Source organism: Heptranchias perlo, chromosome 30 (assembly GCF_035084215.1).
Source record: "Heptranchias perlo isolate sHepPer1 chromosome 30, sHepPer1.hap1, whole genome shotgun sequence".
Lineage (NCBI taxonomy): Eukaryota > Metazoa > Chordata > Chondrichthyes > Hexanchiformes > Hexanchidae > Heptranchias > Heptranchias perlo.
This window is the reverse complement of record NC_090354.1, coordinates 33,644,437-33,787,686: the sequence shown is the minus strand read 5'-3', so window position 1 is coordinate 33,787,686 and position 143,250 is coordinate 33,644,437. Positions and strand designations below refer to the sequence as shown.

The 143,250-nt window shown below is 50.5% G+C and overlaps 1 protein-coding gene across 2 annotated transcripts; it reads left to right on the top strand.

Moving 5' to 3' along the window:
- Window positions 1–54,141: 54,141 nt before the first annotated feature.
- Window positions 54,142–142,334, top strand: cdc27 (cell division cycle 27). Of its 2 annotated transcripts, XM_067969145.1 has the most exons (19): window positions 54,142–54,293; window positions 74,998–75,073; window positions 77,944–78,091; window positions 79,682–79,807; window positions 82,642–82,739; window positions 82,835–82,989; window positions 87,510–87,727; window positions 91,045–91,159; window positions 91,372–91,487; window positions 92,241–92,349; window positions 101,261–101,468; window positions 104,736–104,908; window positions 112,707–112,859; window positions 121,540–121,748; window positions 127,724–127,841; window positions 130,251–130,379; window positions 130,463–130,537; window positions 133,664–133,844; window positions 140,492–142,334. In XM_067969145.1, exons 1-19 carry the CDS (start codon window positions 54,267–54,269, stop codon window positions 140,581–140,583), a joined length of 2,526 nt encoding a protein of 841 aa, XP_067825246.1. In that variant the 5' UTR covers window positions 54,142–54,266; the 3' UTR covers window positions 140,584–142,334. The 2 variants fall into 2 exon arrangements, with proteins under 2 accessions (XP_067825246.1, XP_067825247.1); XM_067969146.1 differs by lacking the exon at window positions 74,998–75,073.
- The last annotated feature ends 916 nt before the right edge of the window (window positions 142,335–143,250 follow it).

The window sequence follows — 143,250 nt, the reverse complement described above, 5'->3', positions numbered from 1 at the left end:
GTGTGAGTGCATGCGGTCAGTGTCCGTGTGGTGTGAGTGCGTGCGGTCAGTGTCCGCGCGGTGTGAGTACGTGCGGTCAGTGTCCGTGTGGTGTGAGTGCGTGCGGTCAGCGTCCTTGCGGTGTGAGTGCGTGCGGTCGGTTTCCGGGCGGTGTGAGTGCGTGCGGTCAGTGTCCGTGCGGTGTGAGTGCGTGCGGTCAGTGTCCGCGCGGTGTGAGTGCGTGCGGTCAGTGTCCGCGCAGTGTGAGTGCGTGCGGTCAGTGTCCGCGCAGTGTGAGTGCGTGCGGTCAGTGTCCGCGCAGTGTGAGTGCGTGCGGTCAGTGTCCGTGCAGTGTGAGGCGTGCGGTCGGTGTCCGTGCAGTGTGAGTGCGTGCGGTCAGCGTCCGTGCGGTGTGAGTGCCTGCGGTCAGTGTCCGTGTGGTGTGAGTGCGTGCGGTCAGTGTCCGTGCAGAGCGAGTGCGTGCGGTCAGTGTCCGTGTGGTGTGAGTGCGTGCGGTCAGCGTCCGTGCAGTGAGAGTGCGTGCGGTCAGTGTCCGTGTGGTGTGAGTGCGTGCGGTCAGTGTCCGTGTGGTGTGAGTGCGTGCGGTCAGTGTCCGTGTGGTGTGAGTGCGTGCGGTCAGTGTCCGTGTGGTGTGAGTGCGTGCGGTCAGTGTCCGCGCGGTGTGAGTACGTGCGGTCAGTGTCCGTGTGGTGTGAGTGCGTGCGGTCAGCGTCCTTGCGGTGTGAGTGCGTGCGGTCGGTGTCCGTGCGGTGTAAGTGCGTGCGGTCAGTGTCCGTGCGGTGTGAGTGCGTGCGGTCAGTGTCCGCGCGGTGTGAGTGCGTGCGGTCAGTGTCCGCGCGGTGTGAGTGCGTGCGGTCCGTGTCCGTGCGGTGTGAGTGCGTGCGGTCAGTGTCCGTGCGGTGTGAGTGCGTGCGGTCAGTGTCCGTGCGGTGTGAGTGCGTGCGGTCAGTGTCTGTGTGGTGTGAGTGCGTGCGGTCAGTGTCAGTGTGGTGTGAGTGCGTGCGGTCGGTGTCCGTGTGGTGTGAGTGCGTGCGGTCGGTGTCCGTGTGGTGTGAGTGCGTGCGGTCAGTGTCCGTGCAGTGTGAGTGCGTGCGGTCGGTGTCCGTGCAGTGTGAGTGCGTGCGGTCAGTGTCCGTGAGGTGTGAGTGCATGCGGTCAGTGTCCGTGTGGTGTGAGTGCGTGCGGTCAGTGTCCGTGCAGTTTGAGTGCGTGCGGTCGGTGTCCGTGTGGTGTGAGTGCGTGCGGTCAGTGTCCGTGTGGTGTGAGTGCGTGCGGTCGGTGTCCGTGTGGTGTGAGTGCGTGCGGTCAGCGTCCGTGCGGTGTGAGTGCGTGCGGTCAGTGTCCGTGTGGTGTGAGTGCGTGCGGTCAGTGTCCGTGTGGTGTGAGTGCGTGCGGTCGGTGTCCGTGTGGTGTGAGTGCGTGCGGTCAGTGTCCGTGTGGCGCGAGTGCGTGCGGTCAGTGTTCGTGCGGTGGGAGTGCGTGCGGTCAGTGTCCGTGCGGTGCGAGTGCGTGCGGTCATGTCCGCGCAGTGTGAGTGCGTGCGGTCAGTGTCCGTGCGGTGTGAGTGCGTGCGGTCAGTGTCCGTGCAGTGTGAGTGCGTGCGGTCGGTGTCCGCGCAGTGTGAGTGCGTGCGGTCAGCGTCCGTGTGGTGTGAGTGCGTGCGGTCAGTGTCCGTGTGGTGTGAGTGCGTGCGGTCGGTGTCCGTGCGGTGTGAGTGCGTGCAGTCAGTGTCCGTGTGGTGTGAGTGCGTGCGGTCGGTGTCCGTGCGGTGTGAGTGCGTGCGGTCAGTGTCCGTGTGGTGTGAGTGCGTGCGGTCGGTGTCCGTGCGGTGTGAGTGCGTGCGGTCAGTGTCCGTGCAGTGTGAGTGCGTGCGGTCAGTGTCCGTGTGGTGTGAGTGCGTGCGTTCAGTGTCCGTGCAGTGTGAGTGCGTGCGGTCAGTGTCCGTGCAGTGTGAGTGCGTGCGGTCAGTGTCCGTGTGGTGTGAGTGCGTGCGTTCAGTGTCCGTGCGGTGTGAGTGCGTGCGGTCGGTGTCCGTGAGGTGTGAGTGCGTGCGGTCAGTGTCCGTGCAGTGTGAGTGCGTGCGGTCAGTGTCCGTGCGGTGTGAGTGCGTGCGGTCAGTGTCCGTGCGGTGTGAGTGCGTGCGGTCAGTGTCCGTGCAGAGCGAGTGCGTGCGGTCAGTGTCCGTGCAGTGTGAGTGCGTGCGGTCGGTGTCCGTGCGGTGTGAGTGCGTGCGGTCAGTGTCCGTGTGGTGTGAGTGCATGCGGTCAGTGTCCGTGTGGTGTGAGTGCGTGCGGTCAGTGTCCGCGCGGTGTGAGTACGTGCGGTCAGTGTCCGTGTGGTGTGAGTGCGTGCGGTCAGCGTCCTTGCGGTGTGAGTGCGTGCGGTCGGTTTCCGGGCGGTGTGAGTGCGTGCGGTCAGTGTCCGTGTGGTGTGAGTGCGTGCGGTCAGTGTCCGTGCGGTGTGAGTGCGTGCGGTCAGTGTCCGCGCAGTGTGAGTGCGTGCGGTCAGTGTCCGCGCAGTGTGAGTGCGTGCGGTCAGTGTCCGCGCAGTGTGAGTGCGTGCGGTCAGTGTCCGCGCAGTGTGAGTGCGTGCGGTCAGTGTCCGTGCAGTGTGAGGCGTGCGGTCGGTGTCCGTGCAGTGTGAGTGCGTGCGGTCAGCGTCCGTGCGGTGTGAGTGCCTGCGGTCAGTGTCCGTGTGGTGTGAGTGCGTGCGGTCAGTGTCCGTGCAGAGCGAGTGCGTGCGGTCAGTGTCCGTGTGGTGTGAGTGCGTGCGGTCAGCGTCCGTGCAGTGAGAGTGCGTGCGGTCAGTGTCCGTGTGGTGTGAGTGCGTGCGGTCAGTGTCCGTGTGGTGTGAGTGCGTGCGGTCAGTGTCCGTGTGGTGTGAGTGCGTGCGGTCAGTGTCCGTGTGGTGTGAGTGCGTGCGGTCAGTGTCCGCGCGGTGTGAGTACGTGCGGTCAGTGTCCGTGTGGTGTGAGTGCGTGCGGTCAGCGTCCTTGCGGTGTGAGTGCGTGCGGTCGGTGTCCGTGCGGTGTAAGTGCGTGCGGTCAGTGTCCGTGCGGTGTGAGTGCGTGCGGTCAGTGTCCGTGCGGTGTGAGTGCGTGCGGTCAGTGTCCGCGCGGTGTGAGTGCGTGCGGTCCGTGTCCGTGCGGTGTGAGTGCGTGCGGTCAGTGTCCGTGCGGTGTGAGTGCGTGCGGTCAGTGTCCGTGCGGTGTGAGTGCGTGCGGTCAGTGTCTGTGTGGTGTGAGTGCGTGCGGTCAGTGTCAGTGTGGTGTGAGTGCGTGCGGTCGGTGTCCGTGTGGTGTGAGTGCGTGCGGTCGGTGTCCGTGTGGTGTGAGTGCGTGCGGTCAGTGTCCGTGCAGTGTGAGTGCGTGCGGTCGGTGTCCGTGCAGTGTGAGTGCGTGCGGTCAGTGTCCGTGTGGTGTGAGTGCATGCGGTCAGTGTCCGTGTGGTGTGAGTGCGTGCGGTCAGTGTCCGTGCAGTTTGAGTGCGTGCGGTCGGTGTCCGTGTGGTGTGAGTGCGTGCGGTCAGTGTCCGTGTGGTGTGAGTGCGTGCGGTCGGTGTCCGTGTGGTGTGAGTGCGTGCGGTCAGCGTCCGTGCGGTGTGAGTGCGTGCGATTAGTGTCCGTGCAGTGTGAGTGCGTGCGGTCAGTGTCCGTGCGGTGTGAGTGCGTGCGGTCAGTGTCCGTGCAGTGTGAGTGCGTGCGGTCAGCGTCCGTGCAGTGTGAGTGCGTGCGATCAGTGTCCGTGCAGTGTGAGTGCGTGCGGTCAGTGTCCGTGCGGTGTGAGTGCGTGCGGTCAGTGTCCGCGCAGTGTGAGGCGTGCGGTCGGTGTCCGTGTGGTGTGAGTGCGTGCGGTCAGTGTCCGTGTGGTGTGAGTGCGTGCGGTCGGTGTCCGTGTGGTGTGAGTGCGTGCGGTCAGCGTCCGTGCGGTGTGAGTGCGTGCGATTAGTGTCCGTGCAGTGTGAGTGCGTGCGGTCAGTGTCCGTGCGGTGTGAGTGCGTGCGGTCAGTGTCCGTGCAGTGTGAGTGCGTGCGGTCAGCGTCCGTGCAGTGTGAGTGCGTGCGATCAGTGTCCGTGCAGTGTGAGTGCGTGCGGTCAGTGTCCGTGCGGTGTGAGTGCGTGCGGTCAGTGTCCGCGCAGTGTGAGGCGTGCGGTCGGTGTCCGTGCAATGTGAGTGCGTGCGGTCGGTGTCTGTGTGGTGTGAGTGCGTGCGGTCAGTGTCCGTGTGGTGTGAGTGCGTGCGGTCAGTGTCCGTGTGGTGTGAGTGCGTGCGGTCGGTGTCCGTGCGGTGTGAGTGCGTGCGGTCAGTGTCCGTGCGGTGTGAGTGCGTGCGGTCAGTGTCCGTGCATTGTGAGTGCGTGCGTTCAGTGTCCGTGCAGTGTGAGTGCGTGCGGTCAGTGTCCGTGTGGTGTGAGTGCGTGCGGTCAGTGTCCGTGTGGTGTGAGTGCGTGCGGTCAGCGTCCGTGCGGTGTGAGTGCGTGCGATCAGTGTCCGTGCAGTGTGAGTGCGTGCGGTCAGTGTCCGTGCGGTGTGAGTGCGTGCGGTCAGTGTCCGTGCGGTGTGAGTGCGTGCGGTCAGTGTCCGTGCGGTGTGAGTGCGTGCGGTCAGTGTCCGTGCAGTGTGAGTGCGTGCGGTCAGTGTCCGTGCGGTGTGAGTGCGTGCGGTCAGTGTCCGTGTGGTGTGAGTGCGTGCGGTCAGTGCGTGCGGTCGGTGTCCGTGTGGTTTGAGTGCGTGCGGTCAGTGTCCGTGTGGCGCGCGTGCGTGCGGTCAGTGTTCGTGCGGTGGGAGTGCGTGCGGTCAGTGTCCGTGCGGTCCGAGTGCGTGCGGTCAGTGTCCGCGCAGTGTGAGTGCGTGCGGTCAGTGTCCGTGCGGTGTGAGTGCGTGCGGTCAGTGTCCGTGCAGTGTGAGTGCGTGCGGTCAGTGTCCGTGCAGAGCGATTGCGTGCGGTCAGCGTCCGTGCAGTGTGAGTGCGTGCGGTCAGTGTCCGTGCGGTGTGAGTGCGTGCGGTCAGTGTCCGCGCAGTGTGAGGCGTGCGGTCGGTGTCCGTGCAGTGTGAGTGCGTGCGGTCGGTGTCCGCGCAGTGTGAGTGCGTGCGGTCAGTGTCCGTGCAGTGTGAGTGCGTGCGGTCGGTGTCCGCGCGGTGTGAGTGCGTGCGGTCAGTGTCCGTGCAGTGTGAGTGCGTGCGGTCGGTGTCCGCGCAGTGCGAGTGCGTGCGGTCAGTGTCCGTGCAGTGTGAGTGCGTGCGGTCGGTGTCCGTGCGGTGCGAGTGCGTGCGGTCCGTGTCCGTGCAGTGTGAGTGCGTGCGGTCAGTGTCCGTGCGGTGTGAGTGCGTGCGGTCGGTGTCCGTGCGGTGTGAGTGCGTGCTGTCGGTGTCCGTGCGGTGCGAGTGCGTGCTGTCGGTGTCCGTGCGGTGTGAGTGCGTGCGGTCAGTGTCCGTGTGGTGCGAGTGCGTGCGGTCAGTGTCCGCGCCGTGTGAGTGCGTGCGGTCAGTGTCCGTGCGGTGTGAGTGCGTGCGGTCAGTGTCCGTGCAGTGTGAGTGCGTGCGGTCAGTGTCCGTGCAGAGCGATTGCGTGCGGTCAGCGTTCGTGCAGTGTGAGTGCGTGCGGTCAGTGTCCGTGCAGTGAGAGTGCGTGCGGTCGGAGTCTGTGTGGTGTGAGTGCGTGCGGTCAGTGTCCGTGCAGAGCGAGTGCGTGCGGTCAGTGTCTGTGTGGCGTGAGTGCGTGCGGTCAGTGTCCGTGTGGTGTGAGTGCGTGCGGTCAGTGTCCGTGAGGTGTGAGTGCGTGCGGTCAGTGTCTGTGTGGTGTGAGTGCGTGCGGTCAGTGTCCGTGTGGTGTGAGTGCGTGCGGTCAGTGTCCGTGAGGTGTGAGTGCGTGCGGTCCCTGTCCGTGCTGTGTGAGTGCGTGCGGTCAGTGTCCGTGCAGTGTGAGTGCGTGCGGTCAGTGTCCGTGTGGTGTGAGTGCGTGCGGTCAGTGTCCGTGTGGTGTGAGTGCGTGCGGTCAGTGTCCGTGTGGTGTGAGTGCGTGCGGTCAGTGTCCGTGTGGTGTGAGTGCGTGCGGTCGGTGTCCGTGTGGTGTGAGTGCGTGCGGTCGGTGTCCGTGTGGTGTGAGTGCGTGCGGTCAGTGCGTGCGGTCGGTGTCCGTGTGGTGTGAGTGCGTGCGGTCAGTGTCCGTGTGGCGCGAGTGCGTGCGGTCAGTGTTCGTGCGGTGGGAGTGCGTGCGGTCAGTGTCCGTGCGGTGCGAGTGCGTGCGGTCAGTGTCCGCGCGGTGTGAGTGCGTGCGTTCAGTGTCCGTGCGGTGTGAGTGCGTGCGGTCAGTGTCCGTGCAGTGTGAGTGCGTGCGGTCAGTGTCCGTGCAGAGCGATTGCGTGCGGTCAGCGTCCGTGCAGTGTGAGTGCGTGCGGTCAGTGTCCGTGCAGAGCGATTGCGTGCGGTCAGCGTCCGTGCAGTGTGAGTGCGTGCGGTCAGTGTCCGTGCAGTGAGAGTGCGTGCGGTCGGTGTCCGTGCGGTGTGAGTGCGTGCGGTCAGTGTCTGTGTGGTGTGAGTGCGTGCGGTCAGTGTCCGTGTGGTGTGAGTGCGTGCGGTCAGTGTCCGTGAGGTGTGAGTGCGTGCGGTCAGTGTCCGTGAGGTGTGAGTGCGTGCGTTCAGTGTCCGTGCAGTGAGAGTGCGTGCGGTCGGTGTCCGTGTGGTGTGAGTGCGTGCGGTCAGTGTCTGTGTGGTGTGAGTGCGTGCGGTCAGTGTCCGTGTGGTGTGAGTGCGTGCGGTCAGTGTCCGTGCGGTGCGAGTGCGTGCGGTCAGTGTCCGTGCGGTGCGAGTGCGTGCGGTCAGTGTCCGCGCAGTGTGAGTGCGTGCGGTCAGTGTCCGTGCGGTGTGAGTGCGTGTGGTCAGTGTCCATGCGGTGTGAGTGCGTGCGGTCAGTGTCCGTGCGGTGCGAGTGCGTGCGGTCAGTGTCCGCGCAGTGTGAGTGCGTGCGGTCAGTGTCCGTGCGGTGTGAGTGCGTGCGGTCAGTGTCCGCGCAGTGTGAGTGTGTGCGGTCAGCATCCTTGCAGTGTGAGTGCGGGCGGTCAGTGTCCGTGCGGTGTGAGTGCGTGCGGTCCCTGTCCTTGCATTCTGAGTGCGTGCGGTCAGTGTCCGTGCAGTGTGAGTGCGTGCGGTCAGTGTCCGTGTGGTGTGAGTGCGTGCGGTCAGTGTCCGTGTGGTGTGAGTGTGTGCGGTCAGCGTCCGTGCGGTGTGAGTGCGTGCGGTCAGTGTCCGTGTGGTGTGAGTGCGTGCGGTCAGCGCCCGTGCAGTGTGAGTGCGTGCGGTCAGTGTCCGTGCAGTGTGAGTGCGTGCGGTCAGTGTCCGTGCGGTGTGAGTGCGTGCGGTCAGTGTCCGTGTGGTGTGAGTGCGTGCGGTCAGCGTCCGTGCGGTGTGAGTGCGTGCGGTCAGCGCCCGTGCAGTGTGAGTGCGTGCGGTCAGTGTCCGTGCAGTGTGAGTGCGTGCGGTCAGTGTCCGTGCGGTGTGAGTGCGTGCGGTCAGTGTCCGTGTGGTGTGAGTGCGTGCGGTCAGTGCGTGCGGTCAGCGTCCGTGCGGTGTGAGTGCGTGCGGTCAGTGTCCGTGTGGTGTGAGTGCGTGCGGTCAGCGCCCGTGCAGTGTGAGTGCGTGCGGTCAGTGTCCGTGCAGTGTGAGTGCGTGCGGTCAGTGTCCGTGCGGTGTGAGTGCGTGCGGTCAGTGTCCGTGTGGTGTGAGTGCGTGCGGTCAGCGTCCGTGCGGTGTGAGTGCGTGCGGTCAGCGCCCGTGCAGTGTGAGTGCGTGCGGTCAGTGTCCGTGCAGTGTGAGTGCGTGCGGTCAGTGTCCGTGCGGTGTGAGTGCGTGCGGTCAGTGTCCGTGTGGTGTGAGTGCGTGCGGTCAGTGCGTGCGGTCGGTGTCCGTGTGGTGTGAGTGCGTGCGGTCAGTGTCCGTGTGGCGCGAGTTCGTGCGGTCAGTGTTCGTGCGGTGGGAGTGCGTGCGGTCAGTGTCCGTGCGGTGCGAGTGCGTGCGGTCAGTGTCCGCGCAGTGTGAGTGCGTGCGGTCAGTGTCCGTGCGGTGTGAGTGCGTGCGGTCAGTGTCCGTGCAGTGTGAGTGCGTGCGGTCAGTGTCCGTGCAGAGCGATTGCATGCGGTCAGCGTCCGTGCAGTGTGAGTGCGTGCGGTCAGTGTCCGTGCGGTGTGAGTGCGTGCGGTCAGCGTCCTTGCAGTGTGAGTGCGGGCGGTCAGTGTCCGTGAGGTGTGAGTGCGTGCGGTCGGTGTCCGTGCAGTGTGAGTGCGTGCGGTCAGTGTCCGCGCAGTGTGAGTGCGTGCAGTCAGTGTCCGCGCAGTGTGAGTGCGTGCGGTCAGTGTCCGCGCAGTGTGAGTGCGTGCGGTCAGTGTCCGCGCAGTGTGAGTGCGTGCGGTCAGTGTCCGTGCAGTGTGAGGCGTGCGGTCGGTGTCCGTGCAGTGTGAGGCGTGCGGTCAGTGTCCGCGCAGTGTGAGTGCGTGCGGTCAGTGTCCGTGCAGTGTGAGGCGTGCGGTCGGTGTCCGTGCAGTGTGAGGCGTGCGGTCAGTGTCCGCGCAGTGTGAGTGCGTGCGGTCAGTGTCCGTGCGGTGCGAGTGCGTGCGGTCAGTGTCCGCGCGGTGTGAGTGCGTGCGGTCAGTGTCCGTGCGGTGTGAGTGCGTGTGGTCAGTGTCCGTGCAGTGTGAGTGCGTGCGGTCAGCGTCCTTGCAGTGTGAGTGCGGGCGGTCAGTGTCCGTGCGGTGTGAGTGCGTGCGGTCCCTGTCCGTGCAGTGTGAGTGCGTGCGGTCAGTGTCCGTGCAGTGTGAGTGCGTGCGGTCAGTGTCCGTGTGGTGTGAGTGCGTGCGGTCAGTGTCCGTGTGGTGTGAGTGCGTGCGGTCAGTGTCCGTGCGGTGCGAGTGCGTGCGGTCAGTGTCCATGCAGTGTGAGTGCGTGCGGTCAGTGTCCGTGCAGTGTGAGTGCGTGCGGTCGGTGTCCGTGCGGTGTGAGTGCGTGCGGTCCGTGTCGTGCAGTGTGAGTGCGTGCGGTCATTGTCCGTGCAGTGCGAGTGCGTGCGGTCGGTGTCCGTGCGGTGCGAGTGCGTGCGGTCCCTGTCCGTGCGGTGTGAGTGCGTGCGGTCAGTGTCCGTGTGGTGTGAGTGCGTGCGATCAGTGTCCGTGTGGTGTGAGTGCGTGCGGTCGGTGTCCGTGCAGTGCGAGTGCGTGCGGTCAGTGTCCGTGCAGTGTGAGTGCGTGCGGTCAGTGTCCGTGCAGTGTGAGTGCGTGCGGTCAGTGTCCGTGCAGTGTGAGTGCGTGCGGTCAGTGTCCGTGCGGTGTGAGTGCGTGCGGTCAGTGTCCGTGCGGTGTGAGTGCATGCGGTCAGTGTCCGTGCGGTGTGAGTGCGTGCGGTCAGTGTCCGTGTGGTGTGAGTGCGTGCGGTCAGTGCGTGCGGTCGGTGTCTGTGTGGTTTGAGTGCGTGCGGTCAGTGTCCGTGTGGCGCGCGTGCGTGCGGTCAGTATCCGCGCCGTGTGAGTGCGTGCGGTCAGTGTCCGTGCGGTGTGAGTGCGTGCGGTCAGTGTCCGTGCAGTGTGAGTGCGTGCGGTCAGTGTCCGTGCAGAGCGATTGCGTGCGGTCAGCGTCCGTGCAGTGTGAGTGCGTGCGGTCAGTGTCCGTGCGGTGTGAGTGCGTGCGGTCAGTGTCCGCGCAGTGTGAGGCGTGCGGTCGGTGTCCGCGCAGTGTGAGTGCGTGCGGTCGGTGTCCGCGCAGTGTGAGTGCGTGCGGTCAGTGTCCGTGCAGTGTGAGTGCGTGCGGTCGGTGTCCGCGCGGTGTGAGTGCGTGCGGTCAGTGTCCGTGCAGTGTGAGTGCGTGCGGTCGGTGTCCGCGCAGTGCGAGTGCGTGCGGTCAGTGTCCGTGCAGTGTGAGTGCGTGCGGTCGGTGTCCGTGCGGTGCGAGTGCGTGCGGTCCGTGTCCGTGCAGTGTGAGTGCGTGCGGTCCGTGTCCGTGCGGTGTGAGTGCGTGCGGTCGGTGTCCGTGCGGTGGGAGTGCGTGCTGTCGGTGTCCGTGCGGTGTGAGTGCGTGCGGTCAGTGTCCGTGCGGTGCGAGTGCGTGCTGTCCGTGTCCGTGCAGTGTGAGTGCGTGCGGTCAGTGTCCGTGCGGTGCGAGTGCGTGCGGTCAGTGTCCGTGTGGTGTGAGTGCGTGCGGTCAGTGTCCGTGCGGTGCGAGTGCGTGCTGTCGGTGTCCGTGCGGTGTGAGTGCGTGCGGTCAGTGTCCGTGCAGTGTGAGTGCGTGCGGTCAGTGTCCGTGCAGTGTGAGTGCGTGCGGTCAGTGTCCGTGCAGTGTGAGTGCGTGCGGTCCCTGTCCGTGCAGTGTGAGTGCGTGCGGTCAGTGTCCGTGCAGTGTGAGTGCGTGCGGTCAGTGTCCGTGTGGTGTGAGTGCGTGCGGTCAGTGTCCGTGCGGTGTGAGTGCGTGCGGTCAGTGTCCGTGCGGTGTGAGTGCGTGCGGTCAGTGTCCGTGCGGTGTGAGTGCGTGCGGTCAGTGTCCGTGCAGTGTGAGTGCGTGCGGTCAGTGTCCGTGCGGTGTGAGTGCGTGCGGTCAGTGTCCGTGCGGTGTGAGTGCGTGCGGTCAGTGTCCGTGCGGTGTGAGTGCGTGCGGTCGGTGTCCGTGTGGTGTGAGTGCGTGCGGTCAGTGCGTGCGGTCGGTGTCCGTGTGGTTTGAGTGCGTGCGGTCAGTGTCCGTGTGGCGCGCGTGCGTGCGGTCAATGTCCGCGCAGTGTGAGTGCGTGCGGTCAGTGTCCGTGCGGTGTGAGTGCGTGCGGTCAGTGTCCGTGCAGTGTGAGTGCGTGCGGTCAGTGTCCGTGCAGAGCGATTGCGTGCGGTCAGCGTCCGTGCAGTGTGAGTGCGTGCGGTCAGTGTCCGTGCGGTGTGAGTGCGTGCGGTCAGTGTCCGCGCAGTGTGAGGCGTGCGGTCGGTGTCCGTGCAGTGTGAGTGCGTGCGGTCGGTGTCCGCGCAGTGTGAGTGCGTGCGGTCAGTGTCCGTGCAGTGTGAGTGCGTGCGGTCGGTGTCCGCGCGGTGTGAGTGCGTGCGGTCAGTGTCCGTGCAGTGTGAGTGCGTGCGGTCGGTGTCCGCGCAGTGCGAGTGCGTGCGGTCAGTGTCCGTGCAGTGTGAGTGCGTGCGGTCGGTGTCCGTGCGGTGCGAGTGCGTGCTGTCGGTGTCCGTGCGGTGTGAGTGCGTGCGGTCGGTGTCCGTGCGGTGTGAGTGCGTGCGGTCAGTGCGTGCGGTCGGTGTCCGTGTGGTGTGAGTGCGTGCGGTCAGTGTCCGTGTGGCGCGAGTGCGTGCGGTCAGTGTTCGTGCGGTGGGAGTGCGTGCGGTCAGTGTCCGTGCGGTGCGAGTGCGTGCGGTCAGTGTCCGCGCAGTGTGAGTGCGTGCGGTCAGTGTCCGTGCGGTGTGAGTGCGTGCGGTCAGTGTCCGTGCAGTGTGAGTGCGTGCGGTCAGTGTCCGTGCAGAGCGATTGCGTGCGGTCAGCGTCCGTGCAGTGTGAGTGCGTGCGGTCAGTGTCCGTGCAGTGAGAGTGCGTGCGGTCGGTGTCCGTGCGGTGTGAGTGCGTGCGGTCAGTGTCCGTGAGGTGTGAGTGCGTGCGTTCAGTGTCCGTGCAGTGAGAGTGCGTGCGGTCGGTGTCCGTGTGGTGTGAGTGCGTGCGGTCAGTGTCTGTGTGGTGTGAGTGCGTGCGGTCAGTGTCCGTGTGGTGTGAGTGCGTGCGGTCAGTGTCCGTGCGGTGCGAGTGCGTGCGGTCAGTGTCCGTGCGGTGCGAGGCGTGCGGTCGGTGTCCGTGCAGTGTGAGGCGTGCGGTCAGTGTCCGCGCAGTGTGAGTGCGTGCGGTCAGTGTCCGTGCGGTGCGAGTGCGTGCGGTCAGTGTCCGCGCAGTGTGAGTGCGTGCGGTCAGTGTCCGTGCGGTGTGAGTGCGTGTGGTCAGTGTCCGTGCAGTGTGAGTGCGTGCGGTCAGCGTCCTTGCAGTGTGAGTGCGGGCGGTCAGTGTCCGTGCGGTGTGAGTGCGTGCGGTCCCTGTCCGTGCAGTGTGAGTGCGTGCGGTCAGTGTCCGTGCAGTGTGAGTGCGTGCGGTCAGTGTCCGTGTGGTGTGAGTGCGTGCGGTCAGTGTCCGTGTGGTGTGAGTGCGTGCGGTCAGTGTCCGTGTGGTGTGAGTGCGTGCGGTCCGTGTCCGTGCAGTGTGAGTGCGTGCGGTCAGTGTCCGTGCGGTGTGAGTGCGTGCGGTCGGTGTCCGTGCGGTGTGAGTGCGTGCTGTCGGTGTCCGTGCGGTGTGAGTGCGTGCGGTCAGTGTCCGTGCGGTGCGAGTGCGTGCTGTCGGTGTCCGTGCGGTGTGTGTGCGTGCGGTCAGTGTCCGTGTGGTGCGAGTGCGTGCGGTCCGTGTCCGTGCAGTGTGAGTGCGTGCGGTCAGTGTCCGTGCGGTGCGAGTGCGTGCGGTCAGTGTCCGTGTGGTGTGAGTGCGTGCGGTCAGTGTCCGTGCGGTGCGAGTGTGTGCTGTCGGTGTCCGTGCGGTGTGAGTGCGTGCGGTCAGTGTCCGTGCAGTGTGAGTGCGTGCGGTCAGTGTCCGTGCAGTGTGAGTGCGTGCGGTCAGTGTCCGTGCAGTGTGAGTGCGTGCGGTCCCTGTCCGTGCAGTGTGAGTGCGTGCGGTCAGTGTCCGTGCAGTGTGAGTGCGTGCGGTCAGTGTCCGTGTGGTGTGAGTGCGTGCGGTCAGTGTCCGTGTGGTGTGAGTGCGTGCGGTCAGTGTCCGTGTGGTGTGAGTGCGTGCGGTCAGTGTCCGTGTGGTGTGAGTGCGTGCGGTCGGTGTCCGTGTGGTGTGAGTGCGTGCGGTCAGTGTCCGTGTGGTGTGAGTGCGTGCGGTCAGTGCGTGCGGTCGGTGTCCGTGTGGTGTGAGTGCGTGCGGTCAGTGTTCGTGTGGCGCGAGTGCGTGCGGTCAGTGTTCGTGCGGTGGGAGTGCGTGCGGTCAGTGTCCGTGCGGTGCGAGTGCGTGCGGTCAGTGTCCGCGCAGTGTGAGTGCGTGCGGTCAGTGTCCGTGCGGTGTGAGTGCGTGCGGTCAGTGTCCGTGCAGTGTGAGTGCGTGCGGTCAGTGTCCGTGCAGAGCGATTGCGTGCGGTCAGCGTCCGTGCAGTGTGAGTGCGTGCGGTCAGTGTCCGTGCAGTGAGAGTGCGTGCGGTCGGTGTCCGTGCGGTGTGAGTGCGTGCGGTCAGTGTCCGTGAGGTGTGAGTGCGTGCGTTCAGTGTCCGTGCAGTGAGAGTGCGTGCGGTCGGTGTCCGTGTGGTGTGAGTGCGTGCGGTCAGTGTCCGTGTGGTGTGAGTGCGTGCGGTCAGTGTCCGTGTGGTGCGAGTGCGTGCGGTCAGTGTCCGTGCGGTGCGAGGCGTGCGGTCGGTGTCCGTAAAGTGTGAGGCGTGCGGTCAGTGTCCGTGCAGTGCGAGTGCGTGCGGTCAGTGTCCGTGCGGTGCGAGTGCGTGCGGTCAGTGTCCGCGCAGTGTGAGTGCGTGCGGTCAGTGTCCGTGCGGTGTGAGTGCGTGTGGTCAGTGTCCGTGCAGTGTGAGTGCGTGCGGTCAGCGTCCTTGCAGTGTGAGTGCGGGCGGTCAGTGTCCGTGCGGTGTGAGTGCGTGCGGTCCCTGTCCGTGCAGTGTGAGTGCGTGCGGTCAGTGTCCGTGCAGTGTGAGTGCGTGCGGTCAGTGTCCGTGCGGTGTGAGTGCGTGCGGTCAGTGTCCGTGTGGTGTGAGTGCGTGCGGTCAGTGTCCGTGTGGTGTGAGTGCGTGCGGTCGGTGTCCGTGCGGTGTGAGTGCGTGCGGTCCGTGTCCGTGCAGTGTGAGTGCGTGCGGTCATTGTCCGTGCAGTGCGAGTGCGTGCGGTCGGTGTCCGTGCGGTGCGAGTGCGTGCGGTCAGTGTCCGTGCAGTGCGAGTGCGTGCGGTCGGTGTCCGTGCAGTTTGAGTGCGTGCGGTCAGTGTCCGTGCAGTGTGAGTGCGTGCGGTCAGTGTCCGTGCGGTGCGAGTGCGTGCGGTCGGTGTCCGTGCGGTGCGAGTGCGTGCTGTCGGTGTCCGTGCGGTGTGAGTGCGTGCGGTCCCTGTCCGTGCGGTGTGAGTGCGTGCGGTCAGTGTCCGTGCAGTGTGAGTGCGTGCGGTCAGTGTCCGTGTGGTGTGAGTGCGTGCGGTCAGTGTCCGTGTGGTGTGAGTGCGTGCGGTCAGTGTCCGTGTGGTGTGAGTGCGTGCGGTCGGTGTCCGTGTGGTGTGAGTGCGTGCGGTCAGTGTCCGTGCAGTGCGAGTGCGTGCGGTCAGTGTCTGCGCAGTGTGAGTGCGTGCGGTCAGTGTCCGTGTGGTGTGAGTGCGTGCGGTCAGTGTCCGTGTGGTGTGAGTGCGTGCGGTCAGTGCGTGCGGTCGGTGTCCATGTGGTGTGAGTGCGTGCGGTCAGTGTCCGTGTGGCGCGAGTGCGTGCGGTCAGTGTTCGTGCGGTGGGAGTGCGTGCGGTCAGTGTCCGTGCGGTGCGAGTGCGTGCGGTCAGTGTCCGCGCAGTGTGAGTGCGTGCGGTCAGTGTCCGTGCGGTGTGAGTGCGTGCGGTCAGTGTCCGTGCAGTGGGAGTGCGTGCGGTCAGTGTCCGTGCGGTGCGAGTGCGTGCGGTCAGTGTCCGCGCGGTGTGAGTGCGTGCGGTCAGTGTCCGTGCAGTGTGAGTGCGTGCGGTCAGTGTCCGCGCAGTGTGAGTGCGTGCGGTCAGTGTCCGTGCGGTGTGAGTGCGTGCGGTCAGTGTCCGTGCGGTGTGAGTGCGTGCGGTCAGTGTCCGTGCAGTGTGAGTGCGTGCGGTCAGCGTCCGTGCAGTGTGAGTGCGTGCGGTCAGTGTCCGTGCAGTGAGAGTGCGTGCGGTCGGTGTCCGTGCGGTGTGAGTGCGTGCGGTCAGTGTCCGTGAGGTGTGAGTGCGTGCGGTCAGTGTCTGTGAGGTGTGAGTGCGTGCGGTCAGTGTCCATGCGGTGTGAGTGCGTGCGGTCAGTGTCCGTGCGGTGGGAGTGCGTGCGGTCAGTGTCCGCGCAGTGTGAGTGCGTGCGGTCAGTGTCCGTGCGGTGCGAGTGCGTGCGGTCAGTGTCCGCGCAGTGTGAGTGCGTGCGGTCAGTGTCCGTGCGGTGTGAGTGCGTGTGGTCAGTGTCCGCGCAGTGTGAGTGCGTGCGGTCAGCGTCCTTGCAGTGTGAGTGCGGGCGGTCAGTGTCCGTGAGGTGTGAGTGCGTGCGGTCAGTGTCCGTGAGGTGTGAGTGCGTGCGTTCAGTGTCCGTGCAGTGAGAGTGCGTGCGGTCGGTGTCCGTGTGGTGTGAGTGCGTGCGGTCAGTGTCTGTGTGGTGTGAGTGCGTGCGGTCAGTGTCCATGAGGTGTGAGTGCGTGCGGTCAGTGTCCGTGCGGTGGGAGTCCGTGCGGTCAGTGTCCGCGCAGTGTGAGTGCGTGCGGTCAGTGTCCGTGCGGTGCGAGTGCGTGCGGTCAGTGTCCGCGCAGTGTGAGTGCGTGCGGTCAGTGTCCGTGCGGTGTGAGTGCGTGTGGTCAGTGTCCGCGCAGTGTGAGTGCGTGCGGTCAGCGTCCTTGCAGTGTGAGTGCGGGCGGTCAGTGTCCGCGAGGTGTGAGTGCGTGCGGTCAGTGTCCGTGCAGTGTGAGTGCGTGCGGTCAGTGTCCGCGCAGTGTGAGTGCGTGCGGTCGGTGTCCGCGCAGTGTGAGTGCGTGCAGTCGGTGTCCGCGCAGTGTGAGTGCGTGCGGTCAGTGTCCGCGCAGTGTGAGTGCGTGCGGTCAGTGTCCGCGCAGTGTGAGTGCGTGCCGTCAGTGTCCGCGCAGTGTGAGTGCGTGCGGTCAGTGTCCGTGCAGTGTGAGGCGTGCGGTCGGTGTCCGTGCAGTGTGAGTGCGTGCGGTCAGTGTCCGTGCGGTGTGAGTGCCTGCGGTCAGTGTCCGTGTGGTGTGAGTACGTGCGGTCAGTGTCCGTGCAGAGCGAGTGCGTGCGGTCAGTGTCCGTGTGGTGTGAGTGCGTGCGGTCAGCGTCCGTGCAGTGAGAGTGCGTGCGGTCGGTGTCCGTGCGGTGTGAGTGTGTGCGGTCAGCGTCCGTGCAGTGTGAGTGCGTGCGGTCGGTGTCCGTGCGGTGTGAGTGCGTGCGGTCAGTGTCCGTGTGGTGTTTGTGCGTGCGGTCAGTGTCCGTGTGGTGTGAGTGCGTGCGGTCAGTGTCCACGCGGTGTGAGTACGTGCGGTCAGTGTCCGTGTGGTGTGAGTGCGTGCGGTCAGCGTCCTTGCGGTGTGAGTGCGTGCGGTCGGTGTCCGTGCGGTGTGAGTGCGTGCGGTCAGTGTCCGTGCGGTGTGAGTGCGTGCGGTCGGTGTCCGTGCGGTGCGAGTGCGTGCGGTCAATGTCCGAGCCGTTCGAGTCCATGAGTCCAGTGTCCATGCAGTCTGAGTCCATGAGTCCAGTGTCCATGTGGTCTGAGTGCGTGCGGTCAGTGTCCGTGTGGTGTGAGTGCGTGCGGTCAGTGTCCGTGTGGTGTGAGTGCGTGCGGTCAGTTTCCGCGCAGTGTGAGTGCGTGCGGTCAGTGTCCGTGTGGTGTGAGTGCGTGCGGTCAGTGTCCGTGCAGTGTGAGTGCGTGCGGTCAGTGTCCGTGCAGTGTGAGTGCGTGCGGTCGGTGTCCGTGCAGAGCGAGTGCGTGCGGTCGGTGTCCGTGTGGTGTGAGTGCGTGCGGTCAGTGTCCGTGTGGTGTGAGTGCGTGCGGTCAGTGTCCGTGTGGTGTGAGTGCGTGCGGTCAGTGTCCGTGCGGTGTGAGTGCGTGCGGTCAGTGTCCGTGCGGTGTGAGTGCGTGCGGTCAGTGTCCGTGCAGTGTGAGTGCGTGCGGTCAGTGTCCGTGCAGTGTGAGTGCGTGCGGTCGGTGTCCGTGCAGAGCGAGTGCGTGCGGTCGGTGTCCGTGTGGTGTGAGTGCGTGCGGTCAGTGTCCGTGCTGTGTGAGTGCGTGCGGTCAGTGTCCGTGCGGTGTGAGTGCGTGCGGTCAGTGTCCGTGTGGTGTGAGTGCGTGCGGTCAGTTTCCGTGCAGTGTGAGTGCGTGCGGTCAGTGTCCGTGTGGTGTGAGTGCGTGCGGTCGGTGTCCGTGTGGTGTGAGTGCGTGCGGTCAGTGTCCGTGTGGTGCGAGTGCGTGCGGTCAGTGTCCGAGCAGTGTGAGTGCGTGCGGTCAGTGTCCGCGCAGTGTGAGTGCGTGCGGTCAGTGTCCGTGTGGTGTGAGTGCGTGCGGTCAGTGTCCGTGTGGTGTGAGTGCGTGCGGTCAGTTTCCGTGTGGTGTGAGTGCGTGCGGTCAGTTTCCGTGCGGTGTGAGTGCGTGCGGTCAGTTTCCGTGCGGTGCGAGTGCGTGCGGTCAGTGTCCGTGCGGTGTGAGTGCTTGCGGTCAGTGTCCGTGCAGTGTGAGTGCGTGCGGTCAGTGTCCGCGCAGTGTGAGTGCGTGCGGTCAGTGTCCGTGGGGTGTGAGTGCGTGCGGTCAGTGTCCGTGTGGTGTGAGTGCGTGCGGTCAGTGTCCGTGCAGTGTGAGTGCGTGCGGTCAGTGTCCCTGCGGTGTGAGTGCGTGCGGTCAGTTTCCGTGCAGTGTGAGTGCGTGCGGTCAGTGTCCGTGCAGTGTGAGTGCGTGCGGTCAGTGTCCGTGCAGTGTGAGTGCGTGCGGTCGGTGTCCGTGCAGTGTGAGTGCGTGCGGTCGGTGTCCGTGTGGTGTGAGTGCGTGCGGTCAGTGTCCGTGTGGTGTGAGTGCGTGCGGTCAGTTTCCGCGCAGTGTGAGTGCGTGCGGTCAGTGTCCGTGTGGTGTGAGTGCCTGCGGTCGGTGTCCGTGTGGTGAGTGCGTGCGGTCAGCGTCCGCGCAGTGCGAGTGCGTGCGGTCAGCGTCCGTGCGGTCAATGTCCGAGCCGTTCGAGTCCATGAGTCCAGTGTCCATGCAGTCTGAGTCCATGAGTCCAGTGTCCATGTGGTCTGAGTCCGTGCGGTCCATGTCCGTGCGGTCAGTGTCCGTGTCCATGTGGTCCGAATCCGTGCGGTCAGTGTCTGTGCGGTCCGAGTCTGTGAGGTCAGTATCCGTGTGGTCCGAGTCCGTGCGGTCAATGTCCCTGTGGTCAGTGTCCCTGCGTGCCGATACCGTACAGGTTAGTGTCCGTGTCATCTGAATCCGTGCAGTCAGTATCCGGGCGGACAGAGTCCGTGCGGTCCGAGTCCCTGCGGTCTGTTTCCGTGCTGTCCGAGCTCTTGCGGTCCAAGTTCAGTGTTCGTGCGGTCAGTGTCCATGCGGTCAGTGTCCGTGTAATCCAAGCCTGTGCGGCCAGTGTCTGTGCGATCAGTATCCATGCGTTCTGAGCCCGTGCAGACCCAGTCCGAGCGGTCCGTGCCCATGCAGTCAGTGTCCGAGCGGTCCGAGTCCGTGAGGTCAGTGTCCATGTGGTCCGAGTCCGTGAGGTCTGAATCTGTATGGTCCCAGTCCACGTGGTCCATGCAGTCTGAGTCATAGAGTCATAGAGTCATAGAGTTATACAGCACGGATAGAGGCCCTTCGGCCCATCGTGTCCGCGCCGGCCATCAGCCCTGTCTTCTCTAATCCCATATTCCAGCATTTGGTCCGTAGCCTTGTATGCTATGGCATTTCAAGTGCTCATCCAAATGCTTCTTGAATGTTGTGAGGGTTCCTGCCTCCACAACCCTCTCAGGCAGTGAGTTCCAGACTCCAACCACCCTCTGGGTGAAAAAGTTCTTTCTCAAATCCCCTCTAAACCTCCCGCCTTTTACCTTGAATCTATGTCCCCTTGTTATAGAACCCTCAACGAAGGGAAAAAGCTCCTCAGTATCCATCCTATCTGTGCCCCTCATAATTTTGTACACCTCAATCATGTCTCCCCTCAGCCTCCTCTGCTCCAAGGAAAACAAACCCAATCTTCCCAGTCTCTCTTCATAGCTGAAGCACTCCAGCCCTGGTAACATCCTGGTGAATCTCCTCTGCACCCTCTCCAAAGCGATCACATCCTTCCTGTAGTGTGGCGACCAGAACTGCACACAGTACTCCAGCTGTGGCCTAACCAGTGTTTTATACAGCTCCATCATAACCTCCTTGCTCTTATATTCTATGCCTCAGCTAATAAAGGCAAGTATCCCATATGCCTTCTTTACCACCTTATCTACCTGTTCCGCCGCCTTCAGGGATCTGTGAACTTGCACACCAAGATCCCTCTGACCCTCTGTCTTGCCTAGGGTCCTCCCATTCATTGTGTATTCCCTTGCCTGAGGTCAATGTCCATCTGGTCCGTGTCCGTTCGGTCAGTGTCCATGCGGACTAAGTCTGTGCGGTTCGAGTCCCTGCGGTCAGTGCCCATGTGGTATGAGCTCTTGTAGTCCGACTCCGTGCGGTCAGTGACCGTGCGTTCCGTGTCCATGCAGTCAGTGTTTGTGTGGTCAGTGTCCGTGTGATCCACATCTGTGCGGTCAGTGTCCGTGAGCTCCGAATCCATGTGGTCCCAGTCCGTGCGGTTGTGTCCGTGTGGTCAGTGTCCAAGTGGTCTGAGTCCATCAGGTCAGTGTCCATGTGGTCTGAGTCCATGCAGTCCGAGTCGGGGCGATCAGAGTCCGTGCGGTCAGGATCCCTGCGGTCAGTGTCCCTGCATGCCGATTCCGTACAGTCAGTGTCCGTGTGATCCGACTCCACGTGGTCAGTGTCCGTGCAGTCCAAGTCAATATGGTCTGTGTCCGTGCGGTCACTGTCCGTGTGGTCTGAGTTATCCCAATCAGTGTCCGTGCGGTCTGAGTCTGTGCAGTCAGTGTCCGTGCCGTCCGTGTCCGTGCGGTCAGTGTCTGTGCGGTCAGTTTCCCTGTGGTCCAAGCCCATGTGGTCAGTTTCCGTGCAGCCAGTGTCCTTGCGGTCTGAGTCCTTCCGGTCAGTGTCCGTGCGGTCTGAGTCTGTGCAGTCAATGTCCGTGCGGTCAGTGTCTGTGCGGTCAGTGTCCGTGCGGTCTGAGTCTGTGCGGTCAGTATCCGTGCAGTCTGAGTCTGTACAGTCAGTGTCCATGTGGTCCGAATCTGTGTGGTCAGTGTCCGTGCAGTCAGTGTCCGTGTGGTCCGAATCTGTGTGGTCAGTGTCCGTGCAGTCAGTGTCCGTGTGGTCCGAATCTGTGTGGTCAGTGTCCGTGCAGTCAGTGTCCCTGTGGTCCGAATCTGTGTGGTCAGTGTCCGTGCAGTCAGTGTCCCTGTGGTCCGAATCTGTGTGGTCAGTGTCCGTGCAGTCAGTGTCCCTGTGGTCCGAATCTGTGTGGTCAGTGTCCGTGCAGTCAGTGTCCCTGTGGTCCGAATCTGTGTGGTCAGTGTCCGTGCAGTCAGTGTCCCTGTGGTCCGAATCTGTGTGGTCAGTGTCCGTGCAGTCAGTGTCCCTGTGGTCCAAGCCCATGCGGTCTGTGACCGACCGTGCGGTCAGTGTCCGTTTGGTCCGAGTCCGTGCAGTGAGTTTCCCTGCAGTCCGAGTCCATGTGGTCAGTGTCCATGTGTTCCGAGTCCTTGCGGTCAGTTTCCCTGTGGTCTGAGTCTGTTTGGTCCGAGTCCATGCGGTCCTGGCCCGTGCAGTCCATGTCTGTCCGGTCCATGTCCATTCCATCAGTCGCCATGCGGTCTGAGTCCGTGCTGTCAGTGTCCGAGCCGTCCGAGTCCATGAGGTTAGTGTCCAAGCGGTCAGAGTCCGTGCGGACAGTGTCCGTGCGGTCCGAGCTCTTGCGGTCCGAGTCCGTGCAGTCAGTGCCCAGGCAGACAGTGTCCATGTGGACTGAGTTCATGCGGTCCGAGTCCGTGTGATCGGAGTTCGTGCGGTCAGTGTCCTTGTGGTCCCAGTCCATGCGGTCCAATTCCATGTGATCAGAGTTCATGCGGTCAGTGTCCGTGCAGTCCGAGTCTCTGCAGTCCGAGTCCGTGCGGTCAGTGTCCGTGCGGTCAGTGTCCGTGTGGTCAGTGTCCGTGCGGTCAGTGTCCATGCAGTCCGAGTCTCTGCAGTCCGAGTCCGTGTGGTCAGTGTCCGTGCGGTCAGTGTCCGTGCAGTCCGAGTCTCTGCAGTCCGAGTCCGTGCGGTCAGTGTCCGTGCAGTCCGAGTCTCTGCAGTCCGAGTCCGTGCGGTCAGTGTCCGTGTGGTCAGTGTCCGTGCGGTCCGAGTCCGTGCGGTCAGTGTCCGTGTGGTCAGTGTCCGTGCGGTCCGAGTCCGTGCGGTCAGTGTCCCTGCAGTCCGAGTCCGTGCGGTCCGAGTCCGTGCGGTCTGAACCTCTGCAGTCAGTGTCCAAGCTGTCCAAGTCCGTGAGGTCAGTCTCCATGCGGTCCGAGTCCGTGCGGTCAGTGTCCGTGCAGTCAGTGTCCGTGAGGTCAGTCTCCATGCGGTCCGAGTCCGTGCGGTCAGTGTCCGTGCGGTCAGTGTCCCTGCAGTCCGAGTCCGTGCGGTCCGAGTCCGTGCGGTCTGAACCTCTGCAGTCAGTGTCCAAGCTGTCCAAGTCCGTGAGGTCAGTGTCCATGTGGTCAGTTTCCCTGCGTGCCAAATCCGTGCAGTCAGTGTCCGGGCAGACAGTGTCCTTGTGGTCCGAGTCTGTGCGGTCAGTGTCCGGGCAGTCAGTGTCCTTGAGGTCCGAGTCTGTGCGGTCAGTGTCCCTGGGGGATTATCTCTTCTTCAGCTTCTAGGAGCTTCTGCCCAAATAGTTTTGTAAATTATTTGATGAAATACTAGAGGTCAAGTTTCAGAAGTTTTACTGAGATAAAATTTCCTCAAGTACTTTTTTATTTAAAAAAAAGGAGGCTGTGTGAGTGAGGGAGCGAGAGGGACAGAGAGACAGACAGAGAGAGGGACAGACGGACTGGTAGAGTGAGACAGAGAGAGACAGACAGAGAGATAAACAGAGACAGACTGAGTGCAGTCCTGGGCTCCATGCTGTCGGAGGGATTTAGAGAGGATACAATGTTGATTCACTCGGACGCTTCCTGGTAGGAATAAATACATGGGGGCAGGGGGAGCAGGAGTGAATGTGGAGGGAAGGGGGAAGGGGGAGGGAGGGGGAGGGGAGGGAGGGGAGGGGAGGGAGTGGAGGGGTCAACTGAAGAGCACATTTTCCCCTCAACCCCCACCCCACATGTAGCTGTTCCTCCCCCCCGCAAAACCACCACCCCGCCCCACCCCACCCCACCCCACACCCCAACACACCTCACACCCCACCCCACCCCACCCCACCCCACACCCCACCCCACCCCACACCCCACCCCACCCCACCCCACCCCACACCCCACCCCACCCCACACCCCACCCCACCCCACCCCACACCCCACCCCACCCCCACCCCACCCCACCCCCACCCAACACCCCACCCCACCCCACCCCACCCCACACCCCAACACACAACACCCCACCCCACACCCCACCCCACCCCACACCCCACCCCACCCCACACCCCACCCCACCCCACACCCCACCCCACCCCCACCCCACACCCCACCCCACCCCACACCCCACCCCACCCCACCCCACCCCACACCCCACCCCACCCCACCCCACCCCACACCCCAACACACAACACCCCACACCCCACCCCACCCCACCCCACCCCACCCCACACCCCAACACACAACACCCCACCCCACCCACACCAGAGGCAGTGGATCCAGAGGTTGTGCAAAGGTGAAGAGAAGGGGTAGTGATGGAATTGAGGCTGTGATAGGAAGGGGAGAGGTGGACAGAAGATGAGGGAGGAGGCAATGCAGAGTGGGAAGAGGCGATGTGGAGTGAGGGAGGGGTGTGATGCGGGGGGTGAGAGGGGGCGATGCAGGGGGAGGGAGGGAGGGGGGGCGATGCGGAGTGAGGGAGGGGCGATGCGGGGGGAGGGAGGGAGGGGGGCGATGCGGAGTGAGGGAGGGGCGATGCGGGGGGAGGGAGGAGGCGATGCGGGGGGAGGGAGGGGGTGATGCGGGGGGTGAGAGGGGGCGATGCAGGGGGAGGGAGGGAGGGGGCGATGCGGGGGGAGGGAGGGAGGGGGCGATGCGGGGGGAGGGAGGGAGGGGGCGATGCGGGGGGAGGGAGGGAGGGGGCGATGCGGGGGGAGGGAGGGGGCGATGCGGGGGGAGGGAGGGAGGGGGCGATGCGGGGGGAGGGAGGGGGCGATGCGGGGGGAGGGAGGGAGGGGGCGATGCGGGGGGAGGGAGGGGGCGATGCGGGGGGGAGGGAGGGAGGGGGCGATGCGGGGGGAGGGAGGAGGGAGGGGGCGATGCGGGGGGAGGGAGGGAGGGGGCGATGCGGGGGGAGGGAGGGAGGGGGCGATGCGGGGGGAGGGAGGGAGGGGGCGATGCGGGGGGAGGGAGGGAGGGGCGATGCGGGGGGAGGGAGGGAGGGGGCGATGCGGGGGGAGGGAGGGAGGGGGCGATGCGGGGGGAGGGAGGGAGGGGCGATGCGGGGGGAGGGAGGGAGGGGGTGATACAGAGGGACGGGAAGCCACTCACTCCAGGCCTCATCTTCCCCACAATCTCCACCGTAAAATGAACCATCCGTGGCTCGTGCCCCCATCACCTCACCCCCAGGACACACACCAGTCCCACCTGAAAGGAAAGTGATAAGAGATGGTGAGAAGTGAACGAAGAGACAGGGGGTGAGAAACGGAAGAGAAAGAAAAAGAAACAGTGAAACAAAGACAACAGAGACGGGTGAAGCGGAGCCCATATTCCCGACTTGCCAAGTGTGACATCCACTTGTTTACATATAAGATGATCCATCTATCTATATTAAAATCTTACATCTGCGTACCTCCTGTCAATTTACTTCATTATAAATTCCAACGTCCATATTTATAATGGAAACTGCCTATGTAAACTGTCGCACTGTAATTACAGCCGCCCCAGAGGCACTGCAGCATGTAGTCCAGGCTGGCGCAGCAGTGCAGTGCTGAGTTGCATTGCTGAAGGTGCCTACAATCGGAGGTGATGTTAAACCTAAGTCCCGTGTGTCTGTTCAGGTGGGTGTACAAGATTCCCTGTCACAATTGGATGAAGAGCAGGGATTTCTCCTGGTGTCCTGGCCAGCATTTCTCCCCTGCTCTTCTTCAAAATAGTGGCCATAGGATCTTTTGCGTGAACCTGAGAGGGCAGACAAGGCCTCGGTTTAACGTCTCATCTAAAAGATGACACCTCCGACAGTGCAGCGCTCCCTCAGTACTACAGTCAGCCTAGGTTATGGGCTCAGGTCTCTGAAGTGGGACTCAGAGGTGAGAGTGCAACCACAGAGCCACATATAATCTCAGTTGTTCCTTTCGTAAATACAATAAAAGGTCACCTCTCAGTCGCCTCTCCACGTTTCTTCAGTCTTTCCTCTTAATTCAGGCTCTGACATTAAGGTGCCAGGTTTGATTGTCCCTGTTGTGTCTCAGTGAGCAAAGCCAGCAAAAAGGTGCTGGTTAAAGGAGGAATTCTGGCCAAGCACTGGGAGAACTCCCTGAACTTCAAACAGTACCAGCCTAGATTCTGGGCTCAAGGCCTGGACCCATGCCATTGTACCCCAGAGAGGGGAACCCCTATCTCACCTTCTCCAGCCCTACGATCTTGAGATCTCTGCGCTCCTCCAGTTCTGGCCTCTTGTCCATCGTTGAATTGCTTCACTCCACCATTGGTGGTCGTGCCTTCAGCTGCCTAGGCCCTAAGCTCTGGAATTCCCTCCCTAAATCTCTCCGCCTCTCTCCACATTTAAGACTCTCCTTAAAAGCTACCACTTTGACCAAACTTTTGGTCACCTGTCCCAATATCTCCTTATGTGGCTCAGTGTCAATTTTTGTCCGATTGCGCTCCTGTGAAGCTCCTTGGGACGTTTTACTATGTTAAAGGCGCTGTATAAATGCACGTTGTTGTTGTTGTTGAGGGGAAGTGTTACCCACTGAGCAAGCTGTCACTTGTACCCTTCAGGCTGTACGGGTCAGCATTCTGTTGCTTTGATTGAAATTACAAGGAAAAAGGCCGTTCGGCCCATCCAGTCCGTGTTGATGTTTATCCTGCGCATGAGCACTATCCTAATCCAATGGACCCACCCTGTTCCCAATCCCTTTATCCCTCTTTCCTACAACCCCCCATCTAAACTATTCTTAAATATTGACATGGTTTCTGCTTTAATCACTAACTCAGGTAGTGCATTTCACAGTATCACAGAGATGGGGCCTCAGCTTAATGTTTCATCCGAAAGACGGCACCTATGACATCACGGCGCTCCCTCAGTACTGACCCTCCGATAGTGCAGCGCTCCCTCAGTACTGACCCTCCGATAGTGCAGCGCTCCCTCAGTACTGACCCTCCGATAGTGCAGCGCTTCCTCAGTACTGACCCTCCGACAGTGCAGCGCTCCCTCATTACTGACCCTCCGACAATGCAGCGCTCTCAGTACTGACCCTCCGACAGTGCAGCGCTCCCTCAGTACTGACCCTCCGATAGTGCAGCGCTCCCTCAGTACTGACCCTCCGATAGTGCAGCGCTCCCTCAGTACTGACCCTCCGATAGTGCAGCGCTTCCTCAGTACTGACCCTCCGACAGTGCAGCGCTCCCTCATTACTGACCCTCCGACAATGCAGCGCTCTCAGTACTGACCCTCCGACAGTGCAGCGCTCCCTCAGTACTGACCCTCCGATAGTGCAGCGCTCCCTCAGTACTGACCCTCCGATAGTGCAGCACTCCCTCAGTACTGACCCTCCGATAGTGCAGCGCTCCCTCAGTACTGACCCTCCGACAGTGCAGCACTCCCTCAGTACTGACCCTCCGATAGTGCAGCGCTCCCTCAGTACTGACCCTCCGACAGTGCAGCGCTCCCTCAGTACTGACCCTCCGATAGTGCAGCGCTCTCTGTACTGACCCTCCGACAGTGCAGCGCTCTCTGTACTGACCCTCTGACAGTGCAGCGCTCCCTCAGTACTGCCCCCCGACGGTGCAGCGCTCCCTCAGTACTGACCCTCCGACAGTGCAGCACTCCCTCATTACTGACCCTCCGACAATGCAGCGCTCTCTATACTGACCCTCCGACAGTGCAGCACTCCCTCATTACTGACCCTCCGACAATGCAGCGCTCTCTGTACTGACCCTCTGACAGTGCAGCGCTCCCTCAGTACTGCCCCCCGACAGTGCAGCGCTCCATCAGTACTGCCTCTCCAACAGTGCAGCACTCCCTCAATACAGCACTGCTCCTCCATATCACCCAGCCTTCTCCCATACAAAGTATAATTATTTGTTATATTTTTTACACCAAAATGTTCCACCTCTCAATTCCTAACATTTAATTCCTTCTGCGGTTTTTTCCCTATTCGCCCATATTTTGCTGCGCCTTACAGCTTCCTTGGAATTCCTCACTATGTCTCCCAGATCAGTAAATTTGCTCCCCGCTCCCTCTAACCTTATATCCACACCATTGATGCACTGTGAACAGAAGTGGCCGCAGAACTGAACCCAGTGGGACCCCACTTCCTACCATTCTGAGAAACTGCTCTCAACTCCCTCTGAGATCGATATATAACTCAGGGCTGCGGGAGCGGGGATGGAATTTGAGACTCGGGCTGTTTTGATGAGTGGGAAGTGGGGGTGGGCAGTGGCTGCCTGCCCGCTGGCATGGAAGTCGGTGTGGGGAAGGGGGCTCCAGGAGGGAAGGGTGAGTCCAGAGCAGGAGATGCCACAAGGGCAGCACGCCTCCTTCTCCTGGCCCCACAAAGGAAAGTAAAAATCTGTTTGGGCCTCTTCCTCCTCCTGGCAGCTCCTGACTCTTCCATTCAAGAAATCCGCAGAGACTTTCCCGCTCAGGCCTGCGTTAGAATCGTCTGATGCCGCCATTGGACCACGATTTGCATATGTAAAGACCCTACCAGCTATGGGCAGGCGGCCTAGCTGCCCGTCGAGAGGCCTGAGTAAAACTTGTGGTCAGTGGGATCCCGTCAGCTTTCCAGGTAATTAACCCGGGGCATTTTCAATGTCCACCCGTCCAGTTTCTAGGGTTAAAAAACCCTGTTTCCTTCCTTCTAACTAGTTTTTCATCCCGTTTTCTACCCTCCTCCTAGTTCCATATCCTTTAATGATCTCCAATAGTCTCCAGTGTGGCACCTTGTCAAAGGCTTTCTGAAAGTCCATGTAAACCACATCCTCTACAGTTCCCCCATCCACTATATCTCATCCTCAAAGAACTCAATTGGGTTTGTCAAGCGTAATCTTCCTTTCTGAAATCCGTGTTGGCTGCTTCTAATTATTTCCTCTTCAATCTAGCTATTTAGTAACTTCATCTTCAATAAAGAATCCAACACTTTCCCCACCACAGTTGTTAAACTAACTGGCCTTTGATCTGTCTCCCTTTTTGAAGATGGGTATTATATTGACCCGTCTCCAGTTTACCAGCACACATCCACTCTCAATAAAACCCTGAAGTATAACTTCCAGGGCCTCCGCTATTTCTTATTGAGGAGGCTCTGTAAACATCCCCATCCTCAATAATGGCGGAGTCCAGCACGTGAGTGCAAAAGACAAGGTTGAAGCATTTGCAACCATCTTCAGCCAGAAGTGCTGAGTGGATGATCCATCTCGGCCTCCTCCCGATATCCCCACCATCACGGAAGTCAGTCTTCAGCCAATTCGATTCACTCCTAGTGATATCAAGAAACGGCTGAGTGCACTGGATACAGCAAAGGCGATGGGCCCCGACAACATCCCAGCTGTAGTGCTGAAGACTTGTGCTCCAGAACTAGCTGCGCCTCTGGCCAAACTGTTCCAGTACAGGTACAACACTGGCATCTACCCGACAATGTGGAAAATTGCCCAGGTATGTCCTGTCCACAAAAAGCAGGACAAATCCAATCCGGCCAATTACCGCCCCATCAGTCCACTCTCAATCATCAGCAAAGTGATGGAAGGTGTCGTCAACAGTGCTATCAAGCGGCACTTACTCACCAATAACTTGCTCACCGATGCTCAGTTTGGGTTCCGCCAGGACCACTCGGCTCCAGACCTCATTACAGCCTTGGTCCAAACATGGACAAAAGAGCTGAATTCCAGAGATGAGGTGAGAGTGACTGCCCTTGACATTAAAGCAGCATTTGACCGAGTGTGGCACCAAGGAGCCCTAGTAAAATTGAAGTCAATGGGAATCAGGGGGAAAACTCTCCAGTGGCTGGAGTCATACCGAGCACAAAAGAAGATGGTAGCGGTTGTTGGAGGCCAATCATCTCAGCCCCAGGGCATTGCTGCAGGAGTTCCTCAGGGCAGTGTCCTAGGCCCAACCATCTTCAGCTGCTTCATCAATGACCTTCTCTCCATCATAAGGTCAGAAATGGGGATGTTCGCTGATGATTGCACAGTGTTCAGTTCCATTCACAACCCCTCAAATAATGAAGCAGCCCGAGCCCGCATGCAGCAAGACCTGGACAACATCCAGGCTTGGGCTGATAAGTGGCAAGTAACATTCGCACCAGATAAGTGCCAGGCAATGACCATCTCCAACAAGAGAGAGTCTAACCACCTCCCCTTGACAGTCAACGGCATTACCATCGCCGAATCCCCCACCATCAACATCCTGGGGGTCACCATTGACCAGAAACTTAGCTGGACCAGCCATATAAATACTGTGGCTACGAGAGCAGGTCAGAGGCTGGGTATTCTGCGGTGAGTGACTCACCTCCTGACTCCCCAAAGCCTTTCCACCATCTACAAGGCACAAGTCAGGAGTGTGATGGAATACTCTCTACTTGCTTGGATGAATGCAGCTCCAACAACACTCAAGAAGCTCGACACCATCCAGGACAAAGCAGCCCACTTGATTGGCATCCCATCCACCACCCTAAACATTCACTCCCTTCACCACCAGCGCACCATGGCTGCAGTGTGTACCATCCACAGGATGCACTGCAGCAACTCGCCAAGGCTTCTTCGACAGCTCCTCCCAAACCCGCGACCTCTACCACCTAGAAGGACAAGAGCAGCAGGCACATGGGAACAACACCACCTCCACGTTCCCCTCCAAGTCACACACCATCCCGACTTGGAAATATATCGCCGTTCCTTCATCATTGCTGGGTCAAAATCCTGGAACTCCCTTCCTAACAGCACTGTGGGAGAACCTTCACCACACAGACTGCAGCAGTTGAAGAAGGCGGCTCACCACCACCTTCTCAAGGGCAATTAGGGATGGGCAATAAATGCCGGCCTTGCCAGCGACGCCCACATCCCATGAACGAATAAAAAAAAAATTTCCCTCAAGATCCTTGGATGTATCTCGTCAGGTCCCAGAACTTGGTCCTTGATGGGGAGTGCTACACTGTAGGAGGTGCCGTCTTTCAGATGAGACGTCAAATCTGCCCTCTTGGGACCTGGCTAATATTTATTCCTCAACTAACATCACTAAAATACAAGATTATCTCGTCAATTATCTCATTGCTTTTTGTGGGGCCTTGCTGTGCACAATTTGGCTACCACATTTCCTACATTACAAAATTCTTTATTGGCCGTGAAGTGCTTTGGGACACCCAAGGCACTGTATAAGTGCAAGCACATTCTTCCTTTGGCTTAACGAACTTCTCAAATACTTTCCTTTAATCGTTATATTATCTCTCAACTCGCTTTTAATGAATTCAGGATGTATCTCCTTCCAATATCCTTCACTTTGTAAAAACTGAAGTGAAGGACTAATTAAGTAACCCCACCAATTACCGCTTATCCTCTCCGCACTCACCATCCTCTCCGCACTCACAATCCTCTCCGCACTCACCATCCTCTCCGCACTCACCATCCTCTCCGCACTCACCATCCTCTCCGCACTCACCATCCTCTCCGCACTCACCATCCTCTCCGCACTCACCATCCTCTCCGCACTCACCATCCTCTCCGCACTCACCATCCTCTCCGCACTCACCATCCTCTCCGCGCTCACTAATCTCTCCGCACTCACCAACCTCTCCGCACTCACTATCCTCTCCGCACTCACTATCCTCTCCGCACTCACCATCCTCTCCGCACTCACTAACCTCTCCGCGCTCACTATCCTCTCCGCACTCACTATCCTCTCCGCACTCACTAACCTCTCCGCGCTCACTATCCTCTCCGCACTCACCATCCTCTCCACGCTCACTATCCTCTCTGCTCTCACCATCCTCTCCGCACTCACCAACCTCTCCGCACTCACCATCCTCTCCGCACTCACCATCCTCTCCGCACTCACTATCCTCTCCGGACTCACCATCCTCTCCGCGCTCACTAATCTCTCCGCACTCACCAACCTCTCCGCACTCACTATCCTCTCCGCACTCACTATCCTCTCCGCACTCACTATCCTCTCCGGACTCACTATCCTCTCCGCACTCACTATCCTCTCCGCACTCACTATCCTCTCCGCACTCACCATCCTCTCCGCACTCACCATCCTCTCCGCGCTCACGAACCTCTCCGCGCTCACCATCCTCTCCGCACTCACCATCCTCTCCGGACTCACTATCCTCTCCGCGCTCACCATCCTCTCCACGCTCACTAACCTCTCCGCGCTCACCATCCTCTCCGCGCTCACCTTCCTCTCCGCACTCACCATCCTCTCCGCGCTCACCATCCTCTCCGGACTCACCTTCCTCTCCGCACTCACCATCCTCTCCGCGCTCACCATCCTCTCCGCACTCACCATCCTCTCCGGACTCACTATCCTCTCCGCGCTCACCATCCTCTCCGCACTCACTAACCTCTCCGCGCTCACCATCCTCTCCACACTCACTAACCTCTCCGCGCTCACCATCCTCTCCGCGCTCACCAACCTCTCCGCGCTCACCATCCTCTCCGCACTCACCATCCTCTCCGCACTCACCAACCTCTCCGCGCTCACCATCCTCTCCGCACTCACTAACCTCTCCGCGCTCACCATCCTCTCCACGCTCACCAACCTCTCCGCGCTCACCAACCTCTCCGCGCTCACCATCCTCTCCGCGCTCACCATCCTCTCCGCGCTCACCAACCTCTCCGCGCTCACCATCCTCTCCGCACTCACCATCCTCTCCGCACTCACCATCCTCTCCGCACTCACCATCCTCTCCGCACTCACGAACCTCTCCGCACTCACTATCCTCTCCGGACTCACCATCCTCTCCGCACTCACCATCCTCTCCGCACTCACCATCCTCTCCGCACTCACCATCCTCTCCGCACTCACCAACCTCTCCGCACTCACTATCCTCTCCAGACTCACCATCCTCTCCACACTCACCAACCTCTCCGCGCTCACCATCCTCTCCGCGCTCACCAACCTCTCCGCGCTCACCAACCTCTCCGCACTCACCATCCTCTCCGCGCTCACCATCCTCTCCGCGCTCACCAACCTCTCCGCGCTCACTAACCTCTCCGCGCTCACCATCCTCTCCGCACTCACCATCCTCTCCGCACTCACTAACCTCTCCGCGCTCACCTTCCTCTCCGCACTCACCATCCTCTCCGCGCTCACCAACCTCTCCGGACTCACCATCCTCTCCGCACTCACTAACCTCTCCGCGCTCACCATCCTCTCCGCACTCACTAACCTCTCCGCGCTCACCAACCTCTCCGGACTCACCATCCTCTCCGCACTCACTAACCTCTCCGCGCTCACCATCCTCTCCGCACTCACCAACCTCTCCGGACTCACCATCCTCTCCGGACTCACCATCCTCTCCGCACTCACCAACCTCTCCGGACTCACCATCCTCTCCGGACTCACCATCCTCTCCGCACTCACTAACCTCTCCGCGCTCACCATCCTCTCCACACTCACTAACCTCTCCGCGCTCACCATCCTCTCCGCGCTCACCAACCTCTCCGGACTCACCATCCTCTCCGCGCTCACTAACCTCTCCGCGCTCACCATCCTCTCCGCACTCACTAACCTCTCCGCACTCACCATCCTCTCCGGACTCACCATCCTCTCCGGACTCACCATCCTCTCCGCACTCACCAACCTCTCCACACTCACCATCCTCTCCGCACTCACCAACCTCTCCGGACTCACCATCCTCTCCGCACTCACCAACCTCTCCGCACTCACCATCCTCTCCGCACTCACCAACCTCTCCGCACTCACTAACCTCTCCGGACTCACCATCCTCTCCGCACTCACTAACCTCTCCGCACTCACTAACCTCTCCGCGCTCACCATCCTCTCCGCGCTCACCATCCTCTCCGCGCTCACCATCCTCTCCACACTCACCATCCTCTCCACACTCACCATCCTCTCCACACTCACCATCCTCTCCGCACTCACTAACCTCTCCGCACTCACTAACCTCTCCGCGCTCACCATCCTCTCCGCGCTCACCATCCTCTCCACACTCAATAACCTCTCCGCACTCACTAACCTCTCCGCGCTCACCAACCTCTCCGGACTCACCATCCTCTCCGCACTCACTAACCTCTCCGGACTCACCATCCTCTCCGCGCTCACCATCCTCTCCGCACTCACTAACCTCTCCGCGCTCACCATCCTCTCCGCGCTCACCATCCTCTCCACACTCACTAACCTCTCCGCGCTCCCCAACCTCTCCGCACTCACTATCCTCTCCGCGCTCACCTTCCTCTCCACACTCACTAACCTCTCCGCACTCACCATCCTCTCCGCACTCACCAACCTCTCCGCACTCACCATCCTCTCCGCACTCACCATCCTCTCCGCACTCACTATCCTCTCCGCGCTCACCTTCCTCTCCGCACTCACCATCCTCTCCGCGCTCACCATCCTCTCCACACTCACTAACCTCTCCGCGCTCCCCAACCTCTCCGCACTCACTATCCTCTCCGCGCTCACCTTCCTCTCCACACTCACTAACCTCTCCGCACTCACCATCCTCTCCGCACTCACCAACCTCTCCGCACTCACCATCCTCTCCGCACTCACCATCCTCTCCGCACTCACTATCCTCTCCGCGCTCACCTTCCTCTCCGCACTCACCATCCTCTCCGCGCTCACCATCCTCTCCACACTCACTAACCTCTCCGCGCTCCCCAACCTCTCCGCACTCACTATCCTCTCCGCGCTCACCTTCCTCTCCACACTCACTAACCTCTCCGCACTCACCATCCTCTCCGCGCTCACCAACCTCTCCGGACTCACCATCCTCTCCGCACTCACCATCCTCTCCGCGCTCACCATCCTCTCCACACTCACTAACCTCTCCGCGCTCACCATCCTCTCCGCGCTCACCTTCCTCTCCGCGCTCACCATCCTCTCCACACTCACCATCCTCTCCGCACTCAACATCCTCTCCGCGCTCACCATCCTCTCCGCACTCACCATCCTCTCCGCGCTCACCTTCCTCTCCGCGCTCACCATCCTCTCCACACTCACTAACCTCTCCGCGCTCACCATCCTCTCCGCACTCACCATCCTCTCCGCGCTCACCAACCTCTCCGGACTCACTATCCTCTCCGCGCTCACCATCCTCTCCGCACTCACCATCCTCTCCGCGCTCACCAACCTCTCCGGACTCACTATCCTCTCCGCACTCACCATCCTCTCCGCACTCACCATCCTCTCCGCACTCACCATCCTCTCCGCGCTCACCATCCTCTCCACACTCACTAACCTCTCCGCGCTCACCATCCTCTCCGCACTCACCATCCTCTCCGCGCTCACCATCCTCTCCACACTCACTAACCTCTCCGCGCTCACCATCCTCTCCGCACTCACCATCCTCTCCGCGCTCACCAACCTCTCCGGACTCACTATCCTCTCCGCGCTCACCATCCTCTCCACACTCACTAACCTTTCCGCACTCACCAACCTCTCCGGACTCACTAACCTCTCCGCGCTCACCATCCTCTCCACACTCACTAACCTCTCCGCACTCACTATCCTCTCCGCACTCACCAACCTCTCCGGACTCACTAACCTCTCCGCGCTCACCATCCTCTCCACACTCACTAACCTCTCCGCACTCACCTTCCTCTCCGCACTCACTATCCTCTCCGCGCTCACCATCCTCTCCGCGCTCACCATCCTCTCCGCGCTCACCATCCTCTCCACACTCACCATCCTCTCCGCACTCACCATCCTCTCCGCACTCACTAACCTCTCCGCACTCACTAACCTCTCCGCGCTCACCATCCTCTCCGCGCTCACCATCCTCTCCACACTCACTAAACTCTCCGCACTCACTAACCTCTCCGCGCTCACCAACCTCTCCGGACTCACCATCCTCTCCGCACTCACTAACCTCTCCGGACTCACCATCCTCTCCGCGCTCACCATCCTCTCCGCACTCACTAACCTCTCCGCGCTCACCATCCTCTCCGCACTCACTAACCTCTCCGGACTCACCATCCTCTCCGCGCTCACCATCCTCTCCACACTCACTAACCTCTCCGCGCTCCCCAAACTCTCCGCACTCACTAACCTCTCCGCACTCACTAACCTCTCCGCGCTCACCATCCTCTCCGCGCTCACCATCCTCTCCACACTCACTAACCTCTCCGCACTCACTAACCTCTCCGCGCTCACCAACCTCTCCGGACTCACCATCCTCTCCGCACTCACTAACCTCTCCGGACTCACCATCCTCTCCGCGCTCACCATCCTCTCCGCACTCACTAACCTCTCCGCGCTCACCATCCTCTCCGCGCTCACCATCCTCTCCACACTCACTAACCTCTCCGCGCTCCCCAACCTCTCCGCACTCACTATCCTCTCCGCGCTCACCTTCCTCTCCACACTCACTAACCTCTCCGCACTCACCATCCTCTCCGCGCTCACCATCCTCTCCGCACTCACCATCCTCTCCGCACTCACCATCCTCTCCGCGCTCACCTTCCTCTCCGCACTCACCATCCTCTCCGCGCTCACCAACCTCTCCGGACTCACCATCCTCTCCGCGCTCACCAACCTCTCCGCGCTCACCATCCTCTCCGCGCTCACCATCCTCTCCGCGCTCACCATCCTCTCCGCACTCACCATCCTCTCCGCGCTCACCTACCTCTCCACACTCACTAACCTCTCCGCGCTCACCATCCTCTCCGCGCTCACCTTCCTCTCCGCGCTCACCTTCCTCTCCGCACTCACCATCCTCTCCGCGCTCACCAACCTCTCCGGACTCACTATCCTCTCCGCGCTCACCATCCTCTCCACACTCACTAACCTCTCCGCACTCACCAACCTCTCCGGACTCACTAACCTCTCCGCGCTCACCATCCTCTCCACACTCACTAACCTCTCCGCACTCACTATCCTCTCCGCACTCACCAACCTCTCCGGACTCACTAACCTCTCCGCGCTCACCATCCTCTCCACACTCACTAACCTCTCCGCACTCACCTTCCTCTCCGCACTCACTATCCTCTCCGCGCTCACCATCCTCTCCGCACTCACCTTCCTCTCCGCGCTCACCTTCCTCTCCACACTCACTAACCTCTCCGCGCTCACCATCCTCTCCGCGCTCACCATCCTCTCCGCGCTCACATTCCTCTCCGCACTCACCTTCCTCTCCGCGCTCACCATCCTCTCTGGACTCACTATCCTCTCCGCACTCACCAACCTCTCCGCGCTCACTATCCTCTCCGCGCTCACCATCCTCTCCGCGCTCACCATCCTCTCCGCGCTCACCATCCTCTCCGCGCTCACCATCCTCTCCGCACTCACCAACCTCTCCGCACTCACCATCCTCTCCGCACTCACCATCCTCTCCGCACTCACCAACCTCTCCGCACTCACCAACCTCTCCGCGCTCACTAACCTCTCCGCACTCACCAACCTCTCCGCACTCACCATCCTCTCCGCACTCACCAACCTCTCCGCGCTCACCAACCTCTCCGCGCTCACCATCCTCTCCGCACTCACCAACCTCTCCGCGCTCACTAAACTCTCCGCGCTCACCATCCTCTCCGCACTCACCAACCTCTCCGCGCTCACTAACCTCTCCGCACTCACCATCCTCTCCGCACTCACCAACCTCTCCGCACTCACTAACCTCTCCGCGCTCACCATCCTCTCCGCACTCACCATCCTCTCCGCGCTCACCATCCTCTCCGCGCTCACCATCCTCTCCGCACTCACTAACCTCTCCGGACTCACCATCCTCTCCGCGCTCACCTTCCTCTCCGCACTCACCATCCTCTCCGCGCTCACCAACCTCTCCGGACTCACCATCCTCTCCGCGCTCACCTTCCTCTCCGCACTCACCATCCTCTCCGCGCTCACCAACCTCTCCGCACTCACTATCCTCTCCGCGCTCACCATCCTCTCCACACTCACTAACCTCTCCGCGCTCACCAACCTCTCCGCGCTCACCATCCTCTCCGCACTCACCAACCTCTCCGCGCTCACTAACCTCTCCGCGCTCACCATCCTCTCCGCGCTCACCATCCTCTCCGCACTCACTATCCTCTCCGCGCTCACCATCCTCTCCACACTCACTAACCTCTCCGCGCTCACCATCCTCTCCGCGCTCACCATACTCTCCGCGCTCACCAACCTCTCCGGACTCACCATCCTCTCCGCACTCACTATCCTCTCCGCGCTCACCATCCTCTCCACACTCACTAACCTCTCCGCACTCACTATCCTCTCCGCGCTCACCTTCCTCTCCACACTCACTAACCTCTCCGCACTCACTATCCTCTCCGCGCTCACCATCCTCTCCACACTCACTAACCTCTCCGCACTCACCTTCCTCTCCGCGCTCACTATCCTCTCCGCACTCACCATCCTCTCCGCGCTCACCATCCTCTCCGCGCTCACCATCCTCTCCGGACTCACTAACCTCTCCGCGCTCACCATCCTCTCCGCGCTCACCATCCTCTCCGCACTCACTATCCTCTCCGCGCTCACCATCCTCTCCACACTCACTAACCTCTCCGCGCTCACCATCCTCTCCGCGCTCACCATCCTCTCCGCGCTCACCAACCTCTCCGGACTCACCATCCTCTCCGCACTCACTATCCTCTCCGCGCTCACCATCCTCTCCACACTCACTAACCTCTCCGCACTCACTATCCTCTCCGCGCTCACCTTCCTCTCCACACTCACTAACCTCTCCGCACTCACTATCCTCTCCGCGCTCACCATCCTCTCCACACTCACCATCCTCTCCGCGCTCACCATCCTCTCCGGACTCACCTTCCTCTCCGCACTCACCATCCTCTCCGCGCTCACCATCCTCTCCGGACTCACTATCCTCTCCGCGCTCACCATCCTCTCCGCACTCACTAACCTCTCCGCGCTCACCATCCTCTCCACACTCACTAACCTCTCCGCGCTCACCATCCTCTCCGCGCTCACCATCCTCTCCGGACTCACTATCCTCTCCGCGCTCACCATCCTCTCCGCACTCACTAACCTCTCCGCGCTCACCATCCTCTCCACACTCACTAACCTCTCCGCGCTCACCATCCTCTCCGCGCTCACCAACCTCTCCGCGCTCACCATCCTCTCCGCACTCACCATCCTCTCCGCACTCACCAACCTCTCCGCGCTCACCATCCTCTCCGCGCTCACCATCCTCTCCGCGCTCACCAACCTCTCCGCGCTCACCATCCTCTCCGCACTCACCATCCTCTCCGCACTCACCATCCTCTCCGCACTCACCATCCTCTCCGCACTCACCATCCTCTCCGCACTCACCAACCTCTCCGCACTCACTATCCTCTCCGGACTCACCATCCTCTCCGCACTCACCATCCTCTCCGCACTCACCATCCTCACCGCACTCACCATCCTCTCCGCACTCACCATCCTCTCCGCACTCACCATCCTCTCCGCACTCACTAACCTCTCCGCACTCACTATCCTCTCCGGACTCACCATCCTCTCCACACTCACCAACCTCTCCGCGCTCACCATCCTCTCCGCGCTCACCAACCTCTCCGCGCTCACCATCCTCTCCGCACTCACCATCCTCTCCGCACTCACCAACCTCTCCGCGCTCACCATCCTCTCCGCACTCACCATCCTCTCCGCACTCACCAACCTCTCCGCGCTCACCTTCCTCTCCGCACTCACCATCCTCTCCGCGCTCACCAACCTCTCCGGACTCACCATCCTCTCCGCACTCACTAACCTCTCCGCGCTCACCATCCTCTCCGCACTCACTAACCTCTCCGCGCTCACCAACCTCTCCGGACTCACCATCCTCTCCGCACTCACTAACCTCTCCCCGCTCACCATCCTCTCCGCACTCACCAACCTCTCCGGACTCACCATCCTCTCCGGACTCACCATCCTCTCCGCACTCACCAACCTCTCCGGACTCACCATCCTCTCCGGACTCACCATCCTCTCCGCACTCACTAACCTCTCCGCGCTCACCATCCTCTCCACACTCACCATCCTCTCCGCACTCACCAACCTCTCCGCGCTCACCTTCCTCTCCGCACTCACCATCCTCTCCGCGCTCACCAACCTCTCCGGACTCACCATCCTCTCCGCACTCACTAACCTCTCCGCGCTCACCATCCTCTCCGCACTCACTAACCTCTCCGCGCTCACCAACCTCTCCGGACTCACCAACCTCTCCGCACTCACCATCCTCTCCGCACTCACCAACCTCTCCGCGCTCACCAACCTCTCCGCACTCACCATCCTCTCCGCACTCACCAACCTCTCCGCGCTCACCATCCTCTCCGCACTCACCAACCTCTCCGCGCTCACTAAACTCTCCGCGCTCACCATCCTCTCCGCACTCACCAACCTCTCCGCGCTCACTAACCTCTCCGCACTCACCATCCTCTCCGCACTCACCAACCTCTCCGCACTCACTAACCTCTCCGCGCTCACCATCCTCTCCGCACTCACCATCCTCTCCGCGCTCACCATCCTCTCCGCGCTCACCATCCTCTCCGCACTCACTAACCTCTCCGGACTCACCATCCTCTCCGCGCTCACCTTCCTCTCCGCACTCACCATCCTCTCCGCGCTCACCAACCTCTCCGGACTCACCATCCTCTCCGCGCTCACCAACCTCTCCGCACTCACTATCCTCTCCGCGCTCACCATCCTCTCCACACTCACTAACCTCTCCGCGCTCACCAACCTCTCCGCGCTCACCATCCTCTCCGCACTCACCAACCTCTCCGCGCTCACTAACCTCTCCGCGCTCACCATCCTCTCCGCGCTCACCATCCTCTCCGCACTCACTATCCTCTCCGCGCTCACCATCCTCTCCACACTCACCAACCTCTCCGCGCTCACCATCCTCTCCGCGCTCACCATACTCTCCGCGCTCACCAACCTCTCCGGACTCACCATCCTCTCCGCACTCACTATCCTCTCCGCGCTCACCATCCTCTCCACACTCACTAACCTCTCCGCACTCACTATCCTCTCCGCGCTCACCTTCCTCTCCACACTCACTAACCTCTCCGCACTCACTATCCTCTCCGCGCTCACCATCCTCTCCACACTCACTAACCTCTCCGCACTCACCTTCCTCTCCGCGCTCACTATCCTCTCCGCACTCACCATCCTCTCCGCGCTCACCATCCTCTCCGCGCTCACCATCCTCTCCGGACTCACTAACCTCTCCGCGCTCACCATCCTCTCCGCGCTCACCATCCTCTCCGCACTCACTATCCTCTCCGCGCTCACCATCCTCTCCACACTCACTAACCTCTCCGCGCTCACCATCCTCTCCGCGCTCACCATCCTCTCCGCGCTCACCAACCTCTCCGGACTCACCATCCTCTCCGCACTCACTATCCTCTCCGCGCTCACCATCCTCTCCACACTCACTAACCTCTCCGCACTCACTATCCTCTCCGCGCTCACCTTCCTCTCCACACTCACTAACCTCTCCGCACTCACTATCCTCTCCGCGCTCACCATCCTCTCCACACTCACCATCCTCTCCGCGCTCACCATCCTCTCCGGACTCACCTTCCTCTCCGCACTCACCATCCTCTCCGCGCTCACCATCCTCTCCGGACTCACTATCCTCTCCGCGATCACCATCCTCTCCGCACTCACTAACCTCTCCGCGCTCACCATCCTCTCCACACTCACTAACCTCTCCGCGCTCACCATCCTCTCCGCGCTCACCATCCTCTCCGGACTCACTATCCTCTCCGCGCTCACCATCCTCTCCGCACTCACTAACCTCTCCGCGCTCACCATCCTCTCCACACTCACTAACCTCTCCGCGCTCACCATCCTCTCCGCGCTCACCAACCTCTCCGCGCTCACCATCCTCTCCGCACTCACCATCCTCTCCGCACTCACCAACCTCTCCGCGCTCACCAACCTCTCCGCGCTCACCATCCTCTCCGCGCTCACCATCCTCTCCGCGCTCACCAACCTCTCCGCGCTCACCATCCTCTCCGCACTCACCATCCTCTCCGCACTCACCATCCTCTCCGCACTCACCATCCTCTCCGCACTCACCATCCTCTCCGCACTCACCAACCTCTCCGCACTCACTATCCTCTCCGGACTCACCATCCTCTCCGCACTCACCATCCTCTCCGCACTCACCATCCTCACCGCACTCACCATCCTCTCCGCACTCACCATCCTCTCCGCACTCACCATCCTCTCCGCACTCACTAACCTCTCCGCACTCACTATCCTCTCCGGACTCACCATCCTCTCCGCACTCACCAACCTCTCCGCGCTCACCATCCTCTCCGCGCTCACCAACCTCTCCGCGCTCACCATCCTCTCCGCACTCACCATCCTCTCCGCACTCACCAACCTCTCCGCGCTCACCATCCTCTCCGCACTCACCATCCTCTCCGCACTCACCAACCTCTCCGCGCTCACCTTCCTCTCCGCACTCACCATCCTCTCCGCGCTCACCAACCTCTCCGGACTCACCATCCTCTCCGCACTCACTAACCTCTCCGCGCTCACCATCCTCTCCGCACTCACTAACCTCTCCGCGCTCACCAACCTCTCCGGACTCACCATCCTCTCCGCACTCACTAACCTCTCCCCGCTCACCATCCTCTCCGCACTCACCAACCTCTCCGGACTCACCATCCTCTCCGGACTCACCATCCTCTCCGCACTCACCAACCTCTCCGGACTCACCATCCTCTCCGGACTCACCATCCTCTCCGCACTCACTAACCTCTCCGCGCTCACCATCCTCTCCACACTCACTAACCTCTCCGCGCTCACCATCCTCTCCGCGCTCACCAACCTCTCCGGACTCACCATCCTCTCCGCACTCACTAACCTCTCCGCGCTCACCATCCTCTACGCACTCACTAACCTCTCCGCACTCACCATCCTCTCCGGACTCACCATCCTCTCCGGACTCACCATCCTCTCCGCACTCACCAACCTCTCCGCACTCACCATCCTCTCCGCACTCACCATCCTCTCCGCACTCACCAACCTCTCCGGACTCACCATCCTCTCCGCACTCACCAACCTCTCCGCACTCACCATCCTCTCCGCACTCACCAACCTCTCCGCACTCACTAACCTCTCCGGACTCACCATCCTCTCCGCACTCACTAACGTCTCCGCACTCACCAACCTCTCCGCGCTCACCATCCTCTCCGCGCTCACCATCCTCTCCACACTCACCATCCTCTCCGCACTCACTAACGTCTCCGCACTCACCAACCTCTCCGCGCTCACCATCCTCTCCGCACTCACCAACCTCTCCGCACTCACCATCCTCTCCGCACTCACCAACCTCTCCGCACTCACTAACCTCTCCGGACTCACCATCCTCTCCGCACTCACTAACGTCTCCGCACTCACCAACCTCTCCGCGCTCACCATCCTCTCCGCGCTCACCATCCTCTCCACACTCACCATCCTCTCCACACTCACTATCCTCTCCACACTCACCATCCTCTCCGCACTCACCATCCTCTCCGCACTCACTAACCTCTCCGCACTCACTAACCTCTCCGCGCTCACCATCCTCTCCGCGCTCACCATCCTCTCCACACTCACTAACCTCTCCGCACTCACTAACCTCTCCGCGCTCACCAACCTCTCCGGACTCACCATCCTCTCCGCACTCACTAACCTCTCCGGACTCACCATCCTCTCCGCGCTCATTATCCTCTCCGCACTCACTAACCTCTCCGCGCTCACCATCCTCTCCGCGCTCACCATCCTCTCCACACTCACTAACCTCTCCGCGCTCACCAACCTCTCCGCACTCACTAACCTCTCCGCACTCACCATCCTCTCCGCGCTCACCTTCCTCTCCGCACTCACCATCCTCTCCGCACTCACCATCCTCTCCGCACTCACCATCCTCTCCGCACTCACCAACCTCTCCGCACTCACCAACCTCTCCGCACTCACCATCCTCTCCGCGCTCACCTTCCTCTCCGCACTCACCATCCTCTCCGCGCTCACCAACCTCTCCGGACTCACCATCCTCTCCGCACTCACTATCCTCTCCGCGCTCACCATCCTCTCCACACTCACCAACCTCTCCGCGCTCACCAACCTCTCCGCGCTCACCAACCTCTCCGGACTCACCTTCCTCTCCGCACTCACCATCCTCTCCGCGCTCACCAACCTCTCCGCGCTCACCATCCTCTCCGCGCTCACCTTCCTCTCCGCACTCACCATCCTCTCCACACTCACTAACCTCTCCGCGCTCACCATCCTCTCCGCGCTCACCTTCCTCTCCGCACTCACCATCCTCTCCGCACTCACCAACCTCTCCGCGCTCACCAACCTCTCCGCACTCACCATCCTCTCCGCACTCACCAACCTCTCCGCGCTCACCATCCTCTCCGCACTCACCAACCTCTCCGCGCTCACTAAACTCTCCGCGCTCACCATCCTCTCCGCACTCACCAACCTCTCCGCGCTCACTAACCTCTCCGCACTCACCATCCTCTCCGCACTCACCAACCTCTCCGCACTCACTAACCTCTCCGCGCTCACCATCCTCTCCGCACTCACCATCCTCTCCGCGCTCACCATCCTCTCCGCGCTCACCATCCTCTCCGCACTCACTAACCTCTCCGGACTCACCATCCTCTCCGCGCTCACCTTCCTCTCCGCACTCACCATCCTCTCCGCGCTCACCAACCTCTCCGGACTCACCATCCTCTCCGCGCTCACCTTCCTCTCCGCACTCACCATCCTCTCCGCGCTCACCAACCTCTCCGCACTCACTATCCTCTCCGCGCTCACCATCCTCTCCACACTCACTAACCTCTCCGCGCTCACCAACCTCTCCGCGCTCACCATCCTCTCCGCACTCACCAACCTCTCCGCGCTCACTAACCTCTCCGCGCTCACCATCCTCTCCGCGCTCACCATCCTCTCCGCACTCACTATCCTCTCCGCGCTCACCATCCTCTCCACACTCACCAACCTCTCCGCGCTCACCATCCTCTCCGCGCTCACCATACTCTCCGCGCTCACCAACCTCTCCGGACTCACCATCCTCTCCGCACTCACTATCCTCTCCGCGCTCACCATCCTCTCCACACTCACCAACCTCTCCGCACTCACTATCCTCTCCGCGCTCACCTTCCTCTCCACACTCACTAACCTCTCCGCACTCACTATCCTCTCCGCGCTCACCATCCTCTCCACACTCACTAACCTCTCCGCACTCACCTTCCTCTCCGCGCTCACTATCCTCTCCGCACTCACCATCCTCTCCGCGCTCACCATCCTCTCCGCGCTCACCATCCTCTCCGGACTCACTAACCTCTCCGCGCTCACCATCCTCTCCGCGCTCACCATCCTCTCCGCACTCACTATCCTCTCCGCGCTCACCATCCTCTCCACACTCACTAACCTCTCCGCGCTCACCATCCTCTCCGCGCTCACCATCCTCTCCGCGCTCACCAACCTCTCCGGACTCACCATCCTCTCCGCACTCACTATCCTCTCCGCGCTCACCATCCTCTCCACACTCACTAACCTCTCCGCACTCACTATCCTCTCCGCGCTCACCTTCCTCTCCACACTCACTAACCTCTCCGCACTCACTATCCTCTCCGCGCTCACCATCCTCTCCACACTCACCATCCTCTCCGCGCTCACCATCCTCTCCGGACTCACCTTCCTCTCCGCACTCACCATCCTCTCCGCGCTCACCATCCTCTCCGGACTCACTATCCTCTCCGCGATCACCATCCTCTCCGCACTCACTAACCTCTCCGCGCTCACCATCCTCTCCACACTCACTAACCTCTCCGCGCTCACCATCCTCTCCGCGCTCACCATCCTCTCCGGACTCACTATCCTCTCCGCGCTCACCATCCTCTCCGCACTCACTAACCTCTCCGCGCTCACCATCCTCTCCACACTCACTAACCTCTCCGCGCTCACCATCCTCTCCGCGCTCACCAACCTCTCCGCGCTCACCATCCTCTCCGCACTCACCATCCTCTCCGCACTCACCAACCTCTCCGCGCTCACCAACCTCTCCGCGCTCACCAACCTCTCCGCGCTCACCATCCTCTCCGCGCTCACCATCCTCTCCGCGCTCACCAACCTCTCCGCGCTCACCATCCTCTCCGCACTCACCATCCTCTCCGCACTCACCATCCTCTCCGCACTCACCATCCTCTCCGCACTCACCATCCTCTCCGCACTCACTATCCTCTCCGGACTCACCATCCTCTCCGCACTCACCATCCTCTCCGCACTCACCATCCTCACCGCACTCACCATCCTCTCCGCACTCACCATCCTCTCCGCACTCACCATCCTCTCCGCACTCACTAACCTCTCCGCACTCACTATCCTCTCCGGACTCACCATCCTCTCCGCACTCACCAACCTCTCCGCGCTCACCATCCTCTCCGCGCTCACCAACCTCTCCGCGCTCACCATCCTCTCCGCACTCACCATCCTCTCCGCACTCACCAACCTCTCCGCGCTCACCATCCTCTCCGCACTCACCATCCTCTCCGCACTCACCAACCTCTCCGCGCTCACCTTCCTCTCCGCACTCACCATCCTCTCCGCGCTCACCAACCTCTCCGGACTCACCATCCTCTCCGCACTCACTAACCTCTCCGCGCTCACCATCCTCTCCGCACTCACTAACCTCTCCGCGCTCACCAACCTCTCCGGACTCACCATCCTCTCCGCACTCACTAACCTCTCCCCGCTCACCATCCTCTCCGCACTCACCAACCTCTCCGGACTCACCATCCTCTCCGGACTCACCATCCTCTCCGCACTCACCAACCTCTCCGGACTCACCATCCTCTCCGGACTCACCATCCTCTCCGCACTCACTAACCTCTCCGCGCTCACCATCCTCTCCACACTCACTAACCTCTCCGCGCTCACCATCCTCTCCGCGCTCACCAACCTCTCCGGACTCACCATCCTCTCCGCACTCACTAACCTCTCCGCGCTCACCATCCTCTACGCACTCACTAACCTCTCCGCACTCACCATCCTCTCCGGACTCACCATCCTCTCCGGACTCACCATCCTCTCCGCACTCACCAACCTCTCCGCACTCACCATCCTCTCCGCACTCACCAACCTCTCCGGACTCACCATCCTCTCCGCACTCACCAACCTCTCCGCACTCACCATCCTCTCCGCACTCACCAACCTCTCCGCACTCACTAACCTCTCCGGACTCACCATCCTCTCCGCACTCACTAACGTCTCCGCACTCACCAACCTCTCCGCGCTCACCATCCTCTCCGCGCTCACCATCCTCTCCACACTCACCATCCTCTCCGCACTCACTAACGTCTCCGCACTCACCAACCTCTCCGCGCTCACCATCCTCTCCGCACTCACCAACCTCTCCGCACTCACCATCCTCTCCGCACTCACCAACCTCTCCGCACTCACTAACCTCTCCGGACTCACCATCCTCTCCGCACTCACTAACGTCTCCGCACTCACCAACCTCTCCGCGCTCACCATCCTCTCCGCGCTCACCATCCTCTCCACACTCACCATCCTCTCCACACTCACTATCCTCTCCACACTCACCATCCTCTCCGCACTCACCATCCTCTCCGCACTCACTAACCTCTCCGCACTCACTAACCTCTCCGCGCTCACCATCCTCTCCGCGCTCACCATCCTCTCCACACTCACTAACCTCTCCGCACTCACTAACCTCTCCGCGCTCACCAACCTCTCCGGACTCACCATCCTCTCCGCACTCACTAACCTCTCCGGACTCACCATCCTCTCCGCGCTCATTATCCTCTCCGCACTCACTAACCTCTCCGCGCTCACCATCCTCTCCGCGCTCACCATCCTCTCCACACTCACTAACCTCTCCGCGCTCACCAACCTCTCCGCACTCACTAACCTCTCCGCACTCACCATCCTCTCCGCGCTCACCTTCCTCTCCGCACTCACCATCCTCTCCGCACTCACCATCCTCTCCGCACTCACCATCCTCTCCGCACTCACCAACCTCTCCGCACTCACCAACCTCTCCGCACTCACCATCCTCTCCGCGCTCACCTTCCTCTCCGCACTCACCATCCTCTCCGCGCTCACCAACCTCTCCGGACTCACCATCCTCTCCGCACTCACTATCCTCTCCGCGCTCACCATCCTCTCCACACTCACCAACCTCTCCGCGCTCACCAACCTCTCCGCGCTCACCAACCTCTCCGGACTCACCTTCCTCTCCGCACTCACCATCCTCTCCACACTCACTAACCTCTCCGCGCTCACCATCCTCTCCGCGCTCACCTTCCTCTCCGCACTCACCATCCTCTCCGCGCTCACCAACCTCTCCGGACTCACTATCCTCTCCGCGCTCACCATCCTCTCCACACTCACTAACCTCTCCGCGCTCACCATCCTCTCCACACTCACTAACCTCTCCGCACTCACTATCCTCTCCGCACTCACCAACCTCTCCGGACTCACTAACCTCTCCGCGCTCACCATCCTCTCCACACTCACTAACCTCTCCGCACTCACCTTCCTCTCCGCACTCACTATCCTCTCCGCGCTCACCATCCTCTCCGCACTCACCTTCCTCTCCGCGCTCACCTTCCTCTCCACACTCACTAACCTCTCCGCGCTCACCATCCTCTCCGCGCTCACCATCCTCTCCGCGCTCACATTCCTCTCCGCGCTCACTAACCTCTCCGCGCTCACTATCCTCTCCGCTCTCACCTTCCTCTCCGCGCTCACCATCCTCTCTGGACTCACTATCCTCTCCGCACTCACCAACCTCTCCGCGCTCACTATCCTCTCCGCGCTCACCATCCTCTCCGCGCTCACCATCCTCTCCGCACTCACCAACCTCTCCGCACTCACCAACCTCTCCGCACTCACCATCCTCTCCGCACTCACCATCCTCTCCGCACTCACCAACCTCTCCGCACTCACCATCCTCTCCGGACTCACCAACCTCTCCGCACTCACCAACCTCTCCGCACTCACCATCCTCTCCGCACTCACCAACCTCTCCGCACTCACCAACCTCTCCGGACTCACCATCCTCTCCGCACTCACCAACCTCTCCGCACTCACCAACCTCTCCGCACTCACCAACCTCTCCGCACTCACCATCCTCTCCGGACTCACCAACCTCTCCGCACTCACCAACCTCTCCGCACTCACCATCCTCTCCGCGCTCACCAACCTCTCCGCGCTCACCAACCTCTCCGCACTCACCAACCTCTCCGCACTCACCATCCTCTCCGCGCTCACCAACCTCTCCGCGCTCACCAACCTCTCCGCACTCACCATCCTCTCCGCACTCACCATCCTCTCCGCGCTCACCATCCTCTCCGCACTCACCAACCTCTCCGCGCTCACCAACCTCTCCGCGCTCACCATCCTCTCCGCACTCACCAACCTCTCCGCGCTCACGAACCTCTCCGCACTCACCATCCTCTCCGCACTCACCAACCTCTCCGCACTCACCAACCTCTCCGCGCTCACCATCCTCTCCGCGCTCACTATCCTCTCCGCACTCACCAACCTCTCCGCACTCACTATCCTCTCCGCGCTCACTATCCTCTCATCTTTGGGATCCTACCTCACAATTAACTCTTATATTAGAAATGAATATAAAGATGAAGTTACTATATTTGGAGAATAATCTACTGTTAATATTTTTTAAGATTTTCTCCTCAATCTCCCTCCTTGTTATGAGTAACCATCTCTTAACCTCATTCCTTACTTTCTCATATTCTCTCATTTTTATCATATCTAAAGAGTAAGCCCTCTTCTTCAATTTTAGTTTTTTCTAAATTCTTCATTTCTCATTCTGGAATTTAAAGTATTTTTTTAATACCATATATTTATTCTGCATCTTTGCAATCTTTTAAAAATATCACACTGTTGATCAGTCCTGTGCCAGTTTCTCTTTCCACTTCTCCTCAGCGAGCTCACTCCTCATCTTCCCAAAATTTGCCCTATTCCAATCTGGTGTCCTTGTTTTGATATTAACTTTCCCCTTTCTATTTGGACCTTAAACCTGATCATACTAATCCTGATGTGCTCACCCACATATAACTCAACCATTATCTGTTATTATCCATAACTAGATCGAGCAACATCTCTCCCCCTGTAAGTACGAACATACTGTTTGAGGAAGGGTTCCTGCACACATTTTAGGAATTCCATTCCCTTTCCGGCCATTTACTCCCTCCTGTCCTAATGAGTGGGTAATTAAAATCTCACACAATAATGTTGTTTTTCCCACTCATCTCCTTAATCTGTCTCAGATTTCCTGGTCCATTTTCCTTCCACAATCGGGGGGGGGGGGGGGGGGGGTCTGTAGTACAACTCCACGGATGGAACAATCCCATTATCTTTGATCTCTAACTGTATTTACTGTGTCTCAACCTCAGTCCTCTCTACAGCAGATATTCCCTCCTCCAGTATCCCCACTCCTCCTCCAATATCCCCCCTCCTCCTCCAGTATCCCCACTCCTCCTCCAATATCCCCCCTCCTCCTCCAATATCCCCCCTCCTCCTCCAATATCCCCACTCCTCCTCCAGTATCCCCACTCCTCCTCCAGTATCCCCACTCCTCCTCCAATATCCCCACTCCTCCTCCAGTATCCCCACTCCTCCTCCAATATCCCCCCTCCTCCTTCAATATCCCCCCTCCTCCTCCAATATCCCCACTCCTCCTTCAATATCCCCACTCCTCCTTCAATATCCCCCCTCCTCCTCCAGTGTCCCCACTCCTCCTCCAATATCCCCCCTCCTCCTTCAATATCCCCCCTCCTCCTCCAATATCCCCACTCCTCCTCCAGTATCCCCACTCCTCCTCCAATATCCCCCCTCCTCCTCCAATATCCCCCCTCCTCCTTCAATATCCCCCCTCCTCCTCCAATATCCCCCCTCCTCCTCCAATATCCCCACTCCTCCTTCAATATCCCCCCTCCTCCTCCAATATCCCCCCTCCTCCTCCAATATCCCCCCTCCTCCTTCAATATCCCCCCTCCTCCTCCAATATCCCCCCTCCTCCAATATCCCCCCTCCTCCTCCAATATCCCCCCTCCTCCTCCAATATCCCCCCTCCTCCAATATCCCCCTCCTCCCCCAATATCCCCACTCCTCCTTCAATATCCCCACTCCTCCTTCAATATCCCCCCTCCTCCTTCAATATCCCCCCTCCTCCTCCAATATCCCCCCTCCTCCTCCAATATCCCCCCTCCTCCAATATCCCCACTCCTCCTCCAATATCCCCCCTCCTCCTCCAATATCCCTCCTCCTCCTTCAATATCCCCCCTCCTCCTCCAATATCCCCCCTCCTCCTCCAATATCCCCCCTCCTCCTCCAATATCCCCACTCCTCCTCCAATATCCCCCCTCCTCCTTCAATATCCCCCCTCCTCCTCCAATATCCCCCCTCCTCCTCCAATATCCCCACTCCTCCTCCAATATCCCCCCTCCTCCTCCAATATCCCCCCTCCTCCTTCAATATCCCCCCTCCTCCTCCAATATCCCCACTCCTCCTCCAGTATCCCCACTCCTCCTCCAGTATCCCCACTCCTCCTTCAATATCCCCACTCCTCCTCCAATATCCCCCCTCCTCCTCCAATATCCCCCCTCCTCCAATATCCCCCCTCCTCCCCCAATATCCCCACTCCTCCTTCAATATCCCCACTCCTCCTTCAATATCCCCCCTCCTCCAATATCCCCACTCCTCCTCCAATATCCCCCCTCCTCCTCCTCCTCACCTATTCTGTCCCTCCTAAAATATTGTAACTCAATGTTCATTTCCCACTGCTACCCAGTTTTCACCAAGTTTGTGTTGGTGCTATTAAATCTATATCTTCCTGGGACATCAATGCTTATCATTCTGAGCTTGGCAACACTTGCACTTTTATTGTTTGTATTTTACACTGTTCCTTTTCCCTTGGTTTTGTTTCTCCAAGCTAACATCTCATTCCTTTATCTGAGTATTTTTCTGTTTATAACTGGTTCATTTAATTTTCATTCTCTTCTCCCATTATTCCTTCTGCATGCCAGAGTTTTTGTTAAATTCTGTTTTATTTGTACATTTACCTCATCTATTTCTACCTCTCTACTTGCTCTTTCTTGCTTTTGTCTTCCAAGCTCCCTTTCCTTCCCAGTTTAAATGACTCTTCACTTCCCTTTTATCTGCTTTGCCAGTTCATTCACTCCCTTCCTGTTCAGACGATGCCCATCCTTTTAGAATATCTCCCATTTTCCCCAGTACTGGCGTCATTGCCCCATAAACGGAAACTCTCTTCCTGATACCACCCTTTTAGCCACGTGTGGAGCTCCATAATCTTCCCATCCTTCCCTATTTCTAGCACTTGGCTGGGGCAATAATCCACAGATTACCATCCTTGAAGTCTCGCCAGCATCAGCCACGTCATGGGAACAAATAAAAACAATTATTACTGCATTCCTAATTGAATTGCTAATCTCCACCCCATGAGCCATCTTCTGTTTCTTGGTGCCACTGTAATCCATTTAATGGCCTTGCCTAGAGTTCTCATCCTCCCCACAAGAAGCCAGTGCCTCAAACTTGTTGGAGAGGGTCATTTGTTCTGGGCTTTCCTGGTCCAGCATGTCCCTCATTTCCCCTGAGCTGTGGACAGTCACCACTCCTTCCGCTATCACTGCCAGCTCCCTATCTCTCAATGGGGTGACTGCCCTCTGAAACTTCTACTCCAGAAATCTCGCTCGCTCCCTTCCTGATGTGTCAGATTATCTCCAAAATTGTCTCAAATTCTGAGATCTTGAGCTCAGTTGAAACACTTCATGCAGGTGTGTTTGTCCAAGTCACCTGCTACTCAAAACTCCCACATCCTGCAGGGACCACACATCACAGTCCCTTCTTGTGCAGCCGATCCTACTATAAATGGGAGTGATAGTTAACTTTATATCCTTATCTATTTATATTCCAATTAAACTACTCTGCTTTGAATCCCCACTCTAACCAAATCCCATCCCATCTCACTCCATGATGTGATCAGAGGTTCCCAAACTGGATGGGGTTATCGGGGAAACACAAAGACACATGGGTTTGGGCCCTCAAATCCCGAGATTACCAGTGCATAGTATCAAAGGATCATTGACTAGTGTGCTTTCACCATGATGGCACCCCCTATCTCCTGTGTGCTATATAACCGACCCCAGCGTGATGTTTGGTGTTCAATAAATGAATGAACGGAGCGTTTTTTGAAGTATGAAGTGAGGATGTTAATCCTGAGGAAGGTACAAGTGAAGCCGGCAAAAGAAAAATAGGAAATGGAAGCCTTCTGACATGATCATGGGATTCGCATTTACTGGTTCTTAGATGCAGTGTGTTGTTTCTCGGAAAGTGTGTGAGGGGGGGGGGGGGCAATGGGAAATGAATCTCCGCAGGGGGGGGGTCGCCGGAAATAAAGTTTCGGAACCACTGAGCTTCGGGCCAACTGCGGTTGGACATATTCCAGGGGGCTTCATCACATGACCTCCCGCCCAAACAGGTATTCTTCCCAACTCCAATATTCTTATCAATAACAAACTGAAGTGTTCAAAGAAAATGGAAAAAACACATAGTGTTGTTACTGCCCCTGTGGTTTGTCTCAATAACAACAACTTGCATTTATATAATCACCTTTAACAACAGTAAAAGACCAGGCTTGTATTCCCTTGAATACAGAAGATTAGGGGGTGATCTAATTGAGGTGTTTAAGATGATGAGAGGGTTTGATAGGATAGATAGAGAGAAACTATTTCCTCTGTTGGGGGAATCCAGAACAAGAGGGCACGACCTTAAAATTAGAGCCAGGCCGTTCAGGGGTGATGTCAGGAAGCACTTCTTCACACAAAGGGGAGTGGAAATCTGGAACTCTCTCCCCCAAAAAGCTGTTGAGGCTGGGGGTCAATTGAAAATTTCAAAACTGAGATTGATAGATTTTTGTTCGGTAAGGGTATTAAAGGAACCAAGGCAGGTAAATGGAGTTAAGGTACAGATCAGTCATGATCCAATTGAATGACAGAACAGACTTGAGGGGCTGAATGGCCTCCTCTTGCCCCTGCGTTCCTGGTAAAACATCTCCCGGGTTACTCGCAGCGATGTGTCGGGACATTGGGATTCCAGGGCAATCCTGAATGTTGGTGACCCGAACAGTGTCCCTAACCCTGACCCCATCTGTGCTAGGTTCCTGTAGGAAACTCCACCCTATGGCCAGAGGGGAAGTCCCCCTGTCCCCGAGGGACCCTTGTTTGGCCAATGCTTTCTGCAGCCTCATTCCTCTCGCTCTCTGCATTAGGGTTGCCAACTCTAGTTGGACATATTCCTGGAGGTTTTGTCACATGACCTCCCGTCTCCAGCACCACACCCACCCGGATAAACAGCCTTTGTTCCCCAATTCCAATATTTTTATAAATAATGAATGAAAGTGTGGGGTTCCCAACCTGCCCAGAATGACCGGGAGTTTCCCGGAATTGGGGGTTCCTATCTTGAGCGCTGCCTCCAGCAGCCCAGGAGATCAGCAATTTAAATTTCCCTCCGCTCTGCGCCCACATGAACAACAGACACACGTGTGAGGAGGGACTGTAATTGATTACTGACTATTGGCCTCGTGTCGGGAGACACAACCAGATTAAACTGCGTTAATTTCCCTGCTCAGAGCTGGCCCCCGCAGAGAGCGTGACTGGCCGGGGGAGTCAGGGATCGGGAGGGGGGAGCGGGATCGGGAGGGGAGTCGGGGATCCGGAGGGGAGTCGGGGATCAGGAAGGGGGGACTGGGATCGGGAGGGGAGTCGGGGATCCGGAGGGCGGGACTCGGGGATCCGGAGGGAGGGGCGACGGGGGTCGGAGGGGGGATGGGAATCGGAGGGGGGGGACGGGAATCGGAGGGGGGAACGTGGGATGGGAATCGGAAGGGGGTGACGGGGATCGGAGGGGGGACGGGGATCATAGGGGGGGGATCGGGAGGGGAGGATGGGATCGGGAGGGGGGACGGGGATCGGGAGGGGGGACGGATCGTGGGGGGGGGAACGGGGATCGGGGACGGATCGGGAGGGGGGACGGATCGTGGGGGGGAGGACGGGGATCGGGAGGGGGGACGGATCGTGGGGGGGAGGACGGGGATCAGGAGGGGGGACGGATCGTAGGGGGAGGACGGGGATCGGGAGGGGGATCGTGGGGGGGGGACGGGGATCGTGGGGGGGAGGACGGGGATCGTGGGGGGGGACGGGGATCGTGGGGGGGGGACGGGGATCGGGAGGGGGGACGGGGATCGGGAGGGGGGTTTGGGATCGTGGGGGGGGGACGGGGATCGTGCGGGGGACGGGGATCGGGAGGGGGAGATGGGGATCACAGGGGAGGGGGGGGGAGGACAGGGATCGGGAGAGGGGACGGGGATGGCTTTGAAATGGGAGGAGACTCGAGAGTTGGGGCGAGAGGGACTGGGGAACGGGGCTGACCATCAGACCTCCAGGAATATCTCCAACCAGAGTTGGCAACGGGACAAAAGAGTGAAAACAGGCAGAGCTCATCACCAGCCCGTGATGCTTCTCCAGGTTTGCTCACAGAGATGTCCAGGAGATTAATCTTTAATTCCTGGTAACTCCAGGACAGTCCCGGCCGGTTGGCGACCCTCCTCTGTATCTGCGGCTGGAGTAGGCCCCAGACCCCAGGCTGCGCCCCGAATCCGAACCTCTCCTGCGGCACAACCACCCGCCATTCACCCGAGGGCCGCTCGGGTATTTCCGGCGGCGCTCGGGTATTTCCGGCGGCGCTCGGGTATTTCCGGCCACTCTCGGGTATTTCCGGCGGCGCTCGGGTATTTCCGGCCACTCTCGGGTGCTGCCGGCCGTTAGGATCCGGTGGCTGTGACTGTTTAAATTTGAATCGGCTCTGGGCCTCGGGCTGTGTGTGATGAGAAGGCGCGCCGCTCGGCACAGGCTGACTGAGAGACGCTGAGACCATGACGGTGCTGCAGGAACCCGTTCAGGTAAAGTTCACCCAGCGTACTCGGGCCCGGCCAGGCTCCTACTCCCAGCCCTCGATAGAGGCCGGGCTCTATCCGGCTCCTCCCGCTGGGCTCGGACCCGTCACTCGGAGTGCGGTTTGTGCCGGGACCCGGCAGCAGCCTCCCACCAGCCGGCCGCAAACATCGCCCCAGCCCGAGGCTGGAGCCCCGCACTCCGGCCTCGTCATCGAGGCCTTAAGGACAGGAAGAGGGGAGGGGAGAGACGTGACCCTGTGTTGGGGGTGGGGGGAGAAGAGAGAGAAGTGACCCTGTGTTGGGGGGGGGGGGGGGGAGAAGAGAGAGAAGTGACCCTGTGTTGGGGGGGGGGGGGTGGGGGGAGAAGAGAGAGAAGTGACCCTGTGTTGGGGGGGTGGGGGGAGAAGAGAGAGAAGTGACCCTGTGTTGGGGGGGTGGGGGGAGAAGAGAGAGAAGTGACCCTGTGTTGGGGGGGGGGGGGGTGGGGGGAGAAGAGAGAGAAGTGACCCTGTGTTGGGGGGGGGGGGTGGGGGGAGAAGAGAGAGAAGTGACCCTGTGTTGGGGTGGGGGGAGAGAAGAGAGAGAAGTGACCCTGTGTTGGGGTGGGGGGAGAAGAGAGAGAAGTGACCCTGTGTTGGGTGGGGGGAGAAGAGAGAGAAGTGACCCTGTGTTGGGGGGGGGGGTGGGGGGAGAAGAGAGAGAAGTGACCCTGTGTTGGGGGGGGTGGGGGGAGAAGAGAGAGAAGTGACCCTGTGTTGGGTGGGGGGGAGAAGAGAGAGAAGTGACCCTGTGTTGGGTGGGGGGGGAGAAGAGAGAGAAGTGACCCTGTGTTGGGGGGGGGGGGAGAAGAGAGAGAAGTGACCCTGTGTTGGGTGGGGGGGAGAAGAGAGAGAAGTGACCCTGTGTTGGGTGGGGGGAGAAGAGAGAGAAGTGACCCTGTGTTGGGGGGGTGGGGGGAGAAGAGAGAGAAGTGACCCTGTGTTGGGGGGGGGTGGGGGGAGAAGAGAGAGAAGTGACCCTGTGTTGGGGGGGGGGGGTGGGGGGAGAAGAGAGAGAAGTGACCCTGTGTTGGGGGGGGGTGGGGGGAGAAGAGAGAGAAGTGACCCTGTGTTGGGTGGGGGGAGAAGAGAGAGAAGTGACCCTGTGTTGGGGGGGGGGTGGGGGGAGAAGAGAGAGAAGTGACCCTGTGTTGGGTGGGGGGAGAAGAGAGAGAAGTGACCCTGTGTTGGGTGGGGGGAGAAGAGAGAGAAGTGACCCTGTGTTGGGGGGGGTGGGGGGAGAAGAGAGAGAAGTGACCCTGTGTTGGGGGGGGGTGGGGGGAGAAGAGAGAGAAGTGACCCTGTGTTGGGGGGGGTGGGGGGAGAAGAGAGAGAAGTGACCCTGTGTTGGGGGGGGTGGGGGGAGAAGAGAGAGAAGTGACCCTGTGTTGGGGGGGGTGGGGGGAGAAGAGAGAGAAGTGACCTGGGGTTGGGGGGGGGGGTGGGGGGAGAAGAGAGAGAAGTGACCCTGTGTTGGGGGGGGGGGGGGGGAGAAGAGAGAGAAGTGACCCTGTGTTGGGGGGGGGGGTGGGTGGGGGGAGAAGAGAGAGAAGTGACCCTGTGTTGGGGGGGGGGGGAGAAGAGAGAGAAGTGACCCTGTGTTGGGTGGGGGGAGAAGAGAGAGAAGTGACCCTGTGTTGGGGGGGGGGGGTGGGGGGAGAAGAGAGAGAAGTGACCCTGTGTTGGGGGGGGGGGGGGGTGGGGGGAGAAGAGAGAGAAGTGACCCTGTGTTGGGGGGGGGTGGGGGGAGAAGAGAGAGAAGTGACCCTGTGTTGGGGTGGGGGGAGAAGAGAGAGAAGTGACCCTGTGTTGGGGGGGGGTGGGGGGAGAAGAGAGAGAAGTGACCCTGTGTTGGGGGGGGGTGGGGGGAGAAGAGAGAGAAGTGACCCTGTGTTGGGGGGGGGTGGGGGGAGAAGAGAGAGAAGTGACCTGGGGTTGGGGGGGGGGTGGGGGGAGAAGAGAGAGAAGTGACCCTGTGTTGGGTGGGGGGAGAAGAGAGAGAAGTGACCCTGTGTTGGGGGGGGGGGGTGGGGGGAGAAGAGAGAGAAGTGACCCGGGGTTGGGGGGTGGGGGGGGTGGGGGAGAAGAGAGAGAAGTGACCCTGTGTTGGGTGGGGGGAGAAGAGAGAGAAGTGACCCTGTGTTGGGGGGGGGGGGTGGGGGGAGAAGAGAGAGAAGTGACCCTGTGTTGGGGGGGGTGGGGGGAGAAGAGAGAGAAGTGACCCTGTGTTGGGGGGGGTGGGGGGAGAAGAGAGAGAAGTGACCTGGGGTTGGGGGGGGGTGGGGGGAGAAGAGAGAGAAGTGACCCTGTGTTGGGTGGGGGGAGAAGAGAGAGAAGTGACCCTGTGTTGGGGGGGGGGGGTGGGGGGAGAAGAGAGAGAAGTGACCCGGGGTTGGGGGGGGGGGTGGGGGAGAAGAGAGAGAAGTGACCCTGTGTTGGGTGGGGGGGAGAAGAGAGAGAAGTGACCCTGTGTTGGGGGGGGTGGGGGGAGAAGAGAGAGAAGTGACCTGGGGTTGGGGGGGGGGTGGGGGGAGAAGAGAGAGAAGTGACCCTGTGTTGGGTGGGGGGAGAAGAGAGAGAAGTGACCCTGTGTTGGGGGGGGGGGGTGGGGGGAGAAGAGAGAGAAGTGACCCGGGGTTGGGGGGGGGGGTGGGGGAGAAGAGAGAGAAGTGACCCTGTGTTGGGTGGGGGGAGAAGAGAGAGAAGTGACCCTGTGTTGTGGGGGGGGTGGGGGGAGAAGAGAGAGAAGTGACCCTGTGTTGGGGGGGGTGGGGGGAGAAGAGAGAGAAGTGACCCTGTGTTGGGGGGGGGGGGGGGGAGGAGAGAGAGAGAGAGAGAGAAGAGACCCTGTGTTTGGGGGGGGGGGGAGAGAGAAGAGACCCTGTGTGTGAGGGGGAGGTTGGGTGGAGGGACCCTGGGGCTAGTGGGCGGGGGTGGGGGGCAAAAGGTAGTTGCTGATCGTGATTGTCAAGCTTCAGTAGTTCAACTGGATATAAAGTGAATCCATGGGCCGAGTATTTATGGCACTAGGTGAGGTTTTCTTTCTTGCAACACTGCTGGTAGAAATTGGCTGATGGATTTATATTAATTTAACTTTCCCCTATCCCTGGTTTTATCCTTTTTTTTTATTGTGAAATTTGAGGTAAACAGAACATGCCTCCAACAGGAAATTCACTGAACTATGCTAGGCCTCCGTACCTTTGTTTTCCCCATTGCTTTGCTGCTTTCAGATGTGTCATCCAGCTGGCTTGGAGGGAAATAGCAAAAGTTGCCTGTCAGGGGTGGTTCTGTTGGAGTTTAACAACTTTCCTGGTGTTTGGAAGATGTTTAATGTGGAATGGTGGGTGTGACATTTTCCAGCTTTGTCCACTTGAACAGTGAAAATAGCAAGAGGTGCAATTGAAGATTTGTTTGTTCACAAACCAATTTTTGGAGAGAGCATTTTGAGCATTGTAGTGTGAAGTATTAGTGGTTTCAGGTTTGTCGTTTGTCACTTGTGGGAGCAATTTGAGTTAATAAGTTTAAGAGCATCACACAAAAGGGACAGCATTTAAGAGAGTAGTTGGTGCAGAGTTTTCTCTAGTGTACGGTATTTGTACTGATAGACCTACTGACACTGGGATTGCATTATGTTTCAATTTTCCTTAATTACACCCGGCAAGAAAATAATTACTTGCGCTTTATTCTAAGGAACTAAATCCCCATTGGTATAAAATGGTGTATTTTTCTTTTTTGGGGAGGGAAGAACTCCATCAGGCCAAAAGGCCTGGGAAAGGAGGAAAACAGAGCAAGAAACTACACAGAATGGAAACGTAGAAAATAGGAGCAGGAGTAGGCCATTCGGCCCGTTAAGCCTGCTCTGCCATTCAATATGATCATGGCTGATCCTCTATCTCAATACCATATTCCTGCGCTCTCCCCATACCCCTTGATGCCTTTTGTGTCTAGAAATCTATCTAGCTCCTTCTTAAATATATTCAGTGACTTGGCCTCCACAGCCTTCTGTGGTAGAGAATTCCACAGGTTCACCAACCTGAGTGAAGAAATTTCTCCTCATCTCAGTCCTATATGTCCTATCCCATGTCCTGAGACCGTGACTCCCCCCCCGCCCCCCCCAGCCAGGGGAAACATCCTTTTTTATTCGTTCATGGGATGTGGGCATCGCTGGCGAGGCCGGCATTTATTGCCCATCCCTAATTGCCCTTGAGAAGGTGGTGGTGAGCCGCCTTCTTGAATCGCTGCAGTCCGCGTGGTGAAGGTTCTCCCACAGTGCTGTTAGGAAGGGAGTTCCAGGATTTTGACCCAGTGACAATGAAGGAACGGCGATATATTTCCAAGTTGGGATGGTGTGTGACTTGGAGGGGAACATGCAGATGGTGTTCCCATGTACCTGCTGCTCTTGTCCTTCTAGGTGGTAGAGGTCGTGGGTTTGGGAGGCGCTGTCGAAGAAGCCTTGGCGAGTTGCTGCAGTGCATTCTGTGGATGGTACACACTGCAGCCACAGTGCGCCGGTGGTGAAGGGAGTGAATGTTTAGGGGCGTCGATTTGGTGCCAATCAAGCGTGCTGCTTTGTCCTGGATGGTATCGAGCTTCTTGAGTGTTGTTGGAGCTGCACTCATCCAGGCAAGTTGAGGGTATTCCATCACACTCCTGACTTGTGCCTTGTAGATGGTGGAAAGGCTTTGGGGAGTCAGGAGGTGAGTCACTCGCCGCAGAATACCCAGCCTCTGACCTGCTCTTGTAGCCACAGTATTTATATGGCTGGTCCAGTTAAGTGTCTGGTCAATGGTGAACCCCAGAATGTTGATGGTGGGGGATTTGGCAATGGTAATGCTGTTGAATGTCATGGGGAGTTGGTTAGATTCTCTCTTGTTGGAGATTGTCATTGCCTGACACTTATCTGCTGCGAATGTTACTTGCCACGTATCAGCCCAGGTCGTGCTGCATGCGGGCACGGACTGCTTCATTATCTGAGGGGTTGCGAATGGAACTGAACACTGTGCAATCATCAGTGAACATCCCCATTTCTGGGAGGGAAGGTCATTGATGAAGCAGCTGAAGATGGTTGGGCCAAGGACACTGCCCTGAGGAACTCCTGCAGCAATGCCCTGGGGCTGAGGTGATTGGCCTCCAACAACCACGACCATCTTCCTTTGTGCAAGGTATGACTCCTGCCACTGGAGAGTTTCCCCCTGATTCCCATTGACTTCAATTTTACTAGTGCTTCTTGATGCCACACTCAGTCAAATGCTGCCTTGATGTCAAGGGCAGTCACTCTCACCTCCTGGAATTCAGCTCTTTTGTCCATGTTTGGACCAAGGCTGTAATGAGGTCTGGAGCCGAGTGGTCCTGGCGGAACCCAAACTGAGCATTGGCGAGCAGGTTATTGGTGAGCAAGTGTTGCTTGATAGCACTGTCGACAACACCTTCCATCACTTTGCTGATGATTGAGAGTAGACTGATGGGGCGGTAATTGGCCGGATTGGATTTGTCCTGCTTTTTGTGGACAGGACATACCTGGGCAATTTTCCACATTGTCGGGTAGATGCCAGTGTTGTAGCTGTACTGGAACAGCTTGGCTAGAGGCGCGGCTAGTTCTGGAGCGCAAGTCTTCAGCACTACAGCTGGGATGTTGTTGGGGCCCATAGCCTTTGCTGTATCCAGTGCACTCAGCCATTACTTGATATCACATGGAGTGAATCGAATTGGCTGAAGACTGTCTTCTGTGATGGTGGGGATATCGGGAGGAGGCCGAGATGGATCATTCACTCGGCACTTCTGGCTGAAGATGGTTGCAAACGTTTAAGCCTTGTCTTTTGCACTCACGTGCTGGACTCTGCCGCCATTGAGGATGGGGATGTTTACAGAGCCTCCTCCTCCCGTTAGTTGTTTAATTGTCCACAACCATTCACGACTGGATGTGGCGGACTGCAGAGCTTTGATCTGATCCGTTGGTTGTGGAATCGCTTCACTCTGTCTATAGCATGTTGCTTCCGCATCCAGTCTGTCTAGCCCTGTCAGAATTTTATATGTTTCAATGAGATCCCCTCATTCTTCTAAACTCGAGTGAATACAGGCCGAGTCGACCCAATCTCTTCTCATATGACAGTCCTGCCATTCCATGAATCAGTCTAGTGAACCTTTGCTGCAATCCCTCTATGGCAAGTATATCCTTTTCTTAAGTAAGGAGAACAAAACTGCTCACAATATTGCAGATGTGGTCTCACCAAGGCCCAGTATAACAGCAGTAAGACATCCTTGCTCCTGTACTCAAATCCTCTTGCAATGAGGGCAACCATATCATTTGCCTTCCTAACTGTTTGCTGCACCTGCATGTTTGCTTTCAGTGACTGGTGTACAAGGACACCCAGGTCCCTTTGTACATCAACATTCCCCAATCTATCACCATTTAATTAATACTCTGCCATTCAGTTTTTCCTTCCGAAGTGGATAACTTCACATTTATCCACATTGTACTGCATCTGCCATGTGATTGCCCACTCACTCAACTTGTCTAAATCGCCTTGAAGTCTCTTTGCATCCTCCTCACAACTCACGATCCCACCTTGTTTTGTGTCGTCAGCAAACTTGGAAATATTACATTTGGTTCCCTCATCCAAATCATTGATGTATTGTGAATAGCTGGGGCCCAAGCACTGATCCCTGCGGAAGCCCAATAGTCACTGCTGAAAAAGACCCCTTTATTCCTACTCTCTGTTCCTGTCTGATAACCAATTTTCAATCCATGCCAGTAAATTACCCCCAATCCCATGTTCTTTAATTTTGCACACTAACCTCTTATGTGGGACTTTATCAAAGGCCTTCTGAAAATCCAAATAGACCACATCCTCTGGTTCCCCCTTATCTATTCTACCAGTTACAGCCTCAAATAAAACTCCAGTAGGTTTGTCAAACATGATTTCCCTTTCATAAATCCATGTTGACTTTGTCAAATCCCATTGATATTTTCTAAGTGTCATGTTATCACATCCTTTATAACATCAGTAGTAGGGAAAATGCTAGTGTCAGCCTAACCGGTCTGTAGTTCCCTGTTTTCTCTCTTTTTAAATAGTGGGGTTACTTTTGCCACCCTCCAATCTGCAGGAGCTGTTCCATAATCTATAGAATTTTGGAAGATGACAACTAATGCATCCACTATTTCCATGGCTACCTCTTTTAGTACTCTGGGTTGCAGATTATCAGGTCCTGGGGATTTATCGACTATCAGTCCCATTAATTTCTCCAGCACTTTTTTTACTAATGAATTTCCTTTAATTCCCCCTTCTCACTAGTCCCTTGGTTCCCTAGCATTTCTGGGAAGTTATTTGTGTCCTCTTCCGTGAAGACAGAACCAAAGTATTTGTTTAATTGCTCTGCCATTTCCCCGTTCCCCATTAAAAATTCTCCCGTTTCTGACTGTAAGGGACCTACATTTGTCTTCACTAATCTTTTTCTTTTTACATGAAGAAACTTTTACAGTCCACTTTTATGTTCCTTGCAAGTTTACTCTCATACTCTATTTTTCCCCTCTTAATCAATCTCTTGGTCCTATTTTTGCTGAATTCTAAACTGCTCCCAATCCTCAGGCTTGCTACTTTTTCTGGCAACTTTATATGACTCCTCTTTGGATCTAATACTATCCTTAATTTCTTTTGTTAGCCACGGTTGGGCCGCATTTCCTTTTGTGTTTTTGCACCAGAAAGGAATGTATAATTGTTGCAATTCATGCATTAATTCCTTAAATGTGGAGGGTCCTGCTCCGTAACGCCCTCATTTGTGGGTGAAAGTTGCGTAGATCTAATCTGAAAACTTCACACCAGAAATCAGAGGTTGACCATATAAATCGAGCCCCCGATGAACGTTTCACTCAAAGCTTCTGTGGAGCCTGCTTTTACTCTCTCCTGTCTTGTGGAGGTCGCTGTTTCTGTTGAATCAGCACCTGCCTCCTGGGTGTTTGGCTATTGCTGTGTAATTGGGGTATATGATGATGTAGTGGTGTTACAGGAGTTGCAATTAAAGTGGCAAAAGCCAACCAGTGATCATTTTGCCCAAATACTAAGTGGGTAGTTAAGCCCTCATTAACTATATGCACAGCTGTCTGTGTGTACGTGATGTGGAGATGCTGGTGATGGACTGGGGTGGACAAATGTAAGGAGTCTTACGACACCAGGTTATAGTCCAACAGTTTTATTTGAAAATCACAAGCTTTCGGAGGCTTTCTCCTTCGTCAGGTGAGTGTGGGATTCCTTGAAAGTTACCGTGTATATAGTCAGAGAACAATGCCTGGTGATTACAGATAATCTTTCCAACTGTCTGTTATCAAGGCAATCAAAGGAATTGAATAGTGTTCAGACAGAGAGCCATGAGATACAAGACTACTGAATATACAAACGGCGAGAGAGAGAGAGAGAGAGACACACACCAGTTGTATTAAAAACAGATAACTTTTTTTTCCGTTGGTGGGGTTATGTGTAGCGTGACATGAACCCAAGATCCCGGTTGAGGCCGTCCTCAAGGGTGCGGAACTTGGCTATCAATTTCTGCTCGATGATTTTGCGTTGTCGTGTGTCTCAAAGGCCGCCTTGGAGAACGCTTACCTGAAGATTGGTGGCTGAATGTCCTTGACTGCTGAAGTGTTCCCTGACTGGGAGGGAACCCTCCTGTCTGGCGACTGTTGCGCGGTGTCCGTTCATCCGTTGTCGCAGTGTCTGCATGGTCTCGCCAATGTACCATGCTCCGGGGCATCCTTTCCTGCAACGTATGAGGTAGACAACGTTGGCCGAGTCACAGGAGTATGAACCATGACATCTGTAGTGGGCAAGTTGTTAGAGTGTATTCTGAGGGACAGGATCTACAGGCATTTGGAGAGGCAGGGACTAATTAGGAACAGTCAGCATGGTTTTGTGAGAGGAAAATCATGTCTCACGAATTTGATTGAGTTTTTTGAAGGGGTAACCAAGAAGATAGATGAGGGCTGTGCAGTGGACGTGGTCTACATGGACTTCAGCAAAGCCTTTGACAAGGTACCGCATGGTAGGTTGTTGCATAAGGTTAAATCTCATGGGATCCAAGGTGAGGTAGCCAATTGGATACAAAATTAGCTTGACGACAGAAGGTGGTTGTAGAGGGTTGTTTTTCAAACTGGATGCCTGTGTCCAGCGGTGTGCCTCAGGGATCGGTGCTGGGTCCGCTGTTATTTGTTATTTATATGAATGATTTGGATGAGAATTTAGGAGGCATGGTTAGTAAGTTTGCAGATGACACCAAGATTGGTGGCATTGTGGACAGTGAAGAAGGTTATCTAGGATTGCAACGGGATCTTGATAAATTGGGCCAGTGGGCCGATGAATGGCAGATGGAGTTTAATTTAGATAAATGTGAGGTGATGCATTTTGGGAGATCGAATCGGGCCAGGACCTACTCCGTTAATGGTAGGGCGTTGGGGAGAGTTATAGAACAAAGAGATCTAGGAGTACAGGTTCATAGCTCCTTGAAAGTGGAGTCACAGGTGGATAGGGTGGTGAAGAAGGCATTCGGCATGCTTGGTTTCATTGGTCAGAACATTGAATGCAGGAGTTGGGATGTATTGTTGAAGTTGTACAGGGCATTGGTGAGGCCACACTTGGAGTACTGTGTACAGTTCTGGTCACCCTATTATAGAAAGGATATTATTAAACTAGAAAGAGTGCAGAAAAGATTTACTAGGATGCTACCGGGACTTGATGGTTTGACTTACAGGGAGAGGTTAGACAGACTGGGACTTTTTTCCCTGGAGAGTAGGAGGTTAAGGGGTGATCTTATAGAAGTCTATAAAATAATGAGGGGCATAGATAAGGTAGATAGTCAAAATCTTTTCCCAAAGGTAGCGGAGTCTATAACGAGGGGGCACAGATTTAAGGTGAGAGGGGAGAAATACAAAAGGGTCCAGAGGGGCAATTTTTTCACTCAAAGGGTGGTGAGTGTCTGGAACGAGCTGCCAGAGGCAGTAGTAGAGGCGGGTACAATTTTGTCTTTTAAAAAGCATTTGGACAGTTACATGGGTAAGATGGGTATAGAGGGATATGGGCCAAGTGCAGGCAATTGGGACTAGCTTAGTTGTATAAACTGGGCGACATGGACATGTTGGGCCGAAGGGCCTGTTTCCATGTTGTAACTTCTATGATTCTATGGTGGGTGGTGTCCTCTCGTGTGATGGTGGTATCTGTCGATGATCTGGCATGTCTTGCAGAGGTTACCATGGCAGGGTTGTGTGGTGTCATGGACGCTGTTCTCCTGAAAGCTGGGTAATTTGCTGCGAACGATGGTCTGTTTGAGGTTGGGTGGCTGTTTGAAGGCGTGGGGATGGCCTTAGCAAGGTGTTCATCGTCATCGATGACACGTTGAAGGCTCCAAGGTGTGGAAGAGAGCTGGGTGGTGGTTGGTTCTTTCTCCTTCAGTACAGCGACTATTCAGAATAAAGTCCACTTTGGACCTAAAAGATAGATCCGAGTATTTTCTAAATGGCTAGAAGCTAGGAACTGTGGAGGAGCAGAGAGATTTAGGGGTCCAAGTATAGAGATCACTTAAAAACTAGTGGTGCAAAAAGTAATTTAAAAGGCTAATGAAATATTGAGGGCTGGAATACAAAGGGGTGGAAGTTCTGTTACAGTTGTACAGGGCCCTGGTTAGACCCCATCTGGAGCACTGCGTTCAGTTCTGGGCATCGAACCTCAGGAAGGATATATTGGCCTTGGAGGGGGTGCAGCGCAGATTCATCTAAATGATACTGGGGCTAAAAGGGTTAAATGATGAGGCCAGGTTGCATGGACTAGGCTTGTATTCCCTTGAATATAGAAGAATAAGGGGTGATCTAATTGAGGTTGTTTAAGATGATTTAAAGGGTTTGATGGGGTAGATAGAGAGAAACTATTTCCTCTGTTGCGGGAATCCAGAACAAGAGGGCATGACCTTAAAATTAGAGCTCGGCCGTTCAGGCGTGATGTCAGGAACTGCTTCTTCACACAAAGGGGAGTGAAAATCTGGTTCACTCTCTCTCAAAAAGCTATTGAGACTGGGGGTCAATTGAGAATTTCAAAACGGAGAGAGATTTTTATTAGGCATGGGTATTAAAAGTTATGGTGCTAAGGTAGGTAAATGGAGTTGAGTTACAGATCAGACATTATCTAATTGAATGGCAGAACATGCTTGAGGGGCTGAATGGCCTCCTGTTCCTATGTTCCTAAGAAAAGCTTGGAGCTTCAATTACTGAGTCAGGGAGTGATGGGATACAAGTTTACATGCATGACTCCCTCATGAGTGACAAAGGTTTCTCTAATTGGAGGAAGTCACTCAGGTGGACTTGCGTTTCTGCTGCCTTTTTTTCTGAATGATGTGTCAAAACAATGCAGGAAGTTCTGAGATGCAGTACAGCAACTGTTGAGTACAGTGTTGCCCAAGGTTAGGGGCAAAACATCAAGAGACGATGCAGAAGGGTGCCGGAAGAGGGGAGGCAAAAACATCTGCTACAAGGGATGATCTGGAGAAGAGCTGGATTGTGTGTGTCCATCTGTCTGATGCAGGATAGTGTTGAGCGTACATGGCTCAAGAAAGGTGGAGGTTTTACAACAGTGTTCTGAATGACAAGTAATGCTAAAGAACAAAGTATACAACATAGACCATTTAAACTGACAACCAGAGGTCAGATTAGACCAGATAGTTTTCAGTTAGCACTGAGAATTCCATGCACTGTATGTCAACTGCTTCCTTCCTTTTTGTGTCAGCTTGGCTCAGTTGGTAGCACGCACTCACCCAGGTTAGCAGGCTGTGGGTTCAGGCTTCACTCCAGGACTTGGGGCCGTAACCTAGGCTGGTGCTTCAGAACAGTACTGAGAGAGTGCTGCATTGTTGGAGGTGCCATCTTTCAAATGAGACATTAAACCAGGGCCCGTCTGCCTGTTCAGGTAAATAAATAGTGCCATGAGATCTTTTCTAAAGAAAAACCTGGAGTTTTCCTGGTCGACCAACATCAAAAACAGCATTTCCTGCTGCTGTTTCTGGGATCATGCTGTGAGCAAATTAGCTGCCCTATTTGTCGAGGTAACCAGTGATTACCCTTCAAAAGTAACTTGGTGCTTGTGAAGCACTTTTTGAGAGATCCTAAGGACCCAATGAGGTACATTATATATTTGTCTAAATTCTTTCTTCTCCAAGTAAGCCCTTTATCTTGGTAGGTTTCACATTGGGACCAGTTTGAAGATCGTGGTTTGAAAGGTTTTCAAAAACTGAGTGATTATTAACACCACAAGATCTAGGGTTTGGGCTTGGGGGTTAGAGTTACAAACCTTTTGTTATTATTGAGAACACATTGTCAATAGTGGTTTTGCCATTGTCCTTCCATAAATCAGGTCCTGTTCACTCTGCCTGCCCACTGTCTATTCCACCTGACGTGTGATAGGTGAAAAAAAATTACTTCAATCTGGCATTTGCACACAGTGAGCCTCCCTGGGAGCTGCTGTTGAGGAAGAGGGTGAATAATTTCCTCTCTGCCTGGTCACATGAAGATTTGAGGTACCATGTTTCAGCTGTAATGTGTTCAAAATGATTATAGGTGTTCACTATGGGTTTCCTTTTTGAAGATTTAAATTTTTGCTCCTCTGTTGTGATCTTTTCTCACACAGGCTTGTGATATTGAGCTCAAGGCATGCATCTATATTGGCAAAGGACTTCATTGAATTTACTAGAATACTTTTTCCTAATTGTGAATTATAACTAGAGCTTGATTCTTTTTAAGTGTAGGTTCAAATTTAGAACCTGATTAGTATTTTAATCAAAGTAGTTGGTGTATTCTTACCCTACCCAGGCTGGAATGGCCCTGTGATTTTGTCCTTGTGGAGAGCCAACTGTTTTCAAACTAGTACATGGGATATAGACTGATCTTTATTATAATCACACTCCCACCCATAAATTGCAGGGTGAGTGCTGGCCTATCCTTCCTGAGGCTGGATCATGATGTTTTTAAAGCTTGGTTTTCTGCTGTCCACAAATCATTCCAACCAAGACAGCAAGTTGGACAGTTGCTCCCAGAGCCACAAGAGGGGCATCTTTGTGGAGAGGGCACCTTCTCAGCCCTGTGTCTCTCTGGGGAATAACAGTTGAACTTGAGAACAGAAGGCCATGAGAAGGTTTTTCTCAAATTAACCTCCCCAACCTTAGTATCCCTCGCTCTCCCCTCCCCCCCCCCCCCCCTCCCCCCCATTCATCTACTCTCAATATTGCCAAGTTTTCTTTTTTCCAAAAAAAACACAAGCCCAACTCCCTGAGAACTTAAATCCCTAATACCAGCCTCTCGTTCATGCACATTTGGTCTCTAATTAGAATCTGTGAGCAGAAACAATCCGTTTATCGCACTGCTGAAAGTAAATGGAACAAGATTTTTACGACGGTTAGAGTTTTGTAGTCGCGTGCAGATAATATTTAATTCCACTTTTTCTTCTGTGGACCCAATGAACAGTGTTGTAGCCATGGAGCCCAGCCTTTTCCAGTGCTGTGTATTGTGTGGTGTCGGTATGGTGCAGTTGAAATCAAAGTTCTTCAGAAATTGAGATTTCATGCTCCTTTCACGTTAGAAATCAATACTTGTATCTAATGTGTGTTTTCTTAATGAGCCACTTAACTATCCTCTCAATGTTGTTAGTTTCTTTAATATCGTATGGTGTATCCTGTTACTTGAAAGTTCATCGTTCACCCATGTATTTTTTAATATTGCTGTCAGTAACTGCTGTTGTGAAAAATTGAGCAACACTGGTGAATTCAAACATTGGTATACACAAGGTGAGATCAGGAGAGGTTTCCATGCACAGCAAAGGAAAGCTTACAGATTTGTCATTTCAAGACTGAACACGTTGGGGCTTCTGAGGGTTCAGTGGGTGAAAGATTGTATAATATGATGCAGACTTGGGAGGTCCCAGGTTCAGTGCCCAGTATGTGCTTCACTAACTGAGCCTCGCTGGGTATACGGTGTGGTTGCAGGGAAAGGGAGGGGGGTGAACAACTGCTGTACCTGATATCGACTGAGCACCAGAGGAAAGTGCATGTGTGGGCACAAGGTGGAGGCTGCATTCGGCTCTGCTGTTACATCCACAAATGTAAAATTGTCTGCACTAGTGCTTGTCTAGGCAGGCATGTGAAGAATGGTGATTGGGGTGATATATACTGCTGCCTGTAGAACTTAACTTCACCTGGAACCACTGCCTTCCTGAAAAGGGGAACAGGCTACTAATATCACTGATGGTTATACTATTTTGCAGCACTGAATTGTGAGGCAAACATTTTTGAAGATAGAAAGTTTTGAACAGAACCAATTTCAGCTCCCAAATTCCATAGCTGGGAATAGATAATTACAGTTCTGTGGTGGGGGGGGGGGTGTTGCTGCCACAATGGTGATAAAACTGGCAGTGAATGGAGTGATAGTAATTAGTGATTCTAACATGACCTGTCTAAAAGCTCAGTTTCATCCCCAGGTTTGCAAGTTTAAGCTATGGAATCTGTACACCATGAATGGGATCTCGGGGATGATCAAGGAAGATGTTGCTTCAAGTTAGTAAGTTTGGGAGTGAGGTGTGGATGCAGTAGATTCCTACCATGTTTGTGTCTTTTGTCCAGAATATCATTGAATACCAGGACTCTTTCCCCAGAGGTTTGAAGGGTGTTGTGATCGTAGAATCGTACAGCACAGGAAGAAGTCCATCGTGTCTGTGCTGGCTCTTTGAAAGAGCTATCCAATTAGTTCCATTCCCCTGCTCTCTCCATAGCCCTGCAAATTTTTTCTTTCCAAGTGATGTCAACAATATGTAAAATCTGTAGTTCAAAATATTTTTTCACTCCCTTTTTTATGATGAGCCAGTGGTTTTAAAGGGGTTGTCTGACTATCAGCTTAATTTTTGACCTTATTTTTGTTATAAAGTGTGTGAACTAATCTTAATGGGGCATTAGCTGGGGAGGGCACCACACCTGATGATGTGAAGAAGCTGAACGATTGGTAGATCTGTAAATTGTTCAGTTTGCAGTAATAATTCTTTAGAATGAACACTATCTTCGATTCTTGTTTAGTGTGCTGCGAAATTCTTTCCTGCTCCACAGGTCCTGCATGGAGCCAAGTGTGAGCAAGTGCCTCTGCCTGTGGTGCTGGGAGATGTAGAGGGCAGAAGCAGCTTTTCCTCTTTAGAGCAAGAAAAATGCTCAGTTGCTTAGCTTGGCATCAAATAGGACACAAAGGTTGTACACCATCTGCTTCAATGTGAGACAGTGGCCGGGGAGGGGGGTGGAATCGGTGGCGAGGGACAGAGTTTGTGACGGGAACCACAAGGTGATGGCTTCTGTCTTCCCAAGTGGAGGAGATTGTGCTCATCCAGGGCTGGCTGTCAGATAAACAGTCTGACAACAGAAGCAGTGGAGAAGTAAAGCTGGGTGTCATCAACGTACATGTGGCAATTGACCCAGTGTCTTTGTTTGATGTCACCAAGGGCAGCGTGTAGATGAGGAAGAGGAGGGCTCCAAGGATAAGTCCTTGGACTCGAGGTAACAGGGCAGGAAGAGAACTCTCTTCTGGAGATGCTATGGCTACGATGGGATAGGATAGGATGGGTGAAACCAAGTGGACCGTCCCATTGAGCTGGACAATGGAGGAGGATGGTGTGCTCAACCATTTCAAAGGTTGCAGAGGGGTCGAGAAGGACTAGGAGAAATAGCTGCTTGCAAAGTATACCATTTCTTGGAGCGGTAGCACGTGGTTCTGCTGCATGTTGGTGTTTTCTGATCTGTGGCAGTTGAGAGCTGTGTGGACATTGGGCCTGCATTAGGCAAAGTTGTGAGTTCTTAATGTGCTTGTATTTCAAATTGCTGCAGTGTCAGAGCTGAAACTAGAAGCCAGAGGCAGGTTACTTGCAGCTTTATTGAGCTAAATAACAGAGCAAATCCCCAATTTGTGGTTCCAGTCATTTGCAGTTTGATATTTGTTTGCTTTATTGATGCAGCTGTTCCTTGTGGCTTGTTGCAGTTCGTTCCTACCATGCTGATTAGTTGCTCACGTGTACTGTGGGTGTAATATGTTCATTTCTTCTTGGTAACATTCTAGGAATTGATGTCAACTGTTAAGTTAACAAGTGCCTGAAGTTGATGTTTGGTGATGCTGGTCATAGTTAAAGAGTAAAGCTCCCTCTACACTGCCCCGTCAAACAGATGGGAACATTAAGGGGTTTAGGGAAGGAATTAGATTGTGGGGCCTAGGCGGCTGATAACATGGCCACTGTTGGTTGGCCGAAGCAAGGGTATGCATAAGAGGCCAGAGTCAGGGCAACAGAGTTTGAGGGGGGTTGTACTGCTGGGGGAGATTAGAAATGGGTAAGACGTAATAGAAAGGTACAACTGAGTGTTATCAGTGCACATGTGGAATGACAGAGTAGAGCACCCTCTACACTGCTCAATAAGCACCATTGCTGTCAAGTTCACTAGTGTCTGCTGCAGTAAGGCAGCGTTTCTATTTCTGACACCAGTTATCCTTGAAAACAGTCAGTATGGTGCCAAATTACGACAGTTTTGTGCTATGGGCCATTTGGAGCTGTGTTGAATTTGCCCAAAATGTTGATTCTTTAAAGCTTATGCAGAGGACGCTTTCATAGGAACAGGAGTAAGCTGCTCAAGCCTGTTCTGCCATTCAATTAGATCATAGCTGACCTGCACCTCAACTCCATCTACCCTTTAACATCCCTTTATCGTTTTTAAAACCTTGATTAGATCACCCCTCAACCTTCTAAACGCAAAGGAATAGAAGCCAAGTTTATGCAACCTGGCATCATCTGGTGAATCTGCACTGTACCCCCTCCAAGGCCATTATATCTTTCCTGAGGTGCGGTGCCCAGAACTGAATGCAGTACTCCAGATGGGGTCTTACCAAGGCTTTGATTATCTGAAGCACATCTTCATTTGTTATTTATATTAATGATTTGGATGAGAATTTAGGAGGCATGGTTAGTAAGTTTGCAGATGACACCAAGATTGGTGGCATTGTGGACAGTGAAGAAGGTTATCTGGGATTGCAACGGGATCTTGATCAATTGGGCCAGTGGGCCGATGAATGGCAGATGGAGTTTAATTTAGATAAATGTGAGGTGATGCATTTTGGTAGATCGAATCGGGCCAGGACCTACTCCGTTAATGGTAGGGCGTTGGGGAGAGTTATAGAACAAAGAGATCTAGGAGTACAGATTCATAGCTCCTTGAAAGTGGAGTCACAGGTGGATAGGGTGGTGAAGAAGGCATTCGGCATGCTTGGTTTCATTGGTCAGAACATTGAATGCAGGAGTTGGGATGTCTTGTTGAAGTTGTACAGGGCATTGGTGAGGCCACACTTGGAGTACTGTGTACAGTTCTGGTCACCCTATTATAGAAAGGATATTATTAAACTAGAAAGAGTGCAGAAAAGATTTACGAGGATGCTACTGGGACTTGATGGTTTGACTTACAGGGAGAGGTTAGACAGACTGGGACTTTTTTCCCTGGAGAGTAGGAGGTTAAGGGGTGATCTTATAGAAGCCTATAAAATAATGAGGGGCATAGATAAGGTCGATAGTCAAAATCTTTTCCCAAAGGTAGGGGAGTCTATAACGAGGGGGCATAGATTTAAGGTGAGAGGGGAGAAATACAAAAGGGTCCAGAGGGGCAATTTTTTCACTCAAAGGGTGGTGAGTGTCGAACGAGCTGCCAGAGGCAGTAGTAGAGGCGGGTACAATTTTGTCTTTTAAAAAGCATTTGGACAGTTACATGGGTAAGATGGGTATAGAGGGATATGGGCCAAGTGCAGGCAATTGGGACTAGCTTAGTGGTATAAACTGGGCGACATGGACATGTTGGGCCGAAGGGCCTGTTTCCATGTTGTAACTTCTATGATTCTATGATTCCTCCTCTTTTTGAATTCCAGCCCCTTTGAGATAAAGCACAGTATTACACTAGCCTTTTTGATTACTTTTTGTATTCACGCATTAGCTTTGTGATTTGTGTACATGGACCCCTAAATCCCTTTGCTCCTCCACAGCCCCTGGTATTTTGCCATTAAGAAAATAGCCTGATTTTTCTTTCTCTGATCCAAGGAGAATGATCTTGCACTTCCCCACATTGAACACCATCTGCCAAAGTTTTGCCCACTCACTTTGTCTGTCTATATCTCTTTGTAATTTTCTGCACAACTTGCTGTGCCTTCTAACTTGGTATCATCTGAAAAGTTGCATATATACTGCTCTCTGTTCCTTCATCCAAGTCATTTAATAAATATGGTGAAAAGCTGAGGCCACAGTACAGATCCCTGTGGAGCAGGCTCAATTGGGATTTGAATCCGGGACCCCACACATTCCAACTTTTCTAACACCCCTAGACCAATGAGCGATTGCTTCATTTCATCAGTCTGTGTGGATTCAAGCCTAGATCCCTGAAGTGAGAGGCCAGTGTGTTAGCACACAACAGGACCCAGTACCCTCAGGAAATAGTCTGATTATGTATCGTGTTGATAATTGAGATCAACCTGAATAAAATATACAACCTGCAGCTTAAAACTGTAGTGCTTAAATTGAAGCAGCAAACAAGACATTGTAGTTAAGGAGGAGGAGTGTGCGTGCGTGGGCGGTGGCGGGGGCGCGTGCGGCGGGGGGGGGGGCGCGTGCGCGGGCGGCGGGGGGGGGGGCGCGTGCGCGTGCGGCGGGGGGGGGGGCGCGTGCGCGTGCGGCGGGGGGGGGGCGCGTGCGCGGGCGGCGGCGGGGGGGGCGCGTGCGTGGGCGGCGGGGAGCGTGCTGGGGGGCAGGGGGGTGCGTGGGCAGGGGGCGTGCGTGGGCGGCGGGGGGGCAGGCGGCGTGCGTGGGCGGCGGGGGGCAGGGGGCGTGGGTGGGGGGGGCAGGGGGCGTGGGTGGGGGGGGCAGGGGGCGTGGGTGGGGGGGGCAGGGGGCGTGGGTGGGGGGGGCAGGGGGCGTGCGGGGGGGGGCAGGGAGCGTGCGGGGGGGGGCAGGGGGTGCGTGGGCGGGGGGGTGCGCGTGGGCGGTTGCGATCCAAAAATGACTATTTTCAACTCCCACCCGCCCCCAACCCACCCGTTCCTAGGGTTTAAAATCACCCCCAATGTGCTTGTTGATTTACTTAATGCTGGTTGCTAACGTCCAAAACCCTTACATAGCATGCAGACTTGTCATCTTGTACAAAAGTGTTAGTACTGGCTGGAGTGTGGGATCGCAACTGCTTTTAATTCAGACTTCAGTAAGAGCAGAAGAAAGTTGCTGTTAGCTTTTCTCTCGTTTGTTCAGAATTCTCAAAGGTAAACCAGTGGATTCTGTGTTGAACTAACTTTTTTTTGCCCTTTCCATCTTCTGAATCTTCACTTATGAGGAATGATAGAAGATCTGCTTCTCCATGGCCTCCAATCAGCCTTTCCCTGACAGTACTGCTGCGATCAGCAAGCTGTCCACATGAACTTGTCGCCTGCCAATCTGTTGCGATTTTTTTTTTTGAATACGGTTCTTCCCAAGTTTCAATTCTCTGGTCTGCTACCAGTTATGTTCATGATTTTTTCCTCTAATTCTTCTAACTGTGAGTTCATTTGAGAGTTCATTTTCTGACCCTCTTTCTATTGACTAAGGTTCCATAAGACTTCTCTCTCCCACTTTTTTTTTCTCTCTCTCAATCACCACTTTCACTCAGCAGTCAACTCTGTTGCTGACTATTCCATTCTGCATTCATTACATCATCCTCTGTGCACAAAGCAAATTAATCAGTGGGATAGTAAAGATCTTGCTTCATTTTATCAGATGGTTTTGTCATCTCAAGTCCAACAAATAGTTGACACCTCTTTGCTATGATGGCTCCACTCTTAATCCTTCTCCATCTACTAACGTTCTTGACCTTGCTTTCTGTTCCCATCTCAAATGGAACTCTTCTATCTTCCATTACCAAAATGACCCAAAGCTTCATTTCCTGCTTCATGCTGAATACCACTCTTCCCCTCAACAACTCTTGACAAAGTCCAAGTCTGTCTGAAACCTGAAATACTGTGGTCATATCTGGGCAAGCTCTTCCAGTATCTCTTGCAGGGAATAAGAAAAAGCTTCTTGCCTACAATGTGACCCTTTCATCGCTAGTGTATTTGTGTCTCCCTCCTCCCCACCACCTGCTTTTTGGTGGTTATTTTATTGATCCAACGGCCCATGTGACTATTAACTTCCCCTCTCGTTCTTCCAACAAATGTACTGTTCTACAGACTCCTCTTGTGCTGGAATAGACTCCTTGTACCACCTTCTACTCTAACTCATTCTTGCCCAGTAGCTCCAAACTGGGAACTTCTTACTTTCCTTCTACAATCTCCAGATATTTAAAACCTAAGCTTGGTATCATGTGATCAGGGCTAATTGTTTTTTCCTGACTTCTTTCTTACTCCTTGCACCATGTCCTACACTATGGGCCTTGGCCCCAGAATCTTGGGTTCTCAGCCTGTCTCCATTGGGCCTCTGTTCAGTTTGGCCTTTGTTGATCTTGTCTTCTGTAAAAGACTGGGTAATTTGAAGTTCCAACTCTATATATGCTTCTAACATTCCAATTAACAAAAGCATCAGAGTTTTGTTGAGATTGCCCACTGTTACTAATCTTTTGTCTTTTACCAACAGGCTGCTATTTGGCATGCACTTAACCACTATGCTTATCGAGATGCTGTCTTCCTCGCAGAAAGACTCTATGCTGAAGGTACGTAGGAAGTGTAACATTGTTGGATGTGACTGCATGAGTGCTATCTATCGCTGCCAAATTAACAATTGAAGGTTAAGGTAACTTGGTCATGATGTGTTCTTTGCCAACTGCCCTAGACTGAGTTCCAGAACCTGAGTTGGCTGCTGGGGAAGGAAGTGGCCATTTACAGTAGTGAGGTGAGAGGAGCAATGTATTCGGAGACAACTTCTAAAAGGAGCAACTTCAAATTATTTACTATTGTGAGACTGCCCCAGAAAATGTATATAGCCCTTACCCCACCCCGACCTTGGTCTTTATCTTTTTCCTCACCTTTCCCCACCACAAAGAAGGCTACTGTTGAGCACAGATCCCATGTAGAATGTGCCTCATAGAACGTTACGGCACAGAAGGAGGCCATTCGGCCCATCGTGTCCGTGTTGGCCAAGAAAGAGCTATCCAGCTTAATCCAACATTCCAGCATTTGGTCTGTAGCCTTGCAGGTTACAGCACTTCAAGTTCACGTCCAAGTGCTTTTTAAATGAGTTGAGGGTTCCCCCTCTAGCACCTCCCAAACCCGCGACCTCTACCACCTAGAAGGACAAGAGCAGCAGGCACATGGGAACAACACCACCTGCACATTCCCCTCCAAGTCACACGCCATCCCGACTTGGAAATATATCGCCGTTCCTTCATCGTCGCTGGGTCAAAATCCTGGAACTCCCTTCCTAACAGCACTGTGGGAGAACCTTCACCACACAGACTGCAGCGATTCAAGAAGGCGGCACACCACCACCTTCTCGAGGGCAATTAGGGATGGGCAATAAATGCTGGCCACGCCAGCGACGCCCACACCCCATGAACGAATATATAAAAAAAACCTTTCAGGCAGTGAGTTCCAGACCCCTTCCACCCTCTGGGTGAAAAAACTCCTCCACTCCCCTCTAGTCCTTCTACCAATTACTTTAAATCTGGTTATTGACCTCTCTGCTAAGGGAAATAGGTCCTATGGGGACTTGAAGGGGTAGATGCTGAAGGGATGTTTCCCCTTGTGGGAGAGACTAAAACTAGGGGCCACAGTTTAAAAATAAGGGGTCTCCCATTTAAGATTTTTTCTGAGGGTCGTGAGTCTGGAGCTCCCTTCTCCAGAGAGCGGTGGAGGCAGGGTCATTGAATATTTTTAAGGCTGTGTTAGATAGATTCCTGATTAACAAGGGAGTCAAAGGTTATAGTAGGTAGACGGGAAAGTAGCCATGATCTTATCAAATGGCAGAGCAAACTCGAGGGGCCGAATGGCCTATTCCTGCTCTTAATTTGTATGTTCTTATGTCCTCCCTATCCACTCTATCTAGTCCCTTAATAATTTTGTACATCTCAATAAAATCACCCCTCAGCCTCCTTTTGTTCCAAAGAAAACAACCCCAGCCTATCCAATCTTTCCTCGCAGCTAAAATTCTCCAGCCCTGGCAACATCCTTGTAAATCTCCTCTACCCTCTCTAGTGCAATCACATCTTTCCTGTAATGTGGTGACCAGAACTGTACACAGTACTCAAACTGTGGCCTAATTAGTATTTTATACAGTTCTAGCATAACCTCCCTGCTCTTAAATTCTATGCCTCTGCTAATAAAGGAAGTATCTCATATGCCTTTTTTAACAATCTTATCCACCCATCCTGCTACCTTCAGGGATCTGTGAACATGCATGATATATACCATAAACAGCAAGGGACCTAGTACTGAACCCTGCGGAACCCCACTGGAAACAGCCTTCCAGTCACAAAAACACCTGTTGACCATTACTCTTTGCTTCCTGCCACTGAACCAATTTTGGATCCAACTTGCCACTTTCCCTTGGATCCCATGGGCATTTACTTTTCTGACTAGTCTGCCATGTGGGACCTTGTCAAAAGCCTTGCTAAAATCTGTGCAGACTACATCAAATGAACTGCCCTCCTTATTACCTCATCAAAAAATTCAATCAAGTTAGTCAGACACAACCTTCCCTTAACAAATCCATGCTGACTGTCCTTGATCCGTACCTTTCTAAATGACAATTTATGCCATCCCTCAGAATTGTTTACAATAATTTGCCCACCATCTGTACTCTATTTTAACTTTTGTGTCACATTGGTGAAGTGGGGGTACATTTTCTGAGACTGGGGCAGAGGTACCTGGCACAGTAGGAGTTTTACTCTGTGTCTAACTGCACTATACCTGACCTAAGTGATTTTGGTGACCGTGTTTGAATTATCCCCTTCTCCACCAATGTCTTTGACCTTGATTGACACAAAAGAATCATTGGGAAAAACATATTTTGCAGGGTGAAACCCTTGTATGAATAGCATTTTTTGTGAACTCCATGATGTAGTGGTTCTGGTGCTGGACTATCAACTGAGAGGTCATGAGTTCAAATCCCACCACAGCAAGCTGTGATTTTGTATTCAACAAAGCTGCCAGATTATTGTTAAAAACCCAGCTGATTACCAGTGTCCTTCAGGGAATGGAACCTGCCTACTACACACAACTCCAGTCCCACACTGTGGTTGTCTCTTAATGCCCTGCCCAGAGGGATTGACAATGAATGCGACCTTGCTTCCATCACCCATGTCCTGGGAATTAAAAAAAAAAATCACCAACTCCTTGGTAGTGTCAAAAGAGTAGTGGATAAGGCACTGAGGTGGCATGGGTTACAATTAGTTTATAGGTTTTGTGGCATGGGTTGCAATTGGTTTTATCTCTGTGGTGGGGAGGTATTTGAATAACAAGTTTTTATATGGGATTCAATTTCCTAATCTCTTTCTTACCACCTTGGTGTAAATTGTGATTTTTGCTTTAAGTGAGAAAATGTGAATTATGAGCCTTTAAGAACTGCTTTCTTTTCATTCTGCAGTGCGTTCAGAAGAGGCTCTGTTTCTCTTGGCAACCTGTTACTATCGCTCAGGGAAAGCGTACAAAGCCTACAGGCTTTTGAAAACTCATAGCTGTACTACCCCTCAGTGCAAATATCTTCTTGCCAAATGTTGTATGGATCTCAGCAAGTAAGTAAAAGTGACTGGTAGTCTGGAGACTTTAACCTCCTATTGTGTAAGTCTAAACATTGAATGTGCTATCCTAATATATGGTACTGTGTTCCCCTCTGGATGGAGATGGTCATTCTCTACGTATAATCCATATGTTCCTTTGGGACTTGGGGGTGAGGGTGACATTTAGATTAGTTTACGTAGTGACGCATCAAAGCTAGCCATAGCCTCCTGGATCTTGCTTGATTACCTTTATGGAGTCAGGGAGGAATTTCCTGGAGTTATAGTGCTAGCTCAATTGTTAATTTTAAATCTGAGGTTGATAGATTTTTGTTAACCAAAGGGATTAAGGGGCTACGGTGAGTATATGGAGTTAGGTCACAGATCGGTCATCATCTCATTGAATGGCAGAACAGGCTCAGGGCTAAATGGCCTACTCCTGTTCCTATGTTCCCCCCTGAAATTGGCCAAGCTTTTGCTTGCCTCCAGTGTTTGAGGGTAGTGCATGAGATTGCACCATCTAATGGAGTGTGGGGGGTGGTCTTTTTCCACCCCTCGTCATAGGAGCAGCACAATATATTTAAGGTGTTGAAATCCATAGAAGAGTTTGAAACTTGGTTTTGGTCATTCAAACTTTGAAAACGTGCCCAATGTGGACAACCAATTTTTGTCCTATGGGCTGCAACCAGATGCTGCATTACAAAGCCCAACCAATGTTATTTTTCTTACCTTCCTTCCCCACCACAAATTTTCTGTCCCCATCTTTCTGATTTCCTTAATTTTTCTGTTCTTTGAATTGGGGCATTGAAGTGAATTACTTAACTTCACATAGACCAGGGATCCAACCTGGAACTTTCTTGGTCTGTATGGTGAGCTGTCTTAATTAGTTGATCATTGGAGCAACCCACCTTGCCAACCTTTAAATATTAATGACTGAACATGATCTACCAAACTCTGTCCTTGTGGGATGGTCCGAGTGATCTTGGAGCAGAGTGCTAGGCTTTTTGAAAGAGGATTGGTCCAATCTGTCTTGTCTTCCTACCTTGTGTGCCATTCCCTGGTTGAACTCTCCAGGCAGGTGGTTGTAGTTTTTTATTCTTTGAAAAGTGTACTGTATGGAGTGACATGCTGTGAGTAGATGGCAGTGGTGATTGACCTACCACTGTGGATTCACTGCATTATAGACTTGGAGCTGAACTTGAAAAGTAAATTTTCTGAAATGAATATGATGCACTTTTAATAAATGTTCTGACTACTTGTGTGGTTTGGTTATTTTCAAGCTAAATTTCCCAAGAAGATTGGCAGTTCAGACTCCACTACTTCAGTTGAGTGATGGACATGGGCTGATTTTGTCCAGGCCATAGTGGGAGAGAATAACTGCAGAGTAAAAGCTCTTCTCACTGGTCACCCATTAAATAGTCTGAGCTGCATTGCCAGTGGTCTGGGAGGAGGTCAACTGTCACTCCTGGTCAGGCAATGATAGAACTCAAGTGTATAGAGGAAAGAGTTGTATTTATATTTTTTTTAAATCAGCTTTTGTTTTACCCTGGGTCCCAGAGAACTTCTGTCCTACCTTACTAAAATAATTCCTCCTGCTTGTTTCCCTAGGCTGGCCGAGGGAGAACAGATTTTAGCCGGGGGAATACTGAACAAACAGAAAAGTCATGATGACATTGTTACAGAGTTTGGAGACGCGGCCTGTTTTACTTTGTCTTTATTAGGGCATATATACTGGTAAGACCATGCGTGTTGGCTTGTAGACCCTGGAAACCAGGGAGTCTTTTACTTAATCAAAGTCCTGCATTTAAAAGATACTGGAAGCCACATAGAAGAGAACTAGTTTAGCTTAACCTAGTGTAGTTATTAAGCTCATTTTCTATTGATGAGAATGACATCTAATACCAGTATCAAAATAAAACGCTAACAGCACGACTAAATCTTAATCAATATTTACATCTTAATCACTAACTTTTTGGGCATTTACTAATTTCTGGACTCTAGAAGTTCTCACTTCAACAGAGTAGTTTAAAGTATTGGTAAATATTAGTGATCAGTGGTGTTCCTCAACAAATGGGCCAGTTCGGAATAGAACTAACTATTTCCCAAAATACTAGGTTTGGGCTGTGCTAGCCTAGTAAAGATGTTTCCTAAGTCATACAGAACGCTCCAGAACTTGAGCACGTGGTGTAGACTGATGTCTCCGCTCAGTGCTGAGGGAGAGATGCATTGTAGGAAGTGCCATCTTTCGGGTGAGATGTTAAAGCACCCATCTGCCTGTTTAGGGGTGAGATGTTAAAGCACCCATCTGCCTGTTTAGGTAGATGTAAAACATTCAGTGACACTACATGAAGAGGACTAAGGAGTTTTCCCATTGTTTTGACAAACATTGTTCCCTCCACCACAAAGAACCAGATTAACTAGTCCAATACACCATCTAGGCTTGAGTGTGAAGAGGATCATTTAAGCAGTGAGGTCCCAGTACATGGGTCACTGGCTTCAGGAGAGGGTTGGTGGGGGGGGGGGGGGGGGGGTAGTTGGGGATGGCAAAGAATTCTCTAACAGAGGGGACTTTTGACTTTTGAAGTGAGGATATAGCTTTAGCAATTGGGTCTATTGAGGCCCCAAAGTGCCCAGTGCAGTCCCTGTAATTGAACCAAACTCCTGGAAGGAATTAAAACATTCAACAGGCCCATATTGCAGAAAAATGTATTTCTAGTCCATGCACAAAATTCCCTTGTAACACACCACTTCCTATTCATTCCTTATACAGAATTCCTGACTGTATAAAATGTTCTTGTTTGCTTATGATCCACATGTTAATGTAGTCAGCTCTCTGCCATCTTTGCAGATAGCACCAAATCTCAGAAGTTGTCTTTGTATGGAATATCTTCTGTTGAATGGACTTTTATAGATTTTTATATTAGAACATTCTTTCTACATTTTGCAGAAATATGATCTGAGACACCAATAAACTTGGGCAAATGTAGGTATTAGAATTGAACTGTAGCAAAATCTGTAAAGCATCGCTGTGAGGAGGGAAGAGAAAATACTGGGGCTGCATAATGTTAATTCCTTTGTGCAGCAGAGGTATGAATGGAATCCAGGTGTGTGCAAGCCAGAGCATAAATTAAAGAACTGATTTGTAAGCCAGGAACTGAATACGTACACTAGGTCAGAGCATCACAGGAGTGGAATTTCAGCTCTTAGTGATTAGGAAGAATTATATAATGTACAGTGCAGAAACAGGCCATTTGGCCCAACAGGTCCATCCCAGTGTTTATGCTTCACACGTGCCTCCTCCCACCCTTCTTCATCTAACCCCATCAACATATCCTTTTATTCCTTTCTCCCTTTTGTGTTTATCCAGCTTCCCCTTAAATGCATCTTTGCTGTTCGCCTCAACTCCTTGTGGTAGCGAGTTCCACATTCTAACCACTCTCTGGGTAAAGAAATGTCTCCTGAATTCCCTTTTTTGATTTTAGTGTCTCTTTTATATTAGTGTCGTCTGCAACTTTTGAAATTGTACTTCCAATTCCCAAGTCCAAATCGTTTATGTAAATGGTAAACAACAGTGGTCCCAGCACCGATCCCGATGGAACACCACTTCCCACCTTTTGCCAGTCTGAGTAACTACCTTTAACTCCTACTCTCTGTTTCCTGTTTTGTAGCCAGCTTGCTATCCATTCTGCCACCTGTCCCCTGACTCCACATGTTCTGACCTTGGTCATGAGTCTACTATGCGGTACCTTATCGAAGGCCTTTTGAAAATCCAAATATGTTACATCTACTACATTACCCATGTTTACCCTTTGTTACTTCTTCAAAGAATTCAATAAGGTTGGTCAAACATGACCTTCCCTTTTGAAATCCGTGCTGACTATTCTTTATATTTTCGGTTTCTAGATGTTTTTCTATTACACCTTTTGAGTAAGGATTCCATTATCTTTCCTTGTTGATATGAATTGGATTGAATGGATAAGTGTAAATAGTAGTTTGGGGGAAGCCTATTGCAACAACCAAAAGTTGGTAACACATGATTCTGACCTCCAGCTGACCTTTGTGCTCTTTCATGGGTCTTTTGTTGACTGAAAGTCAACTGACTTGTGGTAAAGTATCTGATTTGGTCCCTGTTTGTGATGTTAGCTGGTCCTCTGCTGTGATTGCTGCAATTAGCCTCAGTACCTGTGGTTTAAGGAGGGGTCAATCTGCTTGCATTCCTGCTCCTAACCACTATCCAGTGACTGAGTGTGTGTGTCCTGATTGCGCTTGGCCGTGCTGACTGAGTACCTTGCCGACGCGCTCTCAAGTCTCCTATGAATAGTGGTCATTTGGGCAAGAAAATGGGTTAAAAATGTGAGCTTGGTCGTAATTTCCAGCGATGCTTGAAATTGTTACTGAGACTAAGTACTTGGGATGTGGCCTTTCCATGGGTTAAACCCAAAAGTAACTCCAGTTTAGATTGGATTTGTGTTTTGGGCCATTTGAGTCGCATCCCGTGCCCATGGGCAGATGCTCCATATTAATTACTATATTATGATCTAATGATTGTCAAATATTTTTTCTCGCAGTAAAACAGATCGAATGGCCAAAGGATCAGAGTGTTACCAAAAGAGCCTTAGTCTAAATCCCTTTCTTTGGTCCCCTTTCGAATCCTTATGTGAAATAGGTATGCAATTGACATGTTTTATGACATTTTAAAACTTTTTTTAAACTTCTCATTTGAGGTAGAAGCTGAATCATTTCTCCATCTCTTCCTTTCAGGTGAAAAGCCAGATCCTGATCAGACATTTAAATTAACATCTCTTCAGAATTTTAGTAGTTATCAACCAAGTTTATGTATGCCATTGGTTTTGAATCACAGCGTGCAACATAGGCAGCCGGACACTGTACTAATGGAAACACCACAAGACACTATAGTGAGTCTGGTTTAATCCTTGTTTGCTCCATGCAGCTACATTTTTTACTTCATCACTTTTATGTTCTGTGTTTTACTGTTTCAAATACTTGATTATTCCTCTGAATGTGGCTTAGCAAGGAGGAAAATGACACTAATATTTCATATTAACACTCTTATCCAAGTGTGATCCTGAATACATTGCAACTTTTGATAGAAGCTGGTTTAATAATTGGCTCATCAGGTTATGTTAGTTGAAATGTCCTGAATGCCTATGCGGAATTCTTGATGCTTTTGTAGAAAGGACCTAATGAGCTGACCAATGGCTATTCGTAAAATCAGCGTGTAGCTTAGACCTACAGAAGATCCCAGGTTTGATCCTCATCCTGTGCTGAAAGTGAAAGAGGTTAATCCCAAATCCATATCTGGGCAACTGGTTTATGTGAGCCCTTTATCTGGAGTCCACTGGCACGGCCATATAATACATTCCAGTAGGTGGGCTGCATTGCCAATTAGTGAAAGGCTTGGTTGCAACCCATGAAAGATATAATGTTCTTAATGAAGCTACTTCAAAATACCAAGCAGTGAGTCTTTTAGGCTGTTTTACTGGGCTCCCAGACTTGATTGTTCAATTTGCAAGAGAGGTCATGGCTCCCAGAAAAAAGTTGTATTGTTCAGTGTCAGCTGTGGGTCAGTGGGTAGCACTCTTGCCTGAGTCACAAGGTCATGGGTTCAAGACCCACTTCAGAGACTTGAGCACATATTCTAGGTGGACACTTCAGTGCAATACTGAGGGAGTGCTGCACTGTCGGAGGTGCCGACTTTCAGAAGAGGCATTGAGCCGAGTCACTGTCTGCCCTCTCAGGTGGACGTGAAGGATCCTGTGGCACTATTTGAAGAGCAGGGAGTTATCCCAGTGTCCTGGTCCATAATCCCTCAACCAGCATCAACAAAAGCATTTATCACATTGCTGTGGAAACTTGCAGTATGTAGTTTGGCTGCTGTTTCCTACATTACAACTTAAAACATTTCATTGGCTGTGACGTGCTTTGGGACATCATGAGTTTGTGAAACACTCTTCCTCCCTCCCTCCCTTCCTTCCTCTCTCCCTCCCTCTCCAACAACAACTTGCATTTATATAGCCCCTTTTTAATATAGAGAATCATCTCAATGTGCTTCACAGAAGCAAAACCAGACAGTTATCAAAACAGAGCCAAAGGGGGCAATATTAGGTTGAGGTGGATTTTAAGGAATGTCTTGGGAGAGTGAGAACAAGTGCAGCACTCCCTCAGTATTGCACTGAAGTGTCCACCTAGATTATGTGCCCAAGTCTCTCTGACTGAGGCAAGAGTGCCATCCATGGCTGATACTGAATAATACAACTTTATTCTGGGAGCCATGACCCCTCTTTTATGGAGGGAATTTGAACATAGGGCCGAGATGGCTGAAAGCATGTCTGGCAATCTTCCCCTCTGTCTGTATATCTAACTTGATAACAGCAGCAGTTCTTGTAGTTCCCAGTACCTATTGTTTTCTGAAGTCACTTTAGCTGAAATTGCTGAACTAGTGATCTCCGTCAGATCCCTGTCCCTTTTCTACTCTTCATGCATGTAGCATAAGAAATAAAACGAGTGAGTTATAAGCACTTCAGCTTAGAGTATGATGTAGTAACCATTGGAGACCTGGCTACAACATGATTGGGAGCTACATATTTCAGGCTATAGGTTCATTAGAAAGGACAGGGAAATTGGGAAAGGAGGGGGAGTAGCAATATTGATAGAAACAATTACCGCAGTAAAAGGAAAAGATTTCAGTAAGGCTGATTGGGCAGTGGAAACTCATCGGGTGGTGTTTAGGAACAGCGAATGGTGCAAGACTCTGGTGGGAATTGTCTACAGACCTCCTGACAGTAGTGATGGAGGGGGAGATGTATAAATATGGAGGCCAGGGCAGTTTTCACTTCAAAGGAGTAATTTAAAGTAACTGTTGCATTGGCAAATATTAGTGATCAAAGGTGTTCCTCAATAAATGGGCCAGTTTGGAAATCTGAGCACTTGTGTTATATAAAACTAGTTAGCCCTCTTTCATGAGGTTCTGCATGTTCTGGACTATCTCCTACATTTATTCTCTCAATTTAAAGCCCTGGTGTATTCAGGCTCATCCTCTAACTATTTTGTTGGTTGATGTCCTGATTGTGTTCCGTTGGTTGAGGGCTCATTGTCCATGCTTTGTAGAAATTCTGCCTAATAGGCATTTACTTGTTTCCAGTTGGCACTTTAATTTAGTTTGTCATTAGTTAATGTGTCCATTATTCAAACCTATTAAGTTTCTTCTCTGGGGAAACTACATCGTTGTTGGTTTTAGTTTTAGTTTCAGCGTAGAGTTTGTAAACTGCAAGCCCTGGTCATTGGTCAAAGGTAGATTTAGCATTCTGCCCAGGTAGAGTGTCTTCACCTGGAGTTGCCAGAAGCAGCTTCCCAATTGAATTTGGACCAGAAGTTCAATTTATTTGCTGCCACATGAATCTGAAATGAAGCCTTGTACATCATGTAAGTCTCTCATACAAAACAAATTCAGAAGAGTTTCCTATGGTGCAAGAAATGGATAGATAAGTGCATTCTGCTATTCAGGGAAGTTGCCTGGGGAGGGTTAATGATCATTCCACCCTTTGCACACCTAGTTCCTGCACGTCTTCAAACAAGTTCCAGTTTGATAATTACTAGCCTACCATTTTGGAGTAATGCTCATGATTACAAAGCTTACTGTCTCTATTTATCTACTCCACACAATAATGTCTTAATATATAGAAATACATAGCGGTTACAACATGGAAAATGGCCATTTGACTTAACCAGTCTCAGCATTTACTCTCCATGCGAGTGAATAATTCTAATCAAATTTACCTGCCTGTTCCCATATCCATTCAACCCCTTTGCCTTCCTCTACCTATCCAATCTAATCTTGAATGATGACAGTTTCTGCCTCAACCACTAACCCTGGAAGTGAATTCCACAGCCCCATAACTGTGGGAAGAAGTTTCTCCTATCCTCTGTTCTAAATCTCTTGCATTGCATTTTAATCTTGTATCTATAGCCCCTTAATATTGACCCCTCATCTATTGGACGCAGTCTGCTTCTATCTACCCTGTCCCATTATTTCACAATTTTAAACACTTCTATCATATAGCCCTGAAATCATTGTTCTAATGGAGAAAGACCTAACTTTTTAAATCAATCTTTGTATTTGTATTTCCTCATACCAGGCAGTATCCCAGCGAATCTGCATTGTACCTTTTTCTAAAACCTCAGTATCTTCCCTAGTGCGCAGCTCAATACTGCACATACTCTAGAGGTTTTATTAAACTTTTATATGGGCTCATAATTACCTCTTGGCTTTTATATTCTTTGGTTGATCTCTCCTGCCAGTTGGAGTTATCTCCTCCTGAAGTGTTCTCCTGACTCTCCTCTTCCCCTACCTAACCCCCTCCCAAATTGTGCTACTTTAGATGCTTAATGAAGAAAGATTCTTCAAATGTTGTGCATCCTTAAGAGGAAATCCCACTCAACCATTCCCCTTAGCTACTTTACATAGAATGTACATTACAGAAACAGGCCATTTGCCCCGGCTGGTCCATGCCAGTGTTAATGCTCCAGATGAGCCTCCTCCCACCCCTTTTCATCTCACCCTATCAACATATTGTTTTATTCCTTTCTCCATGTGTTTATCTAGCTTTCCCTTAAATGTATTTATGCTATTTGCCTCAACTATTCAATGTGATAGCAAGTTCCACTCTCTAGGTAAAGAAGTTTCTCCTGAATTCCTATTGGATTTATTAGTAACTCTTATATTTACGGCCCCTAGTTCTGGTCTCTCCCATAAGCAGGCACATCCTCTCTGTCTACCCTGTCAAACCCTTTCGTAATCTTAAAGATCTCTTTCAGGTCACCGAGAGAAAAGAGCCCCAACCTGATAGGTATAATTTCTCAGTTCTGGTATCCATCCTTGTGAATCTTTTTTGCACCTTCTCCAGTGCCTCTATATCCTTTTTATAATACGGAGACCAGAATTGTTCACAGCACTCCGTGTTGTCTAATCAAAGTTCTGTACAAGTTTAACATAACTTCTCTGCTTTTCAATTCTATCCCTCTAGACATGAACCCCAGTGTTTCGTTTGCCTTTTTTATGGCCTTGTTACAATAAATAATACTCAGTTATAGTGAGCAAAGAGCCACTCGTGACATAGCACCAGTGTGGTGCTAATTTGGCCTGTAATGGAATCACGAGGTTTCGTCAAGAGGTTTGGTAAGATAGCTTCAGGTACAGTGGCTTTATAACATGGGAGTAGGAGATCACATGCAACATCACCAATGTACAGTCCTGCGGGCATTTTACTTGTCATAAAGCATGCAGTTTCCCTGCAACCAACTGAGGTGGGCTTGATTCCTACTGTGGAGAATGCATATGATTTCAAAGAGTGAAGACAGCACCACAAGGTCTGTAATCCTATCTGTTCCTCATAACATATTTTCCCTTTTTCTGTAGGAATTAAACAGATTAAACCTTGAATCCTCTGCCAACTCTAAATATTCCTCAATGATGACTGATTCTTCAGTATCTTTAATTGATCCATCTGTGATTTCTCCTGACGCTGTGCCTCTTGGTTCTGGATCCTCAGTATTGTCCAAACAACCAGTAAACAAACCAAAGTCAGGGAGGAGTTTGCTTGGTGGTCCTGCTGCTCTTAGTCCCCTAACACCAAGGTAACGTTCTTGTTGCTTTTGTTATCTCAAACCAATTTAGGTTTATTATGTGCGTGTGTTCACCCGTATTGCCCTGCCCCAGATGTATTAGTCCTCAATGTTATTGCCTTTATAGGGATAGTTTTGTGGCAGCCATGTGCCTCTTTGGCTGGAGGAACACTGCCATCTTACTCCCCTTTTGTAGGACCTGTGCTGGTAATAATGCATCTGGTGAATCTCCTAACTTCTCATTTTGTTTGATGTTGAATAATGGGGCTTGTATCACAACAATCAGCAACCAGAATGTTTCTGCAATATAGGTGGATTCAGAAGAAATGTTATTGCATTGAGGTTGGTTTTAATGAAGCAGTGAGGGAGACATACTGGAGTTGAATCAGCATTAACTGGGTATCTATTTGTTGATGAGAGGTTTCAATACTGTGCTACACTCATAAGAAAAGCCTCTGCAGCAGCAAAGTGGCCCTTCCTCCAATAACTTACAGCTGCAATGTATTTTTCTTTTCGTCCACGTTGTCTCCCTGGGCAGTGCACCACCTATCGTCGAGAGGTTGAGCAATCTACTCTCAGGCCAGTGCTCTCAATTGACCACTGGATAGTTTTGCCCTTGTTTCTCAGCTGCTGGAGGTAGAGGATATGTGGCCTTTTTCTGCATTGTACCATAGAAACACTGTTTTCTCCCTAGTGGAGAACAGGAGAAAGTATTAGTCCCAATGGCCTCATTCCCTTTTTATTCATAAATGAGCCCCTCTACGCTCCTTGCCATATCCCTCGCTCTCTTCTCTCAAGAAATACATCCTGTTGTCCTTTGAGCCCATTTATATTGTCTGTGTCATTAGCCTTTCCTGGAAACTTCTTCCATAAATCTAACATGCATACAAAAAAGGGAAGCAAAAGTTAAAAACAGTGGATGTCCAAAGGGACTTAGGGGTTCAGGTACATAGATCATTGAAGTGTCCTGAACAGGTGCAGAAAATAATCAGTAAGGCTAATGGAATGCTGGCCTTTATATCTAGAGGACTAGAGTACAAGGGGGCAGAAGTTATGCTGCAGCTATACAAAACCCTGGTTAGACCGCACCTGGAGAACTGTGAGCAGTTCTGGGCACCGCACCTTCGGAAGGACATATTGGCCTTGGAGGGAGTGCAGCGTAGGTTTACTAGAATGATACCCGGACTTCAAGGATTAAGTTACGAGGAGAGATTACACAAATTGGGGTTGTATTCTCTGGAGTTTAGAAGGTTAAGGGGTGATCTGATCGAAGTTTGTAAGATATTAAGGGGAACGGATAGGGTGGATAGAGAGAAACTATTTCCGCTGGTTGGGGATTCTAGGAGTAGGGGGCACAGTCTTAAAAATTAGAGCCAGACCTTTCAGGCGTGAGATTAGAAAACATTTCTACACACAAAGGGTTGTAGAAGTTTGGAACACTCTTCCGCAAACGGCAGTTGATACTAGCTCAATTGCTAAATTTAAATCTGAGATAGATAGCTTTTTGGCAACCAAAGATATTAAGGAATATGGGCCAAAGGCAGGTATATGGAGTTAGATCACAGATCAGCCATGATCTTATCAAATGGCGGAGCAGGCACGAGGGGCTGAATGGCCTACTCCTGTTCTTATGTTCCTAAGACCAATTGGCCTATCCAACCTGTCCCATCCAGACATGGTGCAATCTGGGAAATTCCTCTCTGACCCCAAAGACAATCAAACGAGCTCCAGGTGGCTGCAGTAACTGATGACATTAGTCGCTAACCCTAGCTACCTTCTATAACTCTGTCTTCCATTCACGGGAACTCGTACAGCTCACTTTTGAGAGCCTGTAGCAGATCCATGCTCACCGCACATTCAACAATCTATTCCAGAGATCGATGACTCATGTCCAACCTAACTTTGTTTTATTATTTTGTACTGCTGTCGCCTTGTTCTCCACTCCTTCTCTAGCCTAAATAACCTATCCACCCGAACTGAACTATTCCCTTCATTTTGAAGACCTCAATCATATCCCCTCGAAGTCTGTTTCTCCAGTTAAATAAAACCCCAATTTCCTCGCCCTTTTCTGATGACAGAGCACTGAGACTTGGTATCATTCTGGTGGCCCTACTCTGAACCTTTTCCAGGGCCTCTATCCCTCACTATGTGAGGGGAGCAAAGGTGGGGGACAGTATTCTAGATGTAGCCATACTAAGGTCTTGTATTCAGTAAGAATTGTATTTATCTGTCCTAGCTACATGCTAGCATCCTATTCACTTTCTCTACAGCCTCACAGCACTGATCATGAACCTTCTATATTTCATAAAACATGGCCCCCAGGAGCCCCTCCTACCCCCACAGCCATAAGAGGGTAACCCTGCCTGGTATACACATGCGAGGAATTATCGTAACCTAAATACATCACGCTGCATTTATCAATGTTTAAAGGACATCTACCAAACCCTAGCCCATCCTCCCAGTGTATCTAAATCAGCCTGCAATTTATTTCATTTCCTGGAGTCCTAGCTTCTACATAAACCTTACTGTTATCAACAAACAGATTGTACACCTAATGCCTTCATCCAAATCATTAATAAAGATGAAGAGCAACAGTTCTAACACCTCAAATTTGCCTGGATCAACTGTCAGTTCCCTTAATCCCGAAAGCTGCTTCGAGTCATCTTGAATCTCTTATTTTCCAAAGAAAATAGAAGCTTGATTATCATTAAGTTCATTAATTTTTCCTCACTTTAAATTCCTCCTATGTAGTGTCCTCTTCACTGTTAGCTCTGTGCCCTCTCAAGGGCAGTAATATCCTTCTGTTGATGAGGTGGCCAGGACTGGACATCTGATCAATGTCTTGCACAGCAACAGTAAACCTTGTATTTGCCAGTCCTCTAGACAAGCAACCAATCACATTCTATTTGATATTTTCTTCGGAGAAAATCTGCTCTACTTCCTGATTTGCTGCTTTTATTCAGTCTTGGTGTCCTGGGCTGTCTTGGCTCTTAACATATTTTGAGAAACCAGGGTGAAGTAACAAAACTGCACAGTTTGGTGCACAATGCTTTTCTTTACATCTTGAGCCAAAAGGGTTAACACTGCCCCTCTGTCAGCCATTTGTGTAAAATTTTCAACTAAATGGAGGCTTGACATAGTGTAATCCTCCTCCTCCAATAAACTGGAATAGTTCATTGCTGTAAATAGGAGTGACTGGGTCTGGTACAGCGGATGGTTATGCTTTGACTGTGGTATATTGGCTGTTGCAGGCTCTCAGGGATTTAGCACTTGTAAAGCCTGTGTACAAGCAAATGAAGTGACTGATTTATACTTAATTACCTTTTCAGCTTTGGAGTCTTGCCTCTGGAGACTCCAAGCCCAGGTGACAGTTCCTTTTTGCCAAACTATACAAATTCTTCATCTGTAATTGATTCATCCTCTACAGGGGGCCCTACAAAGAAGGTAAGGTTCTAAAAACCATATGCTTGGGTATGATGGGGAGAGAATTTGAACAGATTCAGCCAAGAAGATTAGGCTTTGTGCATTTTATGTGGAATACATGTTTATAAAGGAGACTTGTAATTGGAAAGTACCATTTGAAAATGAATTCCTGTCTGTCTTTTTTCTCCCTGTGCTGCCTTCTCTTTCCCCCCGCCCCCCCGCACCTGCCCCAGTCTGTAGCACGAATCACCCAAGGAGGAACCAAGTCAGTCTTCACACAGAGTGGAAACAGCCGAGATGTAACTCCAATTCCATTGACTCAGACACAGACTTCAGGCCCACAGACCAGGTAGGAGTCCAACAGCTTTGACTTGCTGTCGCTGCATCCAGCTCTCTGGAATGGGTACGTGCTCTGGGGTATAGGTTAAAGGTGGGGAATGGAGTTGAGGTACAAATCAACCATGACCTAATGGAATGGTGGAACAGACTCGAGGGTCTGAATGGCCTACTCCTGTTCCTATGTAAAAATATTCATTGTAGATTTACAAAGTGCAACAGTTATAGCAATATGAAAATTGGACAGTCCAAATTGATTGTCCTGGCTTTAAACAGTGCCAATACTTCAGGATTTGTACTCGCTTTTATGTAGTATTCATGTATTTCAATCATTGGAAACAAACATATTAAATTCAGATCTTAGCCATGCCAGTTTGAGGAGAATGGGCACCAGAGAGGACCAGAGGTAGGATGAGCAAATTGTGGGCATTTTATCGTAGCCTGTAATAAGAGTGCCATTGTTGGAGAGGTATTTTTACAGATAACCACTGTATAGGGAGCACACAGCCAGTTTTTTTTTTTAGTACACGGTTCACTTGTATACATAAGTCATAACACAAAAACAGGCCATTCTGTGCCTGTTGGAGTCTGTGTGCCCGTCTGCTGCTGCGGATAGTGACTGTCTAGCTTTGAGGCAGGCCTGGCTAAGTTTGAGTTTGCAAGGATGTGGCCAAGTTAGCAGGAGAATTTGACATTGTCTGAAACAGAGGAACTGTGAAGACCGCTAGACTTACCTGTGCTCTCTCTCCTGATCTTGTTTGTTCAGTGCAGCACAGGTGTTGTTTCCAACCAGCACAGCTCCCACCAATGCACCTGGCAATGCACCACCCCGGAGAAGTTCCAGGCTCTTTACAAGTGCCAGTTCGACTACAAAGGTAACCAGCTCTAATAGCGGGTGTTTACTTCAGCTCCTAGCTATTCCACTGGCCTCCTTTCCCTTTATTCTATTACATTCTTCAAATACTTATGCCATTCTATTTAAGGTGGGGGGGGGCGGTGGTGGTGGCAGTATTGATTAAGGAGAATATTGCAGTACTGGAGAGAGAGGATGTCCTGGAGGGGTCAAGGACAAAATCTATTTGGTTAGAGTTAAGAAACAATAGAGGTGCCATTTAACTACTATTCTATGGGCTACCAAGTAGTGGGAAGGAGATAGAGGAGCGAATTTGCAGGGAAATTAGAGAGGTGCAAAAGCCATAAAGTAGTGATAATGGGGGACTTCAACTATCCTAATAGACTGGGATAACAATAATATAAGGAGCAAAGAGGGAGAGGAATTTTTGAAATGTGTTCAGGATAACTTTCTTAACCAGTATGTTTCTGGCCCAATGAGGAAGGAGGCATTGCTGGACTTGGTTCTAGGGAATGAGATGGGCCAAGTGGAGCAAGTGTCAGTGGGGGAGCATTTAGGGAACAGCGATTATAGAATCATAAGGTTTAGAATAGCTATGGAAAAGAACACTGACCACTCTAAAATAAAAATGCTCAATTGGAGGAGGGCAAATTTCAATGGGATGAGAACAGATCTGGCCCGGGTAAATTGGAATCAAAGATTGGCAGGCAAAACTGTAATTAACAGTGGATGGCCTTTAAGGAGATGTTTCGGGTACAGTCTAGGTACGTTCCCACGAGGCAGAAAGATAAGGCAGCTAAAGCCAGAGCTCCCTGGATGACGAGATAGAGTAAGATGAAATGGAAAAAAGGGGCGTATGACAGGTGTCAGGTTGATAATACAAGTGAGAACGAGGCTGAATATAGAAAGTTCAGAGGGGAAGTGAAAAAGAAAACGAGGGGCAAAGAGAATGAGAATAGACTGGCAGCCAACATAAAAGGGAATCCAAAAGTCTCCTACAGGCATGTAAACGGGTAGTAAGAGGAGGGGTGGTGCTGATTAGGGACCATAAAGGAGATCTACTCATGGAGGCAGAAGGGATGACTGAGGTACTAAATGAGTACTTTGCATCTGTCTTTACCAAGGAAGAAGATGCTGCCAGAGTCTCAGTAAAGGAAGATATAGTTAAGATACTGGATGGGCTAAAAATAGATGGAGGAGGTACTTTAAGTACAGCTAGCCTTTCAAGTAGATAAGTCACCCAGTCTGGATGGGATGCATCCTAGGTTGCTGAGGGAAGTAAGGGTGGAAATTGCAGAGGTACTGGCCATAATCTTTCGCTCCTCCTTAGGTACGGGGGTGGTGCAGGAGGACTGGAGAATTGCAAATGTTATACCCTTGTTCAAAAAAAGGTGTAAAGATAAACCCAGCAACTATAGGGCAGTCAGTTTTACCTTAGTGGTGGGGAAACTTTTAGAAATGATGATCCAGGACTGAATTAAGTCACTTGGACAAGGGTGGACTGATTATGGAAAGCCAGCACGGATCTGTTAAAGGCAAATCATGTTTAACTAACCTAATAGAATTTTTTTGATGAGGTAACAGAGAGGGTCGATGAGGGCAATGCAGTTGATGTGGTGTATATAGACTTTCAAAAGGAGTTTGATAAAGTGCCGCATAATAGGCTTATCAAGATTGCGACCCATGGAATAAAGGGGGCAGTAGCAACATGGATACAGAATTGGCTACGGGACAGGAAACAGAGTAGTGAATGGTTGGTTGTTTTTTCGGATTGAAGGCAGGTGTGCAGTGGTGTTCCCCAGGGGTCGTGCTGGGACCACTGCTTTTCTTGACTTGGGTGTACAGGGCAGAATTTCAAAATTTGCAGATGACAAAACTTGGGAGGGTAGTAAACAGTGAGAAGGATTGTGATAGACTTCAAGAGGATACAGACAGGCTGGTGGCATGGGCGGACACATGGCAGATGAAATTTAACGTAGAAAAATGCAAAATGATACATTTCGGTAGGAAGAATGAGGAGGGGCAATACAACTCTAAAAGGAGTATAGGAACAGAGAGATCTGGGGATATATGTGCACAAATTGTTGAAGGTGGCAGGGCAGGTTGAGAAAGCGGTTTAAAAAAACATGGGATCCAGGGCTTTATAAATAGAGGCATAGAGTACAAAAGTATGGAAGTCGTGATTAACCTTTTTATAAAACACTGGTTTGGCCACAACTGGAGTATTGTGTCCAGTTCTGGGCACCGCACTTTAGGAAAGATGTGAAGGCCTTAGAGAGGGTGCAGAAGAGATTTACTAGAATGGTTCCAAGGATGAGGGACTTCAGTTTTGTGGATAGACTGGAGAAGCTGGGGTTGTTTTCCTTGGAACAGAGACTGTTGCGAGGAGATTTGATAAAGGTATTCAAAATCATGAAGGGTCTAGACAGAGTAGATAGAGAGAAACTTTTCCCAATAGCAGAAGGGTCAAGAACCAGAGGACATGGATTTAAGGTGATTGGCAAAAGAACCAAAGGTGACATGAGGAAAAACTTGTTATACAGTGAGTGGTTAGGATCTGGAATGCACTGCCCGAGGGGGTGGTGGAGGCAGATTCAACCATGGCCTTCAAAAGGGAACTGGATAAGTACTTGAAAGGAAACAATTTGCAGGGCTACGGGGAAAGAGCGGGGCAGTGTGGCTAGCTGGATTGCTCTTGCATAGAGCCAGCACGGACTCGATGGGCCTTCTCCATGCTGTAACCTTTCTATGATCTGGAAAAAGCAAAATAGTGCAGATGCTGGAAATCTTAAATAAAAACAGAAATTGCTGGTAACACTCAGCAGGTCAGGCAGCATCTATGGAGAGAGGAAGAGTAGGGTTAACGTTTCATGTCTTGTGACCCTTTGTCTCTGCCTCAGTCATCACTTGTGGTAAAGCATTCCATGTTCTCATCACCCTCTGATGTGTAAAAAAAAAATTCTTCAAACTTTTCTAGCTTGATTCTAGTGATGATCCTGAGTCTATGCCACTTGTTCACCTACCAGTGGAAACAATCTTTCATTAGTTACTTTCTCAAAACCTTGATTAGATCCTATTAACATTTTGGCAATGAAAAAGCTCAAACTGTTCATGCCTTTCTTAACTCTAATGTCTAAATATCATTTGTGTAGCCCCTCACTCCTGGTATCGTTCTAGTGGATCTTTCCTGTACCCTTTTCCATGGTTCTGATATCCTACCTATAATGGGGTGCCCAGAACTGCATGCAGTACTCCGACTGGTTTGCCCTTGTCCAGTGTCTTGTACAAATTCAATATCACTTCCTCGCTTTTATATTCAAAGTTCCTGTGTATAAAACCCAGAACCTCATTGTCTTTAAGATCTTTTTCTATCTGCGTTCATAAAGATCTGTGTATCTGCATCCTTAGATTTCTGTTCGTGCATTGTTATGGTTATTATGATTTAGATAATCCTTACCTTTATTGCTACTGATTGATGCAATTATTTTGCACGGTATTGAAGTGAGACGACTGGATCTGTAGTCGCCTGTGTCTGCTTTGTCACCATTTTTAAAATGGGCATCATGTTGTCCTATCTCCAGTCTACTGAAGTTCTAAGTGTCCAAAGACTCCCTCATAACTGTCAATGCCTCATAAATCTTCTCCCTAGTACTCTGGCATAAGTACTGTCTATCCCAGCCGATTTATTTGTTTTGAGTCCTTTTATCCTATCTTGAAACTTCCATCTCATTTCATAGAATCATAGAAGTTACAACATGGAAACAGGCCCTTCGGCCCAACATGTCCATGTCGCCCAGTTTATACCACTAAGCTAGTCCCAATTGCCTGCACTTGGCCCATATCCCTCCATACCCATCTTACCCATGTAACTGTCCAAAAGCTTTTTATAAGACAAAATTGTACCCGCCTCTACTACTGCCTCTGGCAGCTCGTTCCAGACACTCACCACCCTTTGAGTGAAAAAATTGCCCCTCTGGACCCTTTTGTATCTCTCCCCTCTCACCTTAAATCTATGTCCCCTCGTTATAGACTCCGCTACCTTTGGGAAAAGATTTTGACTATCGACCTTATCTATGCCCCTCATTATTTTATAGACTTCGATAAGATCACCCCTTAACCTCCTGCTCTCCAGGGAAAAAAGTCCCAGTCTGTCTAACCTCTCCCTGTAAGTCAAACCATCAAGTCCCGGTAGCATCCTAGTAAATCTTTTCTGCACTCTTTCTAGTTTAATAATATCCTTTCTGTAATAGGGTGACCAGAACTGTACACAGTACTCCAAGTGTGGCCTCACCAATGCCCTGTACAACTTCAACAAGACATCCCAACTCCTGCATTCAATGTTCTGACCAATGAAACCAAGCATGCTGAATGCCTTCTTCACTACCCTATCCACCTGTGACTCCACTTTCAAGGAGCTATGAATCTGTACTCCCAGATCTCTTTGTTCTATAACTCTCCCCAACGCCCTACCATTAACGGAGTATGTCCTGGCCCGATTCGATCTACCAAAATGCATCACCTCACATTTATCTAAATTAAACTCCATCTGCCATTCATCGGCCCACTGGCCCAATTTATCAAGATCCCGTTGCAATCCTAGATAACCTTCTTCACTGTCCACAATGCCACCAATCTTGGTGTCATCTGCAAACTTACTAACCATGCCTCCTAAATTCTCATCCAAATCATTAATATAAATAACAAATAACAGCGGACCCAGCACCGATCCCTGAGGCACACCGCTGGACACAGGCATCCAGTTTGAAAAACAACCCTCCACAACCACCCTCTGTCTTCTGTCGTCAAGCCAATTTTGTATCCAATTGGCTACCTCACCTTGGATCCCATGAGATTTAACCTTATGTAACAACCTACCATGAGGTACCTTGTCAAATGCTTTGCTGAAGTCCATGTAGACCACGTCTACTGCACAGCCCTCATCTATCTTCTTGGTTACCCCTTCAAAAAACTCAATCAAATTCGTGAGACATGATTTTCCTCTCACAAAACCATGCTGACTGTTCCTAATTAGTCCCTGCCTCTCCAAATGCCTGTAGATCCTGTCCCTCAGAATACCCTCTAACAACTTACCCACTACAGATGTCAGGCTCACTGGTCTGTAATTCCCAGGCTTTTCCTTGCCGCCCTTCTTAAACAAAGGCACAACATTTGCTACCCTCCAATCTTCAGGCACCTCACCTGTAGCGGTGGATGATTCAAATATCTCTGCTAGGGGACCCGTAATTTCCTCCCTAACCTCCCATAACGTCCTGGGATACATTTCATCAGGTCCCGGAGATTTATCTACCTTGATGCGCGTTAAGACTTCCAGCACCTCCCTCTCTGTAATATGTACACTCCTCAAGACATCACTATTTATTTCCCCAAGTTCCCTAACATCCATGCCTTTCTCAACCGTAAATACCGATGTGAAATATTCATTCAGGATCTCACCCATCTCTTGTGGTTCCGCACATAGATGACCTTGTTGATCCTTAAGAGGCCCTACTCTCTCCCTAGTTACCCTTTTGCCCTTTATGTATTTGTAGAAGCTCTTTGGATTCACCTTTGCCTGATCTGCCAAAGCAATCTCATATCCCCTTTTTGCCCTCCTGATTTCTCTCTTAACTCTACTCCGGCAATCTCTATACTCTTCAAGGGATCCACTTGATCCCAGCTGCCTATGCATGTCATATGCCTCCTTCTTCTTTTTGACTAGTGCCTCAATCTCCCGAGTCATCCAAGGTTCCCTACTTCTACCAGCCTTGCCCTTCACTTTATAAGGAATGTGCTTACCCTGAACCCTGGTTAACACACTTTTGAAAGCCTCCCACTTACCAGACGTCCCTTTGCCTGCCAACAGACTCTCCCAATCAATTTCTGAAAGTTCCTGTCTAATACCATGAAAATTGGCCTTTCCCCAATTTAGAATTTTAACTTTTGGGCCAGACCTATCCTTCTCCATAGCTATCTTAAAACTAATGGAATTATGATCACTGGTCCCAAAGTGATCCCTCACTAACACTTCTGTCACCTGCCCTTCCTTATTTCCCAAGAGGAGGTCAAGTTTTGCCCCCTCTCTGGTCGGGCCATCCACATACTGAATGAGAAATTCCTCCTGAATACACTCAACAAATTTCTCTCCATCCAAGCCCCTAATGCTATGGCTGTCCCAGTCAATGTTGGGAAAGTTAAAGTCCCCTACTATTACCACCCTATTTTTCTTGCAGCTGTCTGTAATCTCCTTACATATTTGCTCCTCAATTTCCCGTTGACTATTTGGGGGTCTGTAGTACAATCCTATCAAAGTGATCTCTCCCTTCTTATTTTTCAGTTCTACCCATATAGACTCAGTGGGCGAACCCTCGGATATATCCCCTCTCACTACTGCCGTGATGTTCTCCCTAATCAAGAACGCAACTCCCCCTCCTCTCTTACCTCCTGCTCTATCTTTCCTATAGCATCTGTACCCTGGAACATTGAGCTGCCAGTCCTGCCCCTCCCTTAGCCATGTTTCAGTAATAGCTATAACATCCCAGTCCCATGTACCCATCCATGCCCTGAGTTCATCTGCCTTGCCCATCAGACTTCTTGCATTGAAATAAATGCAGTTTAATCTAGACTTCCCTTGGTCTTTGCCCTGCTTTCTCAGACCATCTGTCCGGTCATGTTCTGTACACTCTCCCTTACTGCCTTTTGTTTCTGTCACCACTTTATTTCCCACTGACTTCCTGCATCGGTTCCCATCCCCCTGCCACATTAGTTTAAACCCTCCCCAACAGCACTGGCAAACACTCCCCCTAGGACATTGGTTCCAGTCCTGCCCAGATGCAGACTGTCCAATTTGTACTGGTCCCACCTCCCCCAGAACCGGTTCCAATGGCCCAGGAATTTGAATCCCTCCCTCTTGCACCATCTCTCAAGCCAAGGTTATCACCACCTCCCTGGGTATACTTGGAGGAAGTAATCATTTAGAGTATTAATTATCCTATACTCCCCCTTTTAACATGTTTCTGCATGTTCCTGTATTTAGGAACCCCTTCACCTGTGTCCCTGTAGGGTTTGTAAAGTTAATTTCTCCTCTATTCCATTTATTTTTTGTTGCCCATTTAGGGTCATGCTTGTTTAGTCTACACTTGTTAATTCTAGGTATGTATATATTCTGCAAGCTTAGCATAATGCCTTTTAAAAATGTCCCACTTGGCCTCTACTGAAGTGTTGAACAATGTCCCCGCTCCCCCGGATCAATTTACCTAAGAAGCTTCCTCGTTTTCTTGAATTCAGCTTATTTAAAACGAAAATGCGTGGCTCCCAGTCCTTGGTGTTTCTGAATCCCAGATCATGTTGAATTTAATCATGCTATAGTCGCCGTCTCCAAAGGATGCTGTGGTCATTAACCGTTACCAGGTCTAGTAATCTAGAAGCCTGGACAAATCCAGAGAATGAGTGTTCAAATCCCACCACGGCAGTTTGACCATTATAATTCAATTAAATTTTTTATAATCTGAAAATAAACTGGTAATAAAAGTAATCACTAAGATATTGGATTGTCGTGAAAATCCAACAGGTTCACTAATATTCTTGGGGAAGGAAACCTGCCGTCTCTACTTGACCTATTTGTAACCAATGTGGTTCAGCCTTAATTGTCTGAAGGGGCATAGCAAGCCACTCAGTTGTATCATCAGGGGTGGGCAATAAATGCCAGCTTTGTCAGGTACACCCACATCCTGAGAATTAATTAAAAAAAACTCATCCTCTCCCTACTATTTGGTCTATAATCTGCTCAGTTTTTTTTTGCTTTCCCTTTTCATTGATAATCCCTTGTTCCTGATTATCCTCCCCTCACCCTTATCCTCATTGTAGATGCTGGAAACTGTACTCCTATTGGATCGGTTTTCATTTCTCGCGTCAGCTGCTCGCCCACTTCTCTTTCTCTGCTTCACTAATCCTCGAACTTTGAAGTGATCACCTTCAGAAACATGTCCTCCAGTGACTCTTCCTCCCCACCTATACTGCATGGTGCAAGTAGCTGGTCTTGGAGCTGAGCGTTCCTCTATTCAAGCAACACAATTTCCTGTCGCATTCATGCACATGTACTCCACACTTTGCAGATCCATATAACTGACCTAACTCCTAGTCCTACCATTACTAACTATTATGCTACTGAAGACTTTATTAACTAGAACTAATTGTTACTTGCATGCCTGGCCTGACAGATTCAGACCCACTATGTAAAGACCAAACTCACTTCCTTCCTTTAGCATCTCATGTGGTTGTACCTTTCTCTGTCCTTGAGCTGTGATGTGGTTGTTAGTGGTTTATAACTTTCATGCTTGACTATTGCAGCACAGAGGAGCTCAACACTTGTGTGTCTGTTGTGTTCTGCCCTAGGGCAAGTCCTAACTCAAATCTCGCACATGAGGTTCTTGTACTACGTTTGAGGGACGAGTAGCTGATGTAGTTTCCCGTTGCATTCCTCATTTTTTATCTTTTGGCGTTCCTTCCCCCAAGTGGGCTGCAATCAAGGCTGGAGAGATTCCCCTACCCTTTATGATGGGGGTGGGGGGGGCCAACACCCATCGGACGCAAGCTGGACGCCAACGCCGTATTCAGAGCCACTCGCCAGGGCTGTCTGGAATAGGGCCCGATCCCACCCCTTCTGTCTCCGAGGGGTACTACCCTGAGCCGGTGGTCTCCACACTTGTATCGTCAGTTAAACCTAAAGCTCTTTCAGTACATGCCGGGCATCATTTTTTTGCAAATAAACATCCTGTGATGCCAACTTCATTCACAAGTACTTTGGGTATAGATTGAATGTTGCTGGATATGTTAAACTATCCATTACTAATATCATGAATGTTTACACTTGGATGCTGTAGGCGTGTGCACACGCACACACTCACTCACTCAGTTGTGTATTTGTTTTCAAACAGGAGAACAGTAAAAAGCTGAAGATGAAGTTTCCACCTAAAATTCCAAACAGGAAGCCAAAAAACAAAACTGGTAAAGGAGGCATAACCCAGCCAAACCTGAATGACAGCCTAGAGATTAGCAAACTGGACTCTTCAGTCATCACTGATGGCAAAGTTTCTTCAGTCACACCTCAAGTACAGGCCTTTAATATACAGAAAGCAGCTGCAGGTGAGTGCCCTGTCCCTGGGATAACCTTTTAATGGGTAGGCTTAGTCTACGTTCGCAGACCCAGCGAACCATTTGTAATGACTGGTGATCTGATGTCTTTTGTAGATGTTGTAGAAAGTCTTTAATCTTTTAGCTTTGGTTCATATGAGTACCACTTCTCAATAGATGCAAATGAGGGAGGCCATTTGGTCCATCTGGGACAAGACATAATTTCTTCTCCTTTTCCCCAACCAACTCGCCATTTAACGTCAATTAGTCTAATGTTTTCACTCCTCTACCCTATGCTATTTCTTTCCTTTTTAGTGTTTTTCTCTGATTCCTCACTGTGCACCATTTCATGGACATTGGTTACTGTCTGTGCCTCGGTCCAATGGCCACTCATTCTGTGTGGGAGTAGACAGTAGGGTATTTGAGTGCATTACATCACAGCCATGCTCAATTTTGGCCTCCCCCAAATCCTCGCACCCTTTGCACCAGGGGTCACTGGGTATGATGAGCAGGAGCCTGGCTAATTTTCTTTCCCCCCACCCCCCACAATAGCCTGGGGTGCTGAGGCCAATCGTGGTGCCCCTAATGCCTCCCTGATCGGCTGACTCTCAATCATAAAATAAATACATATGAAGGAGGATATTCGCTCCATCTCACCTCGTCCATCTAGAAAAAACCTTATGTACCAACATCATATCATCAGACTGTATCTTGAACAGTTATGGTTATTGCTCCTCTACCCTACCCAGAAACATTGCAAGTGTTGATCGCTTTGGTTATTCTTGCCGTTTGTTCTAAACTTTCCTTTTCCCAGTTTTAACCTGTCTCTCCTTATTCAAGTATCCTGCTATACTGTGAAGCAGTGCTCCAGATAAAAGCTATCTATATGTATATATGTCCCTTCTCAATTGCCTCCTTTTGAAGGTTAAAGAGCCCCAGTCCCTCCAATGTTTCCTCGGAACTCAATCCTCTGGCACTAGTTCAGCCTCGTGGTTCTTCTCTCTCTGCCTTCTTGGCTTGTGTATTTTCCTGCTTTTTCTTTGGTGACCAAAACTGTACCCAGTACTCGAGGTGCGGTCTGACCAGGGCACTACTGTTTGTGTGGTATCTTGTATTCACTGACCTGTTTATTGTTGCCCCACAGTGACTTGACATGTTAAGTGCCAAAAAAATGATGCAGAAGGGGTCTCCCATGTCTGGATTGAATTTGGTCTGCGGCTGACTTCTCCAATTGCAGATTTTGTCTAAGTTTTACAGATCAGATAGGGGAGGGGGGAAAAACAATGAATGGAATAGTGGAGGAACAGGGAGATCTAGGGGTGCAGGAACCTGGTCCTTTTTAAAGGTATGAATGCAGGTTTAAAAAGGCAAATGGAATTCTAAGTTTTCTACATGCAAGCAAATATAAGGAAGTGATGAATTTGTGTAAGATATTGGTCAGGTCCCAGTTGGAGTATTATATGTAGTTCTGTGCACCCCATTATAGGAAGGATATTAGAGCCATGGAAATGGGAGAGTGAATATTCACTAGAGAATATTAGTAATCTAGGGTTATAGTTAGAAGGAAGGGTCAAAATTGGTGCTTTTGTCCACCGGAACAGAAAAAGTTTGGGGGGGGGTTGAGAGGCTTTCAAAATTATGAAAGACTTTGAGAGAAAGAAGAAAGGACTTGCATTTGTACAGTGTATTTCGCAACCTTCGGAAGTCCCGAAATGCTTCAGTTAATGAAGTACTTCAGAAGGGTAATCACTGTTCTTATGTAAAGAATGTAGCAGCCATTTTGCGTGCAGCAAGGTCCCACAAACAGCAGTGTGATAATGACCAGATAATCTGTTTTGGTGATGTTGGTTGGAAGGTAAGTATTTGCCAGGACACTGGAAGAACTCAAAGTTCTTCAAAAGGTGCCATGGGATCTTTTGTGTCCTCCTGAGGGGGCATATGTTATTTAACCAAATAGATTCTGTCTTTGAACCCTCAAGCATATCACCCTTTTCCAGGGCTGTAACTTTATCTTGGATGGAAACTGCCATCCACCCCCTCCTTTTACCTTCCCTATTCCTCCTGAATACAGTGTAGCCAGGAATGTTAAGTTTGCATTCCTGCTCTTGTTTGATCCAGATCTTATTGCCACTATATCATAACCCCATGTGGCAACTTGTGCATGCAGCTCACCAACCTTATTTGTCACACATATGCACTCCAAATACTCCTTTTTCTGCTTTGCATTGCGCCCCTGTCTTTCTGGGCTACTTGTTCTAATACTGTTTGTCTCTCTCAATCCTCTATGCACTTGTTTCTCCTCTCTAATGCTTCATCCTAGTGCCTCTCCCACTGCTAAATTAGCTTAAACCCTTCCTCATCAGTAGCAAATTCAGTACTTCTGAATTTGCTACTGATTTGATTCTGTTATTTAACAGGTTTTAGTGTTTAGCTCTAATGTATTGTATCTATATTGCAGTGCCTGCAAACTATTCACGTAGTTGCCGTTTGCCACAAATAGTTTTAGTAAATCTGCTTCTAACTTTAACCTGCATATAGTTCGATAATTCTTTAAGTTGAATGACTCTGTTCAGCCTTTCCAATTTTTTAAAATTTTTTTGCAAACTCTTTTTCCTTCCATTAAACTTTATTCTGCACCATTCTGTGTAGTGCAGCCTTACGTGGGTTCCTGCCATGTCGCAAAAACTAAAGGTTCTGGAAAGACTCAGTAGGTCAGTCAGCATCTGTGCAGAGAACACTCCAGTGTTCATCTACTGAGATGTTGCACCTGATGGATTGTTTAGGATTTGACATCAAAAACAATCTAAAGGATGTCCAATGAATCAGTTTTAAAGCCAGCTAATGGTTATTACTTGTGAAGAGTTTTGTTCTGTTTCAGCAACTGCAGATGGCACCTGATCCCTGATAATCAAGTGCCCTCTAATTGTGGCAGTATGTAATCGTCAATAATGCAAGTGTGTAACCAACTTAAAATTGGGAACTCTTAACTTCTGCCATCTGGTCAGTCACTAACATAGAGCTGAGTTGAACAAAAGCTGGTTGTGGAAGGTTGTGATGTGACAGTAACCTATTCAGAAGCACACTCCATCGAGCATCAGAAACTTAGTTCAGTTTCTTTCTCATTGAAGGAAGCCTGTTTTGTGGTGGTCCTTTTTCTCCAGTGGTCAATGCTGTTATGGTGTGCAGGCTATCTGGCCTGTTGGGTTATGACGGGTGGTGTTCCGTTTTGTCTAACAGTAAAGCTTTCATTTTTTTTTTACTGTGTTTTGGCAATGTCAGATGGACTGATGAACCTGCTGCGTGAGATGGGGAAAGGGTATTTGGCACTTTGCTCTTACAACTGTAAAGAGGCAATCTGTATCCTGAGTCAGCTGCCTTCACATCACTACAACACTGGTTGGGTACTGTGTCAGATAGGAAGAGCACATTTTGAGCTGGCTGAGTATATGCAGGTAAGTGGCTGGCTGAATTAAGGAAAGCATGTTTAAAATTGTCCTTGGGAAGTCGGGTTGAGCTCGTCAGGTTGATGGAGAGCAAAATTAGTTTACAGCTGAGAAAGCAAGTCAGTGACATAAGGCTGCAAGGTCTACATCTGCCCAGAGACCTGAAGGGAGACTTCCAGGAATAGCAGGAAATCCCAGACTTCAAATAATTCTTACTTGAATGCTTCAAAGGGGGAACTCGTGAAAAACAATCCTAGCAGCAGGTTACTAAGTGTTAAACCACCCTACTAAAGTTTGAATGAAAATTCTGCTCTCCTAAGTAGTTTTCTGCTCTATGCTGCATTTAATTAAATGGGAAATGGCTAGGTCACATTAAAATGCCGGGGGAGGGAGATTTACAAGAGCTGTGGTCAGCATTGCCACTCTCCACCCACAGACGCACATCTTCTACCCTCCTCCTGAAGTCACTGGGCACTGCCACTTGCTAGTGTAAGTTTCCATGGGTGGCATCATAATCTAGACTGACATAGTGCAGTACTGAGGGAATAGTTTAAACCAAGGACACATCTGTCTGTTCAGGTGGACATAAAGATTTCCATGGCACCTTTTTGAAGAGGAGGGAGTTCCTCCACTGTCTTGGCCAACACCATCATCAAAATAGATTATTTGGTCACTTATCACATTTGCTGTTTGTGAGATCCTGCTGTGCACAAATTGGCTACTGCATTTGCCTACAAAATAAGTGACTGGCTAAACTTCAAAAGTAATTAATTAGTGCTGAAGCACTTTGGGATGTTCTGAGGACATGAAAGATGCTAAGTTTAACCCCCCCCCGCCTCCACCAAATGGAATAGTGCACCATAAAACTACCTGATTCTTTTACCACACATGGGTCACCCACCACACATTCCTGTCCACTTCAAGGTGGAAAATACTACACTGCCAAACTAGCATTTAAACATAGAAAATAGGAGCAGGAGTGGGCCATTCAGCCCTTCGCGCCTGCTGTGCCATTCAATATGATCATGGCTGATCCTCTATCTCCTTTAGGGAAGGAAACCTGCCATCCTTACCTGGTCTGGCCTCTGTCCTGTTCTGGCCTATATGTGACTCCAGACCCACAGCAATGTGATCGGTTCTTAATTGCCCTCTGAAATGGCCGAGCAAACCACTCCGTTGTAAAATCTCGCTTAAAAAAAAAAGTCACAATAAGAATAAAACCGGATGGACCACCCGGCATCGGACCGCTAGGCACCGGACATGACAAAAGCAAACCAAGCCCAGTCGACCCTGCAAAGTCCTCCTCACGAACATCTGGGGACTTGTGCCAAAATTGGGAGAGCTGTCCCACAGACTAGTCAAGCAACAGCCTGACAAAGCCATGCTCACAGATTCATACCTTTCAGCCAACGTCCCAGACTCTTCAATCACCATCCCTGGGTATGTCCTGTCCCACCTGCAGGACAGACTCACCAGAGGTGGTGGTACAGTGAAATACAGTCAGGAGGGAGTGGCCCTGGGAGTTCTCAACATTGACTCTGGACCCCATGAAATCTCATGGCATCAGGTCAAACATGGACAAGGAAACATCCTGCTGATTACCACCTACTGCTCTCCCTCAGCTGATGAATGAGTCCACCTCCATGTTGAACACCACTTGGAGGAAGCACAGAGGGTAGCAAGGGCACAGAATGTACTCTGGGTGGGGGACTTCAATGTCCATCACAGAGTGGCTCGGTAGCACCACTAATGACCGAGCTGGCCGAGTCCTGAAGGACATAGCTGCTAGACTGGGCCTGCGGCAGGTGGTGAGCGCACCAACACGAGGGAAAAACTTACTTGACCTCGTCCTCACCAATCTACCTGTCGCAGATGCATCTGTCCATGACAGTATTGGTAGGAGTGACCACCGCACCATCCTCGTGGAGATGAAGTCCCGTCTTCGCACTGAGGACACCATCCAACGTGTTGTGTGGCACGACCACCATGCTAAATGGGATAGATTCAGAACAGATCTAGCAGCTCAAATCTGGGCATCCATGAGGCGCTGTGGGCCAGCAGCAGCAGAATTGTATTCCAGCACAATCTGTAACCTCATGGCCCGGCATATTCCTCACTCTACCATTACCAACAAGCCAGAGGGTTAACCCTGGTTCAATGAGGAGTGTAGATGAGTATGCCAGGAGCCGCACCAGGTGTACCTAAAAATTAGGTACCAACCTGGTGAAGCTGCAACACAGGACTAAACGCATGCTAAACAGCAGAAGCAACATGCTATAGACTGAGCTAAGTGATTCCACAACCAACGGATCAGATCAAAGCTCTGCAGTCCTGCCACATCCAGTCGTGAATGGTGGTGGACAATTAAACAACTAACGGGAGGAGGAGGCTCTCTAAACATGCCTATCCTCAACGATGGCAGGAGTTCAGCACGTGAGTGCAAAAGACCAGGCTGAAGAGTTTGCAACCATCTTCAGCCAGAAGTGCCGAGTGGATGATCCATCTCGGCCTCCTCCCGATATCCCCACCATCACAGAAGCCAGTCTTCAGCCAATTCGATTCACTCCACGTGATATCAAGAAACGGCTGAGTGCACTGGATACAGCAAAGGCTATGGGCCCCGACAACATCCCGGCTGTAGTGCTGAAGACTTGTGCTCCAGAACTAGCTGCGCATCTAGCCAAGCTGTTCCAGTACAGCTACAACACTGGCATCTACCCGACAATGTGGAAAATTACCCAGGTATGTCCTGTCCACAAAAAGCAGGATAAATCCAATCCGGCCAATTACCACCCCATCAGTCCACTCTCAATCATCAGCAAAGTGATGGAAGGTGTCGTCGACAGTGCTATCAGGCGGCACTTACTCACCAATAACCTGCTCACCGATGCTCAGTTTGGGTTCCACCAGGACCACTCGGCTCCAGACCTCATTACAGCCTTGGTCCAAACATGGACAAAAGAGCTGAATTCCAGAGGTGAGGTGAGAGTGACTGCTCTTGACATCAAGGCAGGATTTGACCGAGTGTGGCACCAAGGAGCCCTAGTAAAATTGAAGTCAATGGTAATCAGGGGGAAAACTCTCCAGTGGCTGGAGTCATACCTAGCACAAAGGAAGATGGTAGTGGTTGCTGCAGGAGTTCGTTAGGGCAGTTTCCTAGGCCCAACCATCTTCAGCTGCTTCATCAATGACCTTCCCTCCATCATAAGGTCAGAAATGGGGATGCTCGCTGATGATTGCACAGTGTTCAGTTCCATTCGCAGCCCCTCAGATAATGAAGCAGTCCGAGCCCGCATGCAGCAAGATCTGGACAACATCCAGGCTTGGGCTCATAAGTGGCAAGTTAGATTCGCGCCAGAAAAGTGCCAAGCAATGACCATCTCCAACAAGAGAGAGTCTAACCACCTCCCCTTGACATTCAACGTCATTAACATCGCCGAATCCCCTACCATCAACATCCTGGGGGTCACCATTGACTAGAAACTTAACTGGAACAGCCATATAAATACTGTGGCTACGAGAGCAGGTCAGAGGCTGGGTATTCTGTGGCGAGTGATTCACCTCCTGACTCCCCAAAGCCTTTCCACCATCGACAAGGCACAAGTCAGGAGTGTGATGGAATACTCTCCAATTGCCTGGATGACTGCAGCTCCAACAACACTCAAGAAGCTCGACACCATCCAGGACAAAGCAGCCCACTTGATTGGCACCCTATCCACCACCCTAAACATTCACTCCCTTCACCACCGGCGCACAGTGGCTGCAGTGTGTACCATCCACAGGATGCACTGCAGCAACTCGCCAAGGCTTCTTCGACAGCACCTCCCAAACCCGCAACCTCTACCACCTAGAAGGACAAGAGCAGCAGGTACATGGGAACAACACCACCTGCACATTCCCCTCCAAGTCACACACCATCCCAACTTGGAAATTATCGCCGTTCCTTCATCGTCGCTGGGTCAAAATCCTGGAACTCCCTTCCTAACAGCACTGTGGGAGAACCTTCACCACACGGACTGCAGCAGTTCAAGAAGGCAGCTCACCACCACCTTCTCAAGGGCAATAAGGGATTGGCAATAAATGCCGGCCTCGCCAGCGACGCCCACATCCCATGAACGAATAAAAAAAGAAACCATATTCCTGCTCTCTCCCCATACCCATTGATGCCTTTTGTGTCTAGAAATCTATTTAGCTCCTTAAATATATTCAATGACTTGGCCTCCATAGCCTTCTGTGGAAGAGAATTCCACAGGTTCACCAACCTCTGAGTGAAGTAACTTCTCATCTCAGTCCTAAATGTCCTACCCCATATCCTGAAACTGTGACCCCTCATTCTGGACCTCCCACCAAGGGGAAACATCCTCCCTGCATCCAGTCTGTCTAGCCCTGTCAGAATTTTATATGTTTCAATGAGATCCCCTCTCATTCTTCTAAACTCGAGTGAATACAGGCCGAGTCGAACCAATCTCTCCTCGTACGACAGTCCTGCCATCCCAGGAATCAGTCTGGTGAACCTTCGCTGCACTTCCTCTATGGCAAGTACATCCTTTCTTAGGTAAGGAGCCCAAAACTGCACACAATACTCCAGATGTGGTCTCACCAAGACCCTGTATAACTGTGTGTCTCAGTATAATGGGTATTTGCCTCCAAGGAACCCCTCTCATCGCCACAAAGTGGAAACCAACTGGCGCACAAGGAAGTGGAGAATAGAGACATTTTAGCAGCATGTACAACATTTCAAACTGACTTCAATACACCAGAGCAAAGAAATCCTCTGACTAGGCAGTCAGTTATGTTATTAATCAGTCCTGTCATTCCAGTTGGTAACATCTGATCAGCACATTTCTGGTTATCTGATTGGTTTCATCTGTTTTTTGACACCTGACTTGCATATCAATAACTTGCCTACTCTTGAGTGGATAATTCCTCTGTGAACAGCTCCTAAGGCCTCGGTTTTTTTCCCCCACCCAGACATGCCCGTTTAAATTTTTACGAATCAGGCCATCAACGACGCTCCCGCGAAAGGCAGGCGGAGGTCTAATCGTCTAATTAATATTCAAAAGCCAGTGACATCGGCATCGCGACTAAAACTGAACAGTCTGCGGGGGGCGGGTGCGCACGCCGAGTCCGTGGGGCAGGCTGGCCAAGGCAAGTGCTGAAGATCAGTTTTTTAGCATTCCTGTGGGGGGGTGGCAGGAGTGCTCTCAACCCCCCCCCCCCCCCCCCACCGAAAGCCTCACAAGGAAGCCTTTGGTCTCCCCCAGCCCCGATGTCCTGGACCCAAGCCCCGATTGCCGCAGCCTGCTGCCGCTGGCTTGCTCTCCCACCCGCTAGCCAGGCTGTTAATTTGGTCGGCTATCAGGGGTTCTGCAGGTTGTTATTTAAATGGAGGCCGGGACATTAAGATCAGGTTCCCCACATTCCCTGGCACCCATGAGGTCATTTCTGATGCATTTGACTTACAACTACAGGCACATGTCACTGAGAAATTGGTTAGGATAGGTAGTCCTCTCTGGGGATCGGGCAGTTTCGTATATTGGCACCTCCCTTTTTTAAAAACAAAAATAATTCTGTTTTTAAATTTTCAATGTGTTGAGCTATCTGAGGTCCCATTTGAAAAAGATGTAAATGGAATTGTATGGCTTCCATGCTGGAAGCTCTGCTTCTGGAACACAGCATTATGGTGGCTCGTCCCACTCTCTGGCACTAAATTACAGCTCAACTTGCATTGCGAGATATTGACCAGCTCACATTGTGCTGTATACCCAGTAAAGTACTGCAAAGCAAGACTGAATAATGGAGAGGGAGAGGTGCTGGCTCAGACTCTAACTAGAATGCAAGTTTACTAGATTGATCCTTTGGACCAGAGGGTTGTCCTATGAGGAAAGATTGAGTCGAATGGGCCTATACACTGGCGTTTAGAAGAATATGGGGTGATCACATTGAAACGTATAAAATTCTTAGAGGGCTCAACGGGGTAGCCGTTGAAAGGATGTTTCCCCTGGCTGGAGAGTCTAGAACTCGGGGTCAGAGTCTTAGGATAAGGGGTCGGATATTTCGGACCACGATGAGTAGAATCATAGGTTACAGGACGGAAGGAGGCCATTCGGCCCATCGAGTCCGCGCCGACTCTATGCAAGAGCAATCCAGCTAGTCCCACTCCCCTGCCCTTTCCCTGTAGCCCTGCAAATTTTTTCCTTTCAAGTACTTATCCAGATCCCTTTTTGAAGGCCACGATTGAATCTGCCTCCACCACCCCTTCGGGCAGTGCATTCCAGATCTTAACCACTGTTTTTATTTTTAAAAAAGTTTTTCCTCTGTCACCTTTGGTTGTTTTGCCAGTCACCTTTAAATCTATGTTCTCTGATTCTTGATCCTTCTACCAATGGGAACAGTTTCTCCATCCACTCTGTCTAGACCCTTCATGATTTTGAATACCTCTATCAAATCTCCTCTCAACCTTCTCTGTTCCAAGGAGAACAATCTTAGCTTCTCCAGTCTATTCTTGTAACTAAAGTCCCACATTTCTGGAATCATTCCAGTAAATCTCTTCTGCACCCTCTCTGAGGCCTTCACATCTTTCCTGAAGTGCGGTGCCCAGAACTGGACACAATACTCCAGTTGTGGCCGAACCAGTGTTTTATAAAGGTTCAGCATGACTTCCATACTTTTGTACTCTATGCCTCTATTTATAAAGCCCAGGATCCTGTATACTTTTTTAACCGCTTTCTCAACCTGCCCTGCCACCTTCAACGATTTGTGCACATATACCCTCAGATCTCTCTGTTCTTGTACCCCTTTTAGAGTTGTGCCCTCTAGTTTATATTGCCTCTCCTCGTTCTTCCTACCGATATGCATCACTTCGCATTTTTCTGTGATAAATTTCATCTGCCACGTGTCTGCCCGTGCCACCAGCCTGTCTATATCCTCATGAAGTCTATCATTATCCTCCTCACTGTTTACTACCCTTACAAGTTTTGTCATCTGCAAATTTTGAAACTATTTACATCCAAGTCATTAATATATAACAAGAAAAGCAGTGGTCCCAGCACTGACCCCTGGGGAACATCACTGTACACCTCCCTCCAGTCCGGAAAAAACAACCGTTCACCACTACTCTGTTTCCTGTCCCTTAGCCAATTCTGTATCCATGTTGCTACTGCCTCCTTTATTCCATGGGCCGCAATATTGATAAGCCTACTGTGTGGAACTTTTATCAAACTCCTTTTAAAAGTTCATATACACCACATCAACTGCATTGCCCTCATCTACCCTCTCCGTTACCTCATCAAAAAACTCTATCACGTTAGTTAAACACTTTGCCTTTAACATATCCGTGCTGGCTTTCTCTAATCCATCCTCGTCTAGGTGACTGTTAATTCTGACCCGGATTGTCGTTCCTAAAAGTTTCCTCACCTACTGAGGTTAAACTGACTGGCCTATAGTTGCTGGGTTTATCCTTACACCCTTTTTTTTTGAACAAGGGTGTAACATTTGCAATTCTCCAGTCCTCTACGTAGGAATTTCTTCATGCAGAGGGTTGTGAATCTTTGGCATTCTCTGCCCCAGAGGGCTGAGGATGCTTAGTTGTTGAGTACAATCAAGGCTCAGATAGATATAGATTTTTGGACTCTAAGGGATATGGGGATATGGTGGGAAAGTGGAGTTGAGGTCGAAGATCAGCCATGATATTGAATGGCGGGGCAGGCTTGAGGGGCCATGTGGCCTATTCCTGCTCCTATTTATGTTAAGTTCTAACCAGCCTGTCGACTCCATTCTGAATCTGAAGCATTTCTCTTTATTCTAGGCAGAGAGGATATTTTCAGAGGTGAGGCGTATTGAGAGCTACCGAGTTGAGGGTATGGAGATCTACTCCACCACGTTGTGGCACCTACAAAAGGATGTGACGCTCTCTCTCCTCTCCAAGGATCTGACTGAGATGGATAAAAATACACCAGAAGTGAGTTATCATTTGCTCCTTTTTGTAGGGATTTCTTTGAGGTTGTATTCTGAGTTATCAGCACCAAGAGTTCAAGACCAACCTGATAAAGTTGCTTTTGGGGAAGAAGGGAATCCAATTGGAAAAAATGGAAACCGGGGAATGTAGTGGCACAGAGTGCTCTTTGCAGGTCCTATTCCGCTGGCAGTCCTTGTCACCGCTGTTCCCAGAAGTGCGGTTCCTCCTGGACGGGAGGAGAGTGAGCAATGTCCATGCGCTCCTTCCTGGCACCTGGTTTGCAGGAAGAGCAGGTGAGACAACTTACACTCGGCCATGGGCGATCTTTCTTGCCCTGGGAGGGAACAAAGGGAAATAGTGAAGGATTTTTAACACAAAGTAAAAGGCTGGTCGATTAGCAATGGAAATGGAAATCTTGTGGAGGATAGACAGTGGTGTTAATAAATGAGCACAGTGCCTCGGTTTTACAGGAGTGTAGTGGGAATGAAAAGATACAAGAGGAGGAGGTAGAGTAATTAGATAGAACAATAAATTCAGAAATAGTATTGAAAACGTTGGTGGAACTCAGTGGAAAGGCCCTGGCCCTGATGACTGCATCCTAGAATGCTGAGAAGCCTGAAGAAATAGCACAAGTTCTGACCACAATTTTTCAAACATGTGGAAGTTGTACCAGAGAACTGCCCGTGTAAGACCTCTGTTCAAAATGGGATAAACCAGGTAACTGTAGACCAGTCAATCAGACATCGATAGTGGGTAAGCTTCTAGAGGTCTTAGTACAGAATAAAATTAAATACTCTTCTAGAAAGATGTAGATTGATTAAGGACAGGAAACATGGATTTGCAAACTGCAAGTCAGATCTGACGTTTAATAGAGCTGTTCTGAGGAACGGGTGAAGTGTATTGGTAAAGGAAATGTGATGGATGTTATGTATATGATTCCCTAAAGGCACATGATATAGTGCTGTATAGGATGCTTGTTAAACTTATGGTAATGTGGTAGTATCAACTAGAAGCTGTTGAAGAGCAGAAGACAGTAGTGGCTAATGGATTTTGTTCTCCAAATTGGAATATTGTAAACAGGGGTGTATGTCCCCCTCCCTCTTGGGGTCAGTTTGGATATCTGGATTTGGGTATGGAGGCACAATATCAAAATTTGCAGAGAATAGAACAATTAGGAGTGTGGTTATCTGTGAAGAGGACTGTGAGATTTCAGGAAGACATGTTAGTAATTTGGGCAGATATGTCAGATAAAATTTAATGCAGAGAAATGTGAGGTGATGCATTTTGGGAGGAAGAATAGAAGCAGCACCATCTTGCATTTTATATAGCGTCTTAATGTAATAAATTGTCCCAAGGCACTTCATCAGTGTTTGACACTGAGCCACATAAGGAGATATTAGGACAGATGACCAAAAGCTTGGTCAAAGAAGTAGGTTTTAAGGAGAGTCTTAAAGGAGGAGAGAGGCGCGGAGAGGTTTAATGAGGGAATTCCAGACCTTGGGGCCTAGATGGCTGAAGGCACGGCGACCACTAGTGGAGTGATTAAAATCAGGGACACACAAGAGGCCAGAATTGAAGGAGCGGTGAGATCTCTGAGGAATGGGGTAGGGCTGAGGCCGTAGAGGGATTTGAAAACAAGGATGAGAATTTTAAAATCGAGGTGTTGCCCGACTGGGAGCCAATGTAGGTCAGTGCGCACAGGGGTGATGGGTGAACGGAACTTGATGCTAGTTAGGATACTGACAGCAGAGTTTTAGATGAGCTCAAGTTTACGGAGGGTGCAAGGTGGGAGGCTGGCCAGTAAAGCATTGAAATAGTCAAGTCTAGAGGTAACAAAGGCATGGATGAGGGTTTCAGCTGCAAATGAGTTGAGGCAGGAGCAAAGGACACGTCTCTCTGCTGCTTTCAGAGTTTACAGTATATGAGAGAAACTGGGGCTCTTTTCATTAGAACAAAGAATATTGAGATCTGGAAAATTCCAATTTGAGTTTTTATAAAGTAAATCACAAACTGTTTCCACTGGTCAGTAAGTCAGCAACTAGAAGGGTTAAATTAAAATGATCAAGTATTTTGGGGATTTTTTTAAAATTCAGGGTGTTAGAACATGGGATGATCTAATAATTGCTTTTAAAAGGAATCATTTGGAAAAACTTGGCAATGTAATAAATAGTGAGCAGAATAGTAGCAAACTTCAGGAGAACAGTCAGCCTAACATCTGTCATTGGGAAAATGCTAGAATCCATTATTAAGGAAGTAGTAGCAGGACATTTGGAGACTCATAATACAATCAAGGAGAGTCAACATGGTTTTATGAAGGGGAAATCATGTCTGACATTTATTAGAGTTCTTTGAGGAAGTAACAGGCAGGGTGGATAAAGGGGAACCAATGCATGCAGTATATTTGGATTTCCAAAAGGCATTCGATAAGGTGCCACGTAAAAGATTACTGCACAAGATAAGAGCTCATGGTGTTGGGGGTAATATATTGGCATGGATAGCGGATTGGCTAACTAACAGAAAACAAAGAGTCGGGATAAAAGGGTCATTTTCAAAATGGCAATCTGTAACTAGTGGGGTGCTGCAGGGATCACTGCTGGGGCCTCAACTATTTACAATATATATCAATGACTTGGATGAAGGAACAGTGTCTTGTGGCCAAATTTGCTGATGATACAAAGATAGGTGGAAAAGCAAGTTGCGATGAGGACACAGTGTCTGCAAAGGGATATTGACAGGTTAAGAGGGCAAAAATTTGGCAGATGGAATATAATGGAGTCATAGAGTTATACAGCACGGATAGAGGCCCTTCGGCCCATCGTGTCCGCGCCGGCCATCAGCCCTGTCTACTCTAATCCCATATTCCAGCATTTGGTCCGTAGCCTTGTATGCTATGGCATTTCAAGTGCTCATCCAAATGCTTCTTGAATGTTGTGAGGGTTCCTGCCTCCACAACCCTTTCAGGCAGTGAGTTCCAGACTCCAACCACCCTCTGGGTGAAAAAGTTCTTTCTCAAATCCCCTCTAAACCTCCTGCCTTTTACCTTGAATCTATGTCCCCTTGTTATAGAACCCTCAACGAAGGGAAAAAGCTCCTTAGTATCCATCCTATCTGTGCCCCTCATAATTTTGTACACCTCAATCATGTCCCCCCTCAGCCTCCTCTGCTCCAAGGAAAACAAACCCAATCTTCCCATAATGTGGGAAAATGTGAAGTCATCCATTTTGGGAGGAAAAATAAAAAAGCAAAATATTATTTGAATAGAGAAACACTACAAAATACTGCGGTACAGAGGGATCTGGGTGTCGTCGTACATGAAACACAAAAAGCCAACATACAGGTGCAGCAGTTAATCGGGAAAGCAAATGGAATATTGGCCTTTATTTCTAGGGGGATGGAGTATAAAAGCAGGGAAGTCATGCTGCAACTGTACAGGGTGCTGGTGAGACCACACCTGGAGTACTGCATACAGTTCTGGTTCCCTTACTTGCATTGGAGGCAGTTCAGAGAAGGTTCACTCGGTTGATTCTGGGAATGGAAGGGTTGTCTTTATGAGGAAAGATTGAACAGGCTGGGTCTATACTCATTGGAGTTTAGAAGAATGCGAGGAAATCTTATTGAAGTATACAGGATTCTGAGGGGACTCAATAGGGTGGATGATTTGCTTGCTTTTGTACTCTATGCCTCTATTTATAAAGCCCAGGACCCCGTATGCTTTTTTTAACCACTTTCTCAATCTGCCCTGCCACCTTCAATGATTTATGCACATATACTCCCAGATCCCTCTGTTCCTCCACCCCTTTAGAGTTGTGCCCTCTAGTTTATATTGCCTCTCCTTGTTTTCCCTACTGAAATGCATCACCTCGCATTTTTCCACGTTAAACTTCATCTGCCACTTGTCCGCCCATGCCACCAGAGTATCGCTATCCTCCTCACTATTCACTACCCTTCCAAGTTTTGTGTCATCTGCAAGTTTTGAAAGTGTGCCCTGTACACCCAAGTCCAAGTCAATAATATACATCAAGAAAAGCAGTGGTCCCAGCACCGACCCCTGGGGAACACCACTGCACACATCCCTCCAGTCCAAAAAACAACCATTCATCACTATACGGTTTCCAATTCTGTGTCCATTTTGCTATTGTCCCCTTTATTCCATGGGCTGCTATCTTAATAGCAAGCCTATCATGTGGCACTTTATCAAATGCTTTTTGAAAATCTATATACACATCAGCTGCATTGCCCTCATCTACCTTCTCTGTTACCTCATCAAAAAACTCTATCAAGTTGGTTAAACATGATTTGCCTTTAACAAATCTGTGCTGGCTTTCCCTAATCAATCCATACTCGTCCAAGTGACTGTTAATTCTGTCCAGGATTATCGTTTCCAAAAGTTTCCCCACCGGAGGTTAAACTGACTGGCCTACAGTTGCTGGGTTTATCTTTACACCCTTGTCCAAAAAAAGGGTGTAAACATTTGCAATTCTCCAGTCCTATCTAAGGATGATTGGAAGATTATGGCCAGTACCTCTGCAATTTCCACCCTTACTTCCCTCAGCAGCCTAGGGTGCATCCCATCTGGACCAGGTGACTTATCCATTTTAAGTATAGCTAGCCTTTCAAGTGCCTCTTAATTTTTAGCCCATTCTACTTCCTGATCCTCTGAGCCAAGATCCTTTCTCCATTGTCCTTATGTCATCCTTTATTATTAGGGCTACACCCCCTCCTTTTCCATTCTGCTGTCTTTTCTAAATTGTTGATTCTAGGGAACGAGACGGGCCAAGTGGAGCAAGTGTCAGTGGGAGAGCATTTAGGGAGCAGTGATCATAGTATCATAAGGTTTAGAATAGCTATGGAAAAGGATTCTGTCCATTTTAAAGTAAAAATACTCAATTGGAGGAGGGCCAATTTCAGTGGGATGAGAACTGACCTGGCCCGGGTAAATTGGAATCATAGATTGGCAGGCAAAACTGTAACTGAACAGTGGGCGGCCTTCGAAGAGGAGATGATTTGGGTACAGACAAGGTACATTCCCTCGAGGGAGAAAGGTAGGACAATTAAAGCCAGAGTTCCCTGGATGACAAAGGAGATAGAGAATAAGATAAAGTGGCATATGACAGGTGTCAGGTTGATAACACAAGTGAGAACCAGGCAGAATATAGAAAGTTCAGAGGGGAAGTGAAAAAGGAAAAAGAGGGGCAAAGAGAGAGTATGAGAATAGACTGGCAACGAACATAAAAGGGAATCCAAAAGTCTTCTACAGACACATTAACAGTAAACGGGTAATAAGGAGGGGTGGGGGCGATTAGGGACCGTAAAAGAGATCTGTTCATGGAGGCAATGGGCATGGCTGAGGTATTAAATGAGTACTTTGCATCAGTCAAGGAGGAAGATGCTGCCAGAATCTGGGTAAAGGAAGATTATATAAGATACTGGATGGGCTAAAATTAGTTTGGACGACAAGTTCATGAAATCCATTTGAGTACTGTTTCCTCGAGCAATATGTTGTGGAACCAACCAGGGAACATCCTATTTTAGATCTTGTAATGTGTAATAAGACAGGATTAATTAGTAATCTCAGTGAAAGAACATCTGGGGATGAGTGATCATAATATGATAGAATTTCACATTGAGTTTGAAAGTAACATACTTAAGCCAGAAACTAGAGTCTTAAACTTAAAGCCAATTACATAGGTGTGAGGGGCGAGTTGTCAAAGGTAGATTGGGAAATTAAAAGGTTTGACAGATGAAAAGCAATGGTAAACATTTAAAGAAATATTTTAATATTCGCAACAAATACATTCCATTGAGAAATAAAAACTCCACGGGAAAGTGATCCATCCGTGGTTAAGGAGAGTATTAAATTGAAAGAAGAGGTGTATAATGTTGCCAAGAAGAGTATAAGCCTGAGGATTGGGAGAGTTTTAGAAACCAGCAAAAGACAATCAAACAATTGAAAAGGGAGAAAATAGAATATGGAAGTAAACTAGCAAGAAATATAAAAACTGATTGCAAGAGCTTCTACAAGTATGTAAAAAGGAAGAGTGTAGCAAAAGTAAATATTGGTCCCTTGGAGGCTGAGACTGGAGAAATTATAATGAGGAATCAGGAAATGGCAGATGTGTTAAACAAATATTTTGTATCTGTCTTCACAGTAGAAGACACAAAAAACATACCAGAAATAGTGGGGAACCAAGGGGCTAATGAGCAAAGAATTTAAAACAATTGTTATCACCAGAGAAAAATTACTGGTCAAACTAATGGGACTAAAAGCCAACAAATCCCCTGGACCTGATGGCCTACAACCGAGGGTTCTAAAAGAGGTGGCTGCAGAGATAATGATTCATTGGTTATGACCTTCCAAAATTCCCTAGATTCTAGAACGGTCCCAGCAGATTGGAAGGTAGAAAATGTAACCCCGCTATTCAAGAAAGGAGGGAGAGAGAAAACAGGGAAATACAGGCCAGCTAGCCTGACATCAGTTGTCTGGAAAATGCTGGAATTCATTATTAAGGAAGTGGTAACAGGGCACTTAGAACATCATAATATGATTAGGCAGAGTCAACATGGTTTTATTAAAGGGAAATTGTGTTTGGCAAATCTATTAGTTTTTTGAGGATGTAACTAGCAGGGTAGATAGAGGAACCAGTGGATGTAGTATATTTGGATTTTCAAAAGGCACTCAATAAGGTGCCACGTAAAAGGTTGTTGCACAAGGTAAGGGCTCATGGGGTTGGGGATAAAATATTAGCATGGATAGAGGATTGGTTAAAGAACAGAAAAGAGTAGGGATAAACAGGTCATTCTCCGGTTACGAACATACAAATTAAGAGCAGGAGTAGGCCATTCGGCCCCTCGAGCCTGCTCTGCCATTTGATAAGATCATGGCTGATCTGATTGTGACCTCAACCCTACTTTCCCGTCCACCTACTATAATCTTTAACTCCCTTGTTAATCAGGAATCTGTCTAACTCAGCCTTAAAAAATGTTCAATGACCCTGCCTCCTCCGCTGTCTGGGGAAGGGAGTTCCACAGACTCACAACCCTCTGAAAGAAAACATTTCTCCTCATCTCCGTCTCAAATGGGAGACCGCTTATTTTTAAACTGTGGCCCCCAGTTCTAGTCTCTCCCACAAGGGGAAACATCCTCTCAGCATCTACCCCTTCAAGTCTCCTCAGGATCTTATGTTTCAGTAAGATCACCTCTCATTCTTCTAAACTCCTGTGTATACAGACCCAACTTGTCCAACCTTTCCTCATAAGATAGCCCCCTTATCCCAGGAATCAGTCCAGTGAACCTTCTCTGAACCGCCTCTAAAGCAATTATGTCCTTTCTTGAATAAGGAGACCAAAACTGCACACAGTATTCTAGATGTGGCCTCACCAATGCCCTGTACAACTGTAGCAAAACATCTCTACTTTTATATTCCATTCCCCTTGCAATAAATGACAATGTTCCATTTGCCTTCCTAATCACTTGCTGTACCTGCATACTAACTTTTTGTGATTCATGTACCCTTTCTCTCCAAATAATATACTGCTTTTCTATTCCTTCTGCCAAAGTGGACAAGTTGGCAGGCTGTAACTAGTGGGGTGCCCCAAGGATCGGTGCTTGGGCCTCAGCTATTTACAATCTATATTAATGCTTTAGATGAAGGGACCGAGTGTGATGTATCCAACTTTGCTGACTATACAAAGCTAGGTGGGAAAGTAAGCTGTGAGAAGGACTGAGTCTGTAAAGGGATACAGACAGGTTAAGTGAGTGGGCAGATGGAGTATAATGTGGGGAAATGTGAAGTTATTCACTTTGGTAGGAAGAATGGAAAACCGAATATTTTTTTAAAATGGTGAGAAACTGTTAAATGTTGGTGTCCAGAGAGACTTGGGTGCTCTTGTACAAGAAACACAAAAAGTTTGTATGCAGGTACAGCAAACAATCAAGAAGGCACATGGCATGTTGGCCTTTATTGCAAGGGGTTTGGAGCATGAGAGTAAGCAAGTCTCACTATTGTACAGGGCATCGGTGAGACTTTACCTGGAGTACAGTTTTGGTTGTCTTATCTAAGGACGGATATACTTAGAGGCGATGCAATTAAGGTTCACTAGATTAATTCCTGGGATGAGAGGGTTGTCCTATGAGGAGAGATTGAGTAGAATGGGCCTATATTCTCTGGAGTTTAGAAGAATGAGAGGTGATCTCATTGAAACATAAGATTGAGGGGGCTTGACGGGGTAGATGCTGAGGTTGTTTCCCCTGGCTAGAGAGACTAGAACTAGGGGGCGTAATTGCAGGATACGGGGTCGGCCATTCAAGACTGAGATGAGGAGGAATTTCTTCACGGAGGATTGTGAATCTTTGGAATTCTCTCTCCTAGAGGGCTGTGGATGCTGAGTCATTGAATATATTCAAGGCTGAGATGGATAGCTGTTTGGACTCTAGGGGAATCAAAGGATATGGGGATCGGGTGGGAAAGTGGTGTTGAGGTTAAAGATCAGCCATGATCTGATTGAATGGCAGAGCAGGCTCGAGGGGCTGTATGGCCTACTCCTGCTCCTATTTCATATGTTCTTATCCTTAAAGCCATGTTCCTGCTGTCTGCCAGTTTTGTGCCCCACACTTAGTTAGTTTGAGTCTGTGGAATTGATGCTGCCCATGTCGCTGTGCTGAATTCTTTCCTTCCTCTAACAGGCTTGGTGTGCAGCGGGGAACTGCTTCAGTTTGCAGCGAGAGCATGATATCGCAATCAAGTTCTTCCAGAGAGCCATTCAAGTGGATCCAAACTTTGCTTATGCATACACTCTCCTTGGTCATGAGTTTGTACTAACGGAAGAGCTGGACAAAGCACTGGCCTGTTTCAGAAATGCAATCCGTGTAAACTCTCAGCACTACAATGCCTGGTAAGCACAGGTTGTTAATGATTGGGAGTAACTTACTGTAATAGGAACTGTAAAGTAACCATTTGGGTAACTGTGTGGTGAGATTCAGCCGGTGTGTAATGCTGCTATGGGCTAGATGAAGCAAACTCCCTTCTGCTTTGGGTGGGACTCCTGTTTCTTGGCCTGACTGAGACTGAGGTCACCTGTGCTGTATGTATAGTCCGATTTAAGTGACTGTATCTGGCCTCTTTGTTAAAAGAAATAGTAAATGTACTGCATTGTACAGAAAACATACTACAATGTGCTGGCATAAAATTCAATACATAATTTTAGTGCCTTTCCCTTAGATCCCATGGGCTTTCACTTTTTTGATCAGTCTGCCATGTGGGACCTTGTCAAAAGCCTTGCTAAAATCCATGTAGACTACATCAAACACGTTGCCCTCATCGAACCTCCTTGTTACCTGCTCAAAATTCCATCCAGTTAGTTCGACATGCCCTTCCCTTAACAAATCCATGCTGACTGTCCTTGACTACTCCATGCCTTTCTAACTGACTGTTTATCCTGTCCCTCAGAATTGATTCCAATAACTTACCCACCACCGATGTTAGACTGACTGGCCTGTAATTACTCGGTTTCTCCCTTTTTTTAAAAAACAACAGTACAACATTAGCAGTCCTCCAATCCTCCGGCACCACGCCTGTATCCAGGCAGCCTGGGATACATTTCATCCGGGCCTGGTGATTTATCTACTTTCAAAGATGCTAATCCCCTTAATACTTCCTCTCTCTCTATGTTTATCCCATCCAATATTTCACACTCCTCCTCTTTAACTACAATTTCTGCATCGTCCCCCTTTTTTTTTTGTTTGTGAAGACAAATGCAAAGTATTCATTCAGAACCATACCCACATCTCCCGCCCCCACACATAGTTTACCTTTTTGGTCTCTAATAGGCTCTACTCTTAATTATCTTCTTGCTCTCTATGTATTTATAAAACATCTTTGGGTTTTCCTTAATTTTACTTGCCAGTATTTTTTTCCTGTCCCCTCTGCTTTGCAATTTCCTTTTTAATTTCACCCCTGCACTTTTTATAATCCTGGGCTTTCTGCAGTATTGAGCTCTTGGTGTCTGACATAAGCTTCCCTTTATAAACACATACTTCCTGACATTTGACCTAGAGAAACTGTCCTTGTCCTGCTACTTTTGGTATTTCTAAAAGTATTTTGCACCTCTAATATCTCCTTTTTAACCTGTTTCTGCAAATTCCTGCTCTCTTCAGATTTCTCCCAGCTTTGTAATCTTTGCATAATTTTATTCCCATTTTATTTACCCTGTTAATTTTGGGCATTGTTAGATTAATGGTTTATATCCTGCATGTTCAGTGATATCTTTTCTTTTGGTGGTTCTTTCATTCCATTGAAGTTTGCTTTTTTTTTTGCATATGTCTATCATTCTGCTCTGGCGTTGAATGATAAGTAATCTGAATCATGTTGTACTCTGCAGTCCCTAAAGGCCTCACTGCAATATTATGAGCTAGCTCTAAATGCAAGTTTTCCCTAGTGGGGTCCTCCACAAATCAGGGCCAATTTTCAAGTGTAGGGCACAATGTGATGGGAGTTCAGGTGCCAGCACCACGTTAACAACCTGGAGGAGGAGGCGGCGCAGGATACTAGTGAAGAAAGTGCTCTGAGGCGCACAGAACAGGTCGTCGGCTGGGTAGCCTTAGTGCAAGGTCAGGGCCACCCAGAGGGGGCAAAGTCACTTTAATTGGCCTTGCCCACCAGAGTTTGGTGCACTGGTCAGATTGGGTGTGGAGTAGGCCTCAGTACCCAATCACTTGTGGAACTGATGCAATTCAGCGCAGCCAGCCCCATTAAGTCAAAAAACACACCCTTCATATCTCATGTCAACTGGGCAGGATAAAGATGACATGTATCAGACACCTACCTTTAACCCTGGTCTCTGCCTGCTTTATTAGCCCAAGACACATTTCATTTTGTGCCTTTCCCTGGGATATCCCATTGACATCTCTTCCTGCTGGATATTGAATTCTGGGGTGAGCCATGTTTCTACAATCCCTTTACCATAATCTCCCGCTGCTGCATTTTGCCTGTGTACAATATCCTGTGTCTCTAGCATTCTAGTAAAGGTGCTTCATTGTAGACTTTACGTTTTTCTTAATTTTGAATCTCTTTTGTGTGTGTTCATTTTGCCTAGATTTACTTTTTGTGCTTTTGTTCTCCCCCCTCCTGGCCACTCTTAAGGCTCTGCTGATCCGTGATTAGTCTTATATCATATCTGGTTTAGAACCTTCATAATTTGTCTCTGACCCTGCCCTGTTTTAGATGTAGCTCACCTCTGGGTAAAGCAGGTTGGCACAGCAAACAGTCAATTATTTATAAAATCTGCACCAGAGGCCAGCCACTCATATATATTTTCTGCGTAATGATATTTGTAAACGCTCCCTTTTTCAGAGACCCACTTTACAGGCCTTGTCTCTCTCTCCTAGAAATAGCTATCCTTTGAACACCTTTAGCCCCCAGTGGACAAGTTGTCACCCCAGTAACAAATGTAACTGCCCACCAATCACCCCACAGTATCCCCTCCTGTCCCAATCTTCCTTTTTCCTCAGGTTTTCCTTGATTTTCCCATTTCATCCCTTGGTGTTATCCACTGTCTGAACTCTGGCAGTGTCTCTTACACTCCTGGTTGTATTGCTTTTCTTATTGCCTTTAGCCCCAGTCCCTGCCTCCTCTTTCCACCTTGTTCTTCAATATCATCCCTATCAGCATGATTGATATGATAAAAGTTAGGCTAAAGGAAGACAAAGTGCAAGGGCCTGATGGATGCAGGATAAGATCCTGAGGGAGGCAATTGCTAAGGCTGTAGAAAGTCTGTTTCATGCTCTATTGAATGTGGATGTATTCTAGAGATTGGCCAAAGTAGTACCCATTTTAAAAAGGGAGTCAAATAATCTGGTTAAGTAGGCCAGTTAGCTTGACATGTGTAGTGGGGAAAAATTTAAGTCTTTTAACTGAGGATGAATTTATCACATCTAAATAAAGAGAAAGTTAGAAGTAATCAGTATAGGTTCCAAATCGTGTTTGACAAACCTTAGAATTCTTTGGAGGAGGTACAGACGTGGGAGAAATGGAGTGTACGTGGACTTCAAGAAAGTCCTTGATAAGTTACCACATGGGAGATTACTAGAGAATATTACAGGGTAGGGAATTAGGGGAAGATGGCAAACTGGATTTAAAAAAAAGATTCAAAGGGAGAAAACAGTAAGAGTTAAGGGCAGTTCTTCAGTGGTTGGAAGTAGGTAGTAGGGTCCCACAGGGTTCAGTTCTAGGGCCACTTCTGTTCACTGAACGTCAATGATTTGGATATAGGCTTAGAGCGAGTCAAAATTTGCAGATGATGCCAAAATAGAAGGTATAGTTGATTCTTTAGAAGACTAAAGGAAAGTGCAATAGGATATCGATAAGATGGGCAATGGGCTTAAAGTGGCAAATGGAATTCATTGCTGCTCTTCCCCCCCCCCCCCAATTAAAATGTACCACCTCACATTTAGACAATCATACCCTTGAATGGCAGTAGACTTAGTGCTGTGGGAGAGCAGAGGGATTTGGGGGGACAGGTTCACAGGACATTAAAGGCAGTTCCTCGGGTTGATACGGCTGTGAAAAAAGTTAATGGAATTCTAGGTTTAGAATATAAAAGCTAAGAGGTAGTGATGAACTGATTTAAGACCTTTTCTAGAGGACTGTGTGGGGTATTGGGCTCCAGACTATAGGAAGGATATTGAGATTTTTTTGAGAGGTTACAACACAGATTCATTAGGATGCTGCCTCGTACAGTCCCCACCACTTGCACTGTCCCCATTTACCCCAGACAGCTGCCTATATCGGGCAAATGGTGCTAACCATTTGCCACTGCCACAGGCGTCAATTGCAATTAAACCATATTAAGCAGGCTGGCTAATTCGGGCAGTTCATGCAACTGTTCAGAGTCACCACCTGTCTGCCCCGCCCACTGCTGTTCACCCTGCGGAACTATTTTAATGTGCAGGTATTTGAAACATCCCCTTATTAAGTGATAATTTCTGAAAGACACACGTGGCAGTTCAGGAATTCTGAAATTGACCCGGGCAGTTCGTTAGCAGCAACCGGCACAGAAAAGCAAAGACCAATTCTTTCACCAATTGTGCTGAACTTAATGTTGAATCAGCCCAGAATGAGCTGTTTCTTTAATCATGCTGCCTGTTTCAAGCACTTAACAGTGCCTTTCGAATCAAAGTCGTTTACATGGGCCATACTCTCTGGCCCATAGTGTTTGGCAATATTCTGTACACTTGCAATAACATCTTATAATAAGTGGTGGCACTGTCATTATTTTGGGTGCTCACCTCCCGTAATGTCTGTCAAACATTATACCAGCCATCGCGTATAGTGGGCAAATTGAATTCGCTCGCACACGCCTACTAGTGCTGGGGACTGTACGAGGAAACAAAATATGAAGAAAGACTTTTTTCTGTTGGCACACCAAGATTACGGGGAGATGTAATAGAAGTGTTTAAAATTATGAAAGGATGGGACGGGGTGGGTGGCAGTCGGTTGATGGGCTTAGGACAAGAGGCCATAGATGCAAGAACAGAGAGTTCGTCACAAGTAGTTGTGAGGCTGTGGAATTCACTTCCAGGGTTAGTGGTTGAGGCAGAAACTGTCATCATTCAAGATTAGATTGGATAGGTGAATGAAGAAAACGGAGAATATAAGATCAGGCTGTGTAAATATGATCACAACTATTTGGGAGGAGGGTAAACACGGACTGGTTGGGCTGAATGGCCTGTTTATTTTCTAACTGCTGTGTGTGTATTCTCCTGGTTCCTGTACTGCACTGTCTCCATATTATGTTAAGAGCCTGGTTTCCTGGCCTCACCCCACCTCCCTGGTAACCCCGGTCTAGCTGTTGATTACCCTCTACCCTCCTCTCTCCCCTCCTTCCAGCACCTGAAGACTAATAACCAGGCCTGGCTGGGGAGGGGCAAACTACTCCAGCCCGGTGAGCTGCATTAACATTAGTGTGGAACCCCCATGGTTCATTCAAGGCTCAGTATCACACCACAACTCAGCAATAAAAAGAAATAGTCCTGACAACTGCCTGAAACTCACCCTGATCCTGTGCCCTTTCACATCCACTGATCCCCATTTTGATGAATGCTCCCTCACATTTTCCGTAACCATTAATGTTTAGTTTGGGAGCTCCGACACTTGCTGCTGCAGATTTGCACCTGTGCTTTCTCATCACTATGTTCCTAACGCTGGATCTGTTATTGGAGCAGATTCAAGTGCAGCTGGTGAGAAGAGGTTGGCTGATCTCACTTACTAGTGGCTGATTGGAGCGCAGCGTTCACTTTGCAATGTGACTTTAGTTGGGGGAAGGTAGGCTGGAAGAGAAGAAACCTGGAAGATTGATCAGCAAACTGCATCATTGGGGACCTCAGCAGGTGGAATTATAGTGACTGCAGTGGAGGTCATCTCTTTACTGTAATTTTACATTCTTTTTATTGCTGAGTTGTGGTGCGATATTGAGCCTTGAATGAACCATGGGGGTTCCACATTAATGTTAATTCAGCTCACCAGGCTGGAGTAGTTTGCCCCTCCCCAGCCAGGCCTGGTTATTAGTCTTTGGGTGCTGGAAGGAGGGGAGAGAGAGAGAGCGAGTCGAATAGTTTTCACTTACACTGGTCACCTTGAGCACTACTTATCCACTCGTCTGTTATTGATGGCTACATGCATGTGCTAGTCTGGGATATGCTTGGGTGGTGAGGGGTTAGCAGCCACTGACTGGTTTGTACAATGCTGCTGCTTGAGTGTAAACCAAACTTTTAAAAGGAGAAACTTTTACAATAGAGAAAAGCAGCAAACCTGAGAGTCTGTGATTTGCTGTGAAACACAGAATGAGGCCTATGTAATCTTCTCTCCCTGCAGGTATGGCCTGGGGATGATCTACTATAAGCAAGAGAAGTTCAACCTAGCAGAAATTCATTTCCGGAAGGCTCTTAATATCAACCCCCAAAGTTCTGTATTGCTGTGTCACATTGGTGTGGTAAGTTAGCAGTGAAGAATTCTACTGATCCAAGATCTGGCACCTACTATTTTGATGTCCGGAAGCAGGAATTATTTCTTGGAAAATTGGCCCCGTTCCTTGAGTTTTTTTTGTCACCACTGCTGGAGCTTGAGTCTGTGTATACGCACACGTTGGATAAGAAGACCTTGCTCAGCTGTGGTACCCACCGTAGTCAACTGCCTGCCAACACTTGCTGTCTAGGCTGACACATAAAGAATGCTCACTGGAGCGTGATACCAGGGTGTGCTCTGACCCCCAAAAGAGCTGCCCCCTCCCCATAATGAGGCTGTGCTATACAGAACAGATGGGGGGCAAATTAGAGGAGGGAAGCACAAGATATTGATCTAATTTTTTGCTACCAGTACTGTCATTGAAATAAAGGACAGAGCTGTGCCTCCGCCCGGTCCGGCATGTCCTCCTGTAGGTGTTGCAGCCGAGCCGTCCCGTCACCTGATTCGTTTAACAGCTGATTCGTCTAACGGTATTATAGTAAGGAAAACTCATGCTTTGGGTCATATATGCTGGTCATCGCTATTTTCTTTCCAAGAAATCGGGGTAAAATGAGCTAAAGCCAGTGGAGTAGTAACCTTCACTGCTCTATTATAGGATAGAATTCAGATGTTGGGTTTTTAGCATTGCTAAATAAATTCAAAATAGGGCAGTGCAATGTTGGAGCACTTCAATGGAGTAAAGGAGAGCAGAATGAAGGTTGTGCAAAAAATCAAGCCTACAAAAGGGGAATCTTTGTAAATTGTCTTTGTTGTGCTGTTTAATGGAGCCCAGACACACTTTCCTTAACCTCCTTTCATGAAAGCACCTGTCTGGGCATGGGAGATACATTACAAGAAGTGGCCTCTACCCGGCCACTTCTCGTAATACAAGTATACTCCCCCTTTTATAACTCCCTGATTGAGATCCGCTAACTTAGCAGTGAGGCAATCAGGGCGGCATTCTGGGGTGCAGCAGTTGGTTTTGGCACCCTGGGGTGGGGGGGACACAGAGGGAAATAGGACATCGTTCCTGCTTCTAATCCAGTGAGCTCTGTTAGTAAATGTGCATAATTGCAGGCTGTGCAAGCACTGGAAGCTCCATAGCAGGGTAGTCTGCAGACGCCTGCTGTCTCTGCTCGTGTGGAGAATGCTCACGCAGGAAGGGTCTGGAGAGCTGCCAGTGCCTACTGAACCAATCGTAGTTTTCAATGTCATTCAGTGAAGTAATCTATTACCCCAGGAGGCACTTCAGTGCAGAATCTTCTACAATTACTATTTTTATTGAAATTCCCCAGTGGCTGCACCCCTCATTTTATCTGAACCAGGGTGAGGAGAAAAACAGTGAGTCTAATTTAGGGAGGGGGGAAATTAGCTGGGGTTCCAAACTCTAGAAGGATGTATTCAGACATCTAGTAAGGCCAGTGCTGATATCTGCTGTGATGCCTCCTATGAATATAATGGCACAACAACCTGCAATGTCCAGGCTTGCATGTTTAAATTGGCCGTTGGGACTCCAGGTAACCTAACCCCAGCTGGGAGGAGAGAAAATTGCCATGGATAATTTATAATGCAGTCAGTTCTGGCCTCTGTTTTAACACTAATCCTAAAGAGTTTCTTCTCCATACCAGTAAGAAAGGTATCACTAAAAACAAACACAACTGCCTACTGTCATAACATTTTAAATGTGTAGTTTCAAAAAGTTAAACATCAGTAAAATGAGCCTTTTTGTTAAACGGAACCCTGTCCCACTCTGCTGCTTCTGTGAGTCTGGATCCAACCCCATGGATTTTGGTTTCTGATCAATAACAGCTGTTCTGTAAATGGCCCATATTCTGGCACACAACTGTCAGTGTATATGACCCAAAGCATGAGTTTTCCTTACAGGTGTATATGGCACATTCATTAGAGGTTAATAATCACCCAGTATAGTCAACAGGCTTAAAGCCCTGTTTACTCTACAATGTAAATTATGTTATAATTGGATAGCCATGATGAGAAGGATAGGATACTAGAGCCTGGTCTTTAGTTGTTTCCAAGCCTTTATTCATAGAGATCGATCACGCGCGCACACTTGCAAAGCCAAGAAATTATACTGAGGTGCATTCATTTCATATAGGCCAATGTGGCAGTACACAGTAAGGTCCTGTTAACAGCGGATGAGGTGAATGACCAGTTAGTCTGTGTTTAGTGGTTGAGGGAGTAATGCTGACCAGGACAAGCGAAACCTCCCCGTTCTTTAGTGCCCTGGGATGCTGTTCAAGTGCTAACATTTCATCAAGAGTCCAGTCGTTGTACCCTGGCCTTCAGTGTAAATGCACTGTAGGATTCTGCAGTTACTAGTGTGTTCTTGCCGATTTTGTTTTTAAACCATAACTGGTGGTCATGGTTTCTTTTTCAGGTCCAGCATGCACTAAAGAAGTCAGAGAGTGCACTCGAAACACTAAATAAAGCCATTGGTATTGACCCAAAAAATCCTCTATGCAAATTCCACCGAGCCTCCATTTTGTTTGCGAATGAGAAGTACAAGGTGAGTGTGCTGCTGGGTCTCGTACGGGGCAGTCGTGGCTTCAGCCCACAGTGATATTTCTACTTTTCTTCCTTTTTAATCAGGCAGCTTTACAGGAGCTTGAAGAACTGAAACAAATCGTTCCCAAAGAGTCCCTTGTTTACTTCCTAATAGGAAAGGTAAGGGGTTTGATTTTTTTTTGCCTAATGTTTCAGAAGCACTCCAAGCAGAGTGTTTCCCACTCAAATCTAAATGAGTGTTTGAAATGTGGGCACCTTTTTTAATTGAAGATTTGTGGGGGGAGGGGAGGGATCCAGTTAGAGATGTGGAATGCATTGTGAAACCCTTGATCTGGTGTACATGAGCTGTAGATAAAGCCTACCTTTTAAATAGAGTCTAATTGATGTTATTTGTGGGTGGCTCAGAATGTTGTTTCCTTAGGACCAGCTACATTGGGTGCTTAAAAAATGAGAAACTACACAGCAATCCAATAAAAAATATATTAATTAAATCAAAATACAATAAATGATATTTGTCCAAATTCTGAAAGGCAACATGTGGCTTGCACCATGCAGGCAAACTACCAGACAAATACAACCATCAAACCCCAAACTGTAATGCCTCCTCCACACAAAGCTGCAGTTAGGCCAAACATTCCTGTGCAAATTGCAAAGTGAGCAGTGTCCTCAGTGACTTACACTGGTGTGTGTTGATGTCGGGCAATACTAAACCATGTCACCCTATTCCAACGCCATCTAAAAGTTCCAGGCAGATGTTGGAGTTGAATGTCTCCCTTGTGTCTCGGTGATCAGAATGGGACACTGTACTCGAGGTGAGGTGTGACCAGAGCTCTGTAGTTTGATCACAGCATCCTCTGGACTTGTATTCTACTGTTTTGGGCTATGTAGTTCAAAATTCTATTGGCTGTGTTGTTTGGACATTTTAAGCATTGAGTCTACTACGTCCAAGATACCTTTCAACCTCATCCTTTGCTATTTCAGCATCGTTCACTGAGTGCATGTGTTGCTCATTTTTCTTTCCTTTGTTCAGTACTTTTCACTAGTCCATGAAATTTAATCTCTTTTTTTTCCACCCACTCAATCTAATTCATTCTGTAATTTCTGAGCTATGCACTTTGATCCCACTGCCCTTTCTAATTTGGTATCTGCTTTGGATGTCAGAGTGGTCATAAGAGAGCACTACTCTGTAGGGGAGTCCCTTATCGCAACTGCATCCCTGTCTGGTTCAGGTTGGGGTGTTCACAGATAACGAGCTCCGTTTGGCCTCAGCAAAAGTGGATAATGAAACAGTGCACTTCGTATGTCAGCTATCTGGAACTTGGGACAACTTTAAGGTCAACTTTGCACTTGCAGACTTCAGTTGCTTAATCTGCCCAAACATCCATCAGCAGTGAATCTAGTTTCACAATATAGATGCTGGTAGAGCCTCTAAATTACTGTGCCTCATATAAAGCAATTTTGGACACTTCAGCCATTTGTTTTCTGTGTATGAAGACCCAGGTGGCCAAGCAGTAGATAGCTCAATGTGTGATAGCCATGGCTGATATCTTGCAGGGAAGAACTCTTGGGCAGGTTAAACAGCATTCCACAGTTGCTTGTTAGCTCTAGCCTCTAATCTGCTTTCATCTGCAAATTTGGACACCATACCTCCAATTTCTGAGTGCAAATCACTTTCCACTTTCTGCCAGTCTGAGAAACTTCCCTGAACTCCTACCCTCTTTGTAGCCATTTCTCAATCCATTCTTCTACCTGGTCCCTGACTCTACACCCCCTGACCTTTGTGATAAGTCTGTTTGGTATCAGCCTTGGCTCAGTGATCGCACTCTCACCTCTGAGTCAGAAGGTCGTGGATTCAAGTCCCATTGCAGAGACATGAGCTCATAATCCAGGCTGACGCTTCAGTGCAGTACTGAGGGAATGCTGCATTGTTGGAGATGCCGTCTTTTAAATGAGACATTAAACAGATTTTGCCCTCCAGTTTACGTAAAAGATCCCATGGCACTATTGTATGAAGTGGGGATGCCAGTGATGGACTGGGGTGTACAAATGTAAGGAATCTTACAACACCAGGTTATAGTCCAACAGTTTTATTTGAAAATCACAAGCTTTCGGAGGCTTCCTCCTTCGTCAGGTGAGTGTCGGATTCCTTGAAAATTACCGCATATATAGCCACAGATCAATACTGTGTCAATATTTTTCTCCAGTTTATCTTCCTTAGCTCCATCCTCATAGATTAGATTGGAAAAAAGCCAACTATTACTTTGAGCTTTGTACTATCTATTTAAAATCATTACCTTAAACCTTATTATCGTGTGATCACCACTCCCTCGATGTTGTCCTACACTTTTCTCTTATCTGCCCCAGTTCATTTCCCATTACTGGGTCAAGCAGTGCTTCCTCTCTTGGGCTTCTTGCATACTGGGTCAGAGTGGAGTCTTGTACATACTGTTTTTTAAAAACTCCATCCCCTTCTGTCCTTTCACGCCCTCTCCCTGCTAACTTATTCAGGGATAGTTGAAATCTCCCATGATTTTTTTTAAACTCATTTCATATATTTGCCTTCATATCTCTCCACTATTTTAGTCTGTAGTATATCCCTAATAGTGTGACTGATCACTTCCCATCCTTTATCTCAATCCATAAAGATTTTGTTTCTAACTCTCTGTTATATCCTTCCTTCATTCTGTTATTTCCCAATCCCCCTGCTACCCCCCCCACATCCTTCCTTCCCTATCGATCCTAAATACATTATAGCCTGCAATATTTAACTGCTGACCCTGTCCTGTCTGTAGCCATGTTTCTGCCCTCCCAATTACATCAATTTCCTCACTTCTCATTTTTGCCTCCAATTCCCTAATTTTGTTGCTGATGCTCTGTACATTGCTATACAGACAATTTAATGCTTTTGTTCATTATTTTTGTCTTTTATTTCCTATAACCTATTCTGTTCCCTAAGGATTTGTTATCTTTATCTCTTGTACTCCTGACCTTTTCCTTGAGGTTACTGTTGTACCTACTCAACACCCCCCTCCCCCCCCCTCCCTGAAATATTCTGGTTGGGTTTGGTTTAATTCCTTGTGTCTTTGATCCCAGCTCCACATTGTGAAATTAGACTGGGGTACCTGTCCCCACAGGTGGTTGGAGGTAAGGCCACCCCTGTACTGCTGGAGAATTTGGGTAAATCTGATCCTACTCTGATCTAATTCCCAGAGCTGCTTGCAGTTCTCTGCTTCAAAAGCTCTCCTCTGCCACAGCTTTTACAACATTTAAACATTTCCCCCTCAGGTTTACAAGAAGTTAGGGCAGACACACCTGGCTCTGATGAACTTCTCCTGGGCCATGGATCTTGACCCAAAGGGAGCCAACAATCAAATCAAAGAGGCTATTGACAAGCGCTACTTACCGGATGATGAGGAGCCTGTGACAAATGACGGGCAGCTCAGTGAGGGCTACCAGTATGATACAGGTTGGTATCGGTGTATGCTCACAAGTGTACGCGGTAGCCTTGTCTCTGCAAACCTGTGTGGGTAATAAAAAGTAGGTTTGTCAAATCTGGGATATTTAATGCCATTCTGATGGTTTTCCTGGAGTGAAAACAAAATGATGGCCTTTCACCTGTTTGGAGCTGGGTTCCAAGCCAGCCCAGACATGCTCAGAAAACATCCTTCACCCTGACCACCAAAAATTAAAATTAAAACAAAAACGAACAGCAATAAAAGCAGGTTATTTTTAAGTATGCATTTCAAATTCCCACTCCCTCAGCGAATGTCCAAGGTTTTCCCGGGCCATATGTCAGAGAGAATTGTGGGGATGAGCTGCACTCCCCTCCTGGGTCTCCACCAATGCTGCTTAACCTGACTGCACAATGTCACTGACTACTCCCAGAAACGGGCCTTGTGTCCCTAATGAACCAGAGTATGCCTTTACCTGCCCAATGTCTAGGTAAATGCTAACAAGGCCCAGAGCTTTAACAGAGACACCCTGCTGCTGTACACCAGCTTACAGGAATGTAGCATGTCTCACCACACATTGCTCCTCACCTTCAATAGGTGGACGAATGTGCACTCATCAGACTGAGGCTTATGGAATAAACCAACAGACAATTTATTTAACATTATTGCTTGTTTACCTGTTCAATCAGCATAAAAGCCCATTACAAACTTTTCTGGCCTTGATGCATCAGAACAATGAAGGTGCTTCTCACTGAGCTACCCCTCTGCATATATTAAAACTTGAAATGGGTGTTCACTTCTAGCGTAGTGAGTGACTGCCACAGGGCCTCACTAGCACCAACATTCTGGCTAAAGACTGACTATCAACTAATGCAGGTAATCCAATATAAACTTGTAATTACAAATCTCTGGCCACGGAGTTGTCTAGGATTGCAAAGCAGCATTGGTCCCAACTCTACTTTCAGGCCTGATCCATGCCTGTCAATCATAAAGCACTACCTCAGCATGTCATGATTTGTTTATCTGTGCCAGATGACCTGTTCAGGAACCTGTGGAGACAACGCAAAAGGCAGTAACATGCTAACTCATCTTTGGATGCCAGTACAATGGGAAGTGTATCTCCTAGTGTGAAATGTGATAATTGGAAAGTCATCAAAGCCACACTGTAAGATAGGTGCCACCCATTCAATCAAAGTCAAATGTTAAACCCACTTCTTGTTTCAACAGGGACTCATCACAAAGTCACTGCTGCTTTAAATATTTCCCCATTGATACCCATCCAGGTAACTGGGCTCCCATCCACATTCAATCATAGCAGTCAAAACATGTAGCCTGGGTTGCACCTCAACAGAGCTGAGACCAATGTCCTGGCAGGGAGGTTAATTAGTGCTGCGGGGAGGGTTTAAACTAACTTGGCAGGGGGCTGGGCACCAAGATGAAACGTTAGAGGAGAAACAAGGTTCACAGAGGACTGGGAGAGACATAGCACAAGTGTAAAGAATAGTTCAGAAATGGGAGGGTTCAGACGGGGCAAATGCAAGGCAGTTTAAGATGAGATTGGAGTGCGTGTGTGTAAACGCACGTAGCGTGGGAAATAAGGTTGGTGAACTACAGGCTCATGTCACCACGTGGGACTGTGATATAGTGGCAATAATAGAGACCTGGCTCAAAGAAGGGGAGGACTGGGTACTTAATATTCCTGACTACAAGGTATTCAGGAAAGATAAGAAAGAAAGGAGGGGGGTGACAGTTTTGATCAAAGAAACTATTATTGCACTGGAAAGGGATGATGTAGTTGAGGGGTCAAAGACAGAATCTATTTGGTTAGAATTAAGGAACAATAGAGGAGTTATTACACTACTGGGTGTGTACTGTAGGCCACCAAATAGTGGGAAGGAAATAGAGGAGCAAATTTGCAGGTAAATTACAGAAAGATGCAAGAACTATAGTGTAGTGATAATGGGGGACTTCAATTATCCCAATATAGACTGGGACAGTAACAGTGTAAAGGGCAAAGAGGGGGAGGAATTCCTGAAACGTGTACAAGAACTTTCTTGACCAGTGTTTCCAGCTCAACAAGAAAGGAAACCGTGCTGGATCTAACTCTGGGGAATGAAGTAGGGCCAGTGGTGCATGTTTCAGTGGGGGATCACAATATAATCAGGTTTAGATTGGTTATGGAAAAAGATGGGAAACAATGAAGCATAAAAACACTTAACTGGAGGAGGGCTAATTTCAGTGAGTTAAAACAGATCTTGCTCAGTGGATTGGAATCAAAAGCTGTTACACAAAACAGTAATTGAACGATGGGAGACCTTCAAGGAGGAGATGGTTTGGGTACAGAGTAGACACGTTCCCACGGGGGGCGGGGGGAAGGAAAGGCATCCAAAGCTAGAGCTCCCTGGATGACAAGATATAGAGATTAAAATGAAACACAGGAGGTTTATGATAAATATAGGACTCATATAATATAGCAGAGAGCCAGACTGAATACAGAAAGCACAGAGGGGATCTAAAAAATGAAATGAGGGGCAAAGAGAGAGTATGAGAATAGATTAGAGGCTAACATAAAAGGGAACCCAAAAGTCTTTTATAAACATACATATGAATAGTAAAAGGGAAGTCAAAGGAAGGGTGGGACCGATTAGGGACAGAAAAGGAAATCTTGTGGAAGCAGAGGACATGGCTGAGGCACTAAATGAATACTTTGCATTGGTCTTCACTAGAGAAGAGGATTCTGCCGTTGTAGCAGTAAAGGAGGAGATAGTAGCGATTATTGGACAGGATAAAAATAGATAGAAGAGGCACGTAAAAGGTTGGCAGTGCTCAAAGTAGAAAAGTCACCCGGTCCGGATGGGATGATCCTCGGTTACTGAGGGAAGTAAGGGTGGAAATTGTGGAGGCTCTGGCCACAATCTTCCAATCCTCCTTTGATATGGGAGTGGTGCCAGAGGACTGGAGGATTGAAAATGTTACACCCCTGTTCAAAAAATGGTGGGGTAGGGGAGATAAACCTGGTAATTACAGGCCAGTCAGCATAATGTAAGTGGTGGGGAAACTGAGACCATAATCCAGTACAAAATTAATTGGCACTTAGAAAAGAATGGGCTAATAAATGAAAGTCAGCACAGATTTGTTAAAGGAAAATAGTCTTTGACTAACTTGATTGAGTTCTTTGAAGTAACGGAGAGGGTTGATGAGGGTGGTGAGTTTGATGTGTATGTGGACTTTCAAAAGGCATTTGATAAAGTACCACATAATAGGCTTGTGAGCAAAATTAAAGCCCATGGAATTAAAGGGACAGTGGCAGCATGGATACAAAATTGACTAAGGGACAGAAAGCAGAGAGTAGTGGTGAATGATTGGTTGTTTTCAGACTGGAGGGAAGTATACAGTGGTGTTCCCCAGGGGTCAGTATTAGGACCACTGCTCTTTTTGATATATATTAATGAACTGGACTGGGGTATAGAGGGTATAATTTCAACGTGTGCAGATGACATGAAACTCGAAAATATAGTAAATAATGTGGAGGATAGTAACAGATTTCAGGAGGACAGAGACAGGCTGGTGAAATGGGCAGACACATGGCAGATGAAATTTAACACAGAGAAGTGTGAAGTGATACATTTTGGTAGGAAGAACAAGGAGAGGCAATAGAAACAAAATAAATGGTGCAGATTTAAAGGGGGTGCAGGAACAGAGAGACCTGGGGGTGTATGTGCACAAATCTTTAAAGGTGGCAGGACAAGTTGAGAAGGCTGTTAATAAAGCATATAGGATCCTGGGCTTTATTGTTAGAGGCATAGAGTCCAAAAGCAAGGAAGTTATGCTAAACCTTTATAAAACACTGGTTAGGCCTCAGCTGGAGTATTGTTCAATTCTGGGCACCACACTTTAGGAAGGATGTCAAGGCCTTACAGAGGATGCAGAAGAGATTTACTAGAATGGTACCAGGGATGAGGGACGTGAGTTATGTGGAGAAGCTGGGGTTGTTCTCCTTAGAGCAGAGAAGGTTAAAAGGAGATTTGATAGAGGTGTTCAAAATCATGAACGGTTTTGAGAGAGTAAATAAGGAGAAACTGTTTCCAGTGTCAGAAGGGTCGGTAACCAGAGGACACAGATTTAAGGTGATTGGCAAAATAAGCAGAGGTGACATGAGGAAACATTATTCTACGCAGCAAGTTATGATGACTTGAAAACTGATTCAATAGTAACTTTCAAAAGGGAATTGGATAAATACATGATAGGAAAATATTTATAGGGCTCTGGGGAAAGAGCAGGGGAATGGGTCCAATGGGATAGCTCTTTCAAAGAGCCAGCATGAGCGCAATGGGCCGAATGGCCGCCGTCTGTGCTATACGTACTATGATACTATGTATACCAATGAAGCCCAGAAGTGTCCAGGGCTCTGCCTTATCCCCCCCGAGGTGTGAATATTAGCCAGACAGTAATGTAAATGGTGAAATCCACACAAGACGTATGGGCAGGGTGGGGACAGTTAGTTACCCAGATACGAGTTCTGTACACACATTCATGTAGCACATGAAATAAAATGTGTTAGTAGCACAAATTCAGCTTAAAGGGGTATGATGTAGTAAGCATTAGAGACCTGGCTACAACCTGATTTGGAGCTGAATATTCCAGACCATATAGGATCTTTAGAAAGGAGGGGAGTAGCAATATTGATAAAAGACACAATTACCACAGTACAAAGGAATTTCAGTAAGGGTGAACTGGTGGTAGAAACACACTGGGTAGGGTTTAGGAACAGTGAAGGATGCAAGACTGTGGGAGTTGTCTACAGACCTCCTTACAGTAGTGATGTAGTGGGGGGAATGTATAAATGTGGAGTTCAGGGAAGCAGATAGCACAAACAATGTGGTTATAGTGGGAGATTTTAATTTTCACAGACTGGGAGAAGCAGAACAGCTCAAGCAGTAAAAGCAATGAATTTCTAGAATATATTCCGGACAGTTTTCTGGAACTGTGTTTTAGAACCAACGAGGGAACAGGAGATTTAGCGAAGAGTAACAAACCAGAATTAGTTACTAATCTGACAGTAAGAGAACATCTTGCAAATAGTGACCATAATACAATTGAATTTGGAATTGGGTTTGAGAGGGAGAAGGAAGAGTCACAAACCAAGGCAAACTTTACGACCGAGATGAGAAATTAATTGACTGCAGTAAACTGGGCTGAACTGCCAATGGGTAAACCTACAGACAAACAGTGGGAAGTATTCAAAGTATTTGGTACAGTACATTCCCCTAAAAGACAAGTTCCACTTGTGCAGTTAAGCAACCATGGCCAGAACATGAGGTAAGAGACGATATCAACTGAAAAGGCTTGGGAAAAGTGGAAATCCAGCAGACTGGGAGCTATAAAAAGCAACAGGAGACCGAGTAATAGGGTGCAAAAAGGGAGTATGAAAAATCTTGAATGGGATTTCCAAGCTAACAGTAAAAGTTTTTTATAAATATATTGAGTGTGTTAAAGGGGAATGTGGGCACATTAAAGTCAGCTGCAGGCTGCATTTCCTTATTAATAGATAATGAGGAAATTGAAGAATAGTTAAATAAATACTTTATCCATTTTCACAGTGGAGGAGGAGCAGAAAATATCAGTAGTACAAAGGAACCTAAAAATTAGTGGGGAGGAACTTGTATGACTTTTTTAATGGTAATAGAGAAAATAATGGGACCTGATGTTTTCCACCTTGGTATTAAAACAAAATGGATGAGGAAATTGCAGATGTGTTAGTCATATATTGGCCTTGAAGATTCACTAGGATGATACCAGGACTGAGGGGGTAAAATTATGAGGACTGGTTGCATAAACCTGGTTTGTATTCACTTAAGTTTAGATGGTTGAGGGGTGACCTAATGAGATCTTTAAAACAATTAAGGGATTCGATAGGATAGATTATAGAGAAACTCTTTCCTCGAGTTGGGAAGTCCAGAACAAGGGCATAAATTTAAAATTAGAGCTAGACCATTTAGGAGTGAAATTGGGAAGTCCTTTTTCACGCAAGGTAGTAGAAATCTGGAACACTCTTTTCCTCAAAGGCTATGGATGCTGGGGGTCAATTGACATTTTCAATTGTAAACAATTTTACAACACCAAGTTATAGTCCAGCAATTTTATTTTAAATTCACAAGCTTTTAAAATAAAAATTTAAAATAAAATTGCTGGACTATAACTTGGTGTTGTAAAATTGTTTACAATTGTCAACCCCAGTCCATCACCGGCATCTCCACATCATGACATTTTCAAGGCTGCGATCAATAGTTTTGTGTTGGGTAAGGGTATCGAGGGATATGGAACAAAAGCAAGTAAATGGAGTTGAGGTACAGATCAGCCATGATCTAATTAAATGATGGAACTAGCTCGAGGGGCTGAATTGCCTCCTCCTATTACTATGTAAATTACCTCCATCCAGCAGTAACTGGCCTTCACTGTGCATATGTATCTATTAATATATATAGATCAGCACAGACCAATGATGGAACCTGGGATCTCCTGGACCTTATATGGCTTTGGTGATAGCTCAAATCCTTGGTTGAGAGCTTTTCTTCAGTTGGGGGCTTCCCCTGTACTAACAGACTGCTGAATTTCTAGTTCAGATTACTAGAGTAGCACTAATTCTGACTTCTTCTCCCAGCTGGAACAGACGAATCCCAGGAAAGCAGTATGACTGATGCCGATGACACTCAGCTTCACGCTGTGGAGAGTGATGAGAGCTTCAACTTGTAAAAGCCATCCCAGCCAAAACCTGACTTCAGCAAGAGCTGCTACTCCCTGGCCTTTCCCTCTCTTTTCCCCCTCACATTGGGCCTGTATTTCTGCTTTGAGCATTGTCTGTCTGATGCAGTTTGCCAACGTTACGAACGTAGGCTGGAAAGACCCATCACTGGGTCACGAGGAAACCTGTCACAACCAACTTTTAATTTACAGCCTCAGCAATATTCATGTTGAACAGGGGGCTTTGTTTTTAAATGTAAATGTTATTACTGATCTGAATGTAAACTTGCGCAACTCCCCTCTCCCTCTGCTACTTCTGCTCATACAAGACTTGACCACCACTGTCACAAAGTTCACAATTATGCTGCTGTTTTTAACCCCCTGTTTAATCCTAAAAGGAGTCCCCATTAAACAAAATCAGTGGGGGTGAAAGTCTAGCGGCTAGTATTACCTCAATGATTGGCCAGCAAAAGTTGCAAGCGGTGGAGATGGCAGCCGTTTCCAGGCAGCACTTGGCTGTAATGGTCACTGTGGTCCCTTCTTTGGCCAGTTAGTCGCTGTGAATGGAGGTATTTTTACATCTCTTGCCCTCCCTGTCCTGACTTCACCATAGAGTGCAGAGCAGCCTCTCTGTAGAGTGCACATGCTGATTGCTTACAATGATGGCGTCCTTTAAGGTTGGCACTGATACCTGGAGCCTGCTATCACTTCGTGCAACCAGCAGAAGTGTTAACGAATGGAAAATGCGATTGTGTGTGTGTGTGTGTGTGTGTGTGTATGCGCGTGGGTGTGTGAAATGTAGTCTATTTTTTTAATTTCATTTTTCATTTAAAACTGTAACTTGGTGTCTTAAGTGGATTTTTTTCTGTTGCTTATCCCTTTTTAATTTCAGATATTTGTACAGTCTTAGAAAAAGTCTTTTTGTTAATATATTTGCAACTCAGTTTAATGATGTGAAAAAAATCCAAAATAAAATACTTTGAAAACCTTTTTAGTAGCTGAATGTTCTGACAGGGGAGAGCTACCATCAACAATCACTAACATCACTCTGCTGCTGAGCTCTAACATGCCACTGTTAGGAATGAGAATTTTGTAGTAATGTGGACAGCAGCGGTAGGCCAAGGATGAATTCAATACATAGTCAAACGCTTGAAGATTTATTGAAGAGTAAATGTTACATATGCTGACGGCTACACCCAAGATTGCAAAGGATGCTTTGCTGCAGCAAACACACATTACAGTCGGGTGAATTCAACCCTGAAGATGCTTCCCTTCTTTATCTCCCAACCTCAAGTTACAATTGTCTTGCTTTTAAGCTTAGCTAAAAGGCTATTATACCACCTCCTCCACAATCTTCACTCTTGGTTTTACGTTTAGTACCAAGACTCAAAGGCTCCATAAGCATGCTTTTAGGACATGATATAAGCTACATTATCGTTTTCTGTACAAGTAAATAGATAAACATTTAGATGTATCTATGAAGATTAGAACTATCCAAGGCTATTTTATGACTGTTACACTTTCACATTTGTTGACATGCTACAGCTATTGCCTGTTTCAGCAAATCACTGCAGCTGCCTTTTACCCACAGAATGGAGTCTTTAATTAAAATGAAATTTGAATACAACTTCTCCAACATCACCGTCTGCACTCTGCTGTGACAGTCTGTTCGTGGCCCGGCATTACCCATCTTCTAAATACTGTGGTGTACCTGGTGCCAGTGGAGGACTGACCGCTGTAAATAAACTAGACCTGTCTCTACTTCCAGTCTTGCTTTGTACTGAATTGGCTGATCATTTAGAGATGCAATTGGCCTCCACGACCCTGAGCTCAGGGCAGGTGAGTCAATGGGAAGAATTTAATTGAACAAGGGCCTGTGGAATTGGGGGCAGCTTGAGAGTTGGAGGGAGATGGGAATAGGGCTTGGGGAGGTGGGTGGGAAGTTGGTGGGAGAGAGGGGGGCATGGGGCTCAAGTGGTGGGGGGGGGGGGGGTGGTAGGAAGAGAATGGGGTGGGTGTTGGGGGTAATAGCGTGATGGAATGACACAAGATCAGCCAGTAATGGAGCAAGTGAAACCTGGGGCCCTTACTGTAGGTAATTAGTGAAAGACTTTCCATTGGTGGGCAAATGGGGAACAAGGGGATGGAGACTGAGGATTCTCACTGGAGGAAGATTCTTGAACTGAGGGCTGTTAGACTGGGATCCTTCACATGTGGCTATTGAGGTAGAGACTAAAACTTCATTTAAAAGGAAAGGGAATAAATATTTGAAAAGGAGGACTATAAAAGGATCTGGGGGGAATGGGCTTACAGGAGCCAAATGGTCTCCTGCACTGTAATTTCTATAATTATATGAAAACTCCTTTATTGAGACAGCCCAGGGAGTAATGTAGAAATGTTGGTGCTGAGCTGAGTTTAGGACAATGTGCCCCAAACAGCCTGCTGCCCTTTGTGCGATCTCTCGGTTTGGTTTGAGTTGGTCTATACCAACTAGTTTTGACATATGGAGTCCAAGTACAGATCAGCTCTGACTGAGGTGCCCAGTTAAGAGTTTGTCACCGTCACATGGAACCTGAGTCTAAGGAGCTAGGGCGAGAGATGGGGTCTGTTAAAAGTGACCGACTGGGGCTCCTAACCACACCTTGTGGACTGCAAGGGATTTCTGGCTATGGTTTCAGG

Coding starts and splice junctions, on each gene's coding strand:
- cdc27 (XM_067969145.1), top strand. CDS start 54,267: ATGACGGTGCTGCAGGAACCCGTTCAG. Junction 112,860..121,539: donor TGGATAAAAATACACCAGAA/GTGAGTTATCAT, acceptor TTCCTCTAACAG/GCTTGGTGTGCAGCGGGGAA. Junction 121,749..127,723: donor TCTCAGCACTACAATGCCTG/GTAAGCACAGGT, acceptor CTCTCCCTGCAG/GTATGGCCTGGGGATGATCT.